Source organism: Polypterus senegalus, chromosome 2 (genome assembly GCF_016835505.1).
Source record: "Polypterus senegalus isolate Bchr_013 chromosome 2, ASM1683550v1, whole genome shotgun sequence".
In the NCBI taxonomy this organism is placed as follows: Eukaryota; Metazoa; Chordata; class Cladistia; order Polypteriformes; family Polypteridae; genus Polypterus; species Polypterus senegalus.
In genome coordinates, this window is record NC_053155.1 from 73422158 (window position 1) to 73526154 (window position 103997).

Consider the following 103997-nt stretch of genomic DNA (forward strand, 5'->3'; position numbering starts at 1 on the left):
TTACCTGGAGAAAAATTATCCCCGTGTGAGAGAGTGTGCCTGGCAAAGGACTGATGATCTTGTTGACAAATTTCCCCCAGTGATGCTATGATAAGCACTGGCTCTCCATAACTCTGAAACAGACAATTAAATTGTAAATAGAAGGATAGTTAGCTTTATTGTTTATTAGACATATATATTAAACAAATTACCATTCAAAATTTTACTTTCTTTAATAACTTTTTTTACAAGAAATGTGTTTTTAAAATTATAAAAAGCATATCAGAAGTAAGTTTTTTTTTGTTAATGATGCTTTCATTTTTATTTCCAACATATACATGACAAGATGAAACATTTATATAATAGCTTTTATGAAGCTGTTCTGCTGTATTTTACTGAAGATTCACAACTTTATTTGCATTTAATAATTGTATTAAGTAAACAAAACTACAAATCAAAGGAAATAAAACATTTGCTCCTCCACTCATTTACATACCTGTTTAAATCATACATAGGATCCCAAAGCCTACACAAGAACCAAAATAATATATGGCAAGGAAGCAGTGCAGAAAGATTCAACACTAATACACAAACAATACTGTAGAATGAATATGGTAAAATACTACAAGTATGGGTGGTACAGTTAAGCCAATAGCATTTCCACATTGAAAAGGATAAAGAGAGAGATCTATCCAAGGATTAGGTAGAATTAAATGTGACAGATTAAGGATAAAGATGTCCATTTGTGAAAGCCATATATACTGTAAAAGACCAGTCCTTAGGCTGTATTTAAATACTGTCATTCAGAAAGATGCAAAGCATCACAAAAAAGTATGTAAACCTCATCTGAAAGCATCTAGAATGACTGTTACACTCCACACATTTACTGTATGTTTGCCCAGATTAGACATGCAGATAACATAAACATCATTATTATACTCCTAATCTATTAATTTCTGAAATTTGGAAATTCTTTTTTGAAAAAGAAAAAAAGAAGAAAAAGAAAAAGGTCTGTTATTGTTAATTAGTAATGGATACTGTGGAACAGTATACAGTACATAGTGGATTTATTAGCATGTGGAAGAGACAGTCTCTCTCTGCACAGGAAACAGGACAACACAGCAGCAAGTGCTGCTCATCATTCACTGCGCCTTTGAACCCGTGTATTTTGGAGTCAGATAGACTGTACTTCCTACTTGGCAAGTGCTGGCTCTGCCCCAGTCTATGTTTGAGACCACTTACTAAGACTAGAGTTGCAAACTTGTTGTAGACTGCGGTAGCATTCCAGGTAGTTTAATGCAATATTCTGTACCGCCATTTTCCCTGTAAGCTTGGGTTAGAATAATGTGCCCTCCCTGTTATGTCTCCAAACTTGTCTGAATGAAAGAAATGGCCATACTCTACCAAAGAGAGATTATTTTCTTGTATATGTAGTGCTCTCTAGTGCTCTCCTATTTCTCCCCTCAGTGGCTGGTACAAGTTAACTCAGTAATGGAATGTACAGAATGGCAATGGCATGTGTTATTTATTTATTTATGCTAGATTTCTGATTCTCGTTTGCCAAGTAGTCAGTACGCTTGTGTGCTGTTGTGTACATGCACAGTAGTTAAAGGTTTTCTTGTGTGCCAGGTCAGTTTTGCAGCTCCCTTTTGATGATACCCCAAGTGTAGGTGGAGAAGGTGTTTGCCCTCTCTTTTTGTAAAATGTAAATTAAACAACAGTTTTATTGACACAGTGATGAAGTTAGAATTGCCAGGCCTTTAATACTACCACAGAAATAATGATTACTCATAAGGGTACTACTTTCAGTTTGGTGCAGTACATATTTTTGAGAAAAAAAAACTTTTTGTTATTTGTGTAATGTTAAAAAATAATTGATGATGTTTATAAAGCTTTTAGCTTGCAATGGCTAATTAGCTTGTAATCTGAATGCTATGAACAAATCAATAATTCAAAAGTTGGCATTTCAACTAATTATTGACATAAATACCCTGTATTTTATATAGCGTACTTTCTGTAGCAATTGCCCTCTCAAAGTACTATACCAGTACAGAGCCACAGTTTGTTTATATTTTTTATGTTTTGAGCACACTCAAATTAAGTGACTTGATCAAAGTCTCTGAGTCTGACGCATGGATTGAATTAAAAAACCTTGCTATTTATCTTCCAATAGGTTGGCCTCAATGACACACAAGTTACCCATACCAAAAATGTAATCTATTTGGTTTTGGCATGTCACATACAGTGCCAAATGAATATGACAACAAATGAATGAGTATATAACATGAGCCTTGCATAAAGTATAATCTTTAAATATTTGAACATATTGACTCCTGTTTACAGGTGTTGAGGTTATATATCCCTTAGCAGTCTGCTAGTACTGAAGTCTGGTCACTGCCCCTTGACATTTTTATTTTCAACGTATTAATTTGGAGAATTATTTTTAAAATGTATACATTTGTTAAATTACCTGTACCTGATTTGTTCATGAATAGGGCAGGATACGGAGAATGGACTAGCCCTGTTCGAGGAGCTTCACCCTATTGTGACGTTCGATTGCGAAGGGCGGGCGTGACGTCACTTTGTCTTGCTCATACAAAATATGCTGCTCCGCCCGTCGCGTGAGTCGTTCGTCTTCTTTCCACAAACACGTGTGCAACTCGGCAGCTGGAGGTTCCGCCCAATCGCCTGCTCGTGCATACCTGACCCCGCCCTTCGTTGGTTCATGTATGATTGCCACCCAGCTGTCACTCGCGCCAACTTTGCTTGCCTGGCGACCCGGAGGTACTGGAATGTGGCGAGAGCACGTCAATCATTATCTAGCAAGCCAATCAGCTATAAGATATTTAGTGACTAACTAATCGGTTGGAAGAGTTTCTCGCCAATCACTCTTTAGACCAAGACAATCTACTTCAGAAGTCGTTCGCCTGCTACGTACTCCCTCTTTTGACTGTGCATATTAACTCCACCCCTGCCTGACACTCGCTCATTACTCACGCCCCTTCGACAACTTGACACCGCCTCACGCTTCAGCTTACCGAAGCGAGCTGATTACAGCTGAGGCATAACACACAGATAGCGGCTGAGTGAGGAGTAGAAGGGACCGGGTGGAGAGGAGGACAGTCGCGAAAGTAGCTCCTCCATTGGTGGAGGTCATCGTTTAAGAAAACTGGGACCTGCTGATGAGGCGGGAAGGAACACGTAAATATGTCACAGGAGGGAGACTGCAAGGAAGTAACGAATAACGGGTTGACACTAACTGGCTGCTACCTGTCCTGAAAGAGGACCTACGCTCACTTTGCTGGGAAAATAGCAAGAGAAGTTTCAGACTCACTTTGTTTCAAAACGTAGATAATCCTTTATCTTTCGTGGAATGAGTCTTAAAGTGTGATTAAGGGGACCATTTATCAACAAGATAAATTAGTAAGGTACGAAAAAATTCCTTCTCGTAGAGTCGACCACCTATGTGAGGCCAGCTCTGAGTCCCTTGTGCAAAGATAACACTTAACTTTGGCAAAGAAGCAAGGCCATGCGTGACGCTTTGCTGGTTACCTGTTCTTCTGTAAAGACTTCATCATCTCCCTCGATGTCATGGCGGCTCTGGAGGTATTTTCTGGCTTACCTTTACCTGGCGCAGCTGTTCCTAAAGCAGTCCTCTTGCCGCTCCTTGGAGTGGCACACTGCGTTTGTGAGCACCACCTATCTGGACCCTGATTCTAATGTGACCGTCAGTGAGCATACAGAGAGCGGCCGCTATGGGGACAGCTCCCCCAAAGACACGGTGCAAGGCTACGTGGGTATCCCTCGCACCATCAAGGACATGGAGGGCTGTGACGCCAGCGCTGACTATTACGTCCCTTCGCTTGGCGGTGCCGACCTACCGGAGTCCTGGATTGCCCTAGTGGCCCGAGGGAGTTGTACCTTCAAGGACAAGGTGCTGAACGCTGCCCGAAAAAACGCGGTGGCCGTGGTGATCTACAATGAAGCGCGCCTGGGAAACGCCACCGTACCGATGTCTCACATTGGTGAGTGTCCCTTGGGGGTGAGCAGCCAGTGTGAAAAACTCGCCTTTCGAGGCTCGGGAAATCACGCTGTTATGGACCTGAGTAGGTGCGTGGCGCGGTGAGGTGTCAATGCTTGTTGTGGCTCCCATTAGTGTATACTGTATAGACTTCGTTTAACGGCAGTTGCATTTTTCCGTATTTGACCTCTTCAATCAACTACCCAGATTTTTGGCTTCAGCTATACTTTAGTGCAACCTGTGCCTTTTGTTTTCCCAGACGTATATTTTTAATACAGTGTTCATTTTAACTCGATGTATTCCTTGTCATGCGTAGTTTACCTTAATTTGTAGATTATATTGGCAAATGTTGCCATGTCCCCATTCCAATTGACGTGTTGGTTTTCATGATGAAATACTTTATGGTTTCCTCCGAAGCAGTGCTTGAAGTGGAACCAAATTATTTGCGATTCTAATTTTATGCCGATACAGTGACATTCGATCATTGTTAACTTTCCCCTTGTAAAGATTCCAGAAAAGGTGTTTGCCCTCACCAGTACTCTAAGAAAACGTGCCGACACTCGTATGTTGAAAGTGTTGAAGGTGCAGGTACTGTGTACCAGTGAGTACCGACCCACTTCCAAGCACTTCTCCGAAGTCATTTGTTTCCTCCCACATACTGAAGGTGTAAGTGGTAGGGTGATTGGCAGGCCTAGATCGACTGGTGTATTTAGTAAATAAGGTGCAATACTTAGCAGTGCAATTGCATTTTCAGGCATGTCTGCTACTTTCTATTCATTCCCAGAGGTTGTTTAACCACCCGGGAAACGAGTGTGTTGGAAAGTCATTTCAGGGTGTAGGGCGGTTTAAAATAAATGATTGTTAACATGATGATAAACCATATCCAATTGTTAACATGATGATAAACCATATCCAACACTTAAGTGCTTTTACCTGCTGTACCTTTATCTATTCCATTTAGCTTTCCTTGGGTATTTATGGCATCACTTTATTCCCAGTTAGTTGATTATTTTAAAATGTGTGGCTACTCTGATGCCTTTAATGTAGAGTTTAAGTAGTTTTCTTCTGTAGTCCAAGTACATAACTTTTTGGAGCCTTTTAATTGACCCACTATGAGTGAAAGTGGTGTCCCATCCAGAGCTACTACCTACTTTGTACCCACTACCATTGGACACAGCTCCAGCAGCATGTGTCTCTTACAAATGTGAATGAAGGGAATTTACCTCAAGCAAAAAAACCCAGTTGATGTCTCTAAAATTTCCCTGTGGCTGTGAGCATGTATATAGCAGCTGGTTGTTGGCCTGTATCCATTGTATAGATTTGAACAATTAAAGATGATGTGAAAAAATGAGGTGCAGATGGAGTATAGTGCTATACAAGCAAGGTTATAGATGAGTTGTGTGTCTCCAGCAATATACTCATAGTCATTACAACATGTGTGTCGTATGCCTAATACACATTAAGTTGATATATGTTAGAACAGATTTCAATTTTTCAGTTAACTTTCATTTTTAAGTATAGTTTTTCATGCTACTATATTATTGTGTCTGTTATTTAACTTAAAATGGCATACCATAATATTTAAGAATAATATATATTATGTTGTGCTTTTGTAAAGCAATATTTACCTCAACTGAAAGTTGTATTTAAAATGTATTTATAGTGTTCCTGCAAAGCCTATAGATATTTTTGTTTTAAATATATACTTAATCTTGTTTGGATAATACTGGTAATAAGATAATTAAAAAGAAAAAAGTTTTTAAAGTAGGCACAGAGGGACGCATGATGAATCTGGATACTTCTCTTTGTCTAGTTTTTCTTTGAGTACTTTGATTCATTAGAGCCTCTAAACAAAGGACATCTGGCACCCTGGTGTCTGGCCACAAGTGCCATATACTCTCTCTTTATGAGGTGTTCATTAATTGATTGAACACTTTTGAAATAATTTTGAAAATAAAAGCAAGTTTGATTTGTAGATGAATGCAGAATACTGAAACTGAGGCATGTAAGGCATTTACTTTGAAATATGCATTGCACCTCAACATAATCATTTCAGGAAAGAGTAAGCAACTTTTAAATTTTTGTTACAAATGTGTAAAAGTACAGAGTGGCTTGATTCTCTGCACAAAGAATATCAAGCAGTTTAGATGAGAATCTGGCATATGGCCGCATCCTGACAGAGATTTAAAACTTACTCTGCAATTTCCCATTGAGAGTCATTTACTGCAGGCCTGGATTGAGATCAATGCAAATTTGAAACAAGCTGTTAGCACAATACAAAAGAGGAAGACCTCCCTTGGGAGGCCAATCTAACAAAGCCCAGGAGCCATTGCAGGCAGAAATGCACAGCTTGAACTTTCACAATGGTGACAAGTGTGGCCTAAGTCCCACGTTATCAAATGAATGTGAAGTGACAAAGACCGGTTTCTCATTGTTTTACAGAATTAGACAACCATGCATATACACCAATTCATAAAATCTTATTCTCAGATCCACTTAGTTCAATTCAGATTCACAGGGGACTGTAGTCTATCCTGGAAGCACTGAGGTCATAGCAGGAACTAGCCCCGTACAGTGGGTCCAATTAATTTTAGTAAAAAACACACACTCACTCTCACACTGGGGGTAATTTTGAGTCTCGAGTCAACCCAACCTGAATTTCTTTGGGACTGTGGGAATAAAACCCCATGGAGACACAGGAGTATTGTACATATTCCACATGGATTGTGTCCCGGGGCCTCATGTATAAATGGTGCGTCCGCACAAAAATGTTGTGTAGGAACTTTTCCATGTTCAAATCGCAATGTATAAAACCTAAACTTGGCGTAAAGCCACGCACATTTCCACAGTAGCTCATATCCTGTCGTACGCAAGTTCTGCACTCGATTTTGCAGACTGGCGGCACCCAGTGTCAAAGCAGTGCTACTGTTCCTGTGTGGTTACCCTTTCCTTTTTAGATCCACATCCCTGACGCGGCTTTATAAATACACTGAAATTAACCGCATATTGTTTATTAGTTTAATGCATCTGATTGTAATTAACCTGTAACAATATAATGGTCCATAGAATGGTCAAACTATTCTAAATGCCATAACTGCTTTAGCGTTGTTACTCTCACTGCACCTTCTTCTTCTTCTTTCAGCTACTCCCGTTAGGGGTTGCTACATCGGATCATCTTTTTCCATATTACTCTCACTGCACCACTCGGAGTATTTATATCACTGTATCTGAGTGTGAATCACAGCTGTACAGCAGCTGATCAGAAAGAGAATTATCGGTATGCAGCATCAAGCACACGCTGCCTCAGCCATGCTGTCTATTGAACTGCTGCCATTTGGCAAACACTTAAGAGCCTTTCCTCGCGGTTCAGAAACAGTTTCATCCCAAGAACTCTAAACGCACTCAATCAGTCCATCAAGTGCTCCTTGTAGAACTGTTTGTACTTATAAGTACAATTACCTCACTGTAAACTTGCGTTACAGTTGTAATATTGCACAGCCTGAGCCACTTAATAAAGCGCGTATTTACATATGATGACAATATCATTTTTAAGATGAAATGCAGCAAAATATGCTTATTATATTATACAGATAAAACTTTAACTTCATTTAAATAATCTACATTGTTAATAATTAAACGTGTGAGGACACGGTACCGCAGCGCTAGCGAGACGCTGGCGCTTAATCCATTCACGGATTGTTCCTGCCTCGCGCTGTATTCTTGCTGGTGCTGACGCGACACTGGAAGGATAGATGGATAGAATAATTAAACGTGTACTGTGAAGATATTTCAGAGTTCCTTAAAAGTTTTGAAGAATCGGCGTTCTAAGCTTACAGATGGCTTAATGTCTATTACAGAGCTAATTGTATGGTGATTGGGTATTTGGAGAAAAAAAATAAGGACAGGAATTGGGGGTTAGTACGTTTGAAAGAGACAGTACTGCTACAATAAATTATTTCATCGAAGGTCGTGAATGGTGCAGCAGGCATCTTGCGTGAGACATGAACAATCACTGCCCCACTGTGTTCCCATGTTTAATAACATGCTTTAAGTCCTATCATCATGAAAATGATATCACGTATACATCTCAATATTTTAATTATTCAGAGAGCTGTAATATCACAAATGTAATGGATTCTGTGCCCTGTCGGAGGAAGAGAAAGCTCGGAAGCACTTAGTGATTCACACACATAGAGCACATAGAAGATCAAATACAAAACAAAGCATTTAACGTGCTGCTTTAGTTACGATGGGATTTGAGAATCTAGTAAATTAAACAATTTTAAGATGAAGTTTATGATGTTTTACTTTAATGACAAAATAAACTACGTGATTAAAGTGGAAATTTCAAGATTAAAGTTGACATTTCATGCTTTTTCCCCACTGTGTGCCTTTTTTTTCTCTGTACCCTAATAAACTTTCATATGACACTCAGATGGTGGGCTACGACTCGCCTTTTCACGGCAACTTTGATATCTGACAACTTTTTTATTTCAGGCACTGAGCGACTTTGTGAACTTGAGCTTTCGAGTTTCTCCGACACGCTATGTCACGCGATCAAGTTCCTTTTGTTGTTTATAACACTGTTTAAACCAACAAGTAGTGCGTTTTTCCTTGCCTCCACTTGGTATTTGCTGAAATTCTGTTTTCCCTCGTGCTTTTGCCATTGCCTTTTCACAGAACACTGAGCTTAAAGGCTATTCGTATTTATTTGCATATTCAAAGAGGTGTAATTCTGGGAGGAGTTGGGGTGGGACAGCAGGCGCGTGCATGTGTGTTAACTTTCACGCTGACCGGGATTTATGTAGAGGAAGAACTTGGAAGTTGGCGTTCACACAGATTTATGCATTTGGATTTTTCTGTGCGTAAGCACATTTCTGCTTTTGTGCTTACGTCATGTTATAATGCAAAATTCTACGTACGGCTTTTATGCATGAGGCCCCAGGTGTGAGGATAAAACCCATAAAACTGGAATTTTGAAGTACTGCACCTTTTGCTGCATACTTAAGATAAAAAAGCCTTTTCTCCACAATGGAATAATTTTACACAGATAAATGATATGCTGGGGGAATGTAATAGATATTTGTTTTGTTAGAAAACACTGCCTTGCAAAGTAGCAGTCTCTATAGTTACATGATTTTTTTTATCAAAATGATAGTAAATACATTTATAGAATTGTTGTTGTCACAAGTATAGAGTACATTTTAATTCTTGCTTGCATGTAAGATATATAATATTTAAAAGTATGGGCTTCATTTTCCCCAATTTGTTGTATACAGCTTAGTGACTACTTATGCCTTTAAGCTCTTTTTGACATCAGTCAGCCACTGTTGCTTGCAGATTTTCTATTTTTTATTATTTTAATTACTTCTATACCCTAAATCATAAGTAAATTACTTACCCTAAGTAATCCCTCTCAACTGTCTAAACATTTTGTGAACCTGAGTTTCTACTTAAATATTTGACTTTACTTTAAGATAAACTTTACTAAGATGAGTTGTAGTGTGAGCTGCTGTGTTGCATGATATGGTTAAGAGTATATATAAGTGCATTCAAGAGCATGAATAAACATAAAAAACCCTCATTTAAAATATCAAATGCAAAAAAAAAAAAAATCCACTAAAAATAATTAACTTTCTCCAGCTGTAGCTGAATGCCTTTTTTTTATATTGTACTGATGAAAATAGCGCAAAGATATCAATGCCATTTAAATGGAGTTTTAATTTGATTAGGTTTGAGTGATTATGAGAGTGTGAGTGAATGTTAACTGTGCTGAGCTTGTGTTCAGTCAAAGGTTGATTCAAACTCAATAAAGGTAGATACGCCTGTAACACTGTAATAATACGTGTGGAAAATGGATGGTTGGCAAAGCTGAATGTGTTGAAGACTGTAACCTTAATTAAATTAAGTATTGCTGTAAAATTTGGTCATGGGGATAGTTCCCCATTACAATACAAATATACAGTACACGATTATACTTTTTCTGTGTACTTATTAAGTGATCTGAGATTATGTTCACTATTGACATGCCATATGAGGAAGTTTGTTTGGTTGGTAAGTTACTCAGATGCCACTTTAATACCTGTAACCTTTGTAACTATATACTGTGTGTTCTATTTGTATTATAGGCTGGGTATTTACAAAACATTTTGTATGCAATATTACTTTAGATTAAGAGATATTTACACTCTTCAATCTACTAGTCCCTTCTGTGTCACAGTACTATACAGTGCATTGCCAAAATGTGTAGGTTATTCAGTGAAAATGAAGCTCAGAGCATTCTTCAACATTATTTTTCTTATAAAGAAAATGTTAACAGAAACACTTTGCTCTACAGCGCTGTGATATCAAAATTCTGTAAGGTATCTAAAAACCTGATTTTTGAAACTACTTCTTTATGCATTGAAAATTTCATTAACTGTTTAGAAAATCCTCTCATCAGGGACAGAAAAGTATATTCTGAAAAGAGATATTCTCCCCTCATGCTCCTTCTACCTCTTTAGTCAAATTGCTAAGCCTGACACAGGTTTCACATCTCTGAATTTGGCCATTCCTTCTTCAACTCTGTCAGTGGTAGTTTTGATGGCTGCTTACTTGTGCTGCTCCAAATAAATAGAAAGTGCACAGAAATTTGTTGTGCAGATACATCCATACTTCCATTATGTTCAAGAACTTTGTGTCACTTGCACAACCTCATCCTTGCTGTTAAATAAAAGAGTAAGATAACAATTACAAATTATTCAGCACATACACTGTATTCAGCACCTTTGTCGAAAGTTACTATGGGCTTACTTAAGCCTGATTCTACCTGTACTACTTACAATAGATGGTTACACATGCTCCGTCATGAGTACTTCAGAAGGCAGTCTGGAGAATGTGTTCTCACAATTCTTATCAGGCAGGACTGTAAATGTAAATATTTACTGCTGATACTATGTAGAGCTTATCAATAATACCTTAAAATATAGTCCTAGGCAATTATTGGAATTACTTTATATAAGGAAATTCTTATACTGCACAGCTAAAACAAAAGACAAGGTTTTAAATGCATCATCTGAATAACATTGAAAGGTTTGATCACAGACATGGTCTTGGAGCCCTCATCTGTCATAATCAATGTGCTTATTTTCATAGGCTTTAGTGTCTTTGCATCATTCTTAGCAGCATTTATGCCTACCTCAGGTAGAGTGCATAGATCATTCTTATTTTTATATAGTTCAGATACCACCAACAGACCTGAGATTGTAGGCTGCTAAAGGAATCTTTCCAGCATCACCAGCACAGTGTCCCACCTGGTGACAGTCTCATTTCACAGGTTGTGTGCTGATAGGTTCAGAAACTTTTGTTTCACCTTCAGAACATGACTAACAGTGGTGACACAATGAAAGAAACCTACCAATGTTTCTGACTCAACTAAGCAATCATCAAAAAACAAAGATTTACAAAGCAAACTGTAAAGCAATGTTAAGTACTCCTCCTGCAAAACTACCAAATGCAGGCTCACTATAAAAGTCACTGCACAGGCCATGTTTGTTCCATTATCTGTCTCACTGGCATAGTGTTTCTCTTTTAGATCCCATTCATTCAACACCTCAGTCAAAAATGTATCAGGGTTGCTACACATTGCCATGGTCTGGTGCACATGGGACCCAGTCATCAGAAAATGTAAATAACTATTACATTGTTCCTCTGGAAGTCTGGATATCACAGCTAAGGGACACTTTATGTGCCAATCTGATGGACGCAATAGTCTTTTTTAAATACTTAGTAATTTGTTCAAATGTATATACATAGGTTAGTTAAAATGCAGTGTGGTTCTAGCATGCTCATAAGGTTTTAGGAACTTTCACTGTCAGCAACAATGTAGTGGCTTGTCCTTCCAGATGCAAATGGTGATTAAATAGTTTTTTGAAGTACAAGGCAAAGTAGATGGCGACTACATGTAAATGAGTATGGCCTACACCTACCTAACTTACACAATGAAGGCAAAGGAACACTCCAAGAAACTCTTTGAAAAAGTGATTGAAAAGTACAAGTGAGGGGTGGATACACTGGTTTTAGAATACAGGGGAACTGTATAAGAAAGAGCAGAGCAGGCCATTATTTCTTGGGAGGCTGCATTCCTTTAATGTGGGTAGTGAAATCATTAACATATGCTACAACTTTCTGATGGCCAGTGCGATTTCATATGCTGTGATTGGCTGGGCTGGTAACATCACTTAAAGATAGGCCCACTAAATCAACAAGCTAATTAAAAGGACAGGATCTTTTATATACTTATACAGTATCTTATATCTTATAAAAAAATCTTGGGTCGAGACATGATTTTCTTGGAGACACATTAACATCCCGCGAGACAAGGAAGTGAGACAAAAGTACAGCTGCTGTACAGGCTTTTAAATGATCGACACGCAGTGTGACATGCAGATCACGCAAAAAAATGTATTTGTTTCCCATTATATCACCTTTGAAAAGGAGGTTTCGGAGGAGCAACTGCATCTCTTTAGTGTGCGTTCAGCCCCCCTCTTCACAATGCAAGATGCAGAGACGTGAAGTGGCTGGCCCATAGCGTGCCCGGGGTGGGAATAACTAATTCATTACAGATTTATAGCTGGCAAATATCAAGAAATAAAAAAATGAATGAAAATAAATGAAATTAAATAACAGTTTCTTTAAATTATATATCTGGTTAACCAAACCCGGGGGTGGGCAAGCAAAGCCCCCTACTCTCTAAATACAAAAATCCAATGTCTGTCTGTATGTCTGTCTGCTTTTCATGAGAAAACTACTTTAGATCAGGTTTATTTCCTCTAATTTGCTTGAAAATTCCAGTTGATTTAGTGACTTCTCTCATCATGCTAAGTATCATAGTTCGCTTGCAGTACTGATTTATTTTCGTGAATCTAAGAGAGACATAGCAGGCTGAGGAGAGGTGGGTGGGGCCCTCCTCACTCAGGCTCCAGCCAAGGGTTGTGTACCTTACCTCCTCTTAGGTAGCTAAAAAAGCCAAAAAACTACTTAACGGATTTAAATCAGGTTTTCTTCTATAATTTGCTTGAATGTTCCATCACCATCATGTTCAACACACTAAAACCAACGAGCAACTGATAGATGATATCGCAGTCCATATTCTGCCCTTCAATTTATTGATATCACAAACATTTCTGCTGTACACATGCTCCTTCACCATACCCTATAACCAGAAATCACAGGAGTGTGGAGGCCATGGCAATAGTCCACCACAACCAATCCATTGACCTAGGAAGTTGTGGTTGAGATAAAAATAATCCATTAGTGTTAACATAATTTTGACTCACCCTGTATAAATTTATGTACTGTGTGTATGTGTATATATGTGCTGAGTCCTCACAAGCTTTGTCCACCTCCCCCAGACTCTGGTTGTATGAAGTGAGATAGGAAGCTCTTTTTATTTTAGCTGCTCTGGGAGTGCTTCTGAATATCCACCCGAATGGTCTGAGGTGAGGTAGAAATCCCACAATATAGGGAACTTCAGTCCTTATAGCAACCCCAGTGACACCCACGGCAACAAGGCTGAGTTAAAGAACTCCAAGTCCCATGATGCCCTGCGAAAATCTGGGGCACCGCTGCAACTACGGGGGTCTGGCATCTAGTGTTCTGGGGGAGGCAGTGCCCTAAAGAAACTGCCTTCCTGCCTTCCCCCATCCTTCCATCTTCTGGGCATCCTGGCCTGGCAAGAGAGCTAGCCATCCGTCACTATGCACACTATGTATGTGTGGTATGTGTGTGTATATATAATATATGTATATGTGTATATGAAAGCTCAGGAATAAAAACTACTTTATGATACGTGATTCATTTTCTCCCTTTGTGGATCTCCAGGTACAAATATGCAAACCGTATCACAGACCTTCGCTTCCATGTGTGTATGTATATATATATAATATATGTGTGTGTGTGTGTATATATATATATATATATATATATATATATATATATATATATATATATATATATATATATATATATATATATATATATATATAATAATATATTGTGATAGATGGCCAGGAGCCCTGCCCCGCCGGGATGCCTGGAGGAAGGAGGAACCGGGAGAACGGCACTTCTTTTCCCTGGGTACCCGAACGGTCCTTGATCCCTGGGGGACAGCACTTCCGGGACGCCAGGAAGTGCTGACAAAGATATGGTTTATACCCGGAGTACTTCCAGGTGCAAGGGCAGCACGTCCACCACACTGGGGAGTGCTGCCGGAAGTCGGTCATCAGGCACCTGGAGCACATCTAGGGCTGAATAAAAGTGGCCGCCTCACTCCATTCGGGGGCTGCAGTCGGGAGGAAGCAGACAGAGCTCGGTGGACAGGAGTGGAGGCGGTGAAGAACTGGGAGAAGGACTGGAAAGGGTGATTGGTGCGGGAGGCACCATGTGCTGTGTAAAGACTCTGTAAATAAACATATGCTTTGTAAGATTTTTATTTTTTTCTCCAGCCGTCTGGAGTTTTTTTTTTTTTTGTTTTTTCTGTCCCCCCTGGCCATTGAACCTTACTCTTATTCGATGTTAATGTTGATTTATTTTGTTTTATAATTGTGTCTTTCATTTTTTTATTCTTTAATATGTAAAGCACTTTGAGCTACTGTTTGTATGAAAATGTGCTATATAAATAAATGTTGTTGTTGTAAGAGATGAAGGTGTCCGTCTGTATGTGTCCGGAGCTGGCTTCCACAAAATATACTGTATGTGTGTGTGTATGTATATGTATAAATAAAGAGAGATATGGGCGCAAAAAAAAACTTTACTCATAATTAATATTGTGCTTGAAATACAAGACTGAGAGAATTGAGAATTGTATTAACGTTAGCATTTAGAATTTGAAGTTAAATTATGAAATATAGATTCATTATGGAACTTGGCACTCTGAATAGCTTCGTCTTTAAATGTTCTGCCAGCTTCCTAGAGAGTTCATTACAAAAGCTGCAGCTGTTTATTTGTGGTACCATTTGGGTTTGCCTCATCAGCCCACATTAAGAAGAAAGAGTCCTAAGTCAAGTTAGGTAAAGTGCTAAATATTTGATGCTTGCTTGCTTAGCTAGAACTTATGTTTCTTGATAATAGAGGAATTCATCTATGGCAAAATGCATATTTTGGGGAGAGTTCAGTTTCTAATATTTGTGGTATTCAATAAGTAAATATTTGCATTCCACTTTAACAAGATTACCCAGATTACACACTTGAACTCTCCTGCTGGTTGTTATAGCATCCAAAGGCCTTTGAGTATAGCGGTGGCTCGAGTTATATGAGATGCATATCTCATTTGTAGAGTAAGGGCAAAGTGAAAACTAAATTTCTTCATATATAAATGTGTAAACTGTCTTTGCATGATGTAATCTGTGGTTGCAGAATGTCACATAGAAGAAGTAATACATTATCTTAAGAGTTTCTTTAGATCAGCTCAATATAGGAATAAAGTAACATAAGGTTACATAAGGAAATATAAGGAGAGCAGAAGGTATATGACTCATACAGACCTTAGGAGTGAAGACTAGAAAAACAAAGACCTAATGGGAGGGGTGCTTTCCAGGCTTGTTTCTGTTACAGTTCTCCCTCCTTCATTGTCAGACTGGCCATACATTTTCAGCCTGTCCCAGCAGTAAATTCTACAATAAAACAAGCCTATGTTTAATGAAGCTTGCCTGTTCAGAGTTTGATCTTTCTCAGCTTCAATAAATTAATTGTTCTCCCTTTTTTTGGAGCTTTGGACTGATTGTATGAATTTATCTTGTTTATACCTTTCTAAACCTTAATGTCTCCTTTTAGGGAGATTCAAGAACAAGTGTGGCCCCCAATTACACAATCTCTTTTTAACCCAAAAAGCTGTTGTTTTTCTAAAATTTTAATTGAAAGATCTCTTTCCCACCTTTCCCAAAGATCAGGAATGAGTAAATTCCTTTTTTTTTTTAAAAATGCAAAGAAAAGAGACCCAAAAGCGTTGGAGAGAAAAAAAGGCAGATAAGAGATTATGAAAGCAGTGGAATTTGAAAGGCTCAAACAAACAATGGTGCGATACACATGCAGAGAAAGGTAAAGAATATGAAAGCAGTAAAATTCAAAAGTAGTAGTAGTAGTCCCTCGTACTGCTGGGAGACTTCAGTGCTCACATGGGCAATGACCGTGAGACCTGGAAGGGCATGATTGGGGAGAATGCCCCAACCAGCACAACCCCGATCTGAACCCGAGCAGTGTTTTGTTATTGGACTTCTGTCCATAACGAACACCATGTTTAAGCATAGGGGTGTTCATATGTGCACTAGGCACCAGGACACCCTAGGCCTCAGTTCAATGATCGACTTTGTGTTCGTGTCGTCAGACTTGCGGTCTGTCTTGGCCTGTCTTGGACACTCGGGGGAAGAGAGGGGCGGAGCTGTCAACTGATGATGTCAACTAGTTTGGTAGACTCAGGATTGGGGCACTGTGTTTTGCAGATGATGTTGTCCTGTTTGCTTCATCAGGCCGTGATCTTCAGCTCTCTCTGAATTGGTTCGCAGCTGAGTGTGAAGCGGCTGGAATGGGAATCAGCACCTCCAAATCCAAGACCATGGTCCTCAGCCAGAAAAGGGTGGAGTGCTCTCTCAGGTTTGGGAGTGAGATCCTGCCCCAAGTGGAGGAGTTAAAGTATCTAGGGGTCTTGTTCACGAGTGAGGGAAGAATGGAGCGTGAGATGGACAGGCGGATCGGTACGGCGTCTGCAGTGATGCGGGCTCTGCATTGGTCTGTCGTGGTGAAAAAAGAGCTGAGCCGTAAGGCAAGGCTCTCAATTTACCAGTCGTTCTACGTTCCTACCCTAACCTATGGACCTGAGCTATGGGTAGTGACCGAAAGAACAAGATCGCGAATACAAGCGGCTGAAATGAGTTTTCTCCACAGGGTGTCTGTGCTTTCCCTTAAAGATAGCGTGAAAAGCTCAGTCATCCGGGAGGGGCTCAGAGTAGGGCCACTGCTCCTCTACATCGAGAGGAGTCAGATGAGGTGGCTCGGGCATCTGATCAGGATGCCTTCTGGATGCCTCCCTGACGAGGTGTTCCGGGAACGTCCAACCAGTAGGAGGCCCCGGGGAAGACCCAGGACACGCTGGAGGGACTATGTCTCCCGGTTGGCCTGGGAACACCTCAGGATTCCTCTGGAAGAGCTAGAAGAAGTGGCCGGGGAGAGGGAAGTCTGGGCATCTCTGCTCAAGCTGCTGCCCCCGCGACCCGACCTCGGATAAGCGGAAGAGGATGAATGGAAGGATGGATAAAATTCGAAAGTATTGTAGCGTCCCAGCCAGTTTGAAGCCTTTTTTGTTTTAAAATGACTGTTAGCTCTGATTGAGGGAGGACAGCATGGAAGACTGATAGCAGCGTGAGGGCACCTCCTTAGCACGCTTTCAGCCGCCCCCAAAAACAACGCGAGCAGCATTATACGTCCTGAGAAAGAGATTTAACCACGCCCGGGGCCGGAAATAAAGGACAAGTATTGTGCTTACAATGCCACGTGAGACAAGGCAGTGAGACATCACTTAAAACAAGTCCTTGGACATCTAACCTAGCAGTTGTTGAATTGCTGTTGGCAGACACGCTTCATGTGCTCCCAGCTCTTAAAACAATGACAAGAGACAAGCAAAACATGCAGCTCGCCAGCAGCAAAAAGCCTGCCGATGATCAGAATGCTTCTCCTTAGCATGCGTTCAGCCAAACTAACCCCTCACCACCCCACCCCCTTCACAACGCGAGCAACAGAGATGCAAAGTGGCAAAAGGACAGCTGCTGTACAGGCTTTGAAATGATCGGGCAGCAAGACAAATGTACTAGGGGGGTCCACACCCTGCTTGCTTCGCTTGCCCACCCCCGTGTTTAGTTTACTGGATATACAATACAATTTATTTTTTGTATAGCCCAAAATCACACAAGAAGTGCTTCAATAGGCTTTAACAGGCCCTGCCTCCTGACAGCCCCCCAGCCTTGACCATCTAAGAAGACCAGAAAAAACTCCCAAAAAAAACCCTTGTAGGGAAAAAAATCAAAGAAACCTTGGGAAAGGCAGTTCAAAGAGAGACCCCTTTCCAGGTAGGTTGGGCGTTCAGTGGGTGTCAAAAAGAAGGGGGTCAATACAATATAGTACAATACATAGAACAGAATAAATCCTCAATACAGTATAAAAATAAAAATTCTAGAAGTACAGAGTAGAGTTTCACATTAGATGATATCACATAATATTATTTGGATTTGTTTAGAGTCCTGGAGACCTCATTCATCAAGCTGCCTCTCCCATTTGGCCATTCCACATCTGAAATAGCGCTAATCCGATGAAAGGACCCCTTTTTCCGATGATTCCTGCAAATCCTCCATCAGGAATGACTTTACCTTAGGCAGGCAATATCTATATACAGTATATAATTCACTAAGGCAAGACGACCATGGAAAGCACGCCAGAAGGGGCGTGGATTCACTAAGCCGCCCAAAGTGAGACACCTATGGCGCACGCAGGAAGGAGCCACGCCCACCAACTCCAAGACCATTGGATACGACGACACCTCGCAGAGCCACGCCCACCAACTCAGACGCGATGACACAGAAAAAATGGCGTCATTTATATTCGTCTGTCGTAGAGGCAACATGCAGCTCCGACCCTCGCTGACTGTTCATAGAGGCATGTTTCTCGCGGAGGTGAATCGCCATATGCAGTGTGTAAAACGGTTTGCGAGGGGTATCCCATGGGATCCTTAAAACATTCCTTTACAACTGAGGTTAGAACACAATGAAGTAAGCAGTCTTTAAAAAACGAGTTTTCGGTTATGACGCAACGACCGCATGACCATAGCAAACTGTTTTACACGCTACATACAGCAATTGCATCCCGACAAACATGCGTCTTCTTAGATGCTCCTGCACTTTGTACACACTCCCCTCCCACCTCGCTACTACCGTGGTCGGGTGTCTTGGTGGATTATATATAGAAAGGCAGCCAAAACCGCACAGAGCAATGAAAAGTCTACGTGAGTCACAGGTGCATCTGAACTGTACAAAGACAACAGCGACTCGAGTGACGAGTTGAAGGTGGCCACATGAGCAGGCAGTGCATACTGAACGAGAAATCAGCAGACTAGCATGACGGAGGGAGCGGAGTGGATGTTCTTCTCCTCTCCTCCCGTTCCACCCTTCGCGCCACATGGACGATTGTGTGTTGGTTCGTTCCGTGCACTGGTTAAAACCCAATGAAGGAAGCAGTCTTTAAAAACCAATACGCCCTGTGCCTCTGTTTCATTACCGTCTCACCTGCTTCACCAATGCAGGCCCTGCAACAGGGCAGCCAACCGGGTAACCAAAGCCTTTGGGTTCAGGGGGGAGTATGGTTACAAAGCTGAAACTTAAAGGAATTGACGGAAGGGCACCACCAGGTGTGAAGCCTTTTGCTTCATTTGACTCAACACAGGAAACCTCACCCGGCCCGGACACGAAGAGGATTGACAGATTGATAGCTCTTTCTCTATTCTGTGGGTGGTGGTGCATAGCAGTTCTTAGTTGGTGGAGCGATTTGGCTGGTTATTTCCGAAAACGAACGAGACTCCCGCCTGCCAAATAGTTACACGACCCAACGGCGGTCAGCGTCCAAATTCTTAGAGGGACAAGTGGCTTTCAGCCATGTGAGATTGAGCATTAACAAGTCTGTGATGCACTTGTATGTCCGGTACTGCACGCGCACTACACTGAATGGATCAACGTGTGTCTACCCGGCGTGGGGAGGCGTGGGTAAGCCGTTGAACCCCATTCGTGATGGAGACCATGGCTTCCAATTGTTCCCCACGAACGAGAAATTCCCAGTACGTGCGGGTCATATGCTCGCACTGATTACGTCCCTACCCTTTGTAACCCCCCCCAATGTTCGTGTGACTTGGTGGATTATATAAATTATAAAAAAGCAGCCAGAACCGCAAAGAACAATGAAAATTCAACGTGGAAACCGACTGAGGCGGTGTTTGGAAAATTAACAGTCAACGTGACTCACAGGTGCGTGTGAACTGTACACAGACGAAAGCGACTCAGGTAGGGAGTTGGGGGTGGGCACATAAGCGGGCAGTGCGTACTGAACGAGCGCCGTTCAACCCCGTCCTTCACTTTGGAAGGAGAAGGCGCGACGGCGCTACTCCGGTTTTTAGTCACGGAAAATTGTATGTTGGTTCGTAGCGTGCATTGTTGCAATGTTACTTTTCTTGGTGGTTTATTAAATTACGGATTTTTCAAATGTTTATTTTTTCCTCTGTGCTTAAAAATCATTTAAAAAGGGGCCTGATTATGCGGCGTATGCTACGCCGCGGGTTGGCTAGTACAATTTAAAGAGATTGTTATTTTGTTGGGAGTTGTTACATATGCATTATTTTCACTTTTACTTTAAAAACTTTTGTAAAAATAATACTTGTCCTTTATTTTCGGCCCTGTGCGTGGTTACATCTCTTTCTTGCCAAACGTATAACGCTGCTCGCGTTGTGAAGGGGAAGTGTGGCTGAACGCACGCTAAGGATATGTCGTCGCATCATCTGCTATCTTCCTGCTGCTGGCGAGCTGCATGTTTTGCTTGTCTCTTGTTGTTGTTTTAAGAGCTGGGAGCACATGATGCTTGTCTGACAGATGCAATCCAACAACTGGTACTTTAGATGTCTGTGGACTTCTTTTAAATGATGGCTCACTGCCTGGTCTCGCGTGATGTTGTAAAAACAATACTTGTCCTTTATTTACGGCCCCGGGCGTGGTTCGGGATTGGTGATTACTGTTGTGCTGCCCTTCGATCTTTTTAAAGCCTTTACAGCCGCTGTCCTTTTTCCTACTTTGTGTCTCTGCTGCTCGCGTTGTGATCGCTCCGTCATCATAAATATACACCTGACTGAAGTGTGTTTTCTTTGAAATTAAACTTGTCGTTGCTTTAACTGTTTGCGGGTCCACAGATTCTCATAGTGTATATTCCATTATTGTGTAAATCTATGTTTTGTGCATTGAATGATGTGCACTGAGACACCTGTATCTGTGTGTGCTGCTTCCCTTTACACTACTGTTTTTTGGTTTTTTGTTTCGCGGTTCTTTTATTTGTCTTTCGTGATCTTAACGTGAAGATCACGTATCGTCTACTAGTAATTCATTCCACAGGATTTTTTTTATTATAGAGAGATATGCCCAGAGGGGACTGGGCGGTCTCATGGTCTGGAATCCCTACAGATTTTATTTTTTTCTCCAGCCGTCTGGAGTTTTTTTGTTTTTCCTGTCCCCCCTGGCCATTGGACCTTACTCTTATTCGATGTTAATTAATGTTGATTTATTTTGTTTTCTTATTGTGTCTTTTATTTTTCTATTCTTTATTATGTAAAGCACTTTGAGCTACTGTTTGTATGAAAATGTGCTATATAAATAAATGGTGTTGTTGTTGTTGTTGATATCCGGTAAACAAAACTCAGGGGTGGGCGAGCGAAGCCACTGCCTAAATGTTCATCCACATTATCCAGTAAAGCATCAGGGGTAGCTCTAGGTGAAAGGTGTAGGAAGTTGGGTGGACTACTTTTTTTTAAAAAAGTTTTAAATTTGTATATAGAAGGAAAAGTGTGTAACTGGAATATGAAGTTGGGAGCTTAATTGTTCAAAAGATGCAATTACATTATCGCTATAGAGGTTTCTAAATATTACAGTCCTGAGCATCCTCCATAGATTGAATAATGCCTACATAAGAAAAGGATGAAATTAATGATTATTATGTATTGGGGCAACAGATAAGAGCTTACCTGCCATAAAATGTGTCCTACATTGGTTTCACATCGTTCGTCAATGGTAGATAAATGGTAAATTGATGATAATTATTATTGACTGGAATTCAGAGCAGAATATACTAAGAGGATCTAGAACAGGATTTATTTTCTATTTTAAATCAATCAGATGCAGATTCATAGACATCTGAAAGTTTATAGAATTTTTATGTATGAATATTTGCAGCCCTGTAATTTAACTGAAAATTAAGTAGCGACCTGCCCACTTGTGTTTGGATCTCTGTAGAGTTTCCTTTTTGATACAGGTGTGTTTTATGTTCCAGATAAATGATTCTACAATTGAGTCTGACTTCTTAAAAGAGTTTTGTTGATGTATATGGTGGTGCCCTGAAAAAGATATAGGAGCTTTGGTAGAATATTCATTTTGACAATATTGATTCTCCTAGCAAAAGTAACACAGAGGGAGGACCATCTATTAATATATCGTTTTGTGTTTTCCATCATACCACCAAAAGTATGTTTAAAGAGATTTTGAGATTTCCTATAATAATTATCCCCAGATATTTAAACTGTTCTGATATGATCAAGAAAAAGTCAATTCGCCAGTTAATGTGTTGATGAATGAGGCTTTCAAGTGCTGGATAAATAGTAATAAACATATAGACCAAAATGTCTTCCAACTTTAATAGCTACAACATCCAACTGTAAAGCCTCATTTCTTCTGTACAGTATGTACAAAGTGATCTGTACATAGCATTTGTTTTGCTTTCAGCTTCAGTTAGGTTGCAATTTTTTTTGTTGTTTGAAGCATATCTATTTTTGGTATTTTCTCACTGTTTTTACCAAAAGTTTCAATGAAAAACATCACAAAGTTCTTGGGTCTGTTTGAAATGCACCTTTAATGTACAGAGTACTGTATATATTTAATGTGTAATTGAACAACTAAAGTGTAACAAGATAATATTAAAGAACATTAGCCCTAAATAGTGGGGGTTTAAGTTTCATATGCATATTGTCATCAGCTCATTCTTGTGAAACCAAACCCCACTCCCACCATGGTTCAGGTCTGCAGCCATGCTCTCTTATTGGATGCTCAGTTTTGGATGTGGAGTAAAGATTTATTCTGGAACACTTGTGGTATAGTTAAGGGGGTCTGTTGGGAGTTTGGTGGGGGATGGGGCCCACATTGACAAATGGAGTATGATAGCCAGAGATACTGTATTTTTGGTACTATTCTTATATATCAGCTACATTTCAAGCATTCTGTTATATTCTTAGAGGAAAAAACAAATATTTTTTGTCCTATATTTTAGTTGTGACTACTCATAACCATAACAAGTTTGCTTTTGTAAAATTTCCAGTTCTTTATTTTAAGAACTTTACGCAATTAAAAATGTCCAGAAGCTAAGCCTTCCTTTTTCTCTCTTTCCCATTTACACAGATGAATAAAGTTGCTCTGTACGCATTTACATTCTTTTCAGCCTATCTTGCCTAGACTTTCTAGTAAGAAGTACTTAATAGTTAATTTTGTATTGTCTCTTCTCCAATATTGCTCTGCTCTGGTCATGCTTTGTTTTGTTTGATATATAGTGTAGATCAGCGAATTTCGCCAAAGTGTTATTTCCAGTGAATTTGCTCTGTTTACCTTCGCCCTTGTTGGTTATTGTTTTTTTTTTTTGTTGTTATTTTTTTGAATAGCCATTGAGAAGTCCTCCAGTGCTGTTAACAGCTAACATTAATGGGACCACCTCCCAGGTCTATACTGCTGATCATTTGCATTGCAGACTGTAGCCAAATGTGCAGGTCGAGTTCCACGTCAACATTAAGAGAAGAAGGCACGTGCCCTAAGCATTTATCATAATTAGCCATGTGGCGTGGCAACAATGAAAACAAATCTTGAAGGAGCATGAGCCTCCCCACTCCTCCCCCAACAGAGGAGACTCTTTGAAATAATAATAGTAATGAAAGATTTATTACTAGTTACAAGACATTTCTTTTGTTTTGATAGAATAAAAAGTACAAACCATCAGCAAAGACAGTTTAGAGAGCCTTCAGCATGAAAACAGAATGGTTTCAAATGTGACACACTGCTTTGAATTTTCTGCCTTTAAGACTTACATATTTTTTCTGACTTTTGACTATGATTTCTGTATTTCCACTTTGTTTTGATTAAATATATGTTTACATGTTTATGACTTTCTTCTTTGATCTCACAAAGGCAGGTGGTGCTATGGTTGGCACTGTAGTCGCACAGCTCAGGTCACCTTTTTGGCCAAAATAATGACACATATACAGCATAAATAATGATTTACCTCTGCTTGTTAAGTTGTACTGTATTATAATAAAGAGTTATGATTTTTAAAATGTTAATTCTGTCAATTGTAAGTATCCAAAGTGCTTGGCTAGACTGCTGCATAGAGCAGGTCTACCAACTTTTTTAGTTGCATCTGATGTCTTTGAATTGCCAGCTGTCAACAGTGTTTGTGAGCGACTGTGAAGATGGTTTTAAACAGGCCTGACATTATCAAATACTAGACAGTAAAACCTTCTGAATGAGAAATGTTAAAAGTCATTAAGCAGATACAGGTAAGTTACCAGAACCACAATGCTAAAACTATAACCCAAGTTGATAAATGGAAGGCTATGAGTTATTAACCCGAAAGTTTGTTCAAGGCTTTTCATCAATGTGCATGTCAATCTTTGAGTGCCATGTCAGTATAAGAGAAGGAGGCATGTGCTCTGAGCATGCATTAATAATTAGCCACATGCAGATAAAAAATAAACTTTGAAGGAGCCTGTCACCCCCCATTTATTACTAATCATGACACGCTACTTTGAATTTTCTGCCTTTAAAAGACCTAAATATTTCTTCTGACTTTTGACTGTGATCTTAGCATTTCCGCTTTACTTTGACTAAATCTAAGATTGCGCATCTCTGAATGCGTACTTCGTTCTTTGATATGTCAGAGGCATGGTGGTGCAGTTGTTGGCACTGCTGTCGCACAGCTCAGGTCCTCTTTTTGGCCACAATAATCGGTCCAGTATAGTTGGCAGATGTTTTCCTAGCCCTCAGGGACACTTTAAAGACGACTGCACCATTATAATCGAGTCAAATCTAGTTTAGTTAATCCTTCTCCATTGACTTTAATGCAGTTCACCAAGTTCGGCGAATACAGCAAACATTTCCATGATTTTGAGGAACTCACGGCAAAATGAACTCAGCAATGTTCACTCATCACTAGTGATAGAGAAATTTTTTTTAAGCAACCAACAAAATTTTACTTAAATGTATCACAGACTGAATACCTATATGCATATCAATGGATGCTAAACATTTACATGTATTGCTTGCTTATTGAAAATCTTACATAAACAAATTGAGCCAAAATAGTAAGTGATGTATATATTGTGCCACTGCATTTTTGCAAAGTCTCTAACCTTTTCCAGAAATGCCTTCATAGAGTTAGAATGTTAGAATTTCTTGTTTGAAGAAACAATACAAAGAAGTTGGAGCCATTGTGAAAGAACAATTTCCTGTTTGTATTGGGATCAAGTGGAGTAATGGTTCCATATCCACATTATTTGACAACTTGGGTGGATAAGATTCTCCAATATTACTGGCCAGGGGAAGTCTTGCAGCAATGCAGCTTTGATTTTGACAAAAGTAGAGCCATTTGTTTATTATTATTTTCTCAACACTTGCCTTCAAAATATGTGTATTGTGTAAAACTTTGCAGCTGTAATATCAGCATCGGTAAGAACATCTTTAAAATAGAAAACTTTCCTGTGTAGGAATGGATCAGAAATTTTTCCACAAAATAAAAAAAACACATGTTACTTTTGTGGCTTTTTTGTATTTAGTGTTTTCAGATAAAGATGGCAGCTCTGCTCATATCTCACTATTGGCAAAATATCAACAAGGTGCTCTGCATTAACATTTTAATTATCAAAAAAGTTTTGTCGTAAAAGTTTTCCAGGCATTAGGTCTTTTTCCAGTTATCGTTTCAACCTGCAACCCAATAGTGCTGGACTTCGTTTGAGTCAATGCCGGCTAACACTGTCTAATTTTTATTAGTGCACTTGTCTCAAAATGAAATTGCAGACACAAAATTTTAAAAAAGTGCATCAATCAAACTGCCGAGAATAAGGCAAATAGTATTTTTGTTACCCATAATACATAATACCCATAGCACATTGTATAAAGATATGACTGTACAGACTTGCCTTGGAGCTGTATGGTCCCTTCAGATAAGCAGGAGTGTACCCCTGTTGTCTTCCTGTATTTTTAGTTTTATTTGTTTTTTTTTAAATCTCTGTCGTTTATGTTTATGCATTTTGAGAAAAGATTCTTATTTGATTGGAGAATGCTTCCTACTGATTTGAATCACTCCATATCATTTGCATTTCTTTATCTGCTGAAATTTGAATCTTTACGTATCTTGTGCTTTGTGAATACTGTGTTATTAATTTTAATTGTAATTTCTATCTTGTTTCAGCAAATTCACTGCCCTTATATTAATTGTAAATAATGCAAAGTAAATAGAAACCCTCATTTTCTTATTCCTCACCAATGTAGGATGAATTGTGAAATAGTTGGGGATATGGGAATGCTCGACAAGCACTTACTCGGTTCAGAGCACATAGCACCACCTTAATTGCAGATTGATTTTTTGATCATGGACAATGGTCTGATTGTGTGTTCATTCTTGAAGGCAGTAACATGCGCTGCAAGCCAACAGTGCAACAAAAGTCCTTTTATAAATCTTATTTCATTTCTTGAAATGAAGAAAGATCAAGTTATCAAAAGGTGCAGACAAAACAAATCAGCCATTTACAGTTTACATGAGGAATTTGAACCAACTCCCCTGCCTTTCCTTCGCTTGCAGTAGTGTTTGTCTCATTTTGAGGGACACTCCTTTTCTATCTTGTTACTCTATAAATACAGTTTTTATGCTTATAAAAAGAAAACTTTATATTCCTTTTAAAAGTTTAATTGTCTCTGTCGGCATCTTGAATTCCTTCTTGTCCTGTATCAGCAAGTGTCGCCCACATATTACGATTATAGGTTGCTGCAGTTTACATCGACTGGACATTCTTTTTCAGCCATGGGCTCACATATGAATAAAATAGCATTTTCCCATCATTTTCGTAACAGTTCTACATTACATACAGGAGTTCTGTAGATGCTAATATTAGCAAATGTATGTGTAATATGTCTCCATCTGTTAACCAGAGTTCCAGTTCACTCCCCAGCGATAGGTTGGATTGAATGAAGGATTCTGCGATCCACTTTTCATTTCTTGAAAGAATAATTCAAGGGAAATATATGTGTTTTGAAAAATGAATGCACATTTGATATGCATGTGGGTATTTAAACATTATGGCCACAATTTCACAAATTTGTTAAAGTTTGCAGTATGATGAGTGTGCAATGACCTCAGACATAATCTTGCTATAGTTTTTTAAACTCCCCAGATGTGAATGTTTCTATTAAACATTATTGTTATGCATACATAATGCATTCTCAATCCTGCATAATGTGAATTTGAAGTTGTTGGGATACTGAAGCCTATTTTTTCAGCATCAAGCAAAAGCCAGGAACAAGCCCTGAACAGGGCATAAATTTATCTCTGAGCCCATACACACACTCACACAGGGATAATTTAGAATAGCTAATTAACCGAAAGTGTATGTCTTTGGAAGGAGAAAATAAAAACTGGTGTGCCGGGAGGAACATGCAGACTGCACACAGTGATCACACTGCTACCCCATTTAATAGACATATAAAAGAAATTATAGTCTCACAGAAGGCCTAATCTTTTACATTCTGGTCTGTTATGTTCATAATCTGGAATACATTTTTACTGCTGTCTAGTATTGGTGTGTTTTTATTTAATGACTGGCTGTCTCCATCAAAAATGGGCATATCTGTTATAGTATATGCCTGGCGAGTTTCTGTTCTTTCTCTATATCCCTTCAGAATTGTTAAAATCTTTCATATTTTTAAGAATGCAGCCTTTCTTCAGGAAAGTTGAATACTTATACGTAAAGAATAGTTACAGGGTTATATAAACTACACAGTTTAAGTCATACTGTTTATTAGGTGTCTGAAAGAAACTAAACCTATGATTAAGGGTTGGTAATGGCTGCTGGCAAGAATCCAGAAAGATCTTTTGAAGTGCAAAATATGTTTTAACTGATACTTTATATCAGTAGTCAATAGCTTTCAAATACATTTGTGTAGTGAGCAAGTTCTGATCTCTACATAAAGACATTTCATTCACATTCAGTCTAGCCAGGCAATTATAGCATTCTCCACCAACAAATCCAAAACACATACTGAGAAATTGAAAAGCTCTTTGTAAGAATAAAGGCAAGAGTAGGTGTAAACCAGAATTATCAGTAATACCACGCATTGTGTGCTTTAGATTTTTTAATTTTTCCAGCACTTTCTGTAAAGACTTTGTGTTGACAAGCCATTTTTATTCTTGAGGCAATATGCAGCTTGAAAGGGATAATAAAATGATAGACTTTGGGTATGCTGAGCATGAAAACTCTGTGATATGACTCAAGAGATCTTCTCAAACTGTAAGACCAAGTTCAAATGTTAACACTAAATTTTATAAGTAGATGGTCACACTGTTGTTGGTAGGGGCATAACGTGCAAACTTAAAAAATCCATTTTTCTCTGCTGAACACCTTTGTCTTTCAGTTTTGTTAACTGCCACAGCAATTCGGTGCCTGAAGTGCGATCAGGATTGGGTGCTTTGATAAGTGGCATTTATAGTCACAGGGTCACCTTGGGTTCACTTTAAATACATGTTTTTGACTTTTAATTTGCCTGTTAACACTATCAAATCAAGTATTATATGATGATTTTATTTTCTGGAATTAATAATGTGCTTCAAAAATTATTTATTGTCTCTTGTTCCACATTCTTTTTTCACTCTCTTTTTAGATTGATCCATTTTGTCCTTAGATGCCAAAGCTTCTTTTTTAAATTAAATAGTATATGAGGATTAGTGATTGTTCACACCTCTGCAGAGTCTTAACTACACTGTGTGCAAAATTATTAGGCAAGTGATTATTTTGACCATATTATAATTTGTATGCATATATTCCAACTCCAAGCTGTATTAACTTGAATACTTATTGGATTTAGGCATATCAGGTGATGTGTATTTGTGTAGTTAGGGAGCATGTGGCCTAAGGAGATCAACACCCTATATCAAGGTGTGCATGATTATTAGGCAGCTTGTTTTCCTCGGGCAAAATGGGCCAAAACGAGATTTAACTGACTCTGAAAAGTCAAAAATTGTGAAAAGTCTTGAAATTGCTAAGATATTGTGTCATGATCACAGAACCATCAAACGTTTTATTACAAATAGTCAACAGAGTCACAAGAAACGTGTCGAGAAAAAAAGACGCAAATTAACTGCCAAAGATTTAAGAAGGATCAAACATGAAGCTACCAGGAACCCATTATCCTCCAGTGCTGTCATATTCCAGAACTGCAACTTAGAGTGCCCAGAAGTACAAGGTGTTCAGTGCTCAGAGACATGGCCAAGGTAAGGAGGGCTGAAACCCAACCACCCCTGAACAAGACATATAAGTTGAAACGTCAAGACTGGGCCATGAAATATCTGAAGACAGATTTTTCAAAGGTTTTATGGACTGATGAGATGAGAGTGACTCTTGACAGACCAGATGGATGGACCCGTGGCTGGTTCAGTAATGGGCAAAGAGCTCCACTTCGACTCAGAGGCCAGCAAGGTGGAGGTGAGGTACTGATATGGGCTGGTATTATAAAAGGTGAGCTAGTTGGTCCTTTTTGGGTTAAAGATGGGCTCAAAATCAACTCCCAAACCTACTGCCATTTTTTAGAAGACACTTTCTTCAAAGAGTGGTACAGGAAAAAGACTGCATCTTTCAAGAAGACCATGATTTTTATGCAGGACAATGCTCCATTACATGCATCGAAGTACTCCACTGCGTGGCTAGCCAGTAAAGGCCTTAAAGTTCAAAGAATAATGACATGGCCCCCTTCCTCACCTGACCTAAACTCTATTGAGAACTTGTGGGCTCTTCTTAAATGGGAGATTTAAGGTGAAAGGAAAATAGTACACTTCTCTGAACAGTGTCTGGGTGGCTGTGATTGCTGCTGCACAAAATGTTGATCAAGAAATTGACAGACTCCATGAATGGAAGGCTTATGATTGTTATTGAAAAGAAGGGTCACTTTTTTTTTTTTGGAAAAATTTTCGTTTTTTCCTTTAGTTGCATAATAATTCTGCACACTAATACTTGCTTAATAATTGTGCACACATATATATGTATTCCCTTGAGAATGTTCACACTCACATTTCCTTTGTAAAACATTCAGGTTTCAGGTTTATTAACATTTTGCATTGACTGATAGCACAGTATTTGTTCCATATTAAAATTAATCCTCAGAAATACAACTTGCCTAATAATTGTTTACACAGTGTAATGCAATAGCAACAACATCCCAACTAATTAGAATAAGTCTGCATAAAGTCAGCTGCCAGCTTATGCTTGTGTTTTCACACTACCAAATGTGCTGGAATGCCAAGAGAAAGGATCTAAAGGAAAATGTGTGTGAGACAGAATTTGGAAAATGTTCTTTTATAACAATAGTAAAGGAAGTCCACATTATTCTCCCTTGTCATTCTACTGGGGCATGGTGTGTATTGAGAGTCATCTGGATGATAGGTTGGAACACATTTCTATAGATACTGGTTGAACTATTTTACTTGTTCATTTGTAAGCCTTATTTAGTTTTTCATATTTTGATAACAAGTATAATGATGGCCTCCCTGCATGGAGTTTGCATGTTCTCCCCGTGTCTGCATGGGTTTCCTCCAGGTACTTCGGTTTCCTCCCACAGTACAAAGACATGGAGGTTAGGTGCATTGGCAATTCCAAATTTTTCCTATTGTGTGCTTGGTGTGTGTGTGTGTGTGTGTGCACCCTGCGGTGGGCTGGCGCCCTGCCCGGTGTTTGTTTCCTGCCTTGCACCCTGTGTTGGCTGAGATTGGCTCCAGCAGACCCCTGTGACCCTGTAGTTAGGATATAGCAGGTTGGATAATGGATGGATGGATGGATGGATAATGATGGTCTTACAATCCTTAAAATAAATGTGGTCTATGCTTCTGTCAAAGGTGGCTGGGGTGGCGACCCAACCGGGATGCCCAGGAGGACCGGAGGAGGGCTTGCGCCTTCCCCAGACCATCTGGGGGCGATCGCCTTGGTTCCTTTGGGGGCCACGGGTACAGAACTTTGAAGCTCCACCCTGTAAGGGCCCGTGGTCACCGCCAGGGGGTGCCCCCATGCCTTTGGAGCCCTGGACCTCAGCACTTCTGCCACACCAGGAAGTGCTGGGGGGAAGAGGAGCAGGGTCACCCGGAGTGCTTCCGGGGATACAGCCGGCACTTCCGCCACACTGGGGCGTGTCAGCCGGAGATTGCGGGGTATCACCTGGAGCACATCCGGGTGTGGATAAAAGGGGCCGCCTCCCTTCATTTGGGGCGAGAGTTGGGAGTGGAGTGGACTGAGCTTGCTGGAGGAGGTAAGGAGGCGGCCTGAAGAAAGTAAGGCATTGTGTGGCTAGGACTTTGGGGACTTGTGGGGTTTTGTGGTGCACTTGATTTATATATATATATTGTAAATAAAAGTGTTTGTGGGTGACATGAACGTGTCTGCCTGTCTGTGTCTGGGCCAGCCTCCACAGCTTCAAATATTAAAATCTATTGAGCATATTGTTATCTTTGAAAGACGCTTGCTATACATTTTTTGCTAATTCTTTTAAATTTTTGCTGAGGATTGTTTTGAATTATGTTATGTTAATTGGTAACTGTAAACTGGTCTGATGTGAAAGTGTGCATGAACTCGGTCTGCTGTAGACTGACATTTGGCCCATGGTTTGATCCTGCTCTACATACTCCTGGCATAGGTTTTGGCCAACCATGACTCTATCTATCTATCTATCTATCTATCTATCTATCTATCTATCTATCTATCTATCTATCTCATTAAACACAATTTTAAACACATTTGAAAATTAAGATATATTTATTGTGGAAATGTCAAAATATAATTTTTATTTTTTTCACATTTCATCAGAACTTGTAAATTTACTTATCTGAAAACCCAACTACAGATCATTTGTATTAATATAGAGCAACTACAAAAGTAAGTAGAATTACCGTATTTTTCGGACCATAAGACGCACTTTTTTCCCCCCAGAATTGGGGAAAAGTCCCTGCGTCTTATGGTCCGAATATAGCCTAAACATGTGCTGTAAAAAAAAAATTTTCAACCTGCCCGGCTCTGTGCTCCATTCCGCCGCCGCCCCCGCTCACTGGAGTCAGGCTGCTGCTGCCCTGTGGTAGTAGTAGTACCGCACCTGCTTCCATGATCATTCCTGCTGGCTGCAATGCTCCATTCCCGCCCCCGCCCACACCGCTCACTGGAGTCAGGGGACTGGACTCTAACTGGTACAGTGTAGTGTACGGTGACGGTCCCTTCCTTGATCCTGCAGTCTGCATGCATCATCATTCATCGATTCCCATCCGCCTCAGCTGGTGTCCACCCGCTTCCGGGATCGGAACCAGCGTGAGGCGCACATGTGACCTCCCTCCTGTGAGAAACGCAGCGCCTCACGCTGGTTCCAATCCCGGAAGCGGGCGGACACCAGCTGAGGCAGGACAGGAGTTGCGAGTCGAGCGCCACCACCGCACACACCAGTGAAATACGAATAGAGGTAAATGACAAGTGAAATGACTGAGTGAAGGTAAAAGCGCAAGAATATGCATACAAATAGAAACCCTAATACAATTAAAAATACAACTGAATATGCATAAATAGAAACCCTAATACAATTAAAAATACAACTGAGACAAATTCAGAACTAGTAGTGACAGACTGTCACAGTCTCAGTCAGCCTGAGCCTGGAACAAAATGACCATACATATCATGGCAAATAACACTGAACTTTGCTGACAGCTTTTAGCCTTGTGAGAGGCTGGAAAGTGTTTTACACTGTGGGACAGTACCGTAAATGTTACCGCTATGGTAAATCACAGAAAGTCTCTGCATACAGTATACGGACAATATTGTGAACTACGGTACAGCTTGCCCCCCACTATACTGGTAACAGTGTTTAGGCCTGATAGTAATAAAATGTGTGTGTGTGGGGGAGATATGAGAGCACCTGATGGAATATGGGGGGGGGGAATTAAAAAGACACCGTATTGGTATTACTGACAGTTCTTTAATTACGATTTTGAAGGTTTTGCAGAAATACTGTACCAGTACCACCTCCTCACTAAGATGTCCAAGCAGAAGAGATGCACATATAAAGTTGGTTTCAAACTGGAAGTTATAAAATATGCCAAGGAACATGGCAACAGAGCAGCAGAGAGACACTTTGGACCACCTCCCTCTGAAAAGATGATTAGAGAGTGGCGGAAACAGGAGGATCAGCTGCAAAAGTTGGACAAAAGTAAGCAAACTTTACGTGGGCATGCTGCAAAGTGGGCAGAGTTGGAGGTGGACATAAAGGAGTGGATCACACATCACCGTGAAAATGGCTTCTCAGTCTCCACAAAAATGATCATGAATAAAGCCAGACTCATTGCTGTAGAAAAAGGAATTCAAGATTTCACTGGCTCACCATCATGGTGCTACAGATTCATGAAGCGATCTGGCCTTGCTATGCGCACCAAAACAAAAATTGCTCAAAAAATGCCCAACGAATACGAAGAAAAGATTTTGTCTTTTCACAAATTCGTCATTGATGCCAGAAAGAAGAATCAATTTGAACTAAGCCAGATTGGAAATATGGATGAAGTCCCGCTTACTTTTGATGTACCATCCAATAGAACAGTAGACCACAAAGGAGCAAAAACTATAACCGTTAAAACCTCAGGGCATGAGAAAACCCATTACACTCTTGGTACTAAATTGCCACCAATGCTCATCTTCAAAAGGAAAACTTTTCCAAAAGAAGCAATTCCTCGCGGAGTCGTGGTGCATGTCCATGACAAAGGATGGATGGACGAAAAGGGAATGAGGCTCTGGATTGAAAAAGTATGGTCCAAATGTCCTGGTGGGCTTTTAAAAAAACCATCCTTGTTAGTGCTTGACCAGTTCAGAGCACATATCGCCGACACTACAAAAAAGAACTTTAAAGAAGTCAAAACTCATTTAGCTGTAATTCCCGATGGTCTTACCAGCCAGCTGCAACCTCTGGACGTGTCCATCAACAAACCATTTAAAGTGTTTATGAGGGAAGAGTGGAACAAATGGATGGCTGCTGGTAATCATGATCTTACACCTACTGGAAGAATGAAAAGGCCCACTATTACCCAAGTTTGTGAGTGGGTGAAAACCTCATGGGACTCAGTTAAGGATGAGATCATTGTACATTCCTTCAAAAAATGTGGCATCAGCAATGCCTTAGATGGGACTGAAGATGATATGTTATATGAAAATACCGGTACCAGCACCAGTAGTGACGAAAGTCCTGTTAGTGATTGTGAGGATCTGAGCTTTCTAGATTCTGACTCTAGCGATGAGGAGTTCTTGGGGTTCTCATAAAACAAGCAGAACCTAAAAGAGCGTAACTGTTCAACTTTATTCTATTTTATTACTGAAGTCTCTCGTTATTGTGTTTTACAGTAATTTTGTCTTTTGCTGACTGTATTTGTTAATAATGGTTCTAAATGCTGCTGTTCACTTTACAGGGTTGATTACATGTGTTTATGACTGTGATGTTGGGTTTTAGTGCACATAAAATGTTTTAAGACATCAGAATCTTTTTTTTCTTCATTTCCCTTCTCTAAAAACTGGTGCGTCTTATGGTCCGGTGCGTCTTATGGTCCAAAAAATACGGTACATTCATTTTGGAAAACCTCTAAAAAAAGAAAATATGTGCAATACGTAAATTTGACAGTGTAAAAGGTGAAAATCCAGTGGTAAAAGAAAAATGTACTGTTTTGGTAGCCTCTTTGCATTACATGTTTTATTTTCAAGATGTTTTAGCTAGATGTTTTCTAATAGCTAATATGTTTCCTTCAGTTACTTTAAAAAAAGGTTATTCCCTAGAAGCTGCAGCTATTTTTCAGATAGCATGTGTAAAATAAGCTGGGACTGGAACAGCTCAATAGGGTGTGGGCTTCAGCACTCTCATTTTGAAAAGCTAGATAAACCATGATGCAGCATTTTCAGCTTCTGGGTAACTAGAAAAAGGTTGATATGTGAAGCAAAATAAAAAGTACACTATGTCATGTTAATTTATCTACTGCTTATATATTTTGCTTCTAGGCTGTATTTGTGTTGTGTACTAAACAACTAAGTCTATTAAGGTGCTTTGTTCTACGAACTAAATGGCAGGGTTGTAAAATAAGGTTTAACAGATGGACACCACCTGTGTCATGTTTATCAAGGCTTCTGTCATCTGTCCACCTATGTCCTCAAAAAAATCAATCAACTGATCCTTTAAAGAGGCTCCATTTTGCTACTTCATCAGACAGCTTTCAGTGACCTAATTAACTGAACATAATATTGTCACTTGGGAGCATCTGGTCACAGATGTACTCAGTGTATGTATGTGGGTTTTTCTTTTTGAGAATGGCTCTATATTGTACTATCAAAGTATTTAATATACAACTTATCAGTTTATTTAATTTAATTTTTTTCTGTTGCTTAACTCAGAAAAGATGACTAGCAGAACTGTTAAGAGACACAGTACCATATTTATTTTGCAACAAATTCTGTTTTTCTAAACGCTTTTGATTTTTTTCCTTTCAAATTGGTGCCTTATTTCTTTTTCTTATCTTAAAATATTACTTAACATTTTTTTTAATAATAATCTTCAATATTTCACTGTCATTTTCTGGATTCTTTCTTTTTTTAGTAAAAGTTTTTTTATGACATCCTGCAGTAACAATAGTAATAGTGAATGCTAAACAGTGAACCTATTCCTTTAACTCTATCTATCTATCCATTTGCCAATCCCACTCATTCAGAGCAGGGTCCAGGGGAAGCTGGAGCCAATTCCAACAAGCATTTGGCACAACACCAGAACATTCCCAGTACTGGGCACTATTCCATTGCAGGGTTAAAACAAAAACACATCGAGGGCCAGTTTAACATTGCAGATCCACATATCTCGCATGTCTTTAGAATGTGGAAATAAACTGGACCACCGAGAGGAAACTCAACGTGCAAAATCATTCTTTTTTTATTCACTGTATTTCTGTACTGATCAATGTGAGGTAATCTGTGGCCTGGACAGTGCAAACATGTTTTAATAAGTATTTGCCTTTAGTATCCCCATCCTAATTTAATTATATACTGTTTCTTTGTTGCTTAACACAATATAATAAATTCTTGAAAATGAGTTCTGCTTAAATAAAAAATATGAATGCCTTTCTTCATTGTTGTATTTGATATATCAAGGCTGTCTGTATTTTGTATTCATGTTTTAAACTCTTCCCTAATTTTCTGTTACAATGCTTAAAACTGTGTTGTCTTTTTTCCCTCTTAAGTTTGTTTTTCACTGTTTTCTTTTTATTCAAACAAGTACTATATATTAAGTATCATTTATTTTAATCTAACTTTTTTTTATAAAATAGTGAGAAACTATGTTTACATGTATATTTTTACAGTTTGGCCCACAAACAGAGTGAGCCAACAATGAGGAGTGAACCAGTAGTTTTGAGATTTAAACTCCAATGTAGAAAACTGTCTGTGGCATAGTTGATATGAGTGCCTGAAGTGCTCCCTGTTGATAGGGGTGTACGCACTCAAAACTGGCACATGGCATGCATCATGCATGTAGTTTTCTATGCTATTTTAGCTCTGTTTAAGAACAAAATGTTGCATAAGCATTCTGTAACACACACTGCTTTTGACAGTAAAATGTTGAAGATGTACATCTGCTTATCCTCAGTCACTCACTATTTCTCAGTATGAGAAAGCATGTCACCATATAGGAAGGCTCCCTTGGCACCCTTGACTGATAGCAACAAAGAATTTAGTTCTTTTGTGTTTTTTTAATAAATCCAATATTAATATACATTAATAGATTTGTGGAAAACCTATGAAATTATTATAACAAACCAATCTTTATTATTCTGGAAGATTATGCTATAGATTTTGTAATTGTTACTGCTAAGCATTATGCCAGAGATTGTGAAAATGGCTAAGTGCTATGTGATGGCTGTTGTATTTTGCTACAATTATAGTAACTTCTAATGCAGGCACCAACTCCTGCCTTTACCTTGTTTTATTAGAGGCTTTCTTTTTATTATGACACAGTACAGTCAGAAATGGTTGGTCGAGTTTGATTTATTTACTACTGATGTTATCCCAGCTGTTAAGACTACAAAAATCAGAGATAGAGAATGAGTGGGCCAATGTATTATTGTCTGATCTTTTAATAGTCCGGTCTCACCAGCTTATGTTTATTACCTTTTAGTGCTCACGTTCTTGTTTGTGGTTTGCTCTCTTAATTGCTTATAAATATTGTCTGTAAGTCTGGCAAGTTACCAGATATGATAAGATGTCCTCAATTAATTTTCATTTAATTCTGTAAGAAATCACAAATGTAACTGCTTTAATCTTTTAAAAAAAACAAGGGAACAAAATGTTACCAAAAGAACATAGGAAAACTACTGGCAATCACTTGCACATATTTTATGAAGTTTTTAGATAAATTAAATAAGCTCTGGCTAGCTGTTTAGGCATGGAAATATTATATATACTGTAGAAATAAGACAATAGCAGAAGGTTTGTATAAACTTGAAGTCTAATTATAAGCAGGATTTGACCCTTAATACCCAACATGTTACAAACATTTTGGAAGCAAGTTAGATGACCTGGGTATTTGCTGTGGAGTAAATTGCTTTGAGGTTCAGAATACTTTGAAAATAGAGGTAACAAAAGCCTTTTGTGAGTTATGACACTACAGTATTCATTGTCACATGAAAAGCTAAAGAGAGAGAAATGAGAGATATAAGGAGAGAAGAAGAGAAAACATAGGAATAAATGTAGATCCCTTAATGATAAACCTCACTTGACATCTTTTTTACACATTTCTTTGTATCCACTTGCAGCCTGTGATTCCAAAGTACAATTGAAGAATGACTGATGCCAGCATGGTTTAGTGCATGTGATTGTACAGCACACAAGCACCATCCAGTCATTATTAAACCTGCTTAATTTGGTAAAGGGCTGCAGAGGTTTATATACTATGGTGCAAGTATGGAGTTTTGTCATTGCAACTCAAGCCAGCAGTGTGTTAAGTTCTCTCATAAGTGAAAAATAATACATGCTACTAACAGATTACTCAATGTTGTAATTCAAGTACTGTACTGTTTTTTAATTTAATTGTGCAAGAAAAGCTTGTGAGTCACCGCAAAGAAAGCTGCAACATTTGTTTAACTCTAATAGAGACATGTTAAAGGAGATATCTGTAAGCAAATTACCTTGTTAATCTTAGCAGAGATATCTTAAAAGCAGACATATCCCTGCATGCAACTTTGCAATCAGGTGCTTGATCATTTATTTTATAAGTAAGGAACTTGTAAGTAAATCATGTTTTCTGATAGTTATTTAAACCTTTCTTGTAATGGTCATCCAGATGTACTTTCACAATGTTTGGGAGAGTGTGTTTCAAGGGTGATGCTATCAACAGCTTTGCTTATTCTTTTTGAGAATTTCAGAGAAGCTTTTGCTGTGTGAATGATGCATTTTTTCACAACACGGTCTTTTTAAAAATATCTCTACTCAACATTTTGCAGATTTTATTTGTGTTTCTGTGTGCTTGCTGAGTAACGTACAGTAAAACACGTTTTGGTAAATGGTAGTGTGAGCTTTGTAGCCCTGTCAAGCAGGGCATGAATCCACTCGAACAAAAACAAATTAACGACTGAACATAATAATTCTAAAGTCCATTTAGGCTTACCTAAACAGATCACATATTTTCTAATCTGTGAGATACCAGCTATTTTCTCCACTTCACACAAAATACAAGAATAGTCTCACTTCTCACCTCTAAACCCTTTGGACCTTCTGGCTTCTGCTCATCCTTGTTGTTTTCCATGTGAGACCTTGCCTCTACTCTAAGATCCCTATGATTATGGAGAGGATATACTTTTGAGGCCCAGCATCAAAATACTTCCACTTCTGTGCTAGGCCTAAATCTATAAAAATCCCCATTAAAGAGTCAAACAAACCTGCCATACCAGTTTAAACACACTCATTTGAAGGACATGTGCCCCCTTTTTGCTACCATCCAGTGATAAGGAGTTACCAGACTCTTTCTCTTATTAAATACTGTACTACTCTTCTATTATCACTCAACCCCCATCCTTTCCAGGATATGTACCACTCAGTCTCCCATTCAGGACAATGTAATGTGTGCTGGACACCCTGTGCCCAGTCCTGTCCTACCTCATAATGGTTAATACATTTTAATTTTGCAGATACCTGTCCTCTGGAGATTTTTTATGGTATGCATTTTCAGAGGAATTGTGATTGTATATTAGGTTTTGTTATAGCATCTCATCATCTATTTATAATTTTTTCTTTATAAATTGAAAAAGATACTTTTAAGTACATTATAACACTGTAATGAAATGCACCATAGTTCAGTGGTTATCTGTGGTCCTGCATCCTGTGTTCAAATCCACACCTGGTTTTGTCTGTGTGGATTTTGCTGAGTGGGTTTCTCCTCCATGAACTTTGTTTTTCTTTTTATATCTATGTATGCTAGGAAAAATGGCATTCTAATTGGACTTGTGTTACGAGACTTGAATGAATTGGCACCCCATCCAGAGTTGGTTCCCAGGGTGTTTGCATAATGTTGCCAGGATGGGTTGTAGCTCCTCTAGACCCTGAATTAGATCATTTGTGGGTGTGAGCATTTTGGAGTTTAGCATTATGAGTACATTTTCACTGCATTCACTTTAAATTCTAATGCTAAGCAATGCAGTTGCTGGGCCTTTTTGTACTACTAGCTGGGCTGCCTTGTGCATAGAGTTATCAAGATAACACTGTTTTGGTTTCTAGTTTCTCGGTTTGTCTCTCTCTGTTATCTGCTGCCTAAGTGACTTTAAATTACATTGCTCTTTTTATGTGTTTGTGTATGTGTGTAGGTCAGTGTGAATGTGCCCTGTTAAAGCAGGTTCCTGTCCTGAGGCCATTGCTTCTAAGATAGGCTTTGGGCACATGGAACCCTGATCAGAACAAGCACATAACTGAAACAAGGTTAATTACTCAAACCCAAGTTTCGGTTAATTTTCAGTGAATATTCGGTGAAGAATATCAAAGTTTGCTATTTAAGGACACTATGGGTATATGGACGTCTGAAGTAAGGTTAATAATAAATTATTAAAGGTTTGTATAGCAATGAAATACTAGACAAATAATTTTTACAATTCTGTATAATTTTACACTTGTGATACAATTCCTATCCATTTTTCAAACCTTTGGTTTCCCTGGAGAGTCCATCATAGTAGCAGTAGATGCATTACAGGAAGCAGCCTTATAAATAAAATATTACAGAATGAATGCACAGCAACTCTCTGGTCAAAAAAATCAATGTACATCATATCCAAGAGAATGACCCACAGGTGTAAACATGATGCTGTTTTACATTCTGATATTGTAAATGTATTTGCAGCAGAGGGTTGGAAATCCTGAAAATTTGTGCTGCCTATCAGATAATCAGTATTTCATTTATTTGCCTTATGCCCGCTTTGGGTTTATGCAGCCTAATTAATTCAATATGTTTAAAGTCATTGTCTTTTCAAGAGTAAAAATACAAATTCTGACTGGATTAAGCATATTTGAGAATGGACAGATGAATTTGTCATCACAACTCTGTCATTATTCACAAAACAAATCACAAACAGTAAATTCAAGGTAATTGTTCTTGATTTCTTGGAGTATGAACGGTCCAGACAAAATACAGATTTGCAAAACTTAAATTATGCTTGTAGAGAAAAGCCAAGCAAAATGACACCTTTTATTGGCTAACTAAAAAGATTACAATATGCAAGCTTTTGAGGCAACTCAGGCCAAGACTAAATAGCTAGAATGTATTCAACACAAAACTGCTTTCAGCAGCAGGCACTATCTTTATATATAATACAGTATAATGCAATAATTATTGCAAAAATAATATATTGTTTTTTTGAGTGGCAGGAATATGCTTTTGTATTAATCATTACTACATTTTGATTTTGTTTATTTTGTTTGAAATGTATTAAATACATGCATTTTCTGCTCATTGGGTCAGAAGCTTTGGAGGTTGTGAAGTTAGAACTTTGAAAGCCACAGATGTTTCTTATGTTTAATATATATGTACATATAAATTTAAAATCTTTTCTCTTAGACATTTTAATTAAAATTTCCCCATTGGTTCTATATAATTCTTTACAGAGACAGACATGAGGATATGATGGTAACATAAGCCTGTTTTTGAAAAACTAGGATAAAAAACAATGCCAGTTCTATCAGTGACCACAAGTTGTGTTCCTCAGTGAACACTAGGCCATCCATCACCTCAGTGTCTCTTGTGCCATTTTCTTTGTGGACCCAAATTAAAAAGACATGATTAGACATCTCAAAAAACTGAATAGGATGCAAAATTATAACACATTACACATTGTCTTTTTGGAATTTGCATGATCTTTAGTATCTTTCCTTCCACGTTCCAAAAACATGCAGATTATGTTTATTTGGAGCATTAAATTGTCTCAATATGAATGAGGGTGGATGTGTCCTACAACTATCTGACACCTATCCAGGGTCTTTGTCTGAGGCTTCCACAATACTCCCTTTCCCTTCTGTGACCCAGCACTGTACTGAGTGGATTTAGTAATGGATGGATGAACAAATATTCAGATTGTGCTTTGCTTGTTGACGACTCAAAATACACCTGAGGGCATCTCATTTCTGCTTCAGTTATTTCTGTATTATTATAATGTGGATCATGTTATTGGAGTTGGCATTCTTTACAAATAACCAAGGCACAGATCTGTTTAAAAATATATATTGCTTCTTTTGCCTCTCTCAATATGCTGACACTTAATCAGTTTCCTATAGCAATAATTTTTTACTTTAATTGTCAGAAATGATTAGTCATTTAATTTTGTTTTCGGCTCTAAGAGTGATAGAAAATAACATCCAAATTAAGTCTGCAAATTACATTTTAAGGGGTTTTTATAATGAATGCTGGTGTGGATGCTGTAGGTTTATTACATCTTCAAGAAATATCCAAAAGGAATGAAAAAAAAAAGAATGATTAATTCCCTTTCCACACATACCAATATTCCTTCTGAGAAAAGCAAAGTGCAGAGAGAAACAGTATTGGTATCTTCATAGAGATCGAGAATTATACTTGAATTACAGTGCTGAACATTATTGCCCCTTTATATTACAAAAAAGCTTTTAATTTGTAATTTCATTAAATAAATAATATATGAAGTACAGTCAACACAAATCCATTCATTATCAAACCAGCATTATTTAATCCTGTTTGCTTAAGAACCAAAGTTTAAAACAAATGTATTTTTCTTGATAAAATATTATGTAAATATTTCAGGAATATCAGATCAGTCCACAAAAGTATACCGTGTTAAAGTGAATTGGAGCTTTTGAATTGAACGCACGTTTCTTGACCAATGAATGTGTTGGGGAGACACTTCTCCAACCAATAAAATACACGATTTGGACATTGTCAGCATAAGACTGGATAACTGACATGTGGGCTGTGCAACTTAAGTAACATGAGATTTTTTGATGGACATTTATTCTTTGCTATTCTTCAGTGTTGGCCCCCACTGAAGCTCACTTTATGAGAAATTTTCTTATATCTGTTTTCCATGAACACACAAGATTAAAAAATGTTCTTGGCTATGACTACAAACAACATGTGGTGACTAACAGATAAAAAATATAATCTTTGGGTGGAGTATGCCTTTAACAGCTGTCTCCTCATGATGAACACTTTTTTGGATATTAGGATTCTGAAATTATCTTTCCTTTACATCTCTGGTGTCCAAAATGAGGTAGCCAAACAGTGAAGTTGCTAATCCTAATTTGATTTGAGTTAATTTATACTTATTCAAATGTTGCCCCTTCAATAGACTTTTGGCATATCTTTCCATCGTCACATTGATCTCCATTTCATACTTCTTGTCAGAAGCACTTCTTGCAGTATGAATACTTGCTGTATTTATTAGTGTTTAAGTCCTGCTTCAGAGATGGCTAAATTATTGGTTAAATCGTTAGTAGTTCAGATTCTGTTTTGACTTTTCCCTTACCACATCTTTCTTCACCTCAACAATCATTTCTGCATATATCATCAATAGTCATTTTGAATCATTGCCTTAAGCACACCCAGGTTCACTTGGCTCTTATTCCATATGTCTGTCTAGGGAGTATCTGTATATTAGTACATTAGTAATAAAATATCCCTAGTCATAATCAAAGAGTATTTCTTTTAACATTTTTAAGGGACATAAGCATGTTATAAATGACTTCAGAAGGGCAAAGATCAAAATAATTACTGGGTATATACTAATTTAGTAAAGGTGTTTCTTTAAATGTGAAATATATCTGATTTGGCTTGTCATGCTTGATTTTTAGATTTGGATAATATTGGTTAGAACAAATTAAGGCTTTTGGAGATGCTCGCTGCATGAATAGGTTTTATGTTTACCTCATTTACTGTGGATCTGCTCAATAGGATAGCATGGTATAGCAGAACTAAAAAAGTACCTAAAACCTAATTTTTAAATCGTTACATTACCAGCATTTCTATATTTTCACAACTGGAATTAAATGTTAGTTTTCGCGACTACCCATAGGCTACACAGGGAATAACATGTTTCAACACACTCTGGACTTCAAGGGAGGACCAACCCCCCTTTTTGAAGTAATTTAGCCTTCACAGAGGATATAACATTTCTTTGACATGATTTTTGACTTTATCAAACCCCCACCCATGCTTCGACACATGCAAGATGAGGGTTAACACCAGGGTGGTAGGATAGAAATGGGGGTCAGGGTGGGGGAGTTGGGGTTGGAGTTGTCTGTTTTTTGCTTCAGAACCCTTTTGGTACTGATCCAACACTATTGCCTGCAGAGCAGATAAAGCATGATCACAGAGACTGCTGTATTATCTGGGTGTAGGTCAGTACAATAAGTTCTATAGGTGAGCCTATATATACTCTTTAATGATATCTAACAATGAATGCATCAAGAAAAAATGGTTGTTTGGCTGTACACTTTTTGAAGTTGTAATAGGTCAAAAAGCAGCTCAAATGAAATGGAATTACCCACTAACAGAAGACAAAGAAGTAAAATGTAACAAATATAAAACAAATTGAATTCCAGAATCAATAGAGTCCTAGTATTTGCAGTGGATGACCTCCTAAAAAGAGTTTTTCCAGTTTGGCTTATGTTCTTAATTCTTTTACATCAAACACTGAAATAGGTGCTGTAAATTCCGATAAAAGTGCATCTCACCTCCAAATTGAAATGTGTTTGTGTATCTTCATTGGAATTAGTTAGTGCAGTTGTATTATAACTGTATAACTGTTGTATTATAACAGTTCATCCCTTAACACCATGAGATACTCTTTTTCTTGCATTCCCTTATTTCCTCACTATGCTTTTCATCCTACAAGTATGTGTTTGATATATTCATAATTTTTTTCTTGACATATGTGGAGTTATACCACTATCTGGTGGTAATGTATGCTGCCTCAGGAATTACCCCTAAAGTACTATCCTTCCTGTGTTTGCAGCCTATTGTTAGCTTTATGATGACAGTTTTAGCCTTTGTGAATTATCAGTTCTTGAACCTGTTATAACCACTCCTTTATCTTTTCCATTTGTCTGTTTCCTACTTCTGTTATTGAACTTTGAGGCTGTCAGCTCTTGTTGTTCACTGCTTCTAGAAGTTCTGATAGTGCAAGAGATGTCTAAATTGTTGATTGTATCCTTAAAATAATGCTTACAGGTTAGTATCCTTATTAAATTATTTATAGATTAATAAGTGCTTCAACTGAATCCTAAGAAAAAGTGATGGAAAATATAATTATTCCTTAATTTAATATATATGAAAGACAACAACAAATATTGAATCACAAGTCATGATTGAGTTAGTAACAAATACATTAGTTCTACCTTCTAAAGCACCATTGTCGACCTCACAAAAGAAAAACCAGACTTGCTCTCACCTCTTCCCCACCACAGACCGGTACAGTATCCCCCCCAGTATCTCTTCTTTTCATACAGAGCACCATGACCTCTGTCTAGGAGGTGTTGGTCCTTATTCCAGCCCCTTTACACTCGACATCAAATTGGTGAAGTGCATGCTGATTGTCACAGTCAGATCAGGCACAGAGGAAAACATAATCAGCATAAAGCAACAGTGCCATCCCTAGCCTCTGCAGCTGGATACCCTCACATTCGTGGCTGCTCTGTGATATACTGTCCATGAAAGCCACAAACGGGAGTGGTGACAAGACATAGCCTAAATGGACTCTGACAGCTACAGTGAGCAAATTTGATTTAACGGCAATCATTCAGACATGGGTCTCACCGCGTTCCTATAGGCAGTGTGGAGGATCCCAACACTTTTGCCAAAGTCACTGTGGTGATCCAAAAACTTTGTGGCGGTAAAGCTTCTAAAGTAGATTAAATCTGACCAGAGATGTTAAAAGCACAAGATATTGTTGGGATAGCATGGTTAATGTGTCTATTCAGTATGAAATGGAAGGTAGGTAAAGCATCCTTGGAAATGCAGACTGGTGTAGTGGTCCCCATATTTGAGAAAGGTGACCAGAGAGTGAGGCAGTTTGCAGCTTCTATCAGAAATACTTCCAGGTGTCCTGAGATGCTTCCAGGGTGAGGTCATCCCCAAAGCTGTAGCAGGGATACCAACTTAGAGCTGTCCTTAGTTGCCTTTGGTGCTAATTACCATATGCTGATGCAGGTTACAGGCAAACCCTATGCCACATAAGGGACAGAAGAGCACTTTATACATGCCACCCCCACTGGTGATGAGATATTTTCTAAAGTTTTTTCCTTTACTGAGTTAGACACTCTTGACTGCCCTTTACTGGCCACGAAGTGTTAACTATGACATCTACCTCTATTCCTAGATGCTTCAGAAATGAGACCATTTACTGTTTCTATCTCATATTTGCCAGTGCTCCTCTATACTGTGGATGTCCCTGCCTATTGTAAATTTGGACCAAGTATTAAGTATTTTCATTTGTATTTTCCACATATAATTAATTAATATATTTTAATATATAAAATTACTTTGTCTATTTCCTGCCCCACAGCATATCTGTTTTGTCCACTTACATACAGGGTCTGGGCTGCACTGTTTTTTGTTTATTTTATTTAGATTTTCATCAAAATGACAAATAGTTTCTCAATACTTCTGGAGAAATCATTTGTATTATTAAAAAAATGTTGATAACTATCATAATACCCATTATTATGTTTAATTTGCCAATTGCAGCGTGTGGTCTCAGAAAGAAAGTATTTCAAATGTTGCCAACTATGTTACAAAACCTTGCTAGCTTAAAGTTCTTCAAATGGTTCTTCCTTTTTTGGTATAGAAGTTATTTGCTATTGTAGTCACTACTTTGAGCTTCTTTTGTTAAAATTGGGAAAAGGCTCCTGCGTGGTATTTTTACTCAGGGTTTGGATATAATATTCACAGTACACCACAATTTCATTTGTATGATATATGCTGTAAAGCTTCATTACTTAATTTTGTTACTTGTTGAGCAGTGACTCATATCATTTTTCTTTTACATATATATTCTTTATTATAAAACTTACTTAAACAAATACAAACATGAATGAGAACCCGCACAACTACTAACAGATATTAAAAATGTACCTTCTGTCAATTGGGACATCTGTGGTCAGGGCCATCTTAATGTGTGACCACACTGGGCACTGGCCGGAGGCCCCAGGACCATAAGGGCCCATGATGTTTGATGCCTATGTATGTTTCTGTTTTGCTCTCAAAACAAGGGCCCCCATGCACTGTTTTGCCTGGGGGCCCATGATGATGGTAAGACAGCCCTGTCTGTAGGTGTGTTTATGCTTTAGTAGCTATGGAAGACAGAAATCTCTTAGACTGAATAGAAAGTGGGAGCTAAATATAAACAGAAAAAATATAATATTAGAACAAGGCCATATTTCTTCTAAGAAACATGTTTCATAACTATGTGTCTAGATATAGGTTATCTTCCTCTTCTGTGTGATCAAACAAACTAAATACAACATACATGAGGGTGGTGCAGTGATAGTGCTACTAAGGAGGCCGTGTCCTGGGATCGTCCTGCTTGAAGTTTGCATGTTCTCCCAGTGCCCCAGTGGCTCTGGGTGTTCCAGTTTCCTCTCATTGTCCAGAGACGTGCAAGTAGATGACTTGACAACGCTAAATTGGCCTTAGTGTGTATTTGCTCAGTGTGTGATTGCCTTGCAGTGAACTAGTGCACTGTCCAGGGATTGTTCCTGCCTTGTGCCCTATGCTTGCTGGGGTAAGCTAAAACGCCTCTCCACGACCCTGGTCTGAACTAAGCAGGTTAGAAAATGACACGGTGGTATGTGAGTGGATAGATGAACAGTAAAGCTTGTTTGTCCTTTTCTTTGTAATGCCATATCGGAGAGTATGGTCAGTTCAGTTAATATGCTATGTTTTTAAGTATGATTCAGTAGACTATAGCAGTTTTTGGATTTTAAAGTTTTCCTCTTCTCTTTAGATCAGCCTTTTGTTACCTAACAATGTGATATACCCTTTTTTATACCCTGCCTGTGTGAGTCAGCCCAATAAATGAGCCTTCAGAGTTTTTGATTTATAACACATAGACTATATAGCTATAGCACATGTGACAGATTAGGGCTTTCTCGCACCCTTGTACCCTTAGACCACACGTCAGACACCAGGTAAAAGTCCAAATAATTATTATTTATTATAATAATAAGTGCACAAAGCACGCTCCTCTCCACAATTCTCAATAAACAATTAAACAATAACAATCCTCCAAACTCCCAGACGCTTAGCCACCCTGCCTCCCAACTCAGCTCGTCTGTCTGGGATCTCCCACAGTCTTTTATATTCCTTGACCCGGAAGCGTTTCACCCTCTCTGTCCATGTGACCTGGAACACTGCCGGGTCAGATAAAAATCCTTCTTTTCTTCACCCAGGAAGCACATCGTTCCCTTTGTCCAGTACGTCCACCTACTTCCTGGCCGTAAGGCAAATAGTCTCTGGGCCTCCCTGCAGCGACTCCTGGCGGCCCCCATGGTATCCAGCAGGGCTGTGCATCAAAAGTCCATTGTCCATAATTCCCTGCTGGCATTCGGGGCACCTCTATGCTGCAAGGAGGGCTCCATCTGGCGGCCTGGGGGTATTGGCCGGGATGAACGGCCGGCCATGTACCACACACATTTGGCTACATTAAAAGGAATTAAGAAAAAGTAACGCAAACCGAAAAGGATTTTATGAAGAGGCTGATACCTTAGTTATGCACACATTCTTATGTTCCAAGATGTGTGAGCTTGTAAATATTTAATTAATTAAATGCTAACCTCCTTTTGATATTCAAATATTCTAAGAGGAAACCAAAGGCATAGTACGACATATTTTATTAATGTGTACTTTTCAGAAAACTCAAATTAAAAATTATAATTAACAAACCATTCTCATACCCATTTAATTCATTTCAGAGTAACAGGTCAAGTCTTTCCCAGCAGCATTAGGTGCAACATAGGAACAGACCATTGAAGGGCAAACTCACAGACATTGAATTTAGGGTCACCAATTAGCCTAACATACATTCCTGTGGAATTTGTGAAAAAAAACAAAAAAAAACCTAAAATACCCTGGTGGGAATACCCAGAGAAAAAGTGTGAAAACATGCATACTCCACACGGACAGTGCACAGTTACGGTATTTTAATCCAAGACACTTCAAGCTATGAGAGGGCAGCAGTGACTACTACAGCACTACAACACTGAAAATTTTAAACTAGAATTAAACATTAAATTCTTTTCCACCACCGAAAAGGTAGCTAAAATATTAGCCATTTAGTAGACCAAAACTGAAAACATTTGCCACTCTTAACTGCTCTTTTAATATGCCCTAGATATCCCTCCATATTGTTTGTCCTTGATGTTTTTTCTCCACGATGGCCATTTTTTTGTGAATCTTCCATGAGGCTCTTGATGTGTAAACCTATGAAAACTTTTCTAAACATTTTTAAAAGTTACAACATGGTAGTATTTTTGTGAACTGCATGATATTTGGGTGCCATAAAAAGGAAACACTGAAAGAAACTGGACAACAAGGCAAAATTAGGTAATTACTTCTTTGCTGAAAGAAGTTTCCTGTTTTCTTCATAAGAATTGTAATGGTGGAATCGGAGGAATTGGCTGTCTCATATATCATACAATTAAACAAACACTGAACTGTAATTAGGATTCTGAGACCAAAATTCCTATGCATTCAGATCTACATGCCCTTGCAAGCCTTTTGTGGTTGAGAAACACCTTGGAGAAAAGTTCAAGGACGTCATTTATAAGCTATGTTTGACATCACGTTTTCTTTATTTATGCCTAGAAAAAAAAGCAATAAAATCTTTACATTTTTTCATGACTATTGTTTTTAATTAGCTAAAAACAAAGTAAATAATCAAAAAAAATTTTTTTTAAGTAATAGACTTTCGAGGTTTTACAAGAGGTTGGAAGTATGCCTATTCTTCTTCTTCCATTAGCATTTTAAGTCTTTTTAAGTGCTAGCTAGGCATTTTCATTTATTAGGTTTTAAATTACTTTTTTCCTCTACAGTCAGCCATGGGCATTACAAATTTAAAGAGTGATAGCATCCCATTACACCACATGCCTGAGGTCAAACTGTCGTTTTGGATTTTGCCTAGTATCCCATCTACTTTAGACATACTGCATGAAGTGAAACAAAATTTCACTGATATGGTCAACAACAGTCCAACGACCATTACTATAAATGAATACTGCTGTTAATATGGCCAGACTGTATTTCTTGTGTTTGATATTCAGATTTCATGCACTAACCATGGAAGCATCTCAGTAAAGCAGAAATGGTGCTGTAGGTAAACATTATTGGAACTTTTAATGTTTTAGTAAATCAGTTTAAAACTGGTGTATGTGCACAAGTTAAAATACACACTAAATGAGCGTCCACAGTAGTGTGAATGATTTTTGGAATTTGATGCATTCTTGAGGTGGTTTCTGGGTGATCATGAATTGCAAACCACACTGGAGACAAAGATGTTTTAGTCAGTGTGAAAACCTTTATTTGCTTTATATATATATATCTATATACAGTATATATATATATATATATATATATATATATATATATATTTTTTTTTAAATCTTAAAACCTTAGACTCACTAGTGTAGCACAGTTTCTCTAGTATTCATCCATCCATCAATTATGAAACACACCAAACCTTGTTCTAAGTCATGGGGAGTTGGCTCCTATCCTTGCAACATTATCCACAAAGTAACAACCCAGGATGTCAGTCCTTTGCAGTATGATCCATCTCACACCTACACTCTCTTACTCAACTCCAGACTTGACAGTTAACCTCACCTGCACGTCTTTGTGATTTGGGAAGAAAACTAGAGTAGCAGAAGTGAAAAACTCATGCAAATGTCACATTACAAGTAAACAAACTGAAATCTGAACCTGGTCTCCTATAGCTACGAGGCAACAGCCTGTACATAGAGCTCTGCCTGACGTCCAAGTTTTTAATAAGAGGAAGACAGAGAGCGTTCCTGACACAGTCCTCACACGACCACATTCATCATTAGTTGAATGAGCTGTGTTGGCTTTTTGCCCTTTTTAGGAATAATCCTTAAAATTCTTTAAAGCTCAGTGACCATACACAACAGAGTACTGGTCAGTACAGTTTAACCCACATTATCAACACAGTTAAACATGGATTCTTATTTAGAATAACTGACGGAAACCCTGACCATGAATCTCTGCATTAATGAGGCAGGAGTCAACCACCAATTCTAAATTATTAAGAAATATACTTACCTTATGTTACCCAGATAGAGTATCTGGCTATTACTGTTTATTATCATGCAAGTACTGTTATAATTATAATTGTACCACACAGGTCGGCCAAGTGGTCTCAGATAGAAGTGATGTTATTCTGTTGTCTTTCACTGTACAGTATGCTTTTAGCTTTGTAAAATTAAGAGCCTTTTTGTGAGGCAAAGACTTAAAAATATTCTTTTAACATTTCTTATATGCATTAGTGATTAATTTATAGATTTGTTGATAAAGAAAAACATTCCCAGAAAAGCAGTTTGAAATTAATAAGAAATCAAGAAAGTAAATTCTGCTTGTTATGCCAATGGTTTTCACATAGGATGAGGTCCAGATTTCAGATTTACTCTGGGTTTAAACATGTACAGTGTATTGTTCAGCTATTTGCACACTACCTTTTTGCTCAAGTAAAATATTCTTAATGAATTTTAATTTCTTGAAAGAAACTGGTGATTAAAATTGACCTTAATAATCCAGCTTGGGACATCTCTATAAGCTAACCAAGCAAGCTTGATTGAATAAATGGTCTCCTCACAATTATATTTCTATGCATCATTTTAATGGAACTTATGAAAGTTTTATGTTATTCTGTGGGTACTCTGGTTATCTTCTCTTACCCCAAAGAAGTGTATGTGAGGTTAATTGACAACACTGAAAAGGACCAATATGAGTATGTGTGCACATGTGCTTGGGTATGTCACGTGATCATGGAATTGTACCATATCCAAACTGGTTCCTGCTTTGTATCCACTAGTGCCAAGATAGGCACCAACTTCCTTTGATCCTAAACTGAATAAACAGGTTGGAAAATTGAGAAATGGATGAAAGTTTTGAAGACCCTAGTTAGGTCCCAATGTAACATCTTCTTTTTAAGGCTAAAAAAGATAACCCTTTTATAATTTTATCTTTCATATAACAACTCCTTGAGATTTTTTTTATTGATCTTCTGTACTCAGTGTTGGTTTGGACAATGTGTGGCTGCAGTCAGTCTCATTTTATATTTATGTCATTTCAATTATGTCTGTATTTACAGAATGCATGTGATTAACTGGATTAAGTGGGTCTGATTTAGAGTACATAAGGAGCAAGGAACTCCGTATGGGAGACCTAATGTGGTTTGGAAAGGTGCAAAACCTGTTGAATCTTGTGAGAATGTGTCTTAGGCACCTAGCACTAAAAATGGACCAGGCAAAGCCCCCTGGGACATACACTAGCCATACCGGGGGGGATTTTATGAACCAGCTGGCCCTGTGAGCACTTGGGAGATTTTCTTTGAAGGAATTTGACTTCTCTGCACAGGCCGTTACCGTCACAACCCTCACTGGGGAAAATGTATAGAGAATGTGACAAGACAGCAAGCAAAACACACATATTGAATAGATTATCTTATTAACTGTGTGGGTGTAATATCTTTCTAAAGCAGAAGATATTAAAAGTGTTTTTACTTTTTGTTAAAGTAGAAGATGACTTGCAGAGCAGCTTGTCTGGAGTAAATGGAGAGTGGTACATTGCCTAGGAGAGTAAAGAGTCACCCATTTACAAATGAAGCATTTTTTCTCTGAAAGAAAGACTGCAATGTTTCTGTACTGCTGGAGGGGGAATCAAACTAAGGCTATGCATTTTCTCAAATGAAAAACTAAAATGGACTCACTGTGACAGTGTCTGTTTTTGTTCAGTGAGTGTATAATAAAGAGTTCCAGTTTTTGATATTTGTATTCTCTGCTTTTTAGTTTCACTTTGAATATATTTCGATCTTTCACACAAATCATTGGAAGATCTCTCACATTAATGGGTAAGAATCAAATAACTTTATAAGAGTGTCTGTGGTTTAGAGTAAATTATTTTGCATTTGTAAGAGGACATGCATTTCTGTTTAATAAAGAACAAGGGAGTTTGTCTTATGCAGTTTTTCACATCACTGTTTTAGTTTGGTAGTTCCCTGATCAACAGACTGTTGTGTTTTGTGAAAATATAATGTATTTCATGTATTATAAGACAGAATGGTTGCTCTTTTAATCTGGGTTTATTTGGAGCAACCACTTTTCAAACAGCAATTCCATTTTAGCCAGTGCTGTAGTGGAATTTGCCTTGGAAATTCTTTTAAAATTTGCAGGACTGGGCTTGTTATGTTGCTCATTCTACAGCTGCAGAGACTCTGGGCCTGCAGGCTGTGTGTCGATCATTTTTGGATGCTGACATCTGGATGCCCCTTAGACATTTTGTTTTTACCATATAAGAAAAAGAAGAAAACAAGAAAAACATTTTTTTTTCCACCAGAAGTTTATATGTGAAGTAATTTTTTCAGAAACATTAAAACAAACCTGTTCATTAAATAAGATGTTAGATTACAGTGACAGAGAAAGGTATCATATCTCACAATTGTTCAAATATGTTTATGCTTCAGCTCAGGTTTTACTTTTTCTTCTTGCCCAGTTTACCAACCACTGAATTTTGATTTGACCATACAAGGAACAGTCACAATCATCTGTTTTAGTTTTCCTGTGCTATTTCTCAACACCGACCCTTTTTGCCAAGTCACCGTGGAGTGCAACGACAGCTGCATAGACTGCACTTTCATACACATATTGATTTAACAAGGCAGGCTTCTCTATCGGTCCCTGATGGACAGGTTGCTGTTAGAGAAATTTTGAATTATTTGTAAATGAAAGCAAATGCTTTCTGCATTATTCTTAGATTTGCATTGTCCACATCTTCCCATTTACTTTCAAAAATGGTCTATTAGGAAAATCTCTATTATTTAGTTATTTTATAATCTACTTCTTTCTGTTGTGTTTTAATAGTAAAATCTGTCTCTCTTTTGTAATGCGTATTACTGTAAAAGATAACCTGCAAATGCAGATATCAGAAAACCTTGCATACATAATCATACAGCACAAAAAGACACAGCAACACTAAAAACTGAGCAAAGAAGATTAGGTGACTATCTGGCTGTAGTTTTTCTTGACAGGATATTCTTTTTTTTTTCCTAAAAACTAACTACTGCAATTAGCCATACACCTACTCCTCATGCTTTCATGCTGCTCAGGGATTTCCATTTTCATTTATTAGTGTGGTGTTTTCCAGAATTTCTAAACACTGTTTTTGTGTCACTTACATGCTGACTGGATGGTCCAAATTTCTATTCATATAACTAACTCTAGTTCAGTTCTCTGTAAAAAGAAAAGATTTTTTTGTTTGTACAGAAACAAGAACAAATGACATATTCACTTGTCCAGTGAGTATACACCTGACAGCCAATAACTCATCGGATGCTGGGTTTCAGAAGGGCCCTGTCTGCCAGCAAAGATGTGGAACATTCTTCTGTGCTTCATTTAGTCAAGTCTGCTGGATTTAACTAACAACAAATTGACACTATTGACAAATGTACAGTATATAGTTGTGAGTGGTGAAACCAAAGAGTATATGATCCTCTAATATGGGAACTAAATGATCACCCTAACTAAGTACATCCATGGATTTAAGGATGTATCCTGCTCTTTCAAACAATAGGAAATTATTCTTCTTTAGTAGTGATGCACTGAGTGATCAAACAGAGACAATAATAAGCCAAAATACTGTCCTAATACATGATGTGCGAGTCACCTTGTAAATGCCAGAATATCTGTCAATGTTTTGAGGTAAAGAAACTAAGTGAAGTGCATACTCAAGTATATCTGTTTGGATTTAACGATATGTACCTTTTAAGAGAACTGCGCATGGCATTCTGGGGCGTAGGTGACAATTTGCTCTTTGATTTCTTAGTCCACTTGAATGGGTGTGCTTTTATTAAGGAATGCAACCTCAGAACTAATTTCCATCAGCTGTCTGACTCACTATTTTGTAATAAATGGAGGCCGATGTCATTTATTAACATGGTATCATAATTAAAGTTTATGACACTTGCATATCTTCTAATACTGAAGTGTAGCTGGCGGCATATAATGTTCTTACAGCTCCTTCAGTTTGTATTTAGTAATGGAGAAAGTAAAGCAGATGGCTAATAAGGACTGAAACACTGCTCTTGTATACAAACACACATGTAAGTAACATACATGAACCACAGAAAGTTGTGTTGGGTGTTAGTGGAGCTTAATCAGGATCCACAAGCCTAACCATTTTTTTCACTGTTATGTACAAAAACAGAACACAAATCAATCCAGACATTTATAGCCTGGTTTGTTCATGGTGTTCTTATTGCTGTCTTCCAAAAGACAGACAGAAGTTTAATATCATGACCTGAAGGTGAACCATAGTCAAAAACTAAACCTAATTTGTATAACCTAATATTTGTCAAATCTATTATCAAAACCAGTAAACGTAATCAGAAGTCACAGTCAAAAAAAAAACTAGAGTAAAGATTCTTTTAACCAGGAAAGACCAAGAAGACACACGCTAACAAATAGAGTTTTGTTTTAATCTGCAATTTTGGATGATCAGGAAGTGCACAATGCTGACCTATACTGTATAATGTGGCAGTTATGACGTCACATGCCATGCACGTCCAATCATTTTCTGTAGTTACACTGTCACAACCACTCCACAAAACAGCATTAAAAAAAGACGTGAACCATTAACAATGTCAACTGTTGGAAAATAAATTTAAAGGGCAGAGCAAAATTCTGCAGGTTTCTAAATCCTTATAGGAAAGGAAAGGGACTTAAAGCAAAGGAAAATATAGTCAGAAAAAACTATAAACAGGACCAGATTATAACAATTCAATAAAGTAAAGAATATGATTGACTCAAGTAAGATTTTGCTGAAGAAAAGAAAGTAAACTTCTAACTACTGATTTGAGAGGAAACATCTTAATCCTATAATAGATTGAGGGTTTAGAAAATAGATGGCCAATATACAGATTCATCGGTAGTCAACAGGGAAAACATAAATGTTGCTTACAGCAGTCTAACTAGTGTATTTTGTAAAACTGCTATTTACAGTTCAGCTGATACTGGGGACTACTTTTAAAAGTAGTGTTAAGCAAGAATACTGAATTTTACAAATTCATCCATGTCACGATGAAATGACAAACAGATTCAAAATAATTGTTTTTCTATGAAAAAAATTTGTAATTGTAGTCTACCTTTAAATTGTAGATCTCTAGTCTTCTGAATGGGAAAAGTGTCATGGGTACTCAATCAAAGTCTTCAGAGTTTTAAAAGGTATTGATAAAGATCATTCAGTAGAATTATTTCAGTAAAATAGTGATCTATGAACAGTACTTGAGAACATGTGAAAAAGTACTTAGAAGATGATTTAATACTAAAAGTTGGAAGTTCTTCTTCGCATAAATGATAGTAGAATAAACCACAGTGCCATGTAGCTGAAGAACAGGTCTAATGGCATTTAAAAACAATCAGATGAGATATTGGGACAACTTAACTGCTAGCTTAACAAACTTGATGGAATAAATGGGTTTCTTTCAGATTAAATTAATGTTGACTTTATTTTTTTTTTAATTCTGGATTAAGTCCCAATGTAGCATTTTCTTTTTTTAAGGCAAAGAGAGAACAGTGCATCTTTTTTCCAGTAATTCTTCTAGTAGCTTATCTCCATATATTTTAATGGTGTTGTATCTTTTTGTAGAATAGTGACCAGAAGTGTACATCATTAGCTAAGTGGGGTCTAACAAAAGCATCAAAGGCTATTACTTAAGGTTTTGTCCTATCACACTAGAACCGAATTCATGGTCCTCAAAATATGGAAAGTTGGTTATAATTCTGAAAATCTTCTATCCAGGTAGTGGAATCGGGTGTTTAATGATACACGTGGAAATTATGGGAAAGTAGACTCAAACTAGAAAACACATGTTCACACAGAGGTTTAATTGAATTGAATTTAATTGAAGTAAATTAGACACTTTAAGCACCACTTGGATGGTGGGATAAGTCAGCTGTTATGTAAACAAATTGGCTTCAAGGATTGAGTTGTTTTGTTTTCTTAGTGAATTATTTTATGATCTTATTATAGAGTGTGTGAATACCATTCTTTGTTTCAGCTTGGAGACCTGTTTTCCAAGAGTGCACAACTTCTGTTTGTACTTTTTCTTCAAATCTAGAAGAACAATTTGGTTTGATTTTAAAATCTACCCAATTCAGATTATTGATTTTGCAAATTACATATAATTCTAAAATTAAGAACTCCTTGTAATAGTTGTGAATGATTTCTTTCCCTACTTACACAAATTTTCAAATCTGTCTGTAAAGCTGGATCAGCTAACTTGCATTCTTCCTACCACATGAGTACATTCTGGTAATTTATTTGGTGTACTTAGTTTTCATATATTCATTAGTGATAATCTGAGATATATCCTGTCATCCATTAGGACTTGACTACCTCTTGGTCATCAGACACCTTTACGAATGAATCAGTTTTTTGCTGCTATGCTCTTCTTAGTGTAGCTAACCTATGATTCAGTGTACTGTTATATTCCTGTAATGTTAACACTTTTTAATGTAACATTTTTTTTTCTGTTTCCAGGGACTGGCAGCACAGTTGTGGTTATGGTTGGATATCCTAAAGGGATTGAAATTTTAGAGATTGTACGGCGAGGGATTCCAGTAAGGATGTCAATTTCTGTTGGAACGAGACATGTACAGGAGTTTCTCAGTGGACAATCAGTGGTTTTTGTAACCATTGCTTTTATTGCAATGATGATCATTTCGCTAGCTTGGCTAATTTTCTACTATATACAAAGATATCTATATGCAGGCTCACAGTTTGGAAATCAGGTAAGTAACAAATATTTTATAATTGTCCAATTCACCCATAAATTGGAATTCTAGAATTAAATGGTGTCTGGAGTAAATTTTTCCAATTCATATTTTAAGTGGGTTAAAATTTGCATTGTCACCCAATTTTCAATAGAAATACCTATCATTGGCTCAGTGCTTGATTCTTTGTGCATTCTGGAGCTTTATCCGTACATATGTGTTTTAAACAGCTTCCTTTCACATTGCTAGTGATAGGTGAGTAAGACAGCCTCCATTGAAAATAACTACCATATGTCTTTTTTTCTTTGTATTATTTCCATGAGTTTAAACATTGCAAATGTTCTGTGTTGGCCACTCATTATTTGGCATGAAGCTGCTTGATCTGGTTACAGCATCTAGAATGACTGGACCTTGTGCTCATTGGGTGCTGTGTTTTCACACATCACATAATATAGACTTCATAAGACTACAGCTTAGCATTGTATCAGCAAAGCTAACCACCAAACTCCTCAATTTTTAACTTAGCATCACCTTCCGCAACTGGATTTTGGACTCCCAAGCCAGCAGACCTCAGTATATGTGGATTGGCAGCATCACATCCCATGGGGTACTGAGCCCTCTTCTATACTCCTTGTTCACCTTTGATGCTGTTTTCAAAGTGCAACTCCATCATTGATATTGATGATGACACCACCATCATATGCTTGAACTTCAGCAATAACGAGACATCTTACAGAAAATTTGTTCACTAGTGACTTAGTGGTACCAGGTTGTAGAATTTAGGAAGTAGAAGGCATAGTGCATTCCCTTCTAAGTTGGTCAGGGTTGAAAGGGTAAGTAGTTTAAAATTTTTTAGAATGATTGTCACCTATGAACTGAAGTGGGAACAACTCATTTTGTCTCTTGTGAAGAAGTCACACCAATGCCTTTACTTCCTCAAATGTCTGAGGAAAGGCTATGTTTCTTCATCTGTTCTCACTAACCTCTAAGTGCATAGCACAGTCATCCTCACTGGTTGCATCTAATCCTGGTAAAGCACCTTCTCAGCTCAAGTTTGTAGATCACTGCAGTGGGGTGTGAAAGCAGCACAGAATATTGCAGTCCTGTTTAGGACATATAAAAAAACTTGTTTCCTTAGAAACGTGAAAGTACAATTACCTTTGCTTTTCCTACTCCTTCCTTGTGACAAGCGGTACATGACATTGGCACTTATGGCAGTAGGTTTGGGGATATTGTAACATAACAAAGCATCCATCCATCCATCTATTATCCAACCCGCTACATCAATATATAAATAAATATTTGTATATATTTATATGGGAGTGATGCATGCCCTGTATACTTTTGTGTGTGCATGTGTCTTTGTTGCCATTGTGTTATAGTCAAGACAAGACAGTAACAATTTAATTTTACACATGACAGTATACTTATACCTGAGCTAAAACGGTGAGCTGTAGCTTAAAAAGTAATTATACAGATTTATGCAGCAAATAAAAAAAGTGTTTAAAGGTTCAAGTTCTTTTAGTCAGACACCTTATTACTTCACTACCTACTCATGTTTGCAAAAATGTGGTAATATTTTGTATGCATGCACATCTGTATTTCAGACCAAAATGTGTGCAGCTTGAACTAGCAGACAGAATTTCTTATTATGTAAACGATATGTAAAGTCACTGATATAGTTTAAGGTCCTAACATATTATAGACTGATACATTGTACATATTTGGTTAGCTAAGCAGCTAGCAACAGTACAGAAGTAAAGATTAAATGTTATAGCTTCTTTAGTAAATAACAGGCAAGTTACATTGTTTTGCAATGACCTAGCAGGAAAATAAGAGTGGCGAAAATGTGGTACAGGATGCAGAAATAATTGGTAAAAAATTATATTGAGTCCCACTATAAGGCAACATGGAAGCTGACACTGTTGATAAGCTAGCAGCTTTTATGCAAAAACCTTTAATTTAACTTGATCTAAAGAAGTAACAATTTTTTTTATGACACTTTATATTTGTATTAAACGGCAGAGCATGCCAGCCAATTACAGTAAATGTTTAGGTAAACGCTGGTAATGATAAAAATGTAAATATATAAATATCACAGCATTTTTGCTTTGAAAATGTATTTAATGTTTTTTTTTTTCATTTATTTCCTTATAAAATTAAAGCCTTGCTGTAATGTTTAATTCATTGTACATTCTTTTGCCTTGAATTTTAATTGAAAGTCGCTTTTCTAGTGTGCATAAAGTATAACTTACTGTACATTATGATACTTTCATTGTGATAATTATTTTTGACTCCATCACCCACTCCTGATTTCTACAATCCAGTAGAAACTATCGGCACTATCTGATGTCACTGCATAGGTCCTGGACTTGGCATTGTGCCTAGTCAGTGATGTAATGTAAGTAAATGGTTTAGTTCTCTGATCCTTTGTACAGGATATTTTTTCCTATGGCAGGGAACTTAAAAACAACACAGTTAATGTGTTGAAATACTGAAAGCAAATTTTCATGACACTGTTAAAAAGAAATTATCCTATACCTTTCTATTTTGGATGAATTTGAGAACAACCATTAGGCTTGACTGCAGAGTTGTAATTCTTCCAACTGGTCACCTTAACCAAGAACATTACATCAAATGATTGTGTCTGGTACTTACACAACAGCCACTCTTAGAAGCTCTCCAGCTTCTCTGCCTTCAAGTTTTTCACAATATAAATTTAACATTTTTGCGTGATTTATAGGGGAAATGCATAAGGATCTGAAAATCCTTTCATCTTGACTTCAAACAGCTTCACAATACAGAACATTGGGCTATAAAATGCGCAGAAAAAAACACGTTTCTCTGTGAACAACTTATGGCCAGCTGTATCTAAAGATAAGGTTTTGTTCATGGTCAGTGCATTATGCATTGCATTATCAAGAATGGCAGAAGAATGTACACGTGTCATGTGTAAAGATGAAAGACTTGTCTGTAAGTCTGCAAAGGAAACAGAATGTTTTTTGTGTCCACTGTATATCTTGGCAGTGCCTTATGTTACAAATGTTTGAAGGGCCCAACATGGTGACCAGCTCTGCATGGTTAAGACAGTCTCTTAGTGATCTTTGCTGTTTAAGACATCGTTGTTATACCTTTTTTTTTTTCCCCATGATTAGTCGTCACTGAATGTATTCCTGTTATTTAATCCCACACAGTATTGGTTAGGACTTGCGCTAAGAGGTCAAGTTTTAAGTAAAATGCTTTTTCTATGCTGCATGCCTGCTGCTCACATTTAGTGATGGAGAGAACATTGAGTCACATTCTTCATGGTTTCACCCTCCCTCCACCCTCTGCTGTAGGGGACAGCTGGAGTTCTGGATGCTGACTTCTGTCGTACACTGTTTCTTTTGTTCCTATAGTGATATATTAAAGGCAAGCATGGTTGTACGACAAGTTTAACTTGTTTAGTTATTTTTAGTTTTCACATAACAACTAAAATGCAAAGAAGGTCTTTTGCTTATCAGATTGTGTTGGGCTTAAGGTGACAACCATTAAGGTGCTCTTGACAAACCTTTTTTGGAGAGTTTGGAATTGGCAAAGGCTGAAACTATTCAAATATTCTCATCAAATATTCCTTCGAAAAGGAAGCAACCATCTTACATTCCTTTTCTTTTCTCATGATTAAATCAAACTTACCCAAGTAGATACAGAGTAGATAACTGAAGTTGCCAAATCAATATTTTAATGCTTACATTTTGTGTACAGGTTAATGTGGCACATGAATTGCATCATACAAATCCTTCCACCCAGCCAGTTACTGAACTTGCTTAGTCCAGTAGTCAGAGTTGTGAGGAGCTGGGACCCATCTCAGCAGCACTCAATGCAAAGCAGGCATAAACACTTCATGACACGCCAGTCTGTCAGTTTCAATATTTATGACATGTACAACATTCACAGTAACTCATACTGCTGCAATGTAGAGTTTGTAATAAGTTTGTTATATATAGACTTGAAATTTGAGAGGAAAACCAGAATAGCCAGAGCAAACAATAAGGATTGGCATCACAAAGAGAATAATTAAATGTTTAAAATAATTCATCTCAGCTCATATCTTGTGTTTGGTTCATCTACTGATTCCAAACTTCACTTTTGTTGCTATCTACTTATTTTTTGCAGTGTGAGGCTGTGGTACTGATAAGAGGATCTTCATTCACAAGTTTAACTGATAATCTTTGTTTTTGTATCGATTTATGTGTTATTAAACCACATATTCGTCTCATGGTGAAACTTTTAGTACCAGAATATGTATAGTCCTAGAGCCGGGTAAAATTCTATTGAAACATTCCAGCTGTCTTCTCAGTTTAGGCTGTGAGATCATTACATTTGCTGTAACTTTATTTTATAATGGAGATAAATACTTCCTGTTTTATTTCACAAGTTGAACAATCTGTTTCTGTGGCTAGCTGAGTTTTTGTAGTTAAGAAATTGTCCACAAATCTGAAACTGCCCTACTTCGGGTTGACTGAATATTTTTCACCAGGTGTATCACCAGATATATACAGGCAGCCAAGAGACTGTTCAGATCAAACAGTACAAAGGGCTCTTAAGGTTATCATAGTAAAATTCTCTTTCATACCTGATGACATAATGCAGGCATGGAATGACCTGGCAAAGGTTAAAAGAAGCTATCTTACATGGTTTCCACACAAAGAGAATACAATACATTAAAATAATTCAAACATAATTCCCATATATTCTTTCTAAGAGAATTCCCACACAATTTTTATATATAGTATGCTACCGTGGCTGTTCATTTGTCTGTCCAGGATTTTAAATCACCTGTTGCTCGCAAACCATTTGAACTATTGACCTGAAATTTGGTACACATAAACTATTAGACGTCTACTATTCACTTTTGGGGTGATGATTGACCTCCAAGGTTATTCCTCTTTTTATTTTTCGTTTATTGTAAAATCAACTCTCGCAGCGTCTAGCAGGGCGGCCGTGCGGCGCATGTGTACTGCTGCCATTCTCATCCCTGCCACCTTCACCATCACTTCCCCTACCTCTTCAAATCTTAAGTCTTCAGTCCACCTCAAGAATTATTTAAGTGCCAGATTAAGTGAAAAATGAAAGAAAACGCATTAAGTAATTGCTACACAAACACTGACTTACCCAGTTTTAACACGAAAAGATGCCAACGAAGGAAAAGAAGAAGCAGACCGCTAGGGTGGAGAAAAGAAGAGCTGCTCAGGAAGCAGCAAGCGAATCAACCTCTAAGCCAACGAATGCTAACAGTGTCTGTTCACTTGGCATTATTTTAAAGGTTATTTTAAAATGACAGAAGTCAAGAACATAAATAAGGAAATCTATGTCTACATATGCTGCGATAAAACAGATGCTCGCCTTTGCCTTCTCATCCAGTGGATTCTCTGGTAACTTTTTCCACTCTGCAACTAACTGCACAATTCTGCCGAAGGGGCCAGTAAGTGCTCTGTGCCATGCTAGGCAAGTGAATTCAGGTCAACACCATTTACTTCTACAGAGACAAACCTCAGAAAATGCACATCAATATTAAATACAGAATTTCAAATATAGAAACATTTAGGTTAGATGGTTACATAGAATAACTCTTTAAACTGATTAACATAATGTTTATGGGTTAATTAGACCTTGTCTAAACAGACTACATCTTGTTATTTTATATAGCAGATCAAAAAGCCTTGAGGGTAATAGTTCATGATTATTAAATCAAGCTAATCTTTTATCCTGGCTTCCTTCTGCATTTTGCATTTACAGCATCTTGGACATTAGGTTTGTTCCTCTTTTTCTTTTCCCATGGCTTCCACACTATGGGCAGTGCTTATAGGGATAACAAAGCTAATAGCCAAGATTTCAGATAAACAGTAACCAATATAACTTAGTACTGTACAATGAAGTTAAACATGTGGTGTTTGCATTACATTTAAGCTTTCTAAAAGAATCCAATGCTGCAACATTCTTTAACTTTTGCATTAAATTAATTTGTAAATTTTGAAGTCAGACTCACTAATCCCAATAGTTTAAAGGTTTTGTGTCTTCTTCAAGTTAGTTTTATTCTTTTCCAAACCAGCTGCAGCAGCAGAAGCATGAAGCAGCCATTCTTCTCCAGTGATGCTTAGGGTTATGTGATGGTAAAAAATGGTAAATGGCCTGTATTTGATATAGCGCCTAACTAGAGTTCAAGAACCCCCCTAGGCGCTTTACAACACAACAGTCATTCACCCATTCACACACACATTCATACGCTGGTGATGATAAGCTACTATGTAGCCACAGCTGCCCTGGGGCACACTGACAGAAGTGAGGCTGCCGAACACTGGCGCCACCAATCCTTCCGACCACCACCAGCAGGCAAGGTAGGTTAAGTGTCTTGCCCAAGGACACAACAGCTGCATTCTCATGCCGTAAATAACCTTACCTTCCATCTTTTGTGTCATTTAGATCAAGACATGTGCGGAAAAAAATCAATAGTGAATGTGGATATTTTATGTAAGCACCTAGCAAATAGTTCGGAGCATACTTTAAAAAAAAATATTTTTAGAGTAACAGCATACCAGCTGAAGTGAAGTGGAAAATATTGGCTTGTATTTAGAGCAGCACACAATCATTATTTTCCTGGTAAAAGATAGATTGAACTTGAAAGTTTGTAAAAATTAAAATTTACAAATCTTTCTTGTTAAAATCGTGTATTGGATAGTGTCATTTTATGACTTTAGTTTACTTTCTGCTCAGATACAGTATTTTATTAGTTCTGATTATTCTTTGGTATTGATAATGCTTCAAAAGCTTAAATCTACTGTATGAGAAAGATCCTCAGTTTATGGATTCATTAGAATTAAAATAAAAAAATTCACTCAAAAGGTAAAGGTTTTATGAAAAAACGATTTAAAATGTATTTGTATTATTTGACAGTGACTATCAGTATAAAGATAAGTAAGATACTTAGAATTAGTAGTAATTTATCAGAATAAACAATACAAAATATGTTTACATGTGAATGTGAACCAGTATTCAGAATAACAACAACTGCATCAAAAACATAATTAAACAGTAATAAGTTTATTTTGGAGATCACCAATTGTCATGGCCAGTCCTATTTCTTTGAAAACTGAATTTTTTCAAGTTTGTTCATTTTGGGACTGCAATGTGTAATATTTTTATTGATGATAAAGTATTGTATATTTCTTGTAGCATTGTTTGAATAAATATACGTTTGCATGACAGTGTACATAGCACATGTTTATGTGCAAATGAAGCAGAGCATTAAGCTGAAGCCATATGTAAGTAGCACATTATAGTAACACAGTGAACTGAAAAACACTCACATGAAATTAAATGTTCAAATCGCATCTAGAGAGGAACTAGTTGTGGCAGCTCATGTGGTCACAGGGTATACCTGTCCTTAATTCTCTCCTCAGCCTGATTATCATAGCATCTGTTTATTACAGGTTCATTACTGTCATGTGTGCAGAGTTACAGGTTTGCTTTTTTTTTGTTAATATTATTCTGCCATCACAGATGTTATTCACCTTATAAATCTGTTGTAGATAAGGAGGCAATAAATATGCTTCAATCGCATGTTGTTTGTAAAGCTGTTGGATTTTTGAGGGTCATGCTTTCTTTCATACATTATGTGTATTGACTGCTTTGTGTTTGGAAATTGTTTCAACTTTTTAAAAGAGAGAGCGCTGCTAAGTTGCATTCAGGTCAGGTCTGGTTGGGGAGCATGCAGTGGTACAGCATGTTGCTGCACCCACTACACACCGAAACAGATCGGGATCCCAGTTGGTAACCCCCAAGGCAGACAAGCGGTCCAGTTCTACCCTCCAGAAGTGACCATCTATCTGCTCCAACCATGTGGTCGTCCCTTTGGCCCTGGTCCAGCTGCACAGGTGTTCAACAATGAGTACCATGTGAGCCGGATCACCCTTGAGGAATCACGCCACATGGCCTTAGTGCCATAACTTACACTCCCTCACAATTTAGGTAATGTGTCTTATTCGGGACTCCATGAGCAACCTCTCCTTCGACATAAAGTCAAACCATTACCACCAAGGACTCTCCAAAGAAACACAGTACTGAAGTAGTCCAGTCTTCGTCCCAGGTCACTGGATAGCTTCCATGTCTTACAGCCATATAGCAAAATAGGAAGCACCAGTACTCCAAAGACTTGGACCTTTGTCCTTTTGCATTGATACTGGGAACATCAGACACCCCTTTACAGCAACCTCATGACCCCCCCATGCTCTCCCAATCCGTCTACAGACTTCATCAGAAGAGTCTCCAGAGACATGATTGTTGCTGCCAAGGTAAGTAAGTAGATGAGGTTGATACACTTTACACAGACAGACACACTGCTGATAGGTGTGTCCAAGAGGTCATTAATGGCCTGGATTGTGGTTTTTATCCAGGACACTTGCAAGCACAGATATTCAGACTCCTCACTCAGTCTCTTGAGAGCCCAGATCAGACCCTCTATTGACTCCACAGAGATCACAGCATCATCGGCAAAGTCAAGATCAGTGAATTTTTCTTAACCAATAGATGCCGCAGAACCTCACGACCGTGTCCAACACTCAGTCCATTGAACAAAGTAGGAGCCAAAATCACACCCCTGATGAACCCCAGAATCAACTGCCCCCAGTGTATAGACTGGTCATGATATCCAGCAACCTTGGGGGATTCCATGAAGTCTCAGGATGTCCCACAGGGCAGCTCAATCAACTGAGTCAAACGCTTTATGAAAATCTACAAAGGCTACAAAGAAACTCTGCATATATTTGCATTTGTGCTCGAATACAACCCTTAGTGCTAGGATGTGATCAATGGAAGACTTCTTAGACGTAAATCCAGACTGCTGTCGATGAGCAAGTGATCACAGATCTTATTGACCCTAGTGAGAACCTTACCCGGCACCAAGAGCAGTATGTGCTGCAATCCAGGTGATCACCCTTCCCGTTCCAGATAGGGATGATGAGTCCCATTTTCAAGTCAATTGGGATGATGCCTGTCTCCCAAATTGAAGCAAAGATTGTGCAAAACCAAGAGGATAGCCTTATCACCAACCTGGAGAAGTTCACCCCAGATACCACAGATCCCTGAAGACTTCCCTACCTTCAGTTGGGTCATCAGCTGTGCAATCTCAGTGAGATTGGGTGGCTCATGGCTAATTGGAGGATCAACCTCAAGAACCGTGAACCCAGAGATGCCTAACGTCCTGTCCAGAGGATCCGCTTTTAACAGCTGCTCAAAGTAGCAGGCCCAGTGGGTCACAACTTCAGCATCATCCATAAGGACTGTTCCATCACCTGCCCTGACTGCAACTCTCCAAAAATCAGATTCAGATCTACATAATGCTTTGATTCCTCTGTAAGCAGGATGTGGGTCACTAGACCACAGATTCCTCTAACAAACACCTCCTTATCTGCCTTCATAGCCATCCTTCTCAGTTCCCGGTACAGACTGGAGTTACCATCAAGCTGTGCACTGTGACTCCTCTAGATGATATCCGTGGTGCCCTGTGAGATGAAATACCTCATTCTGGGAACACCAGCAACACCAACACAACCCTCAGCAACCTTCAGGGTCTTGTCTCGGAATGTGTCCCACATCACATTAGGTTCGGCAGTCACACCCAAGTATACGTTCCAAACACAAACTGTGTGCAAACTCGTTAGAAACAGCCTGATCTTGGAGTCTGGCCAGGTCAGCCTCATTCTCCTGGATCTTCAGAGTAGCAACATTCTGTGATCAGAATTTATGAACTGGGCACATCTGTAGATCCTGCAATTCTGTAGGATCCTCCAGCATCTGCCCATGAGAATGTTATTGATCTCCTTCACCGCACCACTGACCGCAGACCCTGACCTTTTACAAAGTCAAGGAACATGGAGCCACTTTCATCACAGTCGCCAGGCACATGGGGACCGACATAATACGCATAGCCAGCCCTGTCAGTGGTCACAATGAAGGCACCCATGACCAGAGGAGTGGCACCCATCAACCACCAAGTGCATAGCTGTGAATGGAATGTCTCCCTCACCGACACATCACTCACCACGGTCAGAGCATACACTGAGACAACAGACAAGGCACCCAGAGAGTGCCTTAAACTCCATCTCATAATATTCTTGTTGAAAGGGATGACACTGGACACCATCAGAAGGTGCCAGATGGCAAGTATGACAGCCATCAGAGTGACAGACCAGTAAATGGTGTATCCACCTACAGAGATCTGACCAGTCTCAAGTCTGCACACCTCAGAGAGTGCCACCACTGAAATGCATAGTTTATGAAACTCCTCCAACAGCAGAGGAAGATGTTCATCATGCCAAAGAGACAAGACGTTCCATGTGCCTACCTGGATGGGCCGCCTCAAATTGGGACCCAAGTGCTGCCATACAGAGGACGAAGCCTCAGCACTGCACCAGTTCCAACCCCCAACAAGCCTGACCTAACTGGCTGTCTGGTGGTTTTAGCTGTTCCAGGGATGAGGTTCCCAAGGGCTTCCCCCATCCCCTTCATAATGCAGACAGATCCCTCTCAAATAGATTAAAATCCATCCATCCATTATCCAACCCGCTATATCCTAACGCAGGGTCACAAGGGTCTGCTGGAGCCAAACCCAGCCAACACAGGGAGCAAGGTAGGACCAAACCCCGGGCAGGGCACACACACACATTCTACATAAAAAGTCTCCAGTTAATTATTTATTTTTCATTTTGTTTTATTGATTTTAAGTACTTCATTACAGCACATACAATGAAAATCACTATATTTCATCTTACTTAAATAAGACCAGGTACCCCCTTTCTCTTAACCACCCATAGAGTGGAGAAAGAAAAGGATTTAATATAAAATAATCACTTAGATGTATGTACTTAATATTCTAAAGGTTAGCAATGGTTCAACATGAGTATTTGATTCAGGAGACAATTAATACATGCCTGCTAGATTCTTATGAACCTTTAAAATGTTCATCATAAAGATGTCAAAATGGACACATTTTCCTATTGATTTTTGGTAAATGAGTCAGGATCAGTTGTGTGAGATTAGTTGGTATGCCAGCAGTTATCATTACAGTTATCATAATAGATTGCTCATTAAGAGGTGCTATCCTAATAAAGTGATACATTTTTAATCGTCATTCAGAACCTAAACTCTCTCATAGCTGCATCAAAGCATTCATAGCCACATTTGGAGCATTCACATTGCATCTAAGACAATGCCAATTGTGAACAGGTTCTAGGTTTTTATGAGGCAGTCTACCCAGAAAAAGTTAAGTGTTGGAATTATTCTGAAGCTGTGAAAGAAATATAAATAAACAAAGATTGTCTTCACTCATCTAGATTAATAATGTAATTGTTGTTTAGTTCTTCTTATAGCAATCTAAAATAAGAATAGAAAGCATTATGTTTTGCTATGTTTTAATAAAAATACTGAGATATTATTATTATTTGGTTATTTTGAAAATCAATTAGATTAAGGATATTTAATTCAGTTTTTGTGCCTACACTTGACCAGTATTATTCAGTTTGTGTAGGTCTACAGTGGCATGGTGGTTTATTAGTCAGCGCTGCTGCCTCCTAACGTGTAGTCTGTCTCTTCTCCCTGTGTCTTTGTGTTTCTCACATCCCAAAGACGAGCATGTTAAGTTTATTGGTTACTTTAAATTGTCTGTGAGTGAGAATGCAGCCTGTGATGAACTGCTGCCTCTTCCAGAAATGGTTCCTGCCTCGCATCAAATAATGCTGGAATTTGTACTGACACCCTTCGGCTCTGTTCTATTTTAGCAGGCGCTGTAAGTGGATGGACAGTGTAGGTCTAGTTCACTGCTACCACATTGTAAATAGTCCCATGTCAAATGTCAGTGAGAGTGACACTGAATCAGATTACTTTGCTGCTAAACTTGGTATCCAATAAGTGGGTAAGGTTTGCTTGAATTCTGGGTAATAGTTTATTGCATTTTTGTGATGAAACCAGGAAAGATGATGAAAGATAATGTCATATTGAAGGGACTAGGTTTAAAGGTATAATGTAATTTCTATTTGATGTTTATTGATTTGCTTGGGAGTGACAGCAATATCATGCTAAAAGTAGAAGAACATTCTCAAAGTTAAAGTTGTTGGTTTTGTTTTTTTAATGCTGCCTTGTTATCAAAAATTATTGTGCCTCGGACTGCATTTTGCTTTTGTAGCTCTGTTGGTTTGTGTTCTTTTTATATAACATAAACTTCCTCATGTTTGATAATGAGACATCTCTTTTTTTGTTCTCAACGTGAACTTCATTATTCATTTCTTAGTCTAGTTAAATGTGTACTATTTTTTACACATTTTGCTACAAGGTGAGAAATACTTGTTACACACAGCTATTGAAAAAATGCAACTTTTCAGGGTAAAGGTGAAATTGCATAGCAAGACTGAAAGGACAGCAGCAGAAGTGAATTGTGAGTTGAGTGCAGACACAAAAACAAAGCTGTCTGATTTCTCACAATTAGCATTTGCAATGGACATATCCCTATTTATTATGGCTAAGGTGAATGAAAATATGATTATACAGCAAGGGAAGAAGTCTGCAACAGTCTTACAACTGTTCCAGATTTATTTTCTGTTAATTTGTTGGTATCTGTCTGTGCTATACAGACATTTTTATTTTTCTTTCCTCTGTTTTCTTTCATTTAGGTTTGTTTCTGATTCATGTATTCTAGTCATTTAATGGACAGCATCAGTGATAGTGACAGTCTATCTAACTCCTGCCTCTCAACGCTTTAGCCCCTAGTGAATATAACATATAAACAGCTTCTTCTTCAGAAGCTGGCTGACTCAGTGCAGGTGTTTTCCTAGTGTAACACTTAGATACAGATGGTGTCAGCAGGTGTATGAAATATGACATTAAAATTCAGATTATTGCAGACAACAGCAAGGTTCACTTCCTTGTAGTGTTGCCAGTCTTCTGCATGTAAGCACATTGTGGCTAAAAATAATCCTACTTGTCAGGTGCCAAGTTAGAAGTCAGGAACATTTTCATTCATTTGTGCATTTGGTTTATTCTAGTAGGAGCACAGGAGGCAGGCAGAGCCTGTCATATTAGCATTGGAAGTGACCGTGGGCACAATGGTAGGGATACAATATCAATTAATCCAAGCAGGTGCTGCAGTGGTAGCGCTTCTGCCTCACAGTAAGGAGATCGTCGGCTCACTTTCCAGGTCCTCCCTGTGTGGAGAGTGCTTTGAATAGTGAGAAACGCGAGCTCTATAAATGTAAGGAATTATTATTATTCTTATTAAGTAACTTGTAGCTACTAAAAACTCTTACCATTACTTTGCCAATTTGCAAAAGTTCATTCAGTTGTGCTGTGTGCTCTCAGGGATATCATGTGACTATATTCTGTGAAAATACATTGAAGTGTTCTTATGTAATAGTTGTTTTTTTAATGCATTGTCTTCCATTTTCCTCAATACTCCCTTATTTATATAGGTAAAGTGTGATTCTTCATTGGAATTGTTACTTTTACAATTCATGGTTATTTTAGGACTTGATAAAAATTCTTTATTACCAAATTATTCATTCATTAAAGATTCCTGATTCATTCAGTTTTATTTGGTTACACTAATTATTAAAAAAAAAGCACAAGGGAGAGATGTGATCACATTAAGTGGAGATTAGAAATGTTTTGTGACATCATTTTGTTTTTTCCACCAGTAAATTGTAGGGTAGGAAGGCAGTTCCATTAAAAAAAAAAAATCATTGCCTTGCATGGTGTGTGATAGATAGATAGATAGATAGTGTATTCTAGTTAATGACATTATAATTTGAGACAAGTGTTCAACCCTCCTATAATAATAAAGAGAAAAAAGGGTTATTTTTAAACTTTGCAAGACTTAAAATTGTTTAAATTATGAAAATACAGTATAGCAGTTTAGCAATGCCTGCAGCTGTAGTTCTTGCCTGCATTCCGAGGCCTGGTCTTGAAGGAAGACTGTTCTTTCATCATATTATTTATATGTTGTTCTTACTTATGCCCTATCTGTATGATATGAATATGAATGCAGTGGATAACTACATCTTTATCTCTCCTTCTTCTCCCAGTATTTTTATGTTGTTGTTTTACATTACATTATACTACTGATCACATTTACAAATGCTGGGCCTCATGCAACAAAATGTATACAAAAATGTGTCAAGTAAAAAAAAAACTTGCAATTAGCACCTCTGTTAATGTTATAAATTTGCCTGGAAAAACAAAATTTACTATCACTTTTCCACCACTAGGAATTATTTAAAGAAAAACTAACACAGAATTTGATTTTACAATGGAATTACCTACTTATAAGCTGGGCAAAAATCACAGTCCAGTCAAAAGATCAAATTAAGAAGTGTGGCAGAATGTGAACTCAGAGGTTATGTTTAATGCCCATTTCGAGTCACTCCTAGCCCTTCACTGAACTGTAAACTGAAAGTTTAGTGGCTTTGACTGTCTCACTAAAACTAAACACATTTCCACCTGTGGAAAATGAAAGTAATGAATATATCATGTGTTGTTTCATAATGTCTGAAAGTGTCTTTCACTTTGTTCTCATTGTAATATATTTTCTGTCCGTCTTTTTTCTAACCTCTGTATCCAGTTCAGTATCATTGAGAGCTAGTGCCTATCCAGGAAGGGATGGTTTCCAGGTGGTACCAAGTGCAAGTGGAGTATCTGTTCATTGCAGAGCAGCATGTATTTGCCTCCACTCACACCATTCTATTTTGGACTTGTCTATTAATTCGACAGCTAGAGGAGTGCGTGTGTGTGTACGTACATGTGGGAGGAACATACAGTTTCTGCACAGGCAGTTCTTGGGCCCAGGATTTGAACACAGGACCCTGGAGCTGTGAGACAGCAGTCGTATAGCAAAACATCCAGTAGTATAACAAAATGTTAGTTTTGTGCTATTTTCAAAAAGCTGCCTCTTACGTTGAAAGATAGTGTGGCTTAGCTATTAGAGTACTGAACTTGAAAACACAAGATTATCACTTCAGTCTCATCACTGATTGATCCTAAATAGGTCACTTAACCTGCCTGTACGCCAGTTGTACAAAATGTTTGCAAATAGTTGTAACATATCCCAGTTTTCAGAGTCTCCTTAGGGTGAAAGGTATAAACCATATAATTACATATAGTCACAGAAAAATAGACATTGTTGAATAAAAAGAGTTAAAGAAACATCTGATAACAGAGATGTAGATTTCAGAACCAGAACCCTTGTGGATTTAAGATTGTCCTGTAGGTCCACAAGTACAATGCAATAGTATGAAACTTGTGTGATTTTAAAGAACCTGGTACGAACAATAAGGCTTCTTTGAAGGAAGTACTGCACTTCACTTTTATATTCTGGGTTCTGCTTTATTGACAGAAGGAATTTGCTGTATCTGTTTCAAGAAAACATTAGTGGTTCAAGGAAATGTTTCCAACTTCATAAACGTGTATGGTTTACAAACACAAGAACGTCAAATGAGTATTGCCTTTGGCATTAATAATTTATTTGTAACATTTCAGCTTTTTCTTGTGACTCGTCTTGTTATTAAAGGATCTTCAGTCTACATTGTGTGCTGCTTCTGCCTTGTATTCTGTACGTACATGTTCACATTGGGATTGTGCTCATTGTGACAGATTTTATATAAAAAATAACACTGATTAATCCATTTTTGGGGTGCCAAAAACATTTCCTGGCAAGAGCAAGTGCAAAAAGGAAACCAACCAAGGACAGTCCACTATCTAAAATAAAGATTTGTTGAATGACTAATTGGTTGTTTCTTTAAAACTTGAATTTCAGCACATTTGTTTCGTTTTTTGACCAAATATTGCTTGGTATTTTAGGAGCACTCAAAACATGTACCGGTATACTGTATAGTTTTTACTTGCTATATCCAAAACATATTGGGTGCCAGTATATCATGAAAAAATGGTCCCTCCAGTTTAACTCTTTCTCTATTGTAATTCAAAAGAATCTTCCAGAAAATTCTCTCCAACTTCCATTTGTCTTCACACTAAAGTGTAGTTATGGCAAGAAAGCTCATCCTTTGTACACTGAAGGTATCTGGTGTGATTTGTGCCTAACATTCGAAACCGAGTTCAAATGTTTTATATACATCACAGTAAACAATAATTAGCAGATCTTGTACCAGACAGAGCTGAAATGTGGTTCATTTGTATGGAGGTTGTACCTGGCAGTAGACATCCATGGTATTTCAAAAGGAGTCGGCAGTCTACCAGTTCATTCACTCCTTACTTTTTAATGATATAAAAATAAATTGTAAGGAGAAGCACTCCATCATTCCATTCAAGAGAAGCTTGTACATTTCCCACGCTGAGCAAGATGTTAGTCAGCCAGTTCACTATTTACCACCAATCTCTGCTCCAACCAGGACACGCTGCTGCTTGCCAGTGCTATAAAAGCCCTGACTGCCCTCAAAGCATATTTGTCCATAGTCAATGAGATAGCTTGGCATTTTTCTTCTCTTTTTTATTTCTGGCTTCAGGGTCACAGAATGGTCTGTGAAGCTTTGTGAGTGAGGAAGCCAAAGATATGTATTCCCATCAGCATGATATTTTAGTTTTGTATTTACCCAGGCTTTGATGCAGTACAAAATTTATATAGCTAGCGGTTATTAGAGTTGCTTTTGCTTTTCTTTCAGCTCAAACCAGTCTGGCCATTCTCCTCTGGCATCAACAAGGCATTTTCGCCCAGAGAACTGCAGCTCACTGGATATTTTCCCTTTTTCAGACCATTCTCTATAAAGCCTAGAGATGGTCATGCATGAGAATCTTAGTAGATCAGCAGCTTATGGAATACTCAGACCAGCCCATCTTGCACCAACAACCATGCCATGTTCAAAGTCACTTAAATCACCTTTCTTGCCAATTTTGATGCTCGATTTGAACTTCAGAAGGTCATCTTGACAATGTCTACATGCCTAAATGCATTGAGTTGCTGCCAGGTGATTGGCTGATTAGATATTTGCATTAACAAGCAGTTAGACAGGTAGGTATACCTAATAGTATGGCTGGCGAGTGTATATATTTGCAAGGGAAAGTCAATAAGCATCTGCATTTTTGTGATAATTTTGTTTAGTTTAGCTTTACAGCTTTCACCACACATTTGGAATCATGGTTTGTCTCTAGGCACCATGGTAGAGTTTTGGCCCTAATTAATCAGTATCTCTTGTTTTCTAGGAGTAAACATGGCAAGCATGATCTGCTTTTTATAGGCTGAAAGTGTACCAGAGACTGAGAGTAGCCCCCTAGTATTATTGTGTTTTATACTCAGTTTATTTATAGGAGTATAAAGTTTATTAAATACACAGCCCTGTTCTTCTATCTCATGCTGTTTTAGTTGAACAAAATCACAAAAAAAGTGTAGAAAGTGTGGATCAACGGGGCACATACAGCCGTCCTAACCCGACACAAATAGGCAGGACACAAGATTCTCCACATAGCACACATTTATTTACAGATGGGGAAGCGCTTTCTTCACTCCCCACAAGAGCACAGTCCTTTTCCTTTCTTCTCTTTCTCCGTCTTTTCTCCTCCTCCACTCCTCTCCCGGTAAGCTTTGTCCACTTCCTTTTATTCAGCGCCTGGGAGTGCTTAAGGTGGCCTTTCAGCATTACCTGGTATCATTCACAGATGTGGCACAAGTCCACTGTAGGGCTCTATAGCTCCACCTGGCAACCCCCATGGAACCCAACAGGGTTGTACCAACTCCCTGCGGGCCTTGAGGGCCAGGACAAGGCCGCCCATCACAAAAGATTCAGTTTTTCCATTCTTCTATTATCCAAACTCAATCCAGTTGATAAAGAAAGTGATTTTTGCTTTCCTAAAAGAGATTTACACAACACTTATTCATTTGTCAACATTCTTTTGATGTCATAGTAGAAGTACCCAAGTTTCTAGAAGCCATATTCAGGTGCAAAAACTGAACAAATCCATTGCATCACTTGGCTATGGGACATTAGACGCAGACACCCTTGTGATTGAGAGAAGGCCTGTAATTAGGGCTAGCACTAAAGCTCTTCTTTTAAATTTAGAATGCAGTCTTACTGAAACACAAATGCCTAGTTCAGGAAAAGGGCACTTGAGGTAGACCAGATATTAAGTGCAGCTCTAAATTTGAGGTGTATTGACATTTATCAACATAGTATGCTGAAACAGGCTCCTGACTGCATTCATTGCACAGTCACTGAGCCTCCAAACTCCTTTGAGCTTTATGTCTTCGATTACTGAATTCTCATTTATTTTTTTGACCAAGTCTTTCTGTGTTGCTTGTAATCAAACATTTTTGCCTGATTTTTGACTATCGAGTTGCAACATTTTGAGATGTTTAATTCTTTTTGTAGCCTGATATTTTCACAGAATTTGCATTACTGAATTAGCTTTTGTGTGTACTGTAGCTGTGTGTGACTTGTCAGTTTCTCAATGGTGAGTTGTCTGTCAAGCTGTTTACACTCTGGGTATAAAATATCATGTGACACCTTCTGTTTTGTGCCCAAGAGGATATTTGAATCTTTTTAATTAGTCTTAATTCACTATTGCACATCAGTTAAGAGGATCATGTTTTGCTATTTTTTAAAAAATGATGAATGTTGTATCTCAAATTATAGTTTATCATAAGTAGTCAGTGATTTGCAAAACTAAGTCAAATATTGCAACATCTTCAGCAGTTCAGATTTATAATGAATTTGTCATAATTCTCTTTTCCAGAACAACAGAAAGGAAACCAAAAAAGCTATCAGCCAGCTCCTGCTGCACACTGTTAAGAGAGGAGACAAGGTAAATGGATCTGATTGAGTAACTAGATCATTTATTTGTTAAAATTCAGATTAAACAGTAAATTAAGTATTTGTCATTTGCTTTTGTGAAAATTGTGTATTGGTAAAACTCTTTTTACTGAACAATTGATCAGAGAATATTTCACCTGTTTTCAGTTTCAAATCAAAATTCTTTCTTTTGTAATTTTCTTTTGCAATATTATGACCAAAGACAATCTGATCATCCATGTGAAACAGACAAAGAAAGCCAGACAATATCATTAAAGCACAACGTGCAGTATTGTGATGGCCCTCTTTCAGGTGTCAGACCACATGGTTGGCAGCCCGAATGTTTTTATTTCTTGGGAGGTTCGATTTGTTCGTCACTGCGTGGTCATGGCGTTTACTAGAGCTCATGTAAAGATCTACTGGAAGCTGGGAATTGCAAGGCCTTCTGCTTCACTGTACTGTAAAAATGCAATAGATACTGTAGAGGCAGAATTCATTTTATGAAATGAATTTAATATGTGGACATTAGTTTGAAAAATGTATAAACAGAATAACCTGAGACTTTATTATTTTTAATTTAAAAGTGTTATTGAGCATCATAAGATGTGCATCTGCATCCCTTTGTAAATTTACCGTGATGTACATGTCCTTTTTTTGGATTCTAAAACAATATGAAATGGTTTTCAACATGACAGGAATCGGTGAATGCCTAGTGACATTAATGAAAATTAATTTTGCATGCATCATAAAACTAAGTCAGTAAACATAAAAAACAAGGCATTTGTTGATGACAGTCACATGGATTTCACTGTTAAGCTCCTTAAGATTGTTTTGCTATTTCTGCACAAAGTACATCTATTATTTATTTAATTTATCTATATATTGATTGATTGATTGTATTAGTCTTCCTGTAAGTCTGGATCTTTGTTTTTTATGTTTCTGCATTTTTTTATGTTTCTGTTGGACTATGCCTCTGAATTTACAATTTAATAAAGTTTATCTAATAATATTCTAATCCTAAACATAAAAAAAAACAGAAAAGACTATGTTAAATACATTTTAATGCTAAAATCATATGCAAAGTGTTCAAAATGGAAGTTCAGATTTGTCAGATACACACAGTACAGTAAAATTTTTACTTGCATGTGTCTGACAGTCTGGAGATGGTAATAACATGATCAACAACAGACCAAAAAGAAGAGAATGAATACAACATCATATATTGAATACAACATGAGACAATATATAATAAACACACTTGAGCAGTTGTTAGTATTGTGGCTGCTAGAGGTGGAATAGATTAAGGAGGCTGTGCAGGATGGTTGGAGTCTACAATTATACTGTTAGCCTTTCTAAAATAGCAGGTGCTTTGAACTGTTCATGTGTTGCATGTTGATTAGCACATGCAAGTACAGTACACGATATGTGACAGCATTGAACCTGTGATCCTATGAACATATCCAGTATGCCCTGAACAGAAGGGAGCTGTGTGCCAGTTACATTTCCTGGTTACTGCATCAGCTTCTGTAGTGCTTTGCATCCCAGCCAGGGTTGATTCCTAGCTTGTCTTCTGGATAAGCATAAGCTCCTTGCAACTTTGAATTGGATGAAGCAGATTAAAAAAAAAGGAAGAATGATTTACAGATGTTTTGATTTTCTTGGTTAATTTTTTCCAAAAAAAGAATGATGAATAGTGAATTTATTGCTTCAATTTTCTCTCATAGAAAATAAAATAGAAATTTACTTCTTAGCTGGATAGGGAATTTAAAGAAACAATAAATGAGTGATTTCTGCTCTATTAACAATATTCCATACTCTGGTTATTTTTTTTAAATAAGTTAATGTAACCTTATATTTGGATTAAGGAGTTTAATCAATGGATGAATGGATGAACAACATTAAGATCTAAACCAAGTTAGAATATCTCAAAGGCTCTTGGTTACAGTTATTTCTGTCACTGCCGTGGTCAGTCATGTACTTTTAGAATAAGGTACATACAGAACATAAATTCTTATACCAGCTTAATTCAATTCGAAGTCGGGTGTTCTGAGTATTAAACAACCCTAGACAGAACCCCAGTCTACTGCAAGGCACCCTCACGTTCACAGCCACACTCAAATGGCGGCAATTTGAAATTTCCAAACAATCTATAGCACCGTGTTTATTATTTAATGCTGAATTCTTGGGCTGTGGTAATTAATTTTTTAAGAGTCACATGTTAGCGTTTGTAACATACTGTATCAAATCCTCTGTTCTCAATTGACTCACTTGCCCAAAGTTTAATAAAGAGCAAATGTCTTAGGCCTCCTGGTTTAAATTATTCTATCTGTTTGTTACACATAGCCTCAAAGAATATGCAGTCATCTAAAATCCAATGGCTGTAAATCATGCATGTCATTTTCCATCCCACCCACACTTGCCTGCCCCTAGGCTGAGGTTTTTCACACATGGTTGTACACTTCTCCTATTATACCATCCTTTAGTCAGTTTACTGAATTTTCATCTTGAAGTCCAAAGATTGAGTTAATGCAGGCCTTCAAAATATTTACTGTAGTACCTCTATTTGACAGTGGTCTTCTGCGTTGACCCTGTTGACCCAATGCCCTCAATTCATTCTCCAATCTGAAACACCATGCCCTAGCTTGCCACTAACAGTCCTTTGCTGTCTCTGAGCATCTTTGGTCTCATTGTACCTTTCTGAGTATGCCTTAAGAGGGCAGGCACTCATCTGACCTTAGGTAGTTCTAATTGCCAACCTGCCTCCAGCACAGAGCAATTAAAGAACCTGAAATCACCTTCCTCACCGTTCAATCAGTGGATATCACCCTTGGCTGCACTCTGTTTCAACATATTGTGAAGATCAAAAATAATATGTCAGACTTTGTTGAAAGACCAGAAAACAAACTAAATGCATAAAGATCATAATTTATGACAGTTGGCATTTGGCCATATGTTCATGTATTCATATGATGCCAGCAGCATGACGGCCCATTCATAAGAAAAAAAAAAAGTCTTTGTGCACTGTAGTCTGCAGATTTGACCGATTGCATAGATCAGACACATTCAAATATAAATAATCTTCATTTGTATTTTTTGCAAAACCTATTTATTTAAATGTGGTGTTTGTTTTTTGAATACTTCTGCATTTTTTTCCTGTCATATTCATCTTTGACAGTTTTAGAGGTGCAGGTGGCGAGTCCTGCTTTTATTTATACAGTTCTTGGTACAATTTAATATTATTTTTGGCTGGTTCCTATTATTTAAAATCTCAATTTGAAAGCAAGTATCTCCATTGGGTTACAGTAGTGGAGATATATTGCTATCTGTGATCTGGAACAAATATGTTCTTAAAGATACAGAAGCACCAAACGATCCTGAAGCAGAATATTTAGTAGTTCCAAACCTAGCCAGCCAACATCTTGAAAATGTGTTTGTTAAATACATGTGGTATATGTTAAAACATTTTAAATGGAATTACATGGAAAAATTATAAAGATATATCGCTAATGCTTACTTTTAGAGCAATTATTTGTGATCACTGGCACCCATTTGGGGACTGATTACTGACAGCCACTATTGTTAGTGTTATTTGTTTTTATATACTTATCATGGGAATAAAATCTATTTTTTAATTTTTTGTCTCATCTCAGGAAATAGATGTCGACTTGGAAAACTGTGCTGTATGTATTGAAACCTATAAGCCTAAAGATGTTGTCAGAATTCTTCCTTGCAAGTAAGTATATATTTTTTTTTTTTAAATGACACTTGTCATTGTTAACAATAGTAGGACAAGATGATCTAAAGTGATTCTTGGTAATGCCTACTTGTCATTGTAGCCGGCAGAAACAACATTGTGTCTTGCATGCCACACCAAATTTGCAGTACCTGACAAGACAAAACTAGAGGCCATTTATGACTAATGCTGCCTATCCCCTTTGTGATGTGCTTCCCTCAAGCAGGTTTAGTCACTGGCTCACTCCACCACAGTGTGCCGAGAGGAGCTACTATGAGACATCATCTTTACTGGCTATAACAAACATTAGCATATACAGTACACTGTGTAAAGAGTTTAGCGTCTTAACACTTGTGTTTTGATTTGCATTATGTGGTTACTGTTTCTGCACTATGTGTTTAGAGTAATTGTTTGGTGTTGCTGTAGCCAGTGGCTTACCTCTTCAGGGTTAATATCCTTCCTTCCTATCTATCTATTGTAAAAGTGAACGCTGTATAGCGCCCGACCCAACACAGATTGGACACGGGAGACACATGTAAAATAAACAAAACCTATTTATTTTCTTCCCCGTGTCCCACAGGCAATACACAGTCCCAAATAAAGCACACCAAGTACAACCAAGCACTCCTTTTCTCTCTCTGGCACCACCACTCCTCCCAGGTAACCTTGTCCTCCTCCACCCGACTCTGGCCCCTTTGTGATGGTCGCTGGCTCCTTTTATAGTTCCCCCGAAAGTGCTCCAGGTGCTTGATTACCGAGTTACGGCTGCACTTCCAGGTGTGATGTATGTGCTGCCCACACGGGCTCAGAAGTCCCAAACACAGCACCCCCTGGCAGTGCCTGCGGAACACAACAGGGCTGAACCCAACTAAAATTCCCAGGGAGCCCTATGGGAAACCAAGGCACTGCTCCAGCCGAGTGGTGGGGTTTGGGGGGTTGGGATGGCCATCTAGCGTCCAGGGGGAGGTATTGCAGAGTCCAGGGCTGCTCCCCCTGAATATAGTGTGCAGGAGCGCCCTGGCTGGGCATGGATTCCAGCCGCCTGCCACACTATCTATCTATCTATGTATGTATGTATGCAGAGTAATGCCAAGTAAAATGAAAATGATTCCATTCAAACAGGTCTGACTAAGAACACCTACACATATGACAGATAACATTTAAGAAGTTCATTGTTCATTTGTTGTCATCACTATGCATTACCATGAAATGACCTCCTTCAGCAGCACTTTCTCATTTCATCTCACACTAATACAAGTACCAAATGACAAACATGAAATTGCTGTCAGACAGAAAAGACTCCAGTGTGGACAATCATGGAGGGGAAACTGGATATATTGTGCCATAAATAAAAAGTAGTGAATGTTGGGTGAGTGACATGGTTTATTAAGTACAAAATAACATGTAAATAACTGAATGATTAAGATGAGTGTTAGACATTAAAACGGATTTTCTCTTTGACGTTAGTCATTAGTTAGATTTATGCCTAGCATGCATGAATGTTCACACTTTTAGTCACAAATACATTTATATATACTGTTTCTACGACATAAAACTTAAAAGCAATTGACTTACTTTAATGTTTGTCTATGAATGTTTCTGCAGCATTTATACTTAAATATAATAATAATAACAACTTGGAGTACCACAGTGTAAGTTTTTATTATATATTTAAATAAAGGGAGCAGCACAGTTCTTAAAACTGGGGTTAGACATAACCCGATCATTGCATGTTTGGAGTTTGCATACCCTAACCATGTCTGAGGATATTAGTTTGCTCTGACATCCTGGTAGAGGTATCTGTATGCACTACCAATCCACTGCAGAAGATTCAAAATCTCTTTTCAGGTTGGTACACTTACTCAGTTAAGTTCAAGTCCTTGATGCTGGTCTACAGAGTAGTTGAGGTCAATGGCTATATATTTGGAGACTCTTGTGAGGTGCTGTGCTCCTTATGACCACTCAGGTCTGGTGATGCCACCTCGATGTGGCATCAGATCTCAATCCTGGCTCTTTTCATGTGTAGCTTCTAGTGGTGCATTGCTCTGTTTTAGTTTAGAGCTCTTCAGTTGTGATAATCAGTTTTATAACATTGTCTTGTCACACTTGTTTCAAAACAGTACCCAGACTAATGTTTAATTGATTGTGTTGACCTCCTTTGTAAGTCGCTTTGGATAAATGTAAATCCAGCACGTTAGTCTTGTTGGAAACTTTGATTTGGCCTATGAGTGCTATTGTCCTGTATAGGCAACAATTCCAAACAGCATTGATTTTAACCTTGCGTCCGCTGCTTTCCTCATACCTGCTGCCTGTCAGCGAAACTAAGAAAATAAGCAGGTTTGTAAAAGACTTCACTTAAGTAAAAAAATAAACATATCAGTAAATAGTAGGATTTAGAATTTACAGCAGTCAGCTAACAAAAGCATGTATTAAGCTTGTGTTTTACAGACTAAAACTACTACATTTAAAGTTACAATGTTAATTTATAACAAAGTGTGAGGACACTTTAAATCTTTATCTTCAGCTTTCTTGCACAATGACAGTGCAGTGTTCATTCAGCAACATTTTGGCACCAAGCCAGCTGGTACCACCTGCCAACATGCTGGACTGTCATTGGAGAGCACACTGCTGGAGTTTCACTGTCCAGTATATACGACTTATCTAGTTCATTTATAGCAACAGAAAATTCCCAGAAAAAATGGGAACAGCAGCACAGTTACAAACAATCATAGCATTTGCATTTCTTTTTAAATAAGCAGGAATTCAGTGGCAAGAGGGATCAGCTGCTCAGTAATGCTGTATGATTTGGGGCAAAATACAGCACAGCTGACCCAGAAAATATTTAACTGATTTGTTCCAGTTTCAAGTGTTGCAATACTGTTCTGTTTTACTGACCATGGGAAAGAGCCAGTGGAATTCTCCTGCCAGTTAGTGTCGCAAAAGTATAAGATGTGCATCTGGGTTGTGTGGTTTGTAGCACAACGTTTTTTAAGAGCTGTGAAATAGATCTTAAAACTCTTTATACTGTATATTAGCTATTAACAAAAAGATGAAATCAATTGGAAAAAAGGAAGTCCCTTAAAAGGCGTACTAAAGAAGGTGATTTTAAAATGTTACTACCATTATTGGGGTGGTCTTTAGTTTATCCAGCATTACATTTGTGCAAACAGTAAAACTATTTAAAAGAATGTAAAAAGAAGAGAGACACCACGCCATTCCAGTCGTATGTACAGTATATGCACACTAAGGCTGATTTTCTTTGACCCATTTCTAGACCACTGAATACATTTAGCCAAGTGTTCAGAACTGCCTTTCTGCTCTTATGCAGTTCCTTTTATTTTAGAGCAGACCCACAAAGGGTCACAAGCATCATACTCGTACTTTATTACAGAGACTTCACAATTGTACCCCTAACTAGTGTGGTCTCCATTCTTCCCCAGTTTTAATTATTGGAATTTACTATATAGTTCAAATAATGTTAATTAATGTAGTACTTTAAACAAAGATCACACAAAAATAAGACATAGCACAACATTAATTGGTATGATATGCAGATAAGGTACAGATAAAAAAAGAAGATGGTAGAAATGAAACCACAAGGGCTGAGTATTAGGGAGGACAGAAGAGTTGCGTAATGAGGGTGAAGCGATAGTTAAAATTTCAGGCCATCTTCTAGCTTCATTTTAGTTTTATGAGAGGGTATGTTCCTGTCTTGCACTAGATCCTGCTGAGGTTTCAACCCCTGCAGCCATGAACTGAACGGAGTGCTTTTGATAAATGCTAGGCAGTGTGGGGTGGTGGTTAAGGCTTTGGACCTCAAACCCTGAGGTTGTGGGTATCAAATCCTGCTACTGACACCGCGCTTCCATCAGCAAGTCCCTTGACCTGCCTGGGCTCCAATTGGAAAAAAACGAGAGAAATGAAACCAATTGTCTCATAAATGCTGCAAGTTGCCTGGTACAAAGGCGTCTGCCAAATATGTAAATGGATGAACAGAATACATTGTCATACACCATTTTAAAATGTATATCATCATTACTTGCATAATCATCACTAGGGTTGGCAAGTGTAATGAAATTTAAGTGGAATTTCCTACTTTCCAATGACCAGGACTGAAGCTTATTGATCCAATTACATCATGTGGCTGTCATTCATTCACTGATGTTGTGAGAAGTCAGAACCTACCGGTGGGCAAAAGGCAGAATCATGTATCATATACAGTATAAGTGTTGTGTGTTGCACAATGCCTTTTCTTCTCTTTACTCTGCATATCATTTCCATCTACCCCCTGTAATTCTCCATGAAATTGTTACAAATGAGGAAGAACTTGTGTTCAACAGCCGTGGTCCTCTGTAACTATGAATTGGATTAAGCAAAATTTTTTTCCCTTTTTTTGTAGCATGTTTATGTTGTTTTTTATGATGTTAGATAAGCAGCATTCAAGATCAAGTTTGTGCTTTTCTACTAATGATGACATTTTCCATTATGAACATATCAAAATAGTTATTTGAATGTCTACAGAGTGTCAGTAATAAATTGTCCTAACCCTGATTTCCACTGTTTCCTTACAGGCATGTGTTCCATCGCACATGTATTGATCCATGGTTGCTGGATCATCGAACCTGCCCAATGTGTAAACTCGACGTTATAAAAGCTCTTGGCTTTCTGGTGAGTTTGAGTGCGAGTGTGACCTTGGATTCCCACGCTGTCAAGAAAGGAACAAGGGAATTTGGCTGCACTGTACTAGTGCAGATTATTTATGAATGAGACATCAGTGGTACTTAAAGTCTGTGCTGGGCTGGTGCCCTGCCCGGGGTTTGTTTCCTGCCTTGCAACCTGTGTTGGCTTGGATTGGCTCCAGCAGACCCCCGTGACCCTGTGTTAGGATATAGCAGGTTGGGTAATGGATGGATGGATGGATGGTACTTAAAGTAAAAACTGAGCATTTGTTTTTTGTTTTTTTTATCTTCATGGAATGCATTTGTTCAATATATCATCTATTCTAAAAGTTTGTTTTCAGAAAGATTCAATTTGTTTATATTCACTTAATTAAATGTATATGTCCCCCTAGCTATTATACAGAATTTACAGGAAATGTGTCCTTCATTTTTTGTGTATTTTAGTGTAGCCCCAAAAATAGATGAAACGTAATGGTGTGGTTGTTGTTGTTGTCAGTTTCTTAAGCAGAAGAGAGGTACACTTATTTTCAGACATTTCTGACAATGATGCAGTTCACTTGTAATATACAGAAAACTGCCTTCCAAGACTGTACTTGTGGTTTATGAATTATGCAATATGTTGCACATTATGTACTTTTTAAAAAATAGCTAGAGCACAAAATCATGTTTCCTAATGTTATTTTTGCCTCTGTGAATAAACAACACATTGCAAGAAGTATTTTAAACCAAAATTGTTTTTCAAATTTAGCTTTTGCACAATAGATTATAATCTCATCTTTAACACAAACATTATTTCATTTTTATCCTCGCTTGACTTTTTGTAGGATTTTTATGCTTAATGTATAAAAGGGACAGAATAAATTAGTGGCATTTGAAACAACCAATCTTCTGTTTATTTCACTCTCTGTACTGCTTGTCATGCTGAAACAATTAAAATCCTATATTTTAGGGTAAAGGAAAAGCTTTGTTATTTAATTATTTTGTAAAAATAATTTTAATCTGAAAATTCAGATCCTTCAGTCTATCTCAATTCTAAAGCCTAATTTGTTACAGTTTTACAAAACATCTACCTGAGCATCTAAAGTGAAGACTTAGAGTCCTTGAGGCATACCATTTACTTATAAAATATAGGGAAAATAAAAGGACTGTACTGTAAAGCTCTCAAAAATGGACCTAAAGTGCAAAGTCAACAAAAATGCAAATATCAAGGTCTCCAATTAAACATGCATGACAATATGCCTCATAATGTTAAAATGATACCGATTTATCCATTTTGATACCCAACAAAAGGATGAGCTTGTGGAAAGATCCACATATCAGTGCCTCTAACTCTAGGTCAGGCCATACCCATACCAGGCTCAGATGTTCGCTATGTCTGAAAATCAAAAGAATTTTGGTAAACTTTTTTTTGCTTAGCAGTTTGTTTTTGTCCAAAGCGACTTAAAAAAAAAAAAAAAAGAGGTCAGCCTAACCGAGTAAACATTAGTCGGGGGGGACTGTTTGGGATCAAGTATTACAGGACAAGCAGTACTTGATCAACCAGCAGAGTCTGTCCACTTAACAGTAAATCCTTGCTCTCTAGGGATTCCATTTCTGCAGGTTCACTTATCCAAAATGATAAAAGTAACCTATTTTGTGATACTTACAGACTAATTAGGCCCATTTGCGGCCATGCAATATGGGGAAAAAAAATTCTGAGAGGCCTATCTCAAAGCAGCAATACATGAGATTGAGCAATACCAGGTCTGTGCTGCACTGATGGGTGTGTAGGGTAAGCTGTTCAACTCATTCGTGATTGGGACCAAAACTTGTGATTGTTCCCTACAAAAGAGGAATTCCTAGTCAGTATACGTCAGAAGCTTGCACAAAGCAAGTCCCTGCCCTTTGTACACATCATCTGTCACTACTACAGATTGGATATTTTAATAAGGTCCTAAGGTTAGCCCTACTGCAGTCTTTTGTGGTATCTCGCAGAGTGACAAAAATACAATCAAACTGGACAACTACTCTGTAGATGAAATGAAAAGTCATAAAAATAAGATTTCCTTAAACGAAACTGCAGAAAGTTCATTACTGAGCATCGAGTACAGTGATCCCTCACTATATTGCGCTTCAACTTTTGCAGCTTCACTCCATTGCGGATTTTAAATGTAAGCACATCTAAATATATATCACGGATTTTTCGCTGGTTCGTGGATTTCTGCGGACAATGGGTCTTTTAATTTATGGTACATGCTTCCTCAGTTTGTTTGCCCAGTTGATTTCATACAAGGGACGCTATTGGCAGATGGCTGAGAAGCTACCCAATCAGAGCACGTATTAAATAAAACACCTCAATGATATACGATATGCTTCCCGCGTGGTGCTTCACACACTTCAAAGCTCTAACAGCCCGTATTGATTTTTGATTGTTTGCTTTTCTCTGTCTCTCTCTCTCTCTCTGACATTCTCTGCTCCTGATTGAGGGGTTGTGAGCAGAGGGGCTGTTTGCACAGTGGCTGTTTGCTTAGAAGATACAGACGCTCCTGTAAAAAATGCTGAAAGACTACCTTCACATTGATCCCTTCATTGCGGCCGCTTTAACGCGGGTGCTTCGTATACTTAAAAGCCCAACAGCCCTATTGATTTTTGATTGTTTACATTTCACTCTCTCTCTCTGACATTCTCTGCTCCTGACGTGCACTCTTTTGAAGAGGAAGATATGTTTGCATTCTTTTAATTGTGAGAAAGAACGGTCATCTCTGTCTTGTCATGGAGCACAGTTTAAACTTTTGACTAAAGGGTGTTATTTAATGTCTAGAGGGCTCTAATAATGTTAAAAAACGTATTTAGAAGGTCGTAAACAGGTTTTCAATGCTCTAACTTCGAAAATATTAGATCTATACTAATAAAAGGCAAAGCCCTCACTGACTCACTCATCACTAATTCTCCAACTTCTCGTGTAGGTAGAAGGCTGAAATTTGGCAGGCTTATTCCTTACAGCTTACTTACAAAAGTTAAGCAGGTTTCATTTTGAAATTCTACATGTAACAGTCATAACGGTTGACAACGTCCGCCATGTTGAACTTTCTTATTTATGGCCCCATCTTCATGAAATTTGGTAGGCGGCTTCTCTGCGCTAACCAAAACCGATGTACGTACTTATTTCAGTGGTATGACGCCACTGTCGGCCGCCATATTGAAGTTTCCAATGTCACTAATTCTCCGACTTCCCGTGTACGTAGAAGGCTGAAATTTGGCAGGCTCATTCCTTACAGTTTACTTACAAAAGTTAAGCAGGTTTCATTTTGAAATTCTACGCGTAACGGTCATAACAGTCGACAACGTCCACCATGTTGAACTTTCTTATTTATGGCCCAATCTTCACGAAATTTGGTAGGCGGCTTCCCTGCGCTAACCGAAACCAATGTACGTACTTATTTCGGTGGTATGATGCCACTGTCAGCCGCCATATTGAACTTTTCATTGGTCTTTGTTACTTATGAGCCTATCTTCAAGAAATTTGGTACGCGGGTTCTCAATGCTAACTGAATCCTACTTACATACATATATACGTTCATAGCCTGCAGCTCGGTCACTGTGTGAGGAGGCGTTGGGTCCCCCATCCTAACGCCTCCCACATTATTGGCTGCCTGCCTATATAAGGCCGTCCGTCGCTCCAGTCTCTACATTCCCTTCCTTGCTTGCTTCGCCACGGGATTCACGTCTCCCTGCTGATAACTACAGCCTTTTTATTTAATCCACGGCTTCTCCGATGTTTTATTGTTCATTTATTACAATTATAGTTATTGTGTAGGTATTTTAGACTTACTTTACATTGTTCAGGTACCCATTTCCTTTATCGTTCCAACCGTATCCCCACTAACATGTCTATCGAGGTGATCACCATCGATCAAAGAACTGTCACTTACCGAGTGGTTTCCATGCCTGGAGATGGCACCTACCTTTTCCATTCTCTGTGTTACATATTGCACGGTCATATCTGGCTCACTCTGGATATCCGGAGGAACATTCTGTCTTATGTATTGAATGACTGGGAAGTGTACCGAAATGGCCAAATATTTTACACCTTTCGACAACCGCCAATGTCTTTGAAACGTCTTAGATTCACAGGTGACGATTTCAGTAGTGGACACTTTGATGTTTATGAATGTTTAAACTCTCAAAAGCTGTTTAAACTCTCAAAAGCTGGATGTGAAGTTATCGATGAAACCGGTTGTATACTTACAATGCTTGACAGATGCCGAATGTCTCTTCAACACAAGTCCTACAAATACTGTCGTAATTGCAACAAACCATGAAACTCAATCTGATTATGACAGCAGCAATCCAAGCTGTGAGATTTGAAACAAGATTACTGTTCACATGGCCAACTGTACGTAGCATGCTCAAGAGTAAGCTCAGCGCACAGCTTGGTCATATTACAATCGGAGGGCCGAACTTACAATGTGGTATACAAAGAGATCCTTAACAAATAATTATTAGTATAAGGGCTTAAAATATATAAAAATAACCATACAAACATATGGTTTCTACTTCGCGGATTTTCACCTATCGCGGGGGGTTCTGGAACGCAACCCCCGTGATCGAGGAGCGATTACTGTATATGAGAGAAGAGGTTTCGACACATTTGTCCAATTCCTCCCTATCTCTGCCAGTCCTGACCCAGCTTGCCTGCCCCTTCCCTGAGGCACACACCGGGGACCCAGGCTGGGATGCATTGCAATGAAATTAGTTGATTTTCAGTACACAAAATTATGTGTTTATGGTAACGGGAGCAAAAGTGTATTTTGGTTTCCATTTTCAGAATTGGAATGTATGGATATATATAAACTCTACTAACTATTCATCGCAGAAACACAAGTACATATTTAATATTATTATTGCATAGGCACAGGTCAAAAGAAATGATCCTTAAAAAGTTGTGACTAGTTTATTACAGCCACAGATATCAGCTTTCCTTATGTTGTGAATGAGTTCAGATTCCTGATTTCATTCTACTATATTTTAGTCATTTTAGAGTTTCTAGTATTGAGCTCCATTCATACCGTTTTTCCAGGTGGACACGGAAGAGGTTCTTGAAGTGGCCATCCCAGATTCCTTGCAAGACAGCGTGACCATTGGCAGCGTTAGCGCATCCCTGCAAGAAGATGCAGATAACGAGGCTAGTACCAGCAGCACACCATCCCAGCAGGAGGCACAACTGGAAAGGGAGCCTGTGGAAGAGGCAGAGGAGTCAGTAGCTTTACTTGGTAAGGACTGACATGGCATCTGCCTTGTCAGTGTGCTGGGAATTGTAGCAACTGTAGGGAATAGTGCAAAAACACTAAAATGTTCAAGCCGCATTTTAGCCAATTATGCTATTAAGCTATCTTTTAGTTTTTATTTTTTCATCGACAATCCATAATTTTTAAGTCAATGTTAGAGTTTTGTATTTAATTCAGTTGATTCACTTTGAGTGATTTCTTCCTTAATAATGTTAAACAATATATCATAGCCAAAGGAGACATTAGCAATAAAAAGAAATATAACATCACAATAAAATATAAACTCCTCAACCTGCCGGCATCACCAGACCCATCCTGAGATGGCCAAGAAAAGAAGCAGAGAGCACAAGGGGGGGGGGTTCTGCGCTAGTGACATGCCACCCTACACATCCCAATCAGAGCAAAATAAATGATTTTTGATAACTGTAGTTCCTTTTTATAACGATGATACATTGGATGGAGAAGATAAATCAATACAAGCAGCTGAAAATTCTAAAATAATTAGGTTAATACTAGAATCCCTGAAGCCTGTTAAAATATTCGTAATGCCGGGAATTCTTAATTTTACTCGCACCTCCTCATCACTGCATTAACTGTGCACCAATAGCGCCTTTGTTTTGCTAATGTGTCAATCGGCCGTGGGCAGGCAGCCTGTTATCCCACCCCACACCAAGGAAGCTGAAGTCAGACACGAAATACTCATAAGCTGAAGTCGGTTTATAGTGCGGTGTCTGGAATTGTTTTGCAGTCGATTGACACATTTACAAAACCAAGGCGCTATCAATGTGCAGTAATGAGGAGGTGTGAGTAAAATGGAGATGGCCCGGCATTATGAATATTTTCACAGACTATGGGGATTCTAGTGTTAAGGAATTAAGTTCCTCTTATTATTCATGTTTTTGCCACCAATTTGTGGAAGTGCACTTTCCTGTTTAGGATTGACTTGACATATACCTTGACATATCCCTGATTGAAATGTTAGCCCATCACAGGATAGAATAACACCGGGGTAATTAGAAGGCAGTAGTAAATCCGGACATCAGGTCAGTGAGCTGTGCTGGGATAAACTGAAGTCACAATTAAAATCTACAAAGGTAGAAGTAGCAGTAGTACAAGTATAATGTGTACAGAATTCACTGAAACTTTAATTTGCAAGTCCAACCCACATAGAACATGTTAGTCTGTCAAGAGCAGGGGTGTCGAACTCCGGGCCTGGAGGGCCGCAGTGGCTGCAGGTTTTCATTCTAAACCTTTTCTTAACTGGTGACCAGTTTGCACTGCTAATTATCTTCTTTTCCCTTCATTGTAATAGCCCTGTCTTTAAGGATTCAGTGCTCTGAATTGATTCTTTTCTTCATTAAATGACAGCCAATCAGAAATGAGATGTGAAATGAGCCAACAGATTACAAGCTAAATTGGGTCTTCAAACTGCAACCAATTTCACTCCAATCGGTTTCTTAATGAGAAGCTTCTTCTTGATATTAATTAAACCCGTTATTTAATTCCATGGCTTGTTGCTGCTCTCATTCTGCCACAGCAGACATTTCCAAAACAGTTGATTTTTCTTTTTTTTCCTAAGAACACTGTCAAAATGTTTTGGTGACCTGAGAGATCAACCTTACTGAGACCAACACCTTTCTTTATTTTCAGATATTATGTGATGGGCACAGGTTAGCTGGTCATGTGGTGGCTTGTTTTGTGTCTCTTTATTGTTTGGCTGCTAAGTAAGGATAAAGAAACAACTAAGGGGGCCTGAGTCAAGTTAGTTAAAACTAAGGCAAAAAATAATCAGCAGCAAAAACTGGTCACTAATAAAGAAAATGGTAAGAATGAACCTGAAGCCACTGCAGCCCTCCAGGACTGGAGTTTGACACCCGTGCTGTACAGTCATAATAAACGAGAATTTGTTAAAATACATAACTTCAGTTTATGTAAGAGAAGACCCAAATTCTTGTGAATATTCAGTTAACACATATCTTCCATCTTTTAATTACACACTTGAGCCTTCAGGAACTCTTAAGTGGGGATACATGACTATGGTTCACTGGGTTAGAAACGTGAGGTAACACTCACAACAAAAACCCTTTAGTCATCCATCAAAATGTGTAATACCAGAGAAAACACAAGTGAAATGAGACAAAAGGTCAGGTCTTTGTAAACATCCCTATTTCCACTATAAAAGCAATAATTAAGAAGTTTCAATTGACTGGAGCTGTGACAAATCTGCCTGCACGAGTACACAAGACTGCTTTGCCTCCATGCACAGTGAGGTTTAAGAGGCAAGCTTTCTCCAAGGATCACAGTTGAACAGTGGCAGGAGTTGATTGCGTCCTGGAGTCGAATCTTGAAAACTACAATTAGACACCACCTACATGGAACCAAACTATTTGGCAGACTTGCCAAGCAGAAGCCTCTGTTGACATTAAATCACAAATATCAGCAATTAGAGCTTGCTAAACATTACTGGAATTCAGATTGAAAATGAGTATTTGTGGTCATTTGAAACAAAAGTTTATCATAAATTGAGTCAAGGTTATGCCACATAAGAGTTCCCAAGCATGTAATCCCAAACAGTTCCAGAAATGCCCACTGGCTTGCGGGTGGGTTTACTGTCAAACCCCTGCTAGATGCAAGAGCAAATGCAGGATATTTAAAGATTCATTTCATAAAAAGTTATTTTTCTGTTTGAAACTGCAAAGAGGACAAATGACATACAATGCTTACAAAAGACAATTCCAAATGCAACCAATCCCAGGACGGAATCCAAAGAATGGTCAGAATTCAGAGCACAATAGAACATAAGAACACTCACCAACTCCCTAGCGCATTCAAGATGGACCACCAAGAACAGTGGGAATCCCTCGTTTTTATAGGGCTGAGGGCAGTCCCGGGCAGTGATGGGCAGGTGGTCCCACCTCTTAGGGTCTCATTTCACTTGTATATTCTCTGGTCTTACACATATTGATGGATGGCAAAAGTCCTGTGTGTTACCTCACTTGTATAACCTATGAAAGACAAGGCACATACTGTATGTAACAAAGCCATTGATATATAGACAAAAATCAAATACAAACAAAAATGCAAATAAATACGAGTAAAAATTAATAAAAACTACAGAATCAGAAATGAACAAAGACGACATTAAAACAAAGATTTGAACTCCAACCAGAATGAAACCTAATGACATCACAAAGAAAACAAGAGCATTGCTCAGTGAAGCATATTGGTTGGTCCTCCTGACTTCATCAAGTATCAGGAGATTTTTAGTTCAAACTCTGCGAAGACTGAGGCATGGTGAATCTTTTGAATAATGGTGTCAACAAGCGAGGTTGAAGGACTCAGGAGGTTTTCTATAGTGGATTCAACTTTATAAATGTAAACTGATTTTTGGGATGACATGCAAGTGTAGAATTTCATTGTTGATTATGAAATGCTCAGGTTAGACAAAGTTACATTCTTCAGATGTATTTGTGTTATTCCCTATAATAATGGTAAACTTGCTAAGAATGGCTTCAAGTGTGGGAGGACAACATATTTTGTGGTTGGCAAATGAATGTTAATTACACTCTTTTATTTTAATTCTTTTGCAGATGAGAATCAGAGATGTGAGATGAAACGTGACAAGGGTCTGCCGACAGTGGACAACACAGGCTGCTGCTGAGTACTGGTGACACATGAGGGCCTGATCGTGTCGTGTCCCAGTTTACTTGTAACTTAAAAGACATTGTGGTCTGGTGTCAAGATACTCCAAATAATATATAAAAATATATTTTATGTAATGCCACCTTTCAAAGAAATATTCTATTTCAAAATGCTGAGATTAGAATAGTTTTGAGCAGAACTAGGTTTACCTGCAGTAAAGTAAACCAAGAATGTCACTTTCTGTGTAGGCAGTCTCTTTCTGTTTATACTGTAGTTAGCCATTTCGCAGTAAAGACTGTCGAGTGTTCATCTGGGTAAGATCAGACTGGGTGGGAGCGGATTGCTAAATCATTAACAATTACAGCTTCAGCAGACGGGGCTTGACTTGTAGGACAGGCAGTTTGCAAATGGCAGTCCTTCCCGACAAGCATAGAATTTTACCATGTGCTCAGAGTTTTTTAATGGAAACCTCTGCTCAGAGAGTTCAGCAGCACCATTCAAGAGTTTACAGATCCCATTCATTGCCGTGTGATGGAATTGTCAGGACTTCAAGTGAAAATGGCTTTGGCTGCCCTTGTGTACTAGGATCCAGAGCAAACCGATAAAACTTCAACGCTACCTCATTCAGCATTCAGTTTTTCCTTCTTCAGTAGTCCCATTCCCCTGGCCACCTATTCATCTTCAGGATCTGCTCAGCACTAGTATAGGAAATATTCCTGCTACCAAACTGTTTCCTTAAGGCTTCCATATAAGATAGTGAATGGTAGCACGTTTGGTACCTTTGCTACTTGCATTTTTATACTTTAATAACTGCAGTGATGCATCCTGTGCTAGACCAGCACTACCCTTAGCCTCTCCCATTTTGTTTCTCACAGTGCAACATGTGGAGGTTGGCAGAATGCTTACCAGTTGCCAGGTTTCTCATATCTGAATGTTCCTCCTTTTTATCACAAGACAAAAAAAAACTAATTAACGTGGGAAACTCATAATTTCCAAATGTGATGAGTTATGTGGGAAGACAACATTAAATCTTAGTTAAAAGTTCCATCGAGACCAGATGAGGAGTTGCTGAGATGTAAGCTCCACCTTTTGACAGAAATGGAGAAGTGGGACGAGCTGATGGCCAGTCTTACACTGACATTTCATTCCTGTTGCTTTTCAGCAGTCTTCCAGCACGGACTTTCTTTGCTCTGCACATTGTCAAGAGTTGCCCTGTGAAATGTTAGAAGCGAAGATGGATCTCTGACTTTACAAAATCTCAGCATGTTACCCACAAACCTTGTGACTCTGGAACCTTTCATCCAAAACATGCAGCAGTTGTTACATTCTGCATCACGTCAGTGAATATTGGGAGATAAATTCAGAAGGACTTGATTTGTTAGGTTTGGCCAAAATAATTATTTCTGTTGGCATTACAGTGAATGCATATCCTGTAACTAACAGTATAAAAAAACAGGATATAAAGGCAGAAAGAAAAAGTTTAAATTTCAAAGTCACCCCTGCAGTCCTGGTGAAGGCACCTTTGCTAGAGATAAGCTTGAAAATGCACTTTTTCTTTTTTCTTTTGTCAATTCCACATATACCAGTTCCACCGAGTCTGACTATCAAATCAGTGTTAAAATATTAATAATAATAATATGCATGACCTGGTTGGCTGTTACCAGACGACATATTCCTTAAGGTGAATTTACCTTTGTGAAATGTGGGCACATTTAAACATGTAATGGGGTCAGTGTTGACACCCAAAATTATATTTTATACCTACTGGTAGTATAAAATGATGAATCTAATGTCAACCACAGGGCTGGAATCAGTCTGGGCAGCATCATTCACAAAGCAAGATGACAGGGAGGCAGGCCAGCATGGCACGCACTTGTAGGCACAGCTAGACTGCATCCCACAAAGCCAGTCTGGAGTCACCAGTGTGGGTTATGAGAAGAACAAAATGGAGTACCTGGGAAAGAAAGACATGGGCGAACGTGCACACTCTACGTGGGTGATAACTGGGATGGGATTCCAAGTCTGTGCTGATCGTTACACCGTCGTGCTGCCCTGTATAGGGAAACATCAATTTAATTTAGAAATCAACATTACAATGACTAAAGCACAGTTAAATCATGTTTACAGTTAAATGAGGTCATCGTTATATACCTTATTAAATGCATTGTGCTTTTTCTGGCTGACTCAAACTGCTTCATAAATTAAACAACCAGACTTTATTTTAAATTGTGCCTTTCTGTACCAAACACCATCCCAAGGCACTTATATATAATTTTTTTAAACAGCCAGTTGACCCCCCCATGACACTATAGTTAGGATATAGCGGGTTGGATAATGGATGGATGGATGAACCAGCATAGTTGTGGTTTAGTGACCAGTTCTTTTTCTTCTTCTATTTCACACTTCAAAACTCAACATTTTTGTAATGTATGTTTGTTTAAAAGCAAAAAAAAAATGGCCTAATAATTTTTTTTTTTTTGGACAGTTCATCTGCCAAGTTGCATTTCTGATCTTAAAAGTCATTTGGCAAGTGTGAGAGGACAGCTAGAGACAACATGGCAGACCAGTGCTGGCAAGAAGTAGTTCTTCTTTGTTAACAAAATGTTCACGTTTCAAAGAAATATTTGGCAAACGTAACGTTTGTGATGCAATGCCCTATTAATAGAAAGGTACATTGGAGAGATTTTGAGAATACTGTGTGTCACTTTGAGGAAAAAAAAAATGAGCATTTGGACAAACATTCCAAATAATCAAAAATCTATAAAAATGGCCAGTGGCCTTGACGGAGATCCTGCCAGGCCCTCAGATGAGCGAGAGTAGACTTGACCTTTTCCTAGCTAATGTCCGTGTGCTGTCCAGTTTTGTGTTCGACTCTCTGGTTTAGGTGTTCACATCACAAGCACAACTCCTACTGCTGAAATGGGACATCAAACATCATTTTGTTTGTAGCCTACAACGACTAATGTATTGCTTAACAAAAGACTGTGTTATTTTTGGAAAATATGCATTAAAATATGAAAAGTTCTTACTAATTTTTATGTTGTTCTGCAGTAATATTTGCATTCAAATGCAATGCTTTTTTTAAGCCGATTGGATGGACAGAAGAGGGCTGTAAAAGATTGTGACATTAAAACTGACAAGTTGTAAACGTCACCAGCACCCCAGTAGTGACTCACGCAGCCCGTGTGTGTCCCAGGATACTCTCAACATCCCCTCACCTCCTGTAAACGGGCCAGAGGAATGTGATATGAGTACAGGCCATATCAGTGTTTGTTAGTTGCATCCCATGCAGTGTATTAATAATCAGAATGACCACCTTGAAATTTTCACACTTGCGTGGCACTTGCTCCTATGTCTCTGGTCCACAGCACTGCCAGCTTAGTGCCACTTGGGTACTCTGATCTCTTCTGTCCAAAAAGTCTGCATAATCCAGCATAAGTAAAACCGAAATACAGTCAAGAATAAAAATATTCCAATATTATTATTCTACTGTATATAAGCAGCAAGGCTGGCTTTGGTCCTCCCCTGCAAGATTACTCATTGGGCAGTAAAGTGTCCTCCTTCAAGGTCCTTGAGCAGCCATGACGGCCTCCTTCTCCCCCCAGTTGGCTTTTATTATTTTTTAGGCCTTCCTTAAACATTCTGTGCCATGTGTTTCTAGGCTGTACCCTCTTTCTAAAGTCAATGAATGCTTTTGGCATGTCTGTGAGCTGGCGTATGCAGGATATGCCCAGCCAGACAGACTGTGTAATTATGGGTTGTTTCTAACACACACTTCTGCCAGAGCCGGTCGGTCCCAAGCTCAGATGAGGAGGAGGAGGAGGGTTGGCTGTCAGGCCTGCAACCTGACCCCATAAAACAGAAAACGCCGCAGAAACTGTACGCATAGCCAGTGCTTTGTGCTTAAAATCACCTGCAGAGGCCACACAACATTTTTGTTAAAAATAACAAGACACAGTTGAGGCCCATTTTATGCAAGATTTCTTCTTCTGCTCAGTCTTCATCCCATGGTTGAGTGACCTGCAGTTGCTTGCTTTCTTTCTTGGAATGGGCTCTGACCCTGCCAGCTCCTGTACCGAGTGCAGGGGGCTAATAAAACAGATAATTGAATATGTAGCAGCAGCATCACACATTTCTGAGTGAACTTCCTTAGCAGGGGCCCTTTGCACCGTGGATGCATGTCCTGACCAGTGCTGGAAAATGACAGCTTCAGGCTAAATTCCAAGTGGTGCCACATCCTAACTGGAAAGAAAGCAAGCAAGACTAAATGTGTGACACCAGTCAGTCACAAAAACAGAAAGCATTGATCACAAAATGTCTGAGAAGAACCTGGGACATGGACATTGTGTCACCAGCCATTGTAATATTAAAAGGCCAATTGAGCGTTAGATTTCTTTTCTTAATGGCACACTTCATAAAGTATACAGATGGACTTGACTGTCCCGTTGTTATCGAGTGGCTCCTGAAGTGCTTTCTTTACATATAGTTTTTAAAGTCTGGCAGACAACAGAAATTGTGGGGTCATCTAGGTGGAGCAGAAGTAGAAGTGTGATTTACACTTGTCATCCTGCGGTGGTCTGCAGTCCAGTCCCTTGCCCCCAGCATACTCAGGCTGTTGGAGATTATTAAACGGGTACAAACAGGCCACTCCTGCCAACCCAGGAAAAGAGGTCCTCCCAGTTTTAAAAAGTCGCAGCTAAACTTTCCATTAAAAGGCCTCTGCGCCTATGAACTGAACAAGGATGACAACGGTAGCCGTTAACTGATCAAAGGGATTTTCTCGTCTCTGTTTGTGTCCCTAAAGTATCGAGGTATTGACAGCATCACCATACTGAGCGTCTGTCCGTTTGTCAAACACACGCCTGTCTAGGATTGTGGGACACTCGATGGGACTGCGCACTCAAGGTCAGTGTCGGGCATCTCGTGGTAGGTAACCCTGAAGCCTGCGCAACTTTACCCTAACAGACTAAAGGGACCTCAATGAACAGAAATGTGAAACAAGTTATTTACTGTATTTAAATGAAATGCAGCTTTACAGATTAAATAAGAAATTAGCCATAAAGATCTCACATTAAAGCAGTCATACAAAATAAACAAAGGGACAAAAGAATAATAAAAAGTGAGACTATATAGTCTTTTAAGATTGGTAAGAGAGTGAGCTTCTCTACTTTCCCCTGGTAGTGCGTCATGTAACTCTGGGCTCAAATAGTTAAGTGCTGATTCTCCACTGCATTCTCGGTTCAAGGAGAAGTTTGGTATTTTTCATGTCAAATTTATTTCTTCACCAATATGCTGTACAGTATATGTATTTGACATGCAAAATTGCATTCTAAAGTTGTTTTTTTCCTGATAAATTTTACCATCATCCATTATGTTATAATGGAGGATAATAGGGCATGGGGCACCACTAGAAAGATAAAAGGCCAAAAACTTAACCATGAAGAGGCAGATGTTCTGAAAATAAGCCTTTCGAGTTTGACGCATGTTTGGGACACCAAAAGGGATCTGGAAATGATCATTTTACAGAATCTTCTAACCCGGGTCCCGTTTTTCTCAAGGTAAGGATACATTTTGTATTTACTTGTGTGAGTTCTCACATAAACATGGAAACAAATCAAAACCAACCAATCAGGCGTCTCGAACAGTTTAATGTGATTTGGTCAGTCAGGAGGACAGTAAACCTCTGGATGCGACTGAGCTGGTCTTCTTTTAAAATGGTGGAATCTCCTAATAGTACGGTGTGTGTGTCACCAGAAGACGTGGATCAACGTGGACAGATTTGCTAAGTTTTTAAGGTGCCCCATTAGCCTTCATTGTAAAGGTTCTGAGAGAGGAAATTACTTATTTTATTTTTTTTTTTTTTTACATTTATAGAAGACTCTTAAATTTAAAACACAGTTTCAGGTTGTCAAATGCGTGTATACCTTGTGCATGAAGAATCTTACAATTACTGATGTCAAGGTTCTCAAAGGATGTTCAGTAATTTATGATGGTGCTTTATAAGCGAGAAAGAGAACTTTAGTGACACCAGCAGCCAATAAAGATTAATCCATGAACACCAGTTTACAAAGATCAATCAGACAATGCTGGACATGTTGATTCCTCTGGCAGCTACTCTAGGAAGTGGAACCTTATGAACTGGGAGAGAAGATTTGGGGGAGCTCATGGAGTTGTGATGTCGCTAGTTGGCCGAGACCGAGTAAACACGAGCACTGATACAGATGTGCTCCGTCACCAGTGGGTTTCTGCACAACCAGCAGGGGCTCTTCTAGTTTTTGTCCCAAGGAGGTACAGAAGGGGGTGACATAAAAGTCAAAGAAAAAGCTCAAATGTAACTGGCAGGACACACAGAGGCTGACGGAGCTGCAGCACAAGCTAAGAGCCTGGCCAGCAGCTGGACGATGGAGGCCTCCCTTAGCGGACGGAGCAGTACGAGAGAGAAGAGATTTATAGTAAAGCACAAACCCTAATTAACACGGGGGGTATACAGCAACAGGACGCGTGGAGCTGGGAAGCATGGAGCCTTCAGCCGAGGTGAATGTAAACTACACACACACACAGCTTTACTGTGTCATTGCTGTAACATGCTCATCGAATACATAAAGTACATTGTGGCTGTTTAACCTTAAAACAATTCCACACCCTTGGCACAATCTCAACAAAATCTGGCAGACATAAAACTTAAAATTTGGACCCTGGGGGTACATTTAATGTTTCTCTCTTTGCTACAATGCCTTTAAAATACAGTGAATTTGGTCAGTTTATTTGCAAAACTATGCCCCCTAAGAAAAGGACTGCAATTGGCAAAGCGTCTTGAGCTGCCAAAAAGATGTCCATCTCAAGGGCTATGGAAACATCAAGATGAAGAGAGACTTAGAAAGATAAGAATTAGAGCTGCGACTTTCAGAGCGAGTGAAAGACCAAATAAAGAACAGCTGAGATTCCGGACCATCTTGTGCAATCGAGCTTTTGATTTTTGAAAAGTGACTCATTGTTATTTGGCTCTGGGAGGGTCCACTTTAAGAAACGTCATTTAGCCATCAGACCATATCATGTGTCTATTTATCTAATTATGTATTTATTTATTTAATGAGCTTCTGTATATTAAAAAAAAGCAAAAAAAACAAACTCCCCCCAGGGGACAAATAATATTTTATCTATCTATTTACAGAAGTGAGATTTAAAATGAGTTGCCAGGCAACACTAGCTAGCTATTCCGATAGCAATCTGTTTTAATGCTACCATACACAGGCACACACAGACTCGTGTTTCACTCTCCCAGCACCTTGGGCCGTGTACATGTCAGCCAGCACACACACACACAGCTGGCACTCAGACTTCCGCTTTGTCCTCAGTATCGGCCAGTCTTGTCACACTGTCAGGCTGAAGAATTTGTGTTCAGAGTGCTCTATTGTCAAGACGGCTGGTGCCATAAAAGTGCAGCACACACAGTCACACAAGCACTGCCAACCTCCTCCATTAATGGACATTTACAATTTACTCACATTTCACCGCACCCGACTTGTCTAATTCTGGCTGAGCTACACAAAGTACAGGCGCACACACAACAACCACAGAGTCAAAAGGGGTCCAACCCCCACAGCACCCCTTAGTGCTTCTAGCATTTCATAATCTGTTTATTCGATATTTTTTTATTATAATTGTGAACCACTTCAAATGGAGTTTATTGTTGAAGTAACATACACATAACCTCAAACCCATTCAGGGTCACTGGGGGGCTATGGCTCATCCTGCAGTCCTGGGCAAGGTGCCCATCTATCACCAGGCAGACTCCTGTGCCACCCCAGATGATCCATTTTGGTTATGCCAGGCCACTTAACCAGCATGTCTTTGAAGATGTGGGAAGTTAATCGACAGCCACTGGGATGACATGCAAAGGCCACGCAGAACAGGAATGGGATCTGAACCCGGGAAAGTGGAGATGAGAGATGGCGGCACTCACCACTGTACTAACACGCTGTCCTTGTGACAGGTTCAGACTGATAACTGGGCTTGACTATGATGATGCTTTAACAACTGGTGATGCCAGTGCTGTAGCCCCTTTTGGACCACATAGTCAAAACAGACTGCAACACCCAAAGAGACCCTTAGAAGATGAGGTAGGGCATGGCCTTAGAATAACACAATAGTTACCTCATTTAGTAAAATTCAGTGGGAGTGGGCACACCTAACGTAAGGAGCCACCAGCCTGGACTCGCCTGCCAAATAAATAAATTCACCTGGTACTATATACAATTCTCCAAAAACTCAATCTACACCAAAAAGAGGTCTGGCCAAAAAACAGCTGTGTTGTGACAGTGACGTCATATCCACAGCCACCGTATGCCATGTTGATTTATGAATGCATGAAGTTATGCAAGAACAGAAAAAGTGCACCAACGTAAAAAGACTCTAATGTGGCCCACCTTTCACAAGTCCCAATCACACGGTCCTTGTTTGTGACCGTTCGTGTGGCACGGATTCTCTCGACTTTAAATAACAATGGGCTGGCACCACCACTGGCATGTCGCATATCAAATGTCAGCTTCAGCCCGGGCCACTAGGAGGGGCAGCTTTACCTACCTGTAAAGTGATTTCTTCCAGCCTTGATACCCTCCCTTCCTCACTTTGTGCCTCTTTTCTGGAACAAAGAACGAGCAAGTAAACAAAAGTAAGACCACACCACCTTGAACATGCATTCATTTGAATGAGTGTACATTTATAAACAAAAGAAAAACAGTCGGTCAAGTCCATCATCACCAAGTCTGCCTAAGATGCGCTATGGTGGACGTTCAAGCCGCAGTTAGCTAGAGTTCTGGGGTGGTCACCCATTATGTGAATACTCATCAATATCATGCAAACTGCAGAATGGGAAATTATTATACATGAGCGCTTAATTATATTAAGGTAATATAAACAAATATAATCTGGAAATCAAAAGCTTTTAGAAATAAAAAGCAGATTATAAAAAGGGTACAAACTGGAGAACAGAAACACCACACAGAATCTGAGAGTCCTCAAAGAGAACACTCACCTGCAAACAGAAGGCACATCGGTTCTGGTCAAGTCCACTGGCCTGGGTGCACGTCCACCAGCAAGTCTCCCTTAAGTCTGTATTGGCTCACAAAAGTGTGGAAAGTGAGGCAGATGCTGTTACTTCTGACCGTCTAGGGCAGTGTGAATGTGCAGGAAGTGTACAAGGCAGATAAGAGTGTGTGCAGTCACATGGAAGGAGCCCTGGAAGATCAGGACGGAGACAGTGGCTGAGGAAGGAGACAGAGGTCTTGGACACAGAATAAACAACGCAATCCTGGTTGCTACAATATTTATCAGCCATTATCCCCCTTTTGCACATACACCTCCAACAATGAAATTTCTCACAATAATGTCCTTAAATGCATTCAACTGTGTTCACAGAGGCGTTACTGTTCTGCTTTTCCATGTACAGTAATCTCCTTTTCCACCGAGGCACCAAGGAATCATTGTCCAGAAGCAATCGGTGTTAAGGAGCTGAAGCCAGGACGTTACCTTATTCTGTGCACCACGGAGATGCGTTTTGGAAGACTCGGATTGATGGAAGTCACTTGATGTTGGGCTGACTGTCCAGCACCACCCATGCACAGCATTGTAACAACTCCCAGGTGCTCATTATGTTGTGCAATTGGCTGTTCTCTGTAGCAGTGAAGTTGTCAACACGCCTTCAGACACCACTGCTCTTAACACATGACACTAGCAGACCTCTGCGTTTGACCAGATTTCCTGGAAAAAGTAAAGTATGCAGGAGCACACATCCAGTCGCACCCTCTGAAATAAAACTGCGTACCACCATGTCTGTTCAGACGAGTCACATAAACAGACCTGTTACTTTTCTTTTGGAAAGATCCACCTAGTCAGGAACTGGACCATGGAAAAACAAAACCAGAGAGAAGGGAAGTTTAAAGGCACATGCCAGGGCTTGGCATCACTTCTGCCACACGTTCAATTGCCATAATTGTCAACGTGACTCTAGTTAGCGCCACACAAAAAAAGAAAACCCCGGCGCGGTCAAGGAAACCCATACTTTGGGATCAGAATTTGACCGTTTCACAACCAACCTGTGAAATTGCTGAGCAAAAATTTCAGGGATTCGCTCTTTCACACCAACCCAGCAGTCTCCAGAGTCGCATGTGAAACTCTTGCCTCAGGTAAGGCCAAAA

The 103997-nt window shown here is 38.5% G+C and overlaps 1 protein-coding gene across 1 annotated transcript; it reads left to right on the plus strand.

The window, feature by feature from the left end:
- The first annotated feature begins 2985 nt into the window (after nucleotides 1–2985).
- On the plus strand, nucleotides 2986–96833 carry LOC120523037 (E3 ubiquitin-protein ligase RNF149-like). Its single transcript, XM_039743976.1, has 7 exons — nucleotides 2986–4004; nucleotides 57430–57680; nucleotides 76425–76493; nucleotides 80131–80213; nucleotides 84785–84881; nucleotides 89952–90144; nucleotides 93750–96833. Exons 1-7 carry the CDS (start codon nucleotides 3509–3511, stop codon nucleotides 93818–93820), a joined length of 1260 nt encoding a protein of 419 aa, XP_039599910.1. The 5' UTR covers nucleotides 2986–3508; the 3' UTR covers nucleotides 93821–96833.
- The last annotated feature ends 7164 nt before the right edge of the window (nucleotides 96834–103997 follow it).

Excerpts from the sequence above, each read along its gene's own strand:
- LOC120523037 (XM_039743976.1), top strand. The coding sequence starts at position 3,509 with ATGCGTGACGCTTTGCTGGTTACCTGTTCTTCTGTAAAGACTTCATCA. Across the intron at positions 76,494-80,130 it reads CTGTTAAGAGAGGAGACAAG|GAAATAGATGTCGACTTGGA; the intron begins GTAAATGGATCT and ends GTCTCATCTCAG. Across the intron at positions 84,882-89,951 it reads TAAAAGCTCTTGGCTTTCTG|GTGGACACGGAAGAGGTTCT; the intron begins GTGAGTTTGAGT and ends CCGTTTTTCCAG.